Source organism: Taurulus bubalis (genome assembly GCF_910589615.1).
Source record: "Taurulus bubalis genome assembly, chromosome: 2".
NCBI classification, from domain to species: domain Eukaryota; kingdom Metazoa; phylum Chordata; class Actinopteri; order Perciformes; family Cottidae; genus Taurulus; species Taurulus bubalis.
The window spans coordinates 8,082,360-8,226,042 of record NC_136590.1 but is presented as its reverse complement, the minus strand read 5'-3'; the positions used below and the strand labels follow the sequence as shown (position 1 = coordinate 8,226,042).

Genomic DNA, 143,683 nt, shown 5'->3' with positions numbered 1-143,683 from the left:
ACCGCAGCACTTTGAAGTCCTCCTCCTATCCTGTCTTCTTTACTCTCTCTTTCTCCCATGTTCCCCTGAAATTCCTTTTATCCATCCATCTATCCCCCCCTCCCCCGCCTCTTTCTCCTCATAGCCTGGCTGGAATGGCAAATCAATGCACAGGTCCCCACTGAGGGTGCACACTCCTCTCTCTTTTTTTTTTATTCCCCATCATTTTTAACAGCCTGAACTTAGAGTTGCCATGGCAACAGGAGGAGCAAGGATGGATAGAAGAAGAAAAAAGGGCGTCTTTCCCAGAGAGAGCGAGGCACAGAGAATAAGCAATTGATGAGATATTACTTGGTTGATATAGGTTAGAGGGTGAACATAAGTGGGTTATTGACATGGTGCTTATGGAGAGGTGTTAAATGAAGGAGAATTAAATTACGTGCATGACAGGAATATTTAATGAAAATTGGGGGGGGCGATGTGGATTTATTCCTCTCTTTGGCTTCACATTCTGCGCATTCTCCAACTCATATGAACAGCCAATATCTGATGGAGCGAGCAGAACAGAGGGAAGCGGGGAGGTGTGGGAGATGAAAAGGCCAGAAGAGAAATAAGAGGGGGAGGGTCAAGAGAGTAGAAGATGATAACTGACTGTCCCCTTGCGACTTTAAACAGAATTCAATGATTCTCTCCTCCCTCCGCCTTTCTTCTTCTCTCGTTGGTGCTCTAGATTTGGCCGCCCGCCATCGCCGGGGGCCGTAAGCGTTTGTGGCAAGCTGGATAACGAGTGGGCGGTGGATTGGTGCTGCGTGCTCACACATGTAGAAAATAAACAGAAGGGGTGTGGGGCACCGGCCGAGGAGTTTGTGTCTACATACGTGTGTTCATGCTCCTACTGTTTTCTGGATCCTCTCTCCGTAGTCGGCAGACGACCTGCTGGTGGCCTCAGCTGAGTGTCCCAGCGACGATGAAGACATTGACCCCTGTGACCCCAGTTCAGGTGAGACCACCCGTCCCGCACAACTACTCACATCACACTGCCTCTTTTGAAGTTTTTCTTTTTTTCTTCATGTGTTCACCACAAACCCGAACCCTCACTTGTTTCCTGCCGCTTGGTCGCTCGCGACAATGAATTTTTCATTTCCACTTAGGTTTTTGCCTCAAGGCATCAGCTAACACTCTCCATCCACTCTCTAATCTTCATCTCCATCTCTTATCCTCCCCTCACCTTCCCTTATCCCTTATTTAATCTTTTTGTACAGCAGTTAATTTCTTTTCTTTCCTTTTACTTATTTTCCCCTCACTCTACCCCATTCAGTGCATAGAATTCACATGCAAATAATTTCACCAACAATCATTTTATATGGTGTCATACTGCGCATCACCACTCTGCAGCGCTTACTGCATGTGTATGTCATAAAGCGTCAAATGGACGTAATAAAAGTGATGTAATGTGGACCTGTGCTATAGCCCTCCTCTCAACACGGTGTAATGTAATCTGTTTGAACATTATGTGATGATATGTAAATAGTGTTTGCTCTAAGCTGCAGCCTCCCCTTGCCAGCAAGTATCATTATGCAAAAAGCACGTCAAATAATTCCTCATGATGATGCATTGTATCTTCTTGCTCCAGCCCTGCAACCATCAACCTGGCATGTAGTACAAATGAATAATGCGTGCCGTAAATTGTGATGTAACATCACTTGCCTCCCCTCACAGCCCGCCCTCCCCTGCCGGAGGTGAAGGTGTTCCCAGGTCCATCCGAGGTGGTTCGGGAAAGCAGCAGCACTACAGGTATGGTGGTGGGCATCGTGGCTGCCGCGGCCCTCTGCATCCTCATCCTCCTCTACGCCATGTACAAGTACCGCAACCGCGACGAGGGCTCCTACCACGTGGACGAGAGCCGCAACTACATCAGCAACTCAGCCACACAGCCAAACGGCAGCGCCAAGGACAAGCCGCTGGGGATCGCCAAGATCTCCAAGAACAAGAAGAACAAAGACAAGGAGTACTACGTCTGAGGCGGAAGACGTCCAACACGCAGACATATACGCATACACCTTTATATATAACGGTATATGTACATAAATAGATATATTCTCAAAAAAAAAGAAAAAATACACACATACACACTGACATAGACATGCTGATGTTAATGTTTACTCTCCAATAATCACATCTGCAAACATGCTGGCAAGCACAAACATACACACATGCAAGCACACATACATTTAAGCACAAACATACACAGACACAAGTACAGACTGGCCCAAGGGCATGGACCCTTATTGTACAGTATTTACCAATGAGCAGAGCCTCTGAGAGAGGCTTATTTTATGAACATAAACACCATTCCAAATGATAAAAGAGCACCAGTTCAACTCCCAGTTAAGAACCATTTTGGGGCCAGCCAGATCAAAAAGACAGTGGGACCTCTCGTGTTGGACTCGGAGAGGTCAAGGAAGACTTTTAAGTGAAGCACATGGCAGACTGAGTGTGCTGAGCAGAACAAAGATGATGTAAAAGCACCAAGACAAACACTAGGTGTCTCTTCCAAGCTTCTTGGCCTTCCTCCTCGTCAGCAGATGGGACTCGCTGAAGCACAGAGGATGCTGAAGAAACAAGCACACTCACGGTCCAAGTCTTACCCCAAGCGACGGGACAGGAAATCAGGGTGTAGCCATGGAGACAGTGACTCACGAGTGAATAGGCAGAGGCATGGCTGGTGCCGTTAATATAATGGATGAGCTGCGGTGCCGCTGTTTTTACGGCACCTTGTAAATCACAAAGGTGAAATCAGTGGAAAACTGAGAGATATTTTCCTGGACAGGATACTTGAGACTTCAGATGCTACCTACAGGCACCAGTCGTGCATGACTGCGGTGTCACACACACCCACATACACACAGCACACACGCACACACAGAAAAAAATATAAACAATCTAAACCTGCAGACATACAAGTACCTGCAATGCTAAAGACCCACCATATCTTCATAACTGACACTGAAGACTATACAAGAAGAATATGGTGAAAATGACAATGACCATTATGATAATTGTTATTGCAATGATAATGATGAATATGAAGAACATTTGGGCAGAATAGGCTCTTTGGAGAAGGGAGGGGGGGTCTTATTGCACGTGAATTATCTTACTCCGTGTGATTTATACCGCGTTGAAACTCCAGAGGTTACACCGCGACGTACAACCATCATAAACTTACCACCTTGGCTTGAAGTATTCCTAAATAAGCATTTTCAAAACGGTTTTCAGTCTGGAGGATTCAACCAGGATTTAATCTCTGAATCGACTCTCAGTTCAAATCCTCGTCGACAAAGTGTGACCATCTCGAGTGTGCTGCATGCCTGAGTCTCTGAGCTGTGCTGTGAAGTGGTGGAGTGACCCACCAATAGGTCCAGAGGTGGTAGGTTTGTTTTTGGGGAGGCGGAGGAAGAGGACCAGGAGGAGGAGGAAGGGGGTTGTTGCGGGTTGCAGTGTAACTCCGGCGCGACGCCTGGACGCGTGCGCCCACCACAGGCCACGTCCGGTTTTCTAGCCTGATGTCTTATAGGCCACGCCTATAAGATCTAACCAACCACCTTTCTTTCTTTTTTGTGCAAAAAAACAGCCGAGAAAAGGAATCAAAACAGGACAAAGTCAATGTTACCATGTGTTCCTAATAGATAGAAAAGTCCAGTTCATGATGTCATTGATTACATGACAACCTGAGTTGCTTTGATATTTATTGGCTCTCCCTTTTCTCTCTTTCTCTTTGCGTCCTTTTGTCTTCATGCTATTCGTTGACTGATTTATCAAAATGCAGAACAGACAGATGGGTCTTCGATCTGGGCTCCAGTGTTATTCTCTGTTTACGGACGCTTCTGCGGTGTCCGAGCTCTCTACTGCTCAAGAATTGTAGCCCCACGATGTCTCAATGCAAACAGTGCCATGACGTGAACAAGCCCCTCCAGATCTTCCAACGCGAGGTAGCCAACCAGACAGATGCATGCAAAATGCTCGAGAGCCAGAAAGGACATGAAGAGGACTTTGTGTGAGGTTTCAAAGTATAAAATTAACTTAACATATCCCCGTATTCTCTCCATCCTCAACTGGCCTTGACCTCCTTTTCCTCCCTTCTCTTGTTTTCCCCTTGTTTAGTACGTTTCCCTATCTGCCCTCCCAGTGCCTCCGTGTCTATCGCTTTCTTTCCCCTCTATCTCTGTTGTGTTGCCATCTGAAACAAAGGAGGTGTCTCAATCAATGGGATTCTACATCTAGGTGTTCATTAACCATGTTTATTTTCTATATGTACAATTTTTCTACAGTATTTTTCTTTTATTTTTATTGTTACGGTTCTTTGATGAACATAAAGTGGAAATTTATTATGAAAAATAGTTTTGAAGATTAATGAGTAAATAAAATATTACCCAAGTGAGCCTGGAGTGCCTTTGTTTGTTGGTTTTTGCTCCCATTCACCTGCAGACAGAAGTACTGTGTCCGTTCCCCATCGGCCATGAGAGCAGATGAGTGGCCAATTAAGACAAACTAAAAGCAACTCGTATTGTGTTAGAAAGCAGCTCTTAAAGGAATAGTTCAACCTTGTGGAAAAGACACTTGTTTGCTTTCTGGTGGAGAGTTAAGCTCACTGATTAGCATGTTTTATCTCGTTTGTTTCATCTGGATAAAAACAGAAGTTGGAAAATGACAATTTGTCGTTTTATGAAGGGTTTACCAGACCATTACGTTTTACCCCCATGTTGACATCTTTATTTTAAATACTTACCATACCACATAGTTTGATTTAGAGGTGCAGGTACTTTTTTTTTTCATGTTGTTAAATTTGGGAATTAATCAGTCTGCGACATCAAACTGAGGCGACAAGTCGGACGATCGTCTAATTGTTCCACTAGTCAGCATTTTCTATTCCTTACTCTTTCTGAAAAAAATAAATATATATATATATATATATATATATATATATATATATATATATATATATATATATATATATATATATATATATATATATATATATATATATATATACAGTAGGTTAAAATGTGGAAATAATCCTTTAAACCTTTTAAAAAACAACTTATTTATAGGCTTCTGCTCGAAAATTGCATACCCAAACTAAAAAAGGTATATCTCTGCAACCACTCGGGTTATTTGAATAATTTTGGTGTTATAATAAAAGAGTATAATGTGAGATTATTGTAGCCCAGGCTCTGTTGTTTAATTTGATGTGCAACATCAAATTAAATGTTGTGATTTATACAGTTTTTATAGCAATATCTGCTTTTTTAACAGGTTTTAACTACTCCCAACAAACTATCTACACATTGCACTTTCCCTGTCACCACTTATAAATTAAGGAAAGTTGCACCTTATCTTCCAAGTCTAACTGGGACAGTAGACACACATAAATACCCCCTCACACACACACACACACCGCACAGGGCTTTGAAGTATGGCTCAGTGCTGTGAGTGGTATACAAGTCTCTGCAGAGTTGCTGTTTGCCGGATGAAAGATCCCTGAGACTGCATCCTCAGGTGAGCGAAGCTACAAGGACCTGCTATTTCAATAAACACCTCCCAAGCCTCGCCGTGTTGTTCTCTCACTGCTTGTCTCGTACTTTTCTTTTTGCTTTCAACAGTCTGTGCTCAACAAAAGGCCTGTGTTAGGCTGTAGCCATCTGCCACTGTGCTGTCCTTGACCACAGTCAGCTCAGATAAAGACACAGCTCTGCTATATTCAGAGGGTAAATAAGAAACAACTCCAGGGCTCACTCCTGGCCAAAAGGCCATTTTCACAGCAGCCATTTTGACATGTGATTGCCGGGTAAACACCGCTGTAATTAATAACATTAATTATGACCCTGTTGCGTTAAGGTGGGTCAAGGCCCTGGTATTGTGCATGATGGCACAAGTGGCACACTAAATAGAACCATAATTAGTCTGACCCATTACACCTGAGTTACGCCTCTGACATGACAAAACAGATGCTTCGAAGAGGGCCTTTTCGTTACCAACAACAACATTTACCTTTACAAACCCACAGTCCATTAAGGCTGAAATGCTCATTGCTCACCAGAAAACAAAACATGGATGGATAAAAAGACTGCAGAGAGAACTTCATTATCCTTCACTGTAGGACGTACATATTCAAATGTGTGTTGAAGCACAGGTAACACAATAATTTGGTCATTAGTTTTAGAGATACACTGTCATGAACTGAAGCGTCGGCCACCCCCAGGTGGGTCTAATAACATTAACGATGGCTGTGCTCTATAAAGGTGCTCCACTAACTCTGTGAAAGATATTGCGCACTAGCGGGCCTCTGGAATGTGACCACCTTAATGGAGTGCTTGCATGGTTGCATTCTGCAGCATATAGTTAAAAACTACTTCATATTTCCGTCCACACCTCCCTTGCACAGGTGCAGAACAATCAGCAAACTCCTCATCAACAAATGCACATCATGTATCACATGCACATGCCCACAGATGGATCTTCCTCTTCCTCAATCCTTCATTTTCCCTCCTTTGTGCAGCCGCAATTTCTATATTTCTTTCTCTCCTGTTTCTTCCTTGTCTTGTGTATAAGCAAAACTGTGTGTGTGTGTGTGTGTGTGTGTGTGTGTGTGTGTGTGTGTGTGTGTGTGTGTGTGTGTGTGTGTGTGTGTGTGGTCGTGTCAAGAGCTCAAGGCTGCGTGTTTCTTCCTGCTTTGGAATAAATCATAAAGAGCTCTGTTCATCCACATTAAGTTCCCACAGCACACCACAAGCATGTATGTATCAACACAAGATAATATGTGTGGAGAATAGAAGCTGAAGATGTATAAAGGAAAACATTTAAAAAGAAAGATTTATTTGTGTCATAAGTCTGTGTGTGTGTGTGTGTGAATGCAGAGAGTGTCCTTGCAAGCTGGCTGTCCTGCTGACGTGTGGGGAGTGCAGTATGAAAGAATATTATGTCCATCGCTATCAAAGTGTGCTCATCTTTCAACACAAATATGAGGCAGGAGACAAAACAGGTTCACGCCTGTTCCCCATAATTCTTCTATTTTATTTTTGCATTTGTTGACGTGACTTTGAAGCTAAAATGAAGTCAATCATCCAGAAATAACATACTCCCTGATGTCTGTACTATTCACTCCTAAACTGTAATTAATCCACATGTACTTCCCGAAAAATAACAACAAACTATTTCAAATTGAAAAGTAATTTAAAAACTGTTTAATTCAAAAATATATAACTAAATTCAGCAATAAATAATATTGTTGGTAATTCAATTCAAATGGAGTATGAAAATAAATATAAGGATTGATTTTTGTTCTTTAACTTAACCTCCCACCAGGAAACAAAGCTAGCAAGCTAATCTCTCTCTTTCAGAGACAAACACGAGCACCACGATGGAAGAAAGAGTTGCAGTTTGATCTGTCGTCCATTCATTTAAATGTTGATGTGAGTGATTAATGTATCTTTCTACATTGTTAGCTAGCTAAAAAAAAGGTTCTTGCTCAGCAGTGGAATAAGTGATTTAACTTTTGTACTATTTTAGATTGTGTATCTGTTTTAAATCAGACATTTTTATGTAAAAAAAAAAAAAAAGGTCTTGTGCAAATGTATTTTCGTGTTGGATCCCGTGCTTTTGTGTTTTGCTTTGAAGAAGATATATAAAGTGTCAAAGTGGAATGAATAAACAGTGGAAACAGATATGTGGGCAGACTAGAGTGTGTCATTTGTGATCCTATCAGGATCTGTGATAAGATGCGGTGCTTTTTACTCACACACACACACACACACACACACACACACACACACCCCAGCAGAGACCTCCTACATCCACATACACCCGGTCCCAGCCCTGTTATTCACCGCTGCATGGCACAAGGCACCAGAGCACCTCACGTATCTTCTCTCTTCGACCCGGCGTTCACTCCAGAGTGCGTAGACGGACCAACGGGCGAAAAAAACATTCATATCAAATGTGGAATGTGATCTTTGGAGGAAGACCTGTCAACATGTAAAACACCACGTGGGAGATAGAGAGACGTAAACAGACTAAATCAGAGTGGGAAGATAAAGACAAACAAAGAGATTTGAAAAAGCCTAAAATACAACAACCTGGACGTTGAACAACGGACTGCAATGATGATAGTGATGATTCTGACCATGTTAATGTTCGTGGTGATGAAGGCAGCAGCAGTGTCGGCGCGTGGCCCTGAGTTGGATATTAATCCTGGAGTTGAGACCAACTTGTGCGACAGTCTAGAATTTGGGGACACAGAGGTTCCCTCCAACATCCCCAGCCACACACAGTGCCTGTAAGTACATAGTTTATGCACACATACATCTGCAGCAAAGTTGGGAAGCAGATTGCTGCAGCAAATGTGAATGTTTACGTTTTCACTTGTTGGCTGCAGAGAAATAGGTTGGAAATTCCGACAACGTTAATATTAATCATTAATATCACACCGAAGCTGCAGGAAACCCACAGGATAAGCTTTTATGGAGCCTCAGGTCAAAATCTTTCTTCGGACTCATTCCTGTATGTTTGATGTTTTTCGTAAAAGCATAATTGTGGGTTGTCCTTTATTGTATTAATTGTTGTGGGACTTTAAAAAAAGAAGGGCCACAATGGAACCAGTAAAAGTCAAGATATCCGGACTTTTAGTCTCTAGTACAGGTCAAGCTCTAAAAACACTGGATACTATATTTCCCATAACGCAACTCAATGGCTTCTTTTGTAAGTGCCCGTGTTTATCAAACTCCAATTTTCATTTTTTCATTTTATGCAGGCATTCAGTTATAGATTTGTAGTTTCCAGCCTAAAATCATTCATCTGTTATTTTTTCAGACATTAAGGTCAGAATTTCATAGTCTGAGTAGTACTCCTTATGATGATCGTCATGTGTTATATCAATGTATTGTCCCTCTACTTAAGCACAAGTGGGACACTACAAGTGACATAGATCAATATTTCAGAGAATACATCCCAAAATAGTGTTTTTTTTAAGTCACCATCCTAATACAGAGTCAGGGAGCATTGCATGCGTACAGTTCAATATCACATCCCATGAGCGTGCATGAACATTTAGGCTTTCCTCTATAATCCTGCCTCATCTCCTCCTGGCAGAATTTTACACTGAATTTGCAAATGTGTTTTTTTTTTCGTTTTTTTTCTTAACGTACGAACGTAACGAATGTATGCAAAGCGTGTCTTCAACGACCGCCAGCGTAACCGCAGCTTTCTAAAGTGCCCACAGATCAAAGATGCCCCGTAGAGTTTTCTTGTAAACAAACAAAAGTTACATTTACATTCAGTGTTTCTCACAAATGGAGTCTGACAAATGCGTTGAATCCATTTTCTCCCACGTAAAAAAACATTTGCAAAGCTGATTTCTTTGACTATTTAACAAGTTGCCTGGTTTACATTCATGAGAGAACAGGACACAGCGTTGGAGGCGGGCCCCCATTCATTCCCATGGAAGTTACTCAGTGGCACATAAAGCAAAAACGTATGAAGCTACCCAGATCTTCTGTCGCTCTTCCACATCCATGGAGCCCATAGATGAAGCGAGTTTCCTTTAACCCGCCTTGTCCAGCCTCATTCTTGAGCTTATTCAAGCAAAATAACTGCGGATTCAAATTAGTGCATTTTACAACTTTTAGGACCTAATGATAAGGGCTATTCCTGTTTATTCATCTAAAAAGAATGTACGCTGATTTACAAATGTCTCTTTGCCGATGTAAGTTTATGGGAAAAGTATTTTTGGGCGCCATGGCATCATGTGACAGACGCAGTATTTCTACTGTTTAAACAACAATTGTTCACGGACAGCAATATACGGGTGTTAAAAGTAAGAATAAAAGTAGTACAAGATAGATGAATGGGACATGAGCTAACATTAGTCACCTTAAGCTGCTGGTCAAGAAAATCTTGTTTCCGAAAATGACCAACTTTCGAAGAAGGGCATTGTATTTATTCTTTTGTAAGTTATGTAGGTGTTGATTGGAGGTTGGTTTAGGTGTTTTTGACAAAGTGGCGCAGAGCTGTGTTTAAACACTGACCTGTTGTTTTTGGCCCTTGAAAGGTTTTGAAGGAATCTCAAGGCCAGAAAGAGGAGGGGTGGTACGGTGGGTTTCCGAATAAAGATTGCAGCGTAAACATGAACTTATGAAGTACATAATCGTACTCACAAATCTAGCCGACAGACACACACAGAGACGAGGACGTACTTTGCGGCAGAAGTAGCGTCCAATCCCAAGAGGAGTTCAGCGAACTCCCAGTCTGCGACGTGTGTGTTCTCATCTGTCCTGTCCTGCTCGAAGGTCAAGGCTCAGGAACAGTGGGGATATTTTACAAGTATGCAGCACTGGAGGGTCATTTCAGATGTGAGCTACAAGTTGCAAAATAAGCTTGAAAACTTTGTATAGACATTCAGTCCACCACAACACTTTGTGCATGAAAAATAAAATTCCCAACACGAGTGAGAAAATACTCGTCATGGATTCGCTGATCTATTATTCAGGGCACATGTGAAGTAGAAAATGTGGAACGGATCCCACCCACGTCCTCGCCACGCCACAACAAAAATGGTCACGAATGAAGATTCCTCGTCAGTGACGACATTCTTGTGGTCAGATGTGAGTGGTCGTTTCTTTATCAACAGGAAAGTCGCGCAGACGCAGATCCCTAGGCTTTCCCAGGGCGCCTTCACCAGACTGAAGCATCTCAGGAAACTGTAAGTGTCTGTCGTTCGTGTTTAATCTTTGATGTGGAACATAATGAACGGAGGTCAAAATACTCAAGATAAGGATCATCCAAACAGAGTGAAAGGGATAGGGCCTCACCGGTAAATTTCTCTCTGCCTGTGGTTTTATTCCTCCAAATTAAAGAACGGGAGTTTAGCGGTAAAACTGTTTTGTGTTTAGCTCAATTTTAGCTGGAGTATTAAAAGTACCCCATGACTTTAAAGTAACTCTATGTGAGATTAAATCATAGTTACACTAATGGAAAACAAGAAAAAGACCCTGCTTTTGATAAAATATCCAGCGTGCTACAAGCAGACATTTTGGGGAAATGTCTGATCAAACTCAAAAAAGTGTTGTTCCTAAAATATTGAACTATTCCTTTAGTAACCTTTTTAGTAACCTCTTACTTATAATGGGGTACTTGCAATTTGATTTGTGATGCAAGAGTTGACTTTATCTTTAAAAACGTGCAATGGACCATAACTGTTGAGAGCATTCCTTTTCTCTTGGTGTTTTTGGCCTTCTTGTGCCTTTGCATTGTTGTTTAGAAGTGTCCTTTAGTTTTATACCCTTTTATTTACCCTCTTCCTTGTTTCCTCACTTCCTCCAACCTCCAAACATATGTGAATAAAGACCTGACAGCTGATATGAATGTGCTTTGCTTTCCCTTAGCATCATCTCTGGGAATGTCGCGTTGACGCACATCGGGGCTTTTGCATTCTCTGATCTCCCTGAACTCCGCGAGCTGTGAGTATAAGTGGCAAGATAATGGCAGTGGTGAAACCCTGTAATTGTGCAGTAAAAACAGTCATCTGTATTAATGAATACATGACTTCTTTTCAGAATTATAGAAAAGTCAAAACACCTGAAACACATCCATCAAGATGCATTCACGAACATCAAGAAACTACGGCGTCTGTAAGTACTCAGTGGGAGAGCAGCGGGGAAGGAACACTTTCTTCTTCCGTTTGTGTATTTCAAGCTGCTTGTGAGTCCAAAATGGGTCATGGGTGACAGGCCTATTTCTGAAGGCCCACACACGACCAAGACATCATTTTTTTATTAGCTTGGAAGAGAAATCAAGTGTCACAAAATTAATTATCTATCATTTCCGCCATGTTAAAGATATCCATAACAAACAAACCAAAATACAATGATTTTGTATATCTTTTGAAAACAGTCTGTAATACAATCATTCACTAACATTATCATAACTGTCATAGTTATGTTTGTTCCAATTTGTGAGAACTGGGACAGATTTGTGATGCAATCTCTTCACTTGTTAATTTTGTTTCTCTGTTAATACAATGCATGTGACATTGTCTGATCGCATCACTATGACTCACTGCAGCATCTGTTGCAGTGTGAGTGTAGTAACATTTGGTGCTTAATCTGCACATCACAGGACCATCTCCAGCACTGGACTGAGAACAGTTCCAAACTTGTCCAAGATCCACTCCACAGTCGACGACTTTATACTGTAGGTATAAACACAATATACAAATGAACCACAAATACCCACACACAATTGTTCCCACATGTACTTGAACACATATAGACTATTGGATTGCACACATACCTAAATGTGCCCTGAAGTCATCACACTACAGTTAAAACCTGTGCACTGAGTCGTCCTTACAGAACAGAATATTAGGAACACAAACCATCTGTCCCTCATCTCCAGCCTCTAAAAAGCCATCTTCAAACTGTCTCCCATCTGACAGCTTCCAATAGGAAGTGGATTATGATATGATTTTTTAACATACATGTATCTGCTGTTTTTCTACTTACTATTTACATACTTCTCCGTGTTTGTTGTTAAGCATGTGTTTTGTTTTTTCATCTATGTGCTGCTTAGTCGCCTGCAGGAGAACAACCACATAAAGGAAGTCCCTGCCTATGCCTTCAGAGGCCTCTGCAATCTAACTATCGACCGGATGTAAGGGATTCATCCGTCTTTTAGGAGCACATGCACCACCCTCACACGGCTCCGATGGGCATCACATGCCCAATGACGAATGTTCCCCGAAATGCTCTCTGCCCTCTTCACTGAGTCCTATCTCTCCCACTTATCTTCTTTTCTGCAGTTTTTAACACTCTTACTGATTCATCTTCGTTTTTCTTATTTCTAAATAGTGTACTTTTTATTCCACTATATTTTTCTGAAAGGTTTCTGGATACTAAACTAATTAACATTTCACATACAAGCCAAGTCATCAGTTAATAAACTATGATGCAATTTTGTAGATTCAAGTTCCTGGAACTTTTAACTGGTGAGGAAACCATTTCAATTTGATACTGATGACCTACATAAGTAGACAAGACCATCAGCAAGAAGATTGTCTATTTCTATTTCATTATTCGTAATCAGATTCCGCACCAAATCAGAGGAAATGGTGCAGGTTCAACACAAACTGCTTCAGCTCAGACTCCAGCGGGGCCTCCGGCAGCCACCAGCCCGCCGTGAACAAACCACACCCGGCTTCACTGCAGCCTTTCTGAAGGGAATCTGGTGCTCGGAAATACGACCACCTTTGGCGACAGAATGTATCAGAGTTAAAAGTAGCTTCCTCTTGACTAGTTGCAACATTAAAATGCATCTTAAATGGTGACACATCGGTAATGATGAACAAATATTACTTTAGCAACAAAACCCTGACAGTTTGTCTGCATAATAATTACTTTTAATAAATGCATTTAGCTAATACTATGTTTTAAACATACATTTTTATTTAAACTTGTGGTAGACAATGTTTTCTTTTTAGTATTACAAGCAGACATTCTGGGGAAATGTCTGATCAAACTCAAAAAAGTGTTGTTCCTAAAATATTGAACTATTCCTTTAGTAACCTTTTTAGTAACCTATTGCTTATAATGGGGTACTTGCAATTTGATTTGTGATGCAAGAGTTGACTTTATCTTTAAAAACGTGCAATGGACCATAACTGTTGAGAGCATTCCTTTTCTCTTGGTGTTTTTGGCCTTCTTGTGCCTTTGCATTGTTGTTTAGAAGTGTCCTTTAGTTTTATACCCTTTTATTTACCCTCTTCCTTGTTTCCTCACTTCCTCCAACCTCAGCATCATATCGAAGAACGAGAGGCTCGAGAACATCACCGCGTTTGCCCTCGCCGGACACCTTCGGCTCACACATATGTGAGTATGCAGTTTTCTAAAAGCCACTGCTCGTGACGTATTCTATCCAGCGTGCTCGTGGGTTGAGTCTCTGTTATGGAACGAGAGGAGCTGCAAACTCTGATCGCCCAAACAACTGAGGAGTAAGCTTGGCAGCGCGGTGGGGAAAACATATGTGAATAAAGACCTGACAGCTGATATGAATGTGCTTTGCTTTCTCTTAGCGAAATCTCTGAGAATGTCGCGTTGACGAGTATCGGGGCTTTTGCATTCTCTGATCTCCCTGAACTCCGCGAGCTGTGAGTATAAGTGGCAGGATAATGGCAGTGGTGAAACCCTGTAATTGTGCAGTAAAAACAATCATCTGTATTAATGAATACATGACTTCTTTTCAGAATCATAAAAAAGTCAAAACACCTGAGATACATCCATCAAGATGCATTCAAGAACATCGTGAAACTACGGCGTCTGTAAGTACTCAGTGGGAGAGCAGCGGGGAAGGAATACTGTCTTCTTCCGTTTGTGTATTTTAAGCTGCTTGTGAGTCCAAAATGGGTCATGGCCTACTTCTGAAGGCCCCCACACAACCAGAGACATCATTTGTTTATTAGCTTGGATTCCCAGGAACCATGTATCATAATCATAATGGTAATCATTTTCATGTAAAAAAAACATTATCCACAAAATTCATTATCTATCATTTCCTTTTGAAAATAGTGTGAAGCTAACTGTCATAAAATCATTCTCTGACATAATCATAACTGTTATAGTTATGTTTGTTTGAAGAATTATCACTATTACTATTACTAACTATTTAACTTTTAAGCACGAATTATGTTTTGTGTTTGATCTCAAATATTTCAGATTTTATATTAATAAATATCCACAACAAACTTTCCTGAATCTGGTTTGATAATTTAATTTTGTTTAAAAAAAAGAGGATATATAGTATGAAAGGAAGCCATTCAATACAGCGGCGTGGCTAGCTAGCGCTTCAGTGATTCTAATGTTAGCATGCTAGTAAACTAAACCAAGATGATGAACCTAAATATCATATTAGCTGAACATCAGCATATGTTCGCCTCAACATTGTGAGGATGTTAACATGTTAGTACCCCTGTGCCTATAAGCACAACTTTACAGAGCGGCTAGCGGCTTGTTTTAAAGTAATCAAGTTCATTTTTTGTGTGTCGTCCCAGCTCTGAATAATCAGTCACAGATTTCAGAAATATTGAATGTTGAACATTTATTTTGAGCAAGGAGCTCTTTAAATCATTGATTTGTTTTAATTGAGATGGAATCTCTTCACTTGTTTATTGTGTTTCTCTGTTAATACAATGAATGTGACATTGACTGATCGCATCACTATGACTCACTGACCATCTGTTGTTCAGAGGTTGCAGTGTGAGTGTAGTAACATTTGGGGCTTAATCTGCACATCACAGGACCATCTCCAGCACTGGACTGAGAACAGTTCCAAACTTGTCCAAGATCCACTCCACAGTCGACGACTTTATATTGTAGGTATAAACACAATATACAAATGAACCACAAATACCCACACACAATTGTTCCCACATGTACTTGAACACATATAGACTATTGGATTGCACACATACCTAAATGTGCCCTGAAGTCATCACACTGCAGTTAAAACCTGTGCACTGAGTCGTCCTTACAGAACAGAATATTAGGAACACAAACCATCTGTCCCTCATCTCCAGCCTCTAAAAAGCCATCTTCAAACTGTCTCCCATCAGCTTCAAATAGGAAGTGGATAATTATATGATTTTTTAACAAACATGTATCTGCTGTTTTTCTACTTACTATTAGCTTACTTTTCATTGTTTGTTGTTAAGCATGTGTTTTTTAATTTTTGTGCTGCTTAGTCGCCTGCAGGAGAACAACCACATAAAGGAAGTCCCTGCCAATGCCTTCAGAGGCCTCTGCACTCAAACTATCGACCGGATGTAAGGGATTCATCAGTCTTTTAGGAGCACATGCACCACCCTCACACGGCTCCGATGGGCATCACAAAATCACAAAGTGTATTTAAATGATGGCATTACTACTTTTAGTTTAGTAAGAATCTGAATATACTGCCAAATGTATCAAACAAATGTAGTTTGCCAACAGATTCCAAGGTCTCTAAGGAAACCTTACATAATAATAATAAACCATTTATTTGCTGTTTATTTGCTCCATACCGTTTTAGTCAGTGAGAACGAAAGCACTGCACCCACTAAAATTAGCTTTGGTAGTTCAGAGAAATAATTGTTGTGAATTGTTTGTGTTGGAGCCACATGACTGTACTTTGGCTTCTCGTTCTAATGACAGAGAGCTCACCAGAAATGGCATCGAGGAGGTGGCAAGTGACGCCTTCAACGGCACAAAGATGCACGCATTGTGAGTCACAGGAAGAGACACGGTAACAAACAGAAGATTTACCCAAAAATGTATAAAAAGTCAGTGCTCATATTTCATTTGTCTCTCTTAGATACCTAAAAGGAAACAAACAGCTTACTCGCATCAATGCCAACGCCTTTGTGGGTTCCAGTGAGTTGGTGGTACTGTAAGAATGACATCCAACAGTAACTCATGCCTACACGATTCACGCTCCTCATCATCACTCATTAAAGTAGGAGAAAATGAGAAACAATACAGCCTTTGTGGGGAGGCTCAGAAACACTTAGAAACATGCCAGATTTAAGATAAAAATAAACTGAGAGCAGGTGAAGTGGTGGAGAGAGAGAGATTTTTTGCACCCATTTTTTCACCAATCAAAGATGCATCCATTTCTATTGAAGTAGCAATCAGAAAAGAACCTTTTTTATTTTTCTCTTGGGCTGTCATTGCTGTAGTGTCTTATGACTCCACATCCCAGCATTCCCTTTGCAATCAAACGGTGGCACTTCCCATGAATTATTTTGCTCAGGAAATTTGAGTTTCAGTGTTTTATTCTTAGCAAAACTGGAAATAAATAACAGCTTTCATGAACTGATCATAGGTCAAATGCATATTACATTAACCAAACATAAACATGACATGGATTCTGAAATGATGAGGACTGCTACTCCTCTATTAGATACCAACGTGTAGTTCTTTGTGCAGGGACATTTCCCAGACAGCCCTCAGCTCCCTGCCGGAGGAGTACATCCTCAGTGGACTCGAGACACTGATCGCTGAGTCCGCCTTCAATCTGAAAAAAATTCCTCCTCCGCAGAGCTTCACCGAACTCCGCAAGGCCAACCTGACCTACTCGTCACACTGCTGCGCCTTCGAAAGCCTAAACAGGTACGTATGCGTACGCATACGTTGCTGTCAAAAGGTCAAAAGGTGTCTGAACAAAATCTGGGGAAATCTTTGCTGAAAGGATCAATACCACTCTCACATCTGAACATTAAATATCGTCACCTTCCTAAAAGTAATTTTTTCAGGTTTTTCAGAAAACACAAAAAACTAATACAAATGTAGTAGGGGTGCTCAAGCTGCCTCTAGACACTGCACAACAGGCATACTGTAATAACGGTCAAATTATGTTATGATTATTAATATTATGTTCGAGTGAGATTTTCATTGACAAAAATGCTCGCAAAAATGCTAACTAAATTGCAAGCTTAAATGCTTCACACGCTTGACATAGGCCGTTAGACTACAGAGGTAGAATCACATGATCTGTTCAACTGAGGATGTGGGAGATTTTACCAGAGGTGGCCAGTATCATGAGGAGATGATTTAGGCAAGAAAATCATGGTGGTCACGCTGTTTTACTCTAATTGATTTTATTCTGAATATTTGCTCCTACCCTACTGGTTACGGCTAGTAATTACGCTCCAAAATGATGAAATATTACTCCTTTAGAGGAAAATAATAGTAACTCCAGAAAAAATACTCCCCTGTTTTTCCTGTGTAGTCTGCTCTGTCCAAAGGTAACAAAAACCACCTATCAGCACTCAACACACACATTGTTTGTGAACAAATGAGTGACTTCAGACAGCTTCTTTGTGTGTGTGAATGAGAAAAACTTTCAAATTTGAGGATATTAACAATTAATTACAAGGCATAATATTGAATCATAAATAACTGACAAAATTAACTGACTGTAAAATGTTGCTAATGGTTGATTACCATGAACTATTACTGTAGTATTACCCACAGAGCCTTAATCTTGAGGTTTTGTTGTCATAAAGAGAAAAACATGTCAAAAAAGTGACTGTTGTAGAGGTGGAAAATGAGGATGCCATGAGAGGCATGTGAGAAAAAAATACAGGTGATCCATTTTCTAACTCTGATCTAAAGTTGTTGTTGTTTTCCTTCCTGTGATCATGACTTAAGAACAGGTGAAGAATGTTTTTTGCCTGGATCATCTTTCTAAGTTCCTTAATTTTTTCGCTAACAAACAATATATATACCTATATGTAAAACTCACCTGGAAGAAAACGTGAATACTTTTAGACCTATTTATAAAATGGATTTGTGGTGCTGTGTGAAGCCTTTTGTGGCCTAAATGAGTATTACAACAACAAAAACAACAAAAATATCCTGGAAAATCTTTTTCGTGAAATCACCTTATAGATTTATATGCACTTTTTGTATGTTGCGCTAGAACGAAGGTAGTTCACCCCATGTGCTCCAAGCCCGAGGCTCAGACTGAAGAACTCTTCCGAAAGTACCACTGCTCCAACTCCCCCATCGTCTGCAGGCCAACCCAAGACGAATTTAACCCCTGTGGGGACATCATGAACGCTGTCCCCCTACGGGTCCTCATCTGGATCATCTCTATCCTCGCATTGCTGGGGAACACAGTGGTACTTCTGGTCTTGTTAGGTATGAAATGGGACAATCATTACTAACTCACTTACTTTCTTTCCTTCTTTATTTCTTTCTTCCTTCCTTCCTTCCTTCTTACACTTCCTTGCTTTATTTATTTTCTGATTTACTTTCATTTCCCCAAACTGGAATTATAAGGTTTTCACACATCAGCGGAACTACGGTTTATTCTCCTGTATGGAGCCAAATCAGGATCAATAGTTTTATTCATTTGAAAAAAAGATTTTAACCTGAAAAAGTTTTGGTCTTGAACTTTGGAAAATTTGATTATGTATTTGAAATAAAAATAAGTGTATGAAAAGTTTTTGGGGGTTAAATATATTTTTTCAGTTTTCAGTAGCAAATTTTATATTTTCAACTTTCACTCTTTTTTTAATAGTTTTGAATCTTTTTTTTTCGGGTTTTAAAAAAATTAGCAAAACTATTGACCCTGATTTGGCTCCATAAATTCGCAATAGCATATCAACTTCAGGAGGGTTTACTGTGAACACCAATATTTTCTTTTGTCATTTTTCTTCCCACCGTTGCGTTGTCAGGCAGCCGCTCCAAACTGACTGTCCCCCGTTTCCTCATGTGCCACCTGGCCTTTTCTGACCTCTGCATGGGCATCTACTTGGTAGTCATAGCAACTGTGGACATACGCACACGTGGGCAGTACTACAACGATGCCTTAGACTGGCAGACGGGCCTGGGCTGCAGCGCTGCGGGCTTTTTTACGGTGTGTACGCACGCATGGAGTCCTTTGCATGTATATGACAGCTGGACATAAATAACAACAATACTCGTGAATATCCATGTTGGCTTGAATTACAGGTGTTTGCCAGTGAGCTGTCGGTGTTCACATTAACAGCGATCACACTGGAGCGCTGGCACACCATCACACACGCTCTGCGGCTCGACCGCAAACTTCGCCTGAGACACGCGTGTGTTGTTATGACAGTGGGCTGGATCTTCTCCTCCATCGCCGCTTTTCTGCCCACAGTCGGGGTCAGCAGCTACGGAAAGGTGAGGGCTTTGAATAGACCACACACTCTCCATTCAACTGCTTGGGACAACAATGCACTGTATGATCTTTTTAGAAATAGTTTTTGGGGCAGAAAAACTCATATTCTACAAACTGATGTACTTGTTCAGTCAAAATATGCTTCAAATATACAAAACAATTTATGCAATGTGTTGCTTTGTACGACATTAAATATGTTGGATGGTTTTGTTCTTGTTTTCTGATTTAATTGATTAATTGTTTGGTCCATAAAACGCCAGAAAAGACGACCAGGCTAATTTCTATTTCTTCTTAGAATGTCAAAGATGTCTATTTGTAGGTATTAGTAGGTCTATTTGTATAGTCCATAAACCCTTTGAGAGTGGTCCAGAACTCTGCAGGGTAGCTTTTTTTGTTGTCATGGAAATACATTGCAATCAAGGTCCTTGAATCACTGTGTGATATTTGAATGTGTGTATTTGTTTGTGTTGAAGGTGAGTATCTGCCTGCCCATGGACGTGGAGTCTCTGGAGTCTCAGGTTTACGTGGTGTCTCTCCTCCTCCTCAACATCCTGGCCTTCGTCTGTGTGTGCGGCTGTTACCTCAGTATCTACCTGACCGTCCGCAACCCTTCGTCTGCACCGGCCCACGCCGACACCCGCGTGGCCCAACGCATGGCCATCCTCATCTTCACTGACTTTGTCTGCATGGCTCCCATCTCCTTCTTTGCTGTCTCGGCCGCCCTCAAGCTTCCTCTCATCAGCGTCTCAGGCGCCAAACTCCTGCTGGTCCTCTTTTATCCGATCAACTCGTGCTCCAACCCCTTCCTTTACGCCTTCTTCACGCGCACCTTTAGGCAGGATTTCTTTCTCCTCACGGCTCGCTTCGGCCTGTTTAAAACTCGGGCGCAGATTTACCGGACAGAGAGCTCCTCCTGTTAGTAGCCGGCATGGACATTTCCAAAGAGCAGCCATGTGAGGATGTACTCCTTGGCCAATACTTTAAGTGGAGATGGGAAACAAGAGTGGTGACTGACATTCAAAAATCCAGTTATAGGCTTTTTGCTCGATTGTCAGGAGGGTCGTATTTCTCTCCCCACAGAAGTCTTATTTTTCTAAAGCAATGGACTGATGTAGATATTGACGGTATATAATGTGCCCGTAAAGTTACAAGAAATTCAACATGTGTGGAAAGTTTTGGAGACACTGAACAGACTGTTTAATCCTCAATATGACACCCCATTACTGACACTGAATTTTGCTGGTTTTCACGTATCTCTGGTATGTTGCCAGTATCTTTGGCCAGCACATCAGCCAATGACACTTCGAGCCCGGCCTCTGTGCAACAACACAGAGCACGAGAGTCCTTCTTCAACCGTGTCACCCGTGGGAAAACTCTCTTGTATGTAGAGTGTGTACAGAAATCCAAGTAAAGATAGCTACAGAAGAACTGCAGATACTCTGACCAAATCTAGGTCAAATAGCTGTCCTAGATAATTCCTTGCGTTTGTTTTAACTTGATTGGAACGCCAGATGGGTTGGAGTTTACTGCATCATAAGAATCAAAACACAAGTAAAAGTAGAAAGAGTAGAGGAAGGTGAGGAAAGTAATTTTACCTGCATGCATCGTCTTGCCAACCATCTAGTGTCTCAAGATAATTGAATAAATTGGAGTACTTTGAAACACTTTTACAAAGGTTTTGACAGTTTTGACACCCGAGATATCAGCACACGTACTTCACAAAATCACTATTCATTTGGCATAAAACGTTATGATTGAATGATGTTCATTAAGAAGCACACTGCAAGGATCAATACTAATAATCTCCTCATCAGCAGTTTCTGTGCACGCTGCACTAGACTGGAACTCCATTCCAGGGACCATTAGAGAACTACAAACGATTTGCCGGTCGACCATCATCTACCTGCATGCGTGTCTTTTATTGTTGTTTAGCTGTGTCTGACTGATTTATGTATTCCACATACTCTTCATGCTTTTATGTTCTGTGCCTCTGACATGGATGTTTTTTAGTGTCTAACAATGCAGCATAATCTTATTTTTAGTCCATTCTATTTCAGTTATCCCTCATTTAATTTGCTTTGTGTGTTTTGAATTTGTGAGCCTCTGTGTTGCATGTCTTGTTAGCACTTTACAAGTCCAAGAGTCTCCTGAATGATGATACTACGTATATTAATATTCTCACTCCATTCATTGTTTGTGCACGCGTTGTAAAGCATCAATATTGTATAACCTTGTATATTTAATCTTATTTCTGTTTTTAGGTTTGTTTTTTAACATCTGCCTCTCATGACTACAGATGAAAATAATCTCTTGGCTAACTCTGGCGCATTTACAGAATTGTTTTTTATTAATGTGTACTATCACCTTATTAAATATACCATTATTATACACTATGCTGTTGCTCTGCATGCCTCCACATCTCTCATACCCTTCAGTTTGTCTTAAAATGTGTAATTATCTATGTAATGTAATTACTATGAAGTGCTACTTTTTTCTATATATATATGTATTTTTCTATATATATGTTTTCAATGTCATTTATAAATGTGTTTATTTTATCCTCTCTGCTTGAATAGTTTTATTTTATGGTGAATGTGAGTGAGTGCATGAGGAGTCGTAAGAAAGGAGACCACACACACATTAAATTGAGCTGTCTTTATCTAGAAATGTTGTCCTTCAGAGCATCCACAGCTTTCAAGGACAAAGTGACCCTACCAACCTCAGGTCTGCGTGCCAGGGTGGCTGCTTGTGGCTGGTTGTGGGAGGGGAGGGGAGACTTCACAGCTGCTCTTTCTGCTATTACAGACAGATGGATATGGCAGCTAGATAAAGACACACACACACACACACACACACACACACACAAACACACACACACACACAGAGAGAGAGAGAGAGAGAGAGAGGGGGGGGGGGGGGGGGGGGTTTCAAGGCTGCAGCTGCGAGAAGGAATCTGAGTCCATCTCATTGATATGGATACACTGCCTCCTACATGCCAATGTAGAACGTGAGGGTGCATTTATACTCTTTAACCACCAGGTGGTGCTACTGTAACAGGGTGTATTATGACCTCTGCGCTCTAGTCATACATAAAACATATTTGAAGTCACCCTCTCAACAGTGAACTACAAACATATAACAATAGTAAATAATAATAAAACAATTGATAGAGACAGCAAAGACAATTTTTACAGCAGTTCAGCGTGAGGTAAAAAACAAAACAGAGGCATTAAACGATCACTATTATGTAAAAAAATAAATATAAAAAAAAAGAATACAGTTGCATACAAGGTTACATCGCTGTTGCTGTCTGCAACAATGAATAATGTTATTTATTCTTCTTACCTGCTCTTGCATCTTCGGTCTCCAGACAAAGTACTGAAATAATGTGAAACATTGGGGCTTTTAAAAAAAAAAAAGTATTATAAGTTGTGCTTCAGTTGTTGATCCAGGATACTTAGCTGCACTGCTTCAAGCAATAACATTTAGGGCATTATTATGACTTCAATTTTTGGCATTTTATACCCTTCTCTCTCTATGTTTTTCCAGTGTATCTCTCTGAAAAAAGGGAAAATATTCAACCAGCAGAACTGTATTTTGTTTTTTTCTACTCTGTATGAGAATGATTGTGATTGTGTGTATATGTGTTAACCAGAGGTGTCAAGTACCTTACTTAAGTAGAAATGTTGGGTATATATACTTTACTGGAGTATTTATATTTCAGACGACTTTTTACTTCTACTCCTTACATTTTCACGCAAATATCTGTACTTTCTACTCCCTACATTTTAAAAATAGCCTCGTTACTATTTCCTTTTGGTTTGTTTTCACTCCGGCTTGTCATCGTTCAAAAACACACACACACAAAACCTCTCCGCCCCGTTGCCCACAGATACGTGCGCGCGCACACAGGTGAGCACTGAGCACACACACCAGCGGACAGAGAGCGTCGAAAAATATGTCGCGTGAAAAGTAGACCGCTATATCTGCGTTTTAAACGCTCCCAGGGTGAAGATGCAACAGCAGCTCTCCTGTGAGCAGCAACCGGAGTTCTCCTCGCACCGGAGCAGCTCTTGAACCCGGAGCAGCTCTCCTGCTCCAGGTGAAACGAGCCAAAGTGCTCGTGTCTTCTACCAACAATGAGCTGCTGGCTTCACATATTACAAAAGTACAAAGTACACGGATATAAAACTAAGTCATTAATAAATACATGGACAAATGCCTGTACTTTCGGGTAAATGGTTACGGTACGCCGTTAACAGGTTACGCTTGCGCATGCGCGATTTGACGCGACGCCGTGACGCCTTTTCTTGCTGTTGCGTTTCTCAAAATAAAAAAACAGATCTATGCTCAATATTGAGCATGAATTGAGAGAGGCCGTATCAAATCTACAACCCCGTTTATAACATATGTGTCGAGGAAAGCAGTTTACTGCAGACACTAATATGGATACAACCTGATGGCTCACATATCTGCACTCATTCTGTTTTGTTTGGCAAAAAAAATTAAAAGCTTATTGTTTTCCACAATGAGCTATTTAGTAGTAACTAAATATGAGTACTTTTTTGCACAGATAGAACTTACACAAAACATTGTCTAATGGGGCAATCTGATTTACTTGAAAGTGATTGCAATTTTCTTTATTCTGTTATTTATAAAAGCACAGATGAGTCACACAATTATGTTATTTACAGAAAAAAGTTTGAGAACCACAGCTTTAAGTGTTTGTGTCGGAGTCGCCGCCACCGCCGCCTATTTTGCACTATTACAATACTTATAGGCAACTAGTTATCATGTCTTCCGCTCCATGAAACGCATGTTAATGCTCAGTAGTACACATATGGTACTTTAATGTATTTGCATTGTAATAAAATGTGATCATTTTAAATGGGCATGTATACAGCTGAAACGGGTAGCCTAGTGCATCCCACATTTTTCAACATAACATTTTAAAACATTATAGTCATTATGGCCTTTATAAAAATGATTGTTTTGGGGGAGGTGGGGTAGTGCACTATAGGCCCCTGAGACGCGGCTTAAGAGTTTGTCCTTAATGGAAAAAAAACATTCCCCTTACATTACTTTTACTTTTATACTTTTAAGTAGTTTTTAAACCAGTACTTTTACTTAAGTAAAAAGCTTGAGTTGATACTTCAACTTTTACAGAAGTATTTTTAAACCCTAGTATCTATACTTCTACTTGAGTAATGAATGTGAATACTTTTTGACACCTCTGGTGTTAACCTTGATTATTAAAAGTTCCTACATGAAGATATTTTCCAGCGACAACCAGGTGACAAAAGAAAAAGAAAAAGAAAGGAAACTCCAGATAAGATATTACAACATTGCACCAGTCTCAGCGACGCTGTGAGATCATAGCCTAATCGTTTGTAGCCAAATAATGCCATCTGGTGGTCCAATTACATGAAATGATACTAATTGACAAAATGTGTTCTTTCACTCAAAATCGATTGAGACTCCCACAGGCCTGAACAATATAGCTGTAAAAAGTTCAAGTTTAGTCGGCATTCATGTGAGTGAAAATGGATTCCAATTGTATTGCCACTGAAATAAATATAGGCTTTTTCAATGTGTATTCCTAATTGAGTTAAACAATGGTACGTTTTCAACTTTAATCATACATGATTAATTAAGTTTGTATTTAAATCAAATGACCCAAAATAAATGTTTGAAGTAATGAAAACAATGATAATTCAATTTCCCGGTCGATTATTCCATTTAAAATATTAATTACGATTTTAACTTGGAAATATAATCATAAAATAAACTTAGGGATTTTCATTTTTACTTTAGAATCTGAACTTTACTCCACCTATCTTCAGCTCACAATTAATGTATCTTGTCTCCCAAATTAGAACCGAAATTACATTTCTGGTTGATTTTAAGATTTTAAAATGTGAAAATCTAATTGTGTAAACTTCTCAACATACATTTCTTGCAACCTAACTTCAGCCACTGTCCTACAAATGCTCAATTGGTTCAACACACTCACACCTTCGCATATATATGGAAAATAATAAATCAATTACATAGGAAAACAATTAGACAAATGATATAGCGCTATATGACAATGGGGTTTAGCTGCAAATGGTCTTTTAGATTATTACTGCCCGTGCATTGATCAAATCGCCGCTTGACCGATCCCGAACCCCAACAGAAAGGTTTGTCAAGTCGTCTCCTACGACGCTCCTGATTGGCCGCTGCAGGGGCGCTATTATAAAACGCCAGATATGATTGGCCGAGCGGTCGCTCACGCTCTTTTTTTCTTCTTCTCGCGATTGTTTCCCGTGTGAGTTAATGGCTCCTCCTGCTACAGACTGAGACGAAGCTGGCACCGAGCAGCGATACGGGGGGAGCTGTAACACCACGGAGGGAGAGAAAAAACGAATACACCCCCCAAATACCAGCGGGTTTTTAATCGCAATTGTTTGGGGGTATCTTGGAAAAAGGCCGCGCGGGTGGTAGTTTGGGTCGAGGGGTACATTTCGAAGCGGGCGGTCGAGGATAGCAGTCTATTTTTCCAACAACCAACTCCCCAGATGAACTCCGTCAGAGCCACCAACAGGAGACCCAGGCGAGTGTCGAGGCCGCGCCCGGTGCAGCCTGAACGGAACAACGGGGACAGAGGTACGGACGGACGCAGACAGCTAACGGTCGAAGGCGAAGCCGTGTCATGCGCCAACGGCCTTCACGTAACGTTCGTTGTTTGGCTGTTGGCCTGTTTACCACTCATAGAGACGGCGGGTTTGGCAGGAAAAGCCGAGGCTTCTCGCTCTGTGGCTTAGGCCAGGCCGCGCTTTGTTTGGCTTGAGTGATTGGGGCTAGCTAACGCCGCTAGCTAGCTTACCAGGTTATGTGGAGGGTTGGGGGTTGTCTTCGCGGAACGTAATGCATATGTAGCTAAACGTTCGACATTAATAGCGCATATTCAGGTGACCCCCGCAGGAGGCAAAGGGCTCTGCTTGACACGCTCGGACCAAAATCTGCGTGTCTCCTCGGCCGTCGCATTCCCAGCTGTCACTAACGATTCTGAAGGTGTAAATCTGCGGCGTCTTCGGACTGCCATTTTTGGGGTGTAACATTTACAAAAACATTAGCTAGTTGAACCCCCCCCTCCCCTTCCAGCTTCAAGAGGCCACGCAAGATCAGCTGTGATGGATGATACGGTGTGGTTTTTTTGGGGGGGGATGAATTTACTCAGTCCATTTTCTCTGCTCGGGGCTGTTTTAGTTCAAAGCTTACGTAGCAAGCCTATTTGGACCCACGTCCCCTTCCTTGTTCTCGGAGCCTATTAGCCGTAGCTCGATTTGTTTACACCGCGGATTTGCCAGCTACGCAGTTCAGTTTTTAGCCATTAGCCGCACGTCTGATCGACTTCATCTGCGGCCCTTAATAATGACAGCACCGTAAAAGATGAGTCTGCTTTTGCACACACGGGACACAGAGGCAAATGCACATTGCCTGATTTCAGTTGTGTATGACTAGATATGAAAGACTGGTAATATGACTGCAGGGGGTGCATCTGCCATTATCAATCACTAACCTTTTGTCTGCCTTACCAACTCTTACCCTGTCTGTTAGCCTGCGTAATGTACTTGCAGTGTGTGAGCTGAATGCACACCTTGTGTAATTAATGTAAAGAAGAACAACTGTGTCAGTGGTTAAAGTGTTTCCTGCAATTACTGGAGACCTTTTTTGTTGAGTATTTGAGCAATAGAGCGATGATTGGGCTTCTCAGAGAAATTCCCAGTGCTGTTTTTTTGCATGGTCTTGCACTATACTGCAGCTTTGTGCATTGAAGTGCCTCTTGACAAAGTGGTATGTATAGGAAATCTGTTTTCCTTTTTGTCCAGATGAGGAGGCTCCTGCAGCAGCTGCAGCAGAGATGGCTATTGAGGAGTCTGGTCCAGGAGCTCAGAACAGTCCCTATCAGCTTCGACGCAAGACCCTGCTTCCCAAGAGAACCGCTGCTGCCTCTGCCTCTGCCACCGCCTCTGCCTGCCCCAGCAAGGGCTCAATGGAGGTTAGACTGAAACATTAAAATGCATTTTTTGTGTGTGCATTGGCCACAGTGTGCATGTCTGATTGATTGTGTTTAACTTTTGAAAGAACAATGATTTTGTGACAGCAGTACATTTTCCAGATGATTACGTAGTGCTTGAATCTTGGCATGGAGTTGATATCCTATTTTCCCTCTTTTACAGGGAGCTTCAACTTCATCAACAGAGGCCTTTGGCCATCGAGCCAAGCGGGCACGAGTGTCCGGTAAGAGCCACGATCTGCCAGGTGTGTGTTAAATCTCCACAGCTGGGGAAAGGAGAGTGTTAGCTTTTTTTCTCCTTTTAAAAAAAAAAATCTTTATTGATTTTCTGTGTGCGCTGGTAAATCTTGTTACTTTGCAATCTATTTAACAGCATGACTCCATAGTTTAATGTGCTTGGATTGAAAATAGTTTTCATGAAGCTTACATTGTGTGTGTGTGTGTGTGTGTGTATTTGTGTGTCTTTAGCAGCCCCAGCAGAGCAATATCTGCAACAGAAGCTTCCAGATGAGGTTGTTTTGAAGATCTTTTCCTACTTACTGGAACAGGACCTCTGCCAGGCAGCTTGTGTCTGCAAGAGATTCAGCCAGCTAGCCAACGACCCCATCCTATGGTTTGTGCTGCTGAAGAGATGGAAACTTGTCTTTTCATTCAAAGGCAAACAACTGAAATATATTTTGTGATATTTAATATTCCAGGAAGCGTCTATACATGGAGGTATTTGAGTACACGCGTCCCATGATGCATCCTGAGCCAGGCAGGTTCTACCAAGTCAGCCCAGAGGAGCATGAAAACCCAAACCCCTGGAAGGAGAGCTTCCAACAGCTGGTAAGTCTGCCGTCTTTTCTCTGATTTTTGTTTTACCGTGAAAACGAAAGTGCTCTCTAAAGAGCATAAATATCTTTGCACACACTTGGATTATTGTTTAACATTTTCTCTCTATATATTACAAATAAACAATGTTCAGTTATGAAAAAGTCATATATGGCCTTGCAATACAATCCATGCCACTCACTTGGGTAACAATATCTAGCTTTGGGAAAGAAAAACACTTCACACGCATTAGAAAGAGAAAAAGTCCTGTTCTATTTTTTTAAATATCTTGAAATATACAGGGAGATACGCAAGCATTACTAGCGCAATATAACATGGATAAGCACTTAGGATGAGGTTGTTCCGGTAGATGAAGGTGTCTGGGATTGACGGTGTTCAGAGCGATGGCCAATAACGGATGCCTTTGCCAATGTAAAGAGACATATTTTGTTGTTTCTCATTAATGTATTACATTTATTATTATGAATATTATCAGTAGTAGTATTATATTAAATTGCGCCTCTCATTGTGCGACACATGCAATGTACACACACGACTGAATGGCATTTAAGCAAAGACATCGTTAAATAGGCTTTGTGTTAAATAGGCTTTGTGTCAAACATTGTTAGGAAATATTGGCCTAACGTAATTGGTAGAAAGTGAAAATAAGTAATGTCCTCCTCCATGGGACAGTGCAGCATGAATGACTGTAGTTGGAGCAAAGAAGAAAACAACACTGTCAACATTACATTTTCTTTCCACCGCACATAAACAGGGTTGACCAATTTTTCCATTCATGATAAAGTGGCCGAAACTCAAAATAATGCGCTGTCCCTGGTACTGAATGGAGAAGGGACAGACAGAACACGCGTCACTTCTGTTCAGCTTTGCTTGTTTTTCGTGGTTGTAAATGCAACTTCTGGCCCAAATTCTATTTATATATTCTGGTGTTTCCCAGTGGATTTTGTGAGACTATAGTGGGTAGACCTTTGACGCTCTAGGCGGTCTGGGGGCATGCTCCACTAAAGTATTTCCATCTTATGTAACTTTATACTTCTATTCCATTACATCCCAGAGGAAGCTATGTATCTTTGACTTCAACACATTTATTTGACAACATAAGTTACTAAATTGGCTACTTTGCAGATTCAGATTCTTACTACAACTAATAAGACATGATGTATTACTAGGTGGTATTTACAGTGGGCTAATTATTGAGTGTATAAAGTAATTCAAATTAACTGTGAACACATAAATGCATCAATAAATACCATCACGGTGGGTTGGCCTACATCACTGAAGACATGTCTCCCAGGGTCAACCATTGCACCGGGAACATAGGGCTCCGTCACTCAGAGGTCGCAGTGAGCACTAAGTACATGGCAACGTCCACAGCGCACCGCTGCAGAGGAAATGCGCCCGTGAAAAGTATTTTCCGTTCCTTATGAAACTATGGCGGAAGACTTTGCCGGGCCGCCACAGTCTAGTTATGTAATGGGAGACGCTGATATTCTGTAATTGTAGCCACATTTTTAGAGCAGTTCCTTAGTCTGTTCTGTCTTTGAACAGCACATACAGTATTTCTCATTAGTTCCTTCTCACAATGAATGAATTCAGGCCTTTCACAGATGGAACAGTGTAGCATGTTCACATGATCATAATGTTCTTCTAAGGCTATGTCAACAATTGTGTCTGCATCTCATTATCTATTTATGTAAAACCAGAGTTTTTCACGCTAATAATCGTCTGAGGTCGTCAGGCTAATGGAAGGAAAACATGTTTGCTTTTTTAATTATAATGTCAAAGGGAAATTCAAGGTGAAAGTCCCAAAAAATCCTGCGGCACACATTATAAAAATAAACTGCGATTTGATCACCTGACTTCAGTTTTGCAAGAGCCCTACCTCTTACTGTTTGGATTCTAATTGTAACGTCTCGAAATGAAAGAGGGCAGTGTTTGGCTGTTGCATTCATTGTAATAACTCGGAAATCAACATTTGCATACATTCTTGTTTACAAATCCTAGACGTATGCCTTTCCCCCCCAGTAACTTAATAATACTATAATTGTATCTCCTTATGAGAAACGTTGGTTGCCGTATTCACAGCGAACATGCAGCAGGCAACAAGGGTCACAAGTAAACTTTGCTTTAAAGGGTCACATTTCAAAAACATCGGAAACCACTGATGCACTGACTTTTTGTGGTACCCCCTTGTGTAGTAGCACATTAGATGTTGTGTTTTCTATTCAAAAACCTCTGCACCTACATTCACAGTATTTGTGTGTCAAACATATTTGTTTTACTAGCAATAACTAGGTGGTATGAGCACCATGTTAATGTTTGGTGTGATCACCAGAAACTTGACTTGGATGTTTTCTGTGTTACAGTACAAAGGTGCTCATGTAAAACCGGGCTTTGCCGAGCATTTCTACAGTAACCCCGGCAGATACAAAGGCAGAGAGAATATGCTGGTAAGTCATGGCTAAAAGACAACATCAGGATTTGTTTGATTGGCTATGTTTCACTGACATTTATGCAAAGCAGTCATTGTAAACACCTGCTTGTTTTTCCAAAAGGCCTTGTGATGATTTGTATTTGTGTATATTCTGCCTGAAGGTGTTTGTACCTTTCCCCTACAGTATTACGACACCATTGAGGATGCGCTGGGTGGAGTGCAAGAAGCTCACTTTGACGGTCTAATTTTTGTCCACTCCGGCATCTATACAGACGAGTGGATTTATATAGAGTCCCCCATCACCATGATTGGTGCAGGTATGCATGTTTCCCTTACTGGAAAGAACTTAAGACTTTACCTTGATGCTTGCGCCGCATGCAATCAATATCTCACTTAAGATAGGACACACTCTGTGGTGTTAATGTCCATATTTATGAGGGTGTTAATGAGTGTGTTCTGCTTTCCCCTAAGCTCCGGGTAAAGTAGCAGACAAGGTGGTGATCGAGAATACTAGAGACTCAACGTTTGTCTTCATGGAGGGCTCGGAGGATGCCTATGTGGGATACATGACCATCAAGGCGAGCATAGATCTCACTTCTCTCTCTCTCTTTTTTTTTTTTACACTGAAGCTTGAAGAATGGCTGCCTGTATATTAAATAACCTGTTTTTTAGTCTCATCACAGGGCTCTGCTGTTAAGCTATGTAGTCACAGTGGGAAAGGCCAGCTTTGTCTCTTTATTTAATCATAGTTGAAGATAATATTATTATTATTTCCCAAATGGAGACTTGATTTCTGCAAGTAAGAACCACAAATGAGGCAAACAACAAATATTAGTCTTGTAAGGATAATAAAACCAAATTGTGTTGTCGACTAAAAGATTTGTCTCTGCACTTTTTGGGATTGGAAAAGGACACTGAGACCAACCTATGAAAGATGCCACATAAAACTTCCAAAACATACTGGTCTGATATTGGTGCTGTTCTTTGCTGCTGCTTCATCATGTTGTCGTTTGCTGATCAGATATTTTTTTTTAATTACAAGCCAAAAGATAAATGAGCCAGGTGCATTTTATTAAAGGGTTTAGACTATCGAAATGAGTTGACGCTATGGCGATTACACAATACAAAATCACACGATTTGGGTATAATTTTCACTTTTACGTTGGTTGTCTGGATTGTTTTATATATGGAGTTAAACCAGTTTTAACAATTTATACGTTATGAGACGAATTTGTTCAAGAATGTGAATGTTGCTCGTTTTCATGTGACATCGTTTTGATTGTTCTATGTCTCCCGTGGTGTAATATTTCACTGTGTTCTGGTTATCTCCTGGTATCAGCTACCAGTATTAGTGGCACTAATGCCTCCAGTCGGGAGAGTCTAGTGTGGATGTGGTGGGTGGAAAGAAGCTTGATGTGTTGTCAGTAAGCGCAGCCACTGTCTGACCTCTGCTGCTCTTCTCTCCGCAGTTTAATCCTGATGATAAGTCAGCGCAGCACCATAACGCCCATCACTGTCTGGAGATCACAGTCAACTGCAGCCCCAACATCGACCACTGCATCATCCGCTCCACATGCACAGGTAACGCACATACGGACCACTGGGAGAGCACGCAATGACATGAGCATCCGTACAGCTCAAAGAGCAACAACAGAATTCAAAGATGCAACATTAGATTCACAGTAGAATTTACTGCATGGACTGTGTATTATTTAAGATAGTCTTGCACACATGTTTGCGTGTTCACCTGTATTATAACAGTTTAAAGCCATGTTTTTCTATAGTTTAAAACGGTGTCAAGTGTCCTTAATTATGGTACATCATTAAATGACCCGTGTGGTCATTATGTCCCAGGACGAGAGACTAAAAAACACACTTTGAGCAGTAGTTTTTTACAAAAACTATTTTCGGAATACTTTGTTATAGCAAGGGGAAAAGTGGTTTGGAAAGGTCTGTGCCTGTTTTGTTTTTTATATAACACCCACCTTGATTAGTTTCCATCAACCTGGGTCATGTAATCTTATGTTTGTAGTCTTCATGTAGCATGAAATGCCAAACAGCACCTTTTGGCATCAATAAATAAAATATCTTTGTGTGTGGAATCTACTTCTACCTCAAAGATCACAACCTTTTGATATTTATTGCCTACAGTGTTGCCAATACTGAGATGCCAGTATTACTTTTTGCGTATGTGTGCTACATTTGCCGGTTTCAGCTTATGTGTATCGATTTGCTTGCTTTGGTCTGTTCATGTCATTGTAGATTAAAAGGCACATCAATTAGGATTTGTGGGTTGCAGTTTGTAAAGACAACATTCAAAGTTAGCCCCTCCATCCCAGCTCAATGAGGATTACGTAGCTCGTCAAAGGGAAAAAAACAACAACTCCAGATTCACTCTTGTTTTGGAAACGAACTTTGTCCGCTTTGCGTTTTCCCACTCTACATTTGCCATTTTTATCTCCGCTGTGTCCGCCATTTTTGTAGTTTCTTCTTGGATCTGTGCTTTCAATCTGGCATCTGGACGCTTTTTTCTTCTTCTTTTTTCCAAGAAACAACCGAAATACAATAAGAAAAGAAAATGACCGTAAGAGGGCATAGTCTCTGCAGATACAGATATCACCTCTACCTTTGTCATAATTGAGGGGGATAATTAAATAATTAAGTCTTTAAATTGTCTTTATAGGAAAAACCTACGCCTTTTTGTTTGTTTTTGATTGCTGCTAAATTGATAGAATTGACCATTACTTGCAGCTCTACTGTAGTGTGAAACTACTGTTTTCTTTGTTTTCCCGTCTTTAGTGGGTTCGGCTGTGTGTGTGAGTGGTCAGGGAGCGTGTCCAACCATCAAACACTGCAACATCAGTGACTGTGAGAACGTAGGACTGTACATTACAGATCACGCACAGGTAAGTTACTTTTCCCACCTCAATAGTAACAAATGATTTGCCATAGACACACACACACAAACTTCTCACAGGCTTCTGACTTTCTTCTCATTTGTTTCAGGGCATTTATGAAGACAATGAGATCAGCAACAATGCGCTAGCGGGAATTTGGGTTAAAAACCACGGTAATCCCATCATTAGACGTAACCACATCCACCACGGTCGAGACGTTGGCGTGTTCACCTTTGATCACGGCATGGTAAGTACACAAACTGTCATTTCATACATTTTACTTGAAAGAATCATCGCAGACTATCTAATTTGTCTTCTTTTCTGTGTCTCAGGGTTACTTTGAGAACTGCAACATCCATAGAAACCGCATAGCAGGCTTTGAAGTGAAAGCCTACGCCAACCCCACAGTGGTGCGCTGTGAGATCCATCATGGCCAAACAGGAGGCATCTACGTCCATGAGAAGGGACGGGGACAGTTTATAGAGAACAAAATCTATGCCAATAACTTTGCTGGTGTGTGGATCACGTCCAACAGCGACCCGACGATACGGTGAGGACACAAAACATCACACTGGACAGTTGTAATATACTTAGAGAGGGACGAAGGCTATTTGGACACAGCAAGACAGCAAATGTGTCGAAGCCAGCACGACCTTTATCGATACAGACAAACATATGCTTGTGTATGAATTTTGTCTATTCCAAGATTGTGACAGTTATTTTCTTTTTATGTCTAGGGGAAATGCTATATTCAACGGTAACCAGGGAGGGGTGTACATATTTGGAGATGGACGGGGTTTGATAGAGAGTAACGATATCTATGGTAACGCCTTGGCGGGAATCCAGATCCGAACCAACAGCTGCCCCATTGTACGGCACAACAAGATCCACGATGGTCAGCATGGGGGAATCTATGTGGTAAATGCACTCTTCATTTTTGTTCGAATGTAATCCCTCTCCAGCCAGTCGGGCACTTTTTTCTCTTTTTTAATAAGAACTTAAAAATGTCCCCCGTCAGGCGTTTTTGACCGCTGACTCTGCTTTTGTGTTTCAGCACGAGAAAGGCCAGGGGGTGATAGAGGAGAATGAGGTTTATAGCAACACCCTGGCTGGAGTCTGGGTGACCACAGGCAGCACTCCTGTCCTCCGCAAGAACCGCATCCACAGTGGCAAACAGGTAAAATAACCATGGTCAAACATTGCGCATATATATATATATATATATATATATATATATATATATATATATATATATATATATATGTGTATATATATATATATGTATATGTATGTATATACATACATACATACATACATACATACACACACACATACATACACACACACACACAGGAAATCTGATTTAATATCCTCAATTGATGATATCTCATGCTTTTTGACATTCAAGAGTCAGAAGCAGCTGCAGTGAAGTGATAAACATAACTGAAATCCAGGGGCATTTCAATAAATATTGGGGGCACTTTTTGTAACTTGTGAAATAACATTTGTTCAAAATAATAAATATACCTATTTAGGCTTAAAGTATATGAGCAATTGCTATCAAATGGCAATAATAATTATTATTATTAACTATTAGGCAGTAATCTACAGATTCAAAGTGTTTGTTTAGATTTTTTGAACAAACAGAAAACATAAATCAGACAATCATATTCAATTGTATTCTTTTTTTTCTTTCTGGTAATTCATTGTTATTACATTTTTTTTTTTAATAATTCTAAATTATATTTATTGATTTGTTGTTACCTTAATCACGTTGTACCTACTAGGGCTGGGAATCACCACAGGTCCCACAATTCTATTTATACTGCATATTGTATCTAAGAAGATCAAGTTTCATCTCACTTCAATAATTTTAATTGCAGCAAAATGTGATTGTCAGACAAACTGACCAACATGTCATCAATGTTGTCATTCGAGCTGGATGCGCCGAAGAGGGGGCGGGGCTTATCTCTGTGCCGTTTTCATTTACGCCTTCCACCATGGAAATAACCACTCTTTCTGCTTCATACTTGTTGTGGAAATCCCAAAAACATCGGAACGTCCTTGTGTCTGGGTTTATAATATTATCCGTAGCCACACAGCTCGGTGGATTTCACGCGAGGAAGTGCGTCTGAATGACGGCCGCTTCCAACGCTGCTAGGGGACCCGTAGCCAGTTTGATGCTTTTTCTATCGTCTTTGACCAGCGCCGTGTCGCGCATGTTGTCCTGTGTGTCGCGCAATAGCTGTGCAACAGCGGCGCTACGAGTGACAGGAAGTCAAGACGGTTGATTTTAAACGAGGACGGCACATTTCTAAGTTCATTAAGTTATCATACTTATTAGGGGAAATTGTGAGGGCATTTTTGGCCCTCTCCTAGTGATATCAGGGGCAAAATTATATTTCTTAGGGGCAGTTTTTCCCTTTGCCCTCGTGTATTTCCGGCGCTGATCTGAGTAATACAAATACTGCGCATTTACTTAGAAGTATAAAATGAACTAATGAAAGCCATCTAATGTTGGTTTCTTTGGGAAATCTGGTTCGGGTTTGACGATAGTAAACATCATAGTTGTAGTTGGGGTAACCCAGGTAGGTTTGCGGTTCTAGATGCCAGACATGCTTAGGAAGATGTACTGCACCATGTACACACACTTTTACTTGGGTGTTTTGTGTGTGTGGACCAAAAACCCTGTCTCTGAATTTCCAAACCCTTCTAAAAACATTTCCGCATGTGACCTGATGTCGGTTTCTGCATGATGACATGGCTTCATGTACATGTTTTTATTTTATTTTGTATCCTTAGTCAAGTGTATTACCTACAGTCACACAGAAATGCGAAAAAATTAACCGATCAATGCAGCGATGGACCAGCATCTCATGTTCTACATGGTAAAATTAAGTCTTGTGGCTTTGAAGATAAAACAGGTTGATTTTAATCCTCAAATAATCAGAAACTGTTCTTTAATTGGTTTACTTGGCTGTCTTTAGTTCAGTTGTCTTCTACTGTCTCCTTTCCTGTTTGGGGGAAAAAATAACTTTAATGTTGAATCTACAATTTATATCTACAATGTCCTGATTGTGCCATTTTTATGTTAAACACATTTCTATCATCTTGGGTTTTTTCAATGTGGTAATTTGTCTTTTTTTTTTTTAGGTCGGCGTGTATTTCTATGACAACGGTCATGGTGTGTTGGAAGACAATGACATCTACAATCACATGTACTCGGGTGTACAAATTAGGTAAAGATTACCACCTTTTTAAGCAGTGAATGTACTTTTTTTTTAATTTCCAGATCATTGTATGCAAAAGATTGAGCATGTGACAAACTTTTCTAGTTTTATTTTGCCACTCTTATGTATACTCTATGATTTTAATTGCTGTTGAATCTTGACAGGACGGGGAGCAACCCAAAGATCAGGCGCAACAAGATATGGGGAGGCCAGAATGGAGGGATTTTAGTCTACAACTCGGGTGCGTATTTCTCCCCCTGACTCCGTTTGTCTCACATGTAGTATGTGTGTACTCGCTATGTGTCTAATGTGATGTTTAATACAACAGGTCTGGGCTTCATTGAGGACAATGAGATCTTTGATAATGCCATGGCGGGGGTGTGGATTAAGACGGATAGCAACCCCACACTGAGACGAAATAAGATTCATGACGGCAGAGATGGAGGCATCTGCATCTTCAATGGAGGCAGAGGTACTTGTAGCCAGATAATTAAGAAAACAACACATAACTTCTGAAATGTTGTAAATCTGAAAATGAATAGTACAAACAACTAGGGCTGTCGAGGATTATTCTAAATTCAACACTGTTTGTAGACCCCCTTGTATCGATTAGTTAGTTTTATTTCCCTGCCCACTGCTGCAAGTGAGGGAAATCTGCCTGTAGTGAAACGGATGAGCTCACAGACAGACGGAGCCTTGATCAATCAATATAAATATAGTTATTGCTTTCAAAACAAATATACGCCAATATATTTGTGTGATTTTTTTTTTTTTTTTTTTTTTTTTTTTAAAAAGAAAAAAAGCTGGCTATGCAGATTACGCTTCACTAAAAGCATTTTAGCAACCTTTAAGATAAGATGTAGAACTCTGCCTCAGACGGAGAGAGAGTGAGAGACGGTGTGTCCTAACGGCAAGCGTTAGCTTAGAAGATGTACCTTTTTGAAGGGGGAAAAAACTATTTTTATCATGTGATATTTACGGGAAGCAACATACAATACAGCCAACATCAGCTCCCTGTTGATCTCCCTCCAGCCGGCTGCCACCGTGTTTAGGTTGTTGTCATGAAATGAAGATGCGTGCGACAAAAGCTTCAGTTAAAAATGGCGCTAAGCAGTGAGTGCCGTGTCGATTGCGGCCAGTTAGGACGCGGTGCAAAACTTCAGTGTCTAGATTCTCACATTAAAATGTTCCCCTGTAAATCTACAGGTTGAATCATGAAATCTTTTTCTCCGTAGGTCTGCTGGAAGAGAACGACATCTTCAGGAACGCTCAAGCCGGAGTGCTAATCAGCACAAACAGCCACCCGATACTCCGCAAGAACCGCATTTTTGATGGCTTCGCTGCAGGTTAGCTTTTTTCTTTCTTTCTCTTCCTCAACTCCACATGAGCACAAATAACATCTCCGCTTGTATCTCCGTTTGGTGCTGATGAAAGACTTCTCTTTTACTTCTCAAGGTATTGAAATCACTAACCACGCCACAGCCACGCTGGAGGGCAACCAGATCTTCAACAATCGCTTTGGGGGCCTGTTTTTGGCCTCGGGAGTCAACGTCACCATGAAGGGTAACTCCTTTTTGGACTTTCAGTCGTTGCTCAATCTGGGTAGTTGCTTGTTTCTCATCACATTTTCTGTCCCCTCTCTGTCAGATAATAAGATTCTAAATAACCAGGATGCCATTGAGAAGGCAGTGAGCCGAGGACAGTGCCTCTACAAGATCTCTAGCTACACCAGTTACCCCATGCACGACTTCTACAGGTAAACGGTCCAGAAAGACATTTTAGTAGCGCTGAAACTATTACAACACAAGATTCATATTTTCATCTTCTATAGTTATATAAGATTGTTTTTAAAGGCTAAACCCAACGTTGCCTCGTTCCAACTTTTAGTTGTGAGGATTTCCTGTTTTTTCTTTTCTGATGTGACCGTTGAAGAAATACATTTCTTTGGGCTGTTGTTGGCCAAAACTAAAAGTATGAAAACATCTACTTGGGCTGTAGGAAATTGTGATTCCAATTAATCAATTGAATCGTTAGGTGCTAGCCTGTATTTAAGAAACATGATTAAAGTCCTATTAGATGAGTAAGGATTTTGACAATTAAAAAAGTCTCCCAATGAACCAATTTTTATTTTCTCATTGTGTTTATGTAAATTCATCCGTTTCGTCTTTCATCCCTCCAGATGTCACACCTGTAATACGACGGATAGGAACGCCATCTGTGTAAACTGCATCAAAAAATGCCACCAAGGGCACGATGTAGAGTTTATACGGCATGATCGGTAAGACATCTTTGGTTTCCTGTTTGACCTTTTCTTTCTGACGAACATTTTTATTTGTGGGGGGGAAAGATCTAGGAATTTGTTTTGATGTTTAATATTGAAAAAAACAGTGAAAATCACATTTTTCAATTCCACTCAGTGTTTTTTTTTTATTTTATTAATGTAAATCTTTTAAAGGGTAGTTTTAACGCTGTCTCTCACTTAAATATATGACTTGTATATTAAGAAGGGTCTCTGGTCTCTGCTCCTTTTTTAGGTTTTTCTGTGACTGCGGAGCGGGAACGTTGTCCAACCCGTGTACGCTGGCCGGAGAGCCCACACACGACACAGACACTCTGTATGACTCGGCGCCGCCCATCGAGTCCAACACGCTCCAACATAACTGAAGGCAGCCGGTCCAGTTACACTCTCTCACATAAGCATATAAACACATTACATTGCACACAGCCATTCACTCTCACACATACAGTTAAATACACACATCCACTTGCAGCCATAAGGACCCAGAGAGACTCTGTAATTGCGGCGCTCTCAAATGGGATCACGGTGAAAGAGGCTGCAGAGGAAGCCGCTTCCTGCCCGCTGCAGTCAGACACACTGCAGCAGAGGCAAACTCCACTAGAGGGAGCAGTGGAGCCAAGGGTAGACTGACTGAACGGCCACAAGAGATTCCTCACTTGAGTGTTTCTTAATGCAGCCTGTAGACAAAGAAGATGAGAAGGGCTATGCAGCGGGGCTGTCGATGGCGGCCTGCGCCGCACTGGCAGCGCATGAAGATCCCCACCCCGGTGTTAATCCTCGGCTCCCAGCCCACTTCTTCTTCCTCACAAAAAACTGCTGTCAAAGAGACTTCCTGCTTCCTCGCAGCTGCCATCCCCATTGGCTGCCCAGGCAGTTGTAACTAGGCAACATATGGGCGGATGTTGCTCTGTTGTGTGTGGATAAAGAGCAAGATTGTGTGTGTGTGTGTGTGTGTGTGTGTGTGATGGAGCACTTGGGCTTTTTAAAAAAGAAAAAGGAAAAAAAAATGTTCTGATCAGTGGATTTTATTTCAATGCTTTCTCATGTAGTTTTGTATTTTCAAGCAAAAAGTTGACTGTATTTGAATGTCTTTTATTTTATTATATATTATAATTATTTTTCTTTTGGTTAGCATCCCTCCTCCCGTCCCGACTCCAAGGCAAAGTGCAGAAACTCGCACGTCCCAGTGGTGAAGTTCTTTCTGTGAAAGAGAATTTAAACACTAAAAACCCTCTCCAGTATATTTAGCTTAAATGGCAGGTGGAGGGGCTCCACACTTGTATAAAGGTGTGTATGTGTGTAAATGTGTGTTGTGTACAGTGGAAGTTGTGTGTGTGTGTGTGTATATGTTTATAAGTTGATGCAGTCAGTGTTTTGTGGAGAGGGTTACAATAAGGAGTCAGAGCTCCTTTGAACTGGAACTGAGGAGTCAATCTGCTGTCCCGCCCCCACACCTTTTCTCCCCCGTGTATCGTGGTGACTGTGGCTCCTCATGCAGCCTGAATCGTATGCATGTACCATAACATCTAGACTTAATATATTGTGAAGTACTCAATAACCATTATGTAGATGCTAGTTGGAATTCAAAAAGGGGTATACTTTCTTAGAAAGACAAAAAAAGAAAACAGGAAACTGGCCATTTCTAAGAAAATAAAACTTTATTAGATCACAGGTGTCTTGTTTTTAAATTCACACCCTGCTGAATTACCAGAAGGTATGCTCAACAAGATGCTGAGGAACCCCAGAGGGTATTTGTTTAGTTTGCAGCATCATGTTTAAGTATTAGTCGCCCAAAGTGTTTATGAAAAGCATCTGGTGTTGAGAAATTATGCAACGACAGAAATTGTGTCAAACACTAGCAAGTGCATGCAGACATTTTTATTGAAAAACTATACAATGTAAGCGCTACAGTACTTGACCTTCGTTGGCCACGATGAACACATGAATGGAGTCTTAAAAATCAAGTTGTTTTTGCACGTGAAAGGATGTCTGTGATATACATGTTGTTTTTGGCTACAACCTCCTGCTTCATTTTCTTGAGGGCCGCCTTCACCTCTTCTTCACTCAGGGAGGCAGCAGCGAGTGACTTTGCTTTCTCCAGGAAGTCCTGGATCAGGTTTTCCCCCACCTGCAGGAAAGGGAATACCAAAACCAGCAGTATCAGCCTCAGGACAAAATGTTCTTGTAGTAGGAAGTTCTACTTATTGGTGCAGTCACGTTAAATGCAGCAGGTTCATATGGATTTCCATGACCAAACATTGTGAAATCTCAGTGTATACAATGACATAAGTGAGGAGATGTAGTACATAAACTACTCGCGAGTATGAGAGCGTATGCCTGCTTATATTTTGAGTCCCTTTTCAAGGCATATTCATTATTTCAAACTCTGCGTAAATGAACGACCTGAATATAACAGATTTCCCTGACTTTTCCAAATCTTAGGGGATTATATATTTTTTTCAAGAACTTTTCCAGGCCTGGAAATGAGCGTTTTCCATGACCGTACAAACCCTTTTACAGGGTCAAATTCTAAATGCGAATAATAACTACATTTACGCAAAGTGACAATTTTCTGTTTTAAAACCTTTTTACATTTGACAATTACAAAGCAAGGAACCTCTAACTATACGAGTACCGCGTCGACTTGTCACCCGTACTTGTTTGTCTGTCCGTCGCCTCTTGGCCTCAGGCTCTTCCTCAGACTTCTCCCCTGCAGGTTCCTGGAACTCCTCCAGCTCCTCGGCCTTTTCCTTCGCCATGGCGACCACCGATGGCGGGAAGCATGCCAACTCAGCAACGTGGATTCCAAAACTCTGATCGCACACACCTGAACACAGAGACTGGGTCAGTTCAGGGGAAACCTCTTCTCCTTAATGTACACGTACTTTCTTTTTTAAATAATCCAGAGAAACAAATGGATTCAACTTTATATTATGATATGTAAATATTTGTGTGCAGACCTGATTTGACTCGGTACAGCATAGTGAGTGTGTCGTGGGAGGTCAGGGCCGTGACGTGCAGGTTGTGGACGGTCGGCTGCTGCGCCGCCAGCGCCGTCAGCTCGTGGAAGTGGGTGGCAAACAGACAGAAGCAGCTGATTTCGGAGGCGATGTGTTCGCTGATGGCCCAAGCCAGACCGAAGCCGTCGTATGTGGAGGTGCCTCTGCCGAGCTCGTCGATTATGATGAGCGAGTTCTCCGTGGCCGAGCTGGAGGGAAAACGGCGGGTGGTGAGAAAAGGCTAATGTGGCATCTTTGTAGTTTAAAAAAAAAACAAGCTTGTACATCTGTTCTTACCGCAGGATGGCAGCCGTCTCCAGCATCTCGGACATAAAGGTGGAGACTCCTTTGACCTGGCTGTCTCCTGCTCCCACCCTGGCTAGGATGCTGTCAATCACGCTAAGCTCCGCCTTCTCACATGGCACAAAGCACCCGATCTGAGCCATCAGGGCAATCACACCCACTTGACGGATAAATGTTGACTTGCCGCCCATATTTGGTCCTGGAGACGAGGAGGGAAGAGTGATAAGTGACTTTCATCATCAGAGATGACCTTGTTTCGCCTCTGAACAGGAACTAAACTTAAATTAGACAAAGAACTAAAGCATTCCTCTTTGTTGAACCGCGAAATCTGTGCGCTTTAGAACATTTACGGATTAAAAATTGACAACCGAGATTGTAACACAATCTTCACACACACACACGAGAAAACAGAGCAATTCTTCTTTCTTTGCATTTACTGACGTGGGAGTGAGATTTCAGAATCGATGGAATGTGTGAAAAGGAAACGGATCATCTGTCCGGGGCTCACACTCTTCTTAAGATCCTTTTCCAGCATATTTTCTGGGAGGATCTGGCTGGCATGACAGACTGGGATCACGGGATCTCTGTGGAAGTCTTGATTTAAAGGACATGCTGTCTATTAGTGATGGTGAGATGAAGCTTCCCATCCAATTGGTTCGCTCATGTCCCGACGCGTCACGGAGCTTAATTTGCTCTACTGCGCCACCAAGTGGACAATAGATGTAAAACAGGCAGAGTGATCATAACGACACCATGGCTTTGTTGTGTGAAGCTTTAAATTGAATAAATTATGTTTGACACCAATACGTCAATTATTAACGTATTAATATTGTGTCTATCTTTGATCTTTGGTTAGAATATCCGACTTTCAGTCAGAGGATCGGTGTTTCGAGCCTCGGCTCCGTTAGTCCATGTTGATGTGTCCAATTTTTTTAAGTAAAAATAAGAACTTTTCCACAGTGCTGGGCTTTTTGAGACTATTTCACCTGCTTTATAAAATACCCTTTCACAGGCACACATGAAGCTGGGTACAGAGAGGAAGGGGGGGGGGGGGGAATCCATTGAGTTTCGCTGCCTCTTATATTTCAAATCGCACGGCAAACCCACGAACCATTTTCTGAATCAGTCACATGGTACGGCCGGCTCGCGAGGCTTCGAACGTCACCGCATACGTCAGACACAAGCCTCGATACGCGCTTCACAAATCTACCTGGATTACTTGACACGAAAAGGACACATCACTACCGTCTATGGCACTTATTCATCTACGAAATCTCTTATCTGCCTTGAAATTATAAAATCAATGAAAGAACGTAACCACCCCTGCAAATGTTATGGTCAATTTTTAGTGTTACGATGCAGCATCAATTATTATTAAAAGAGAATTATTACCTAAATCTGCAGCTCCCGTCATCTTTCATAGCTTTATAGTGAGTTTCAGCGGTTAGTTTAAGACATTTTCACCAGTCTCATGGTGTCAAAAAGCAACTTTTTTCTCACAGGATAGCCAAATCAACTTTTTTTTTTTTTTAAAAAGGGCAATAAAGATCCAACGTCTCTAATCAGCTGCTGAATTAGAACCTTCAGACACATTTATTTTCAGGTTAAGATTCAGAAAAATGTAACTTCCTTGTTCACTCTCCTTTCAACTTTGACATTTTCCTCCGAATTGCGCTGAAAGCGTTTTATTGTTTGTCTTTATATACCTGTTATAATGTAGAAGTTCTTCTCTCCCTGGGCGAAGGACATGTCGTTGGGTATGAAGGCGGTGTCTGCGTCCGTCTCCATGCAGGGGTGCCTGGCCTGCTGCAGCTCCATGCGCCTGCAGCCGTCCGCCAACAGTCGGGGCCGAACGTACGGCACGGGGGCGGAGACCGACGCCACGGCGAAACTCGCCACGGCGTCCATCTGAGCGATCACGTCGCTCAGCGTCTGGAGAGGATCCACGTAGCCTTGGTGGGGTCAGAAAGTTCAGCCCGAGTTTCAAAAAGCGACTAAAATCTGATTTAAAGAACACCGTGTGACCACAATTATAATTTCCACGTAAACATGTATTTCTTCCCGTCAAATCGATTGCTGAAAAGACAGCGAGTGGCATTCCTCACCTGAGGCGATGTTGATTATCTCTTTGACGATGGCGTTCTGGGCCTCCTCGTACTCCTCTCTGTTCTTGGTGTACTCCTCATTCAGAGAGCTCAGCTTACTGTAAACACGTGGCAGAGCACAGGCAAGGCGACAGTCAGCCAGCTGACAGCGAGGCGGACAGTAAGTGTGCGTGATGCGGCGAGACCGACCCGTTCGTGAAGCGCACTCCGTTCTTCTGAACGTCCAGCGTGGTGAATTTCTTGTTGTTCCTCAGGCTCTTCTCCTCCTTGCAGGTGACCCTCAGGTAAAAGCCCAGCATGGCGTTCGACTCCAGCTTCACCGTCTTCCCGGCGTCCAGACCTGAACCACAAAAGGTGCTGGAGTTCAGACGTCACCCAGGTAGGGCCGACCCGAAATGCTCCGAAGCTTGTGGCCGTTGCCAAATGAGCACACGGCATAAAAACCCCAAATAGCTCACGACATTAGGAATCCCGCATTATTCAGAATGCATCAACATTCACTATTATAGTTCTTATCAAAAGGATTGTGCTTTTTGATGTGCGTGTGTTTTTTATTCCAAGGCCTACGTGTGAGCAAATTAGTTTGGGCTCTCGCTGTAATTTAATTGATGCGATTATGCAAAGTAAAAGTTAGATTTTTGTTCTCATCTCTCATTTCGATAATAGAAAAGTAAAGTACGATATATGTAAATAATGACCAAGTTTGAGAGTTTGACAGTTTGCGTTAGTTGGGGAGTATTAAAAACTAATATTTGTTGACGGATGTTTCTCTCTCCAAGTTACTCTAAAAACCTGATTAAGCATAGGACAGTTCCGCTGCATGTTACCAGACATCCTAACTTTAAATGTGGCCTGTATCGTCACCCAGGATGATCTGAAGAATTTACAACTAGGGCTGCAACAACAAATCGCTAAAAATCGATTATCAAAAGTGTTGGCAACGAATTTCATTATCGATTCGTTGTGTCGCGCGATTGTGTAAAAGCAGCCTCTGCTCCAAGGAGATCAATTACAGTAAAAAGGGCTCACATTTGGCAGATGTAAAGCATACATGTATGTTTTTTGTGTTAGTCCATTTTTATTTAATTTTTTTAATTAACAGCTCAGATGTTCAAGGAGCAACCTGTTTGTGCTTTCTGAACATGTTTTGTCAGTTCCGTTTGTGAATTAAGGGTTGGAAATTAATTTTTTTTTTTTTATCCGATTCATCAAAAAATAATCAACCGATTAATCGATTATTTAAATAATCGTTAGTTGCAGCCCTATTTACGACACAAAAGTGTCTGTGGCACATGACCACATGCTGTAATTGAATTGCTTTGCCGTTGTTTGTCATCAGCAGATGAACGCCTGCAGTCATCCGCTTGAAACACAGACTCAAACTTCTTTGCACAGACGTCCGTCTGTAAGTATTCACCTAGATCTCTGGCTGCACTGTTCAGCACCGCCTGCATGCTCTTTTCCAGAGCGTCCATCTTTTCTCTCAGCTCGCTCAACGCTGGATCGAACGACGCCTTCACCAGGAACTCGTGGTGGTCAATCTACACACAACATGCAAGCAAACATACATGTTAACGACGTGTAGCATTGTTAAACATACGAGAGACAAATAATCCTACATTGATCATGTGAACATAGAATACTGGAGCAAAGACCTGGTTCATGTCCAGCGTGGTTTCAATCATCTCCTGGTACTTAACAAAGTCAGTCTGGAGGTCTCTGAGAGGAGAGAGGAACACGGCCTCCAACAGAACCTGGTAGCTACCTACAACACACACACACACACACACACACGGAAACAAAATAGGTCGTATGCATGAATGAATGTACTCTACCATATGCATGCAGGCTACTAATGCATATTAACAGCCCGTTTCTCAGGTCTATGACCTGCCTTCACTCAAATTTAAGGCAGCAAGGCATATTACTTTAACTGTTTGCTTCTGCCAGACGAAGATGTTTTTCGTGGAGAACAAGAAAGTGAGTTTCTTGTGGGGTCAGGAAAAACGATCTCGCACCGTTTATGGATTGTTTCTTTTGCATCAAGTGAACAAGAGGGATTTTACTTCATTAGTGGTTATTTGCGTAAAAAGACAACTCAAATGATAAATGAAAAAATGGAAATAAATGACTAGTTAATTTTATAATAATAAATAAATACTAAAAATCTTAGCATTAGTAGTTTTAATCAAGCCGTTTCGTGTCAAGTCATAATTCCCTCTCTAAAATCTATTATATATTGCTGTGAAAACGTCTCTTTCCAACAACTGATTTTACTCAAATTTCTCGCTAAGAAGGACATTTTACAAGATGACATTTGAACACATGACGTTATAATTTACTGAACAGAGCTTGAACGCATCATAAATTATCTCAATGTAACCTCTATTAGCATGAACTAGCTCTCCTCCCAATTATCTTTTTTTTTGTGTGTCATGCATGCTGCCAACCATCAGTCTGAAGGTGTGTGTTGTGTGTGTGCCTCCAGACAACCGGATAGTATCGACTGCGGGTGTGTGTGTACCCGAGTATCTCTCCAGGGCTGAGGCGAGGGCGGGGACGTGGCTCACGGCCTGGTAGACGCGGAAGCAGTCCTGCAGCGTCGCAGATTGACGGTGGAACTTCTTGGCCAGACGGTGAAGATCAGGAAACCGCCGGAGCAAGTCCTCCTGACAGGTCTGCCTCAGCTCAGCGTCGCAAACGAAGCTCTCCACCAGGTCCAGCCTACACACACACACACACACACACACACACACACACAATGAGTATCCTCAAGAATGTCCTAGTGAAATGAATTTCAGATTTTATGGCAAGCTAAGCAATAGTTGTCATTGTGTTTCACACTGAACTGAATCTACTGTTACTCAAATAAAAAACACATTATTCATAACAGTGTCTACTGTTATTTAAAAAGAACAATGTACACCTTTAATGTCCATTAAATAGGTATTGAAATAACAGCTGTAGCTTACTAAATCTGACAGTTTCATTTATCAAGAGCTTTTGATTTAAATACTGGACGTCCCGGTTCAAAAACATTCAATGCAAAAGCTTAAATTATTGATTTGATATGAATGAGACTCCTGAAACCGCCGTGAGGCGAAGACGGCATTTGTCCGGCCTTATTATTCGCCGACAATCAATTAAAATGTGCCTCGCGACGCCCGTCCTCACACCGCGTTGTAATTACCTTTCCTCTATTTTGGTTTTGTCCATGAGCGGCTGTTTGATCCACTGGTTGACGAGACGCTGGCCCTGCGGTGTGCGGCACTTGTTCAACAGACCGGCCAGCGAATGAGCGCCGCTGGTGTCGTCAGGTGATCCCTGGAGGAATTAAACATGTTCCCATGGTCCATTTGATCATCATAATCATGAAAAAACATCTACAAAACAGATCCCATGAATTCCACGATCATGAAAGGTGCGTCAACCAAACAAGAGGCTCAGTAAACCCCGTCATGGGATGTGTTTATCTCCCGACAACCTATTCTACTTATTATTATTTCTAAGAAATCATGTTCTTTCCACTAGTGTGGGTGGGTCTGCATCACTACATTACCCATAAGCCTCGGCCTGTTGCTTTGGAGGACAAGCAAAGCAGACGCACGAAGCTTCGCTGTTGAGTTGATTAGCATAGCGTAGCTACATGGTTGATGAATTGAATGATCCATTTCCAAAAGTGTAAAACTATTTCCGTGACAACTATTTGACTGTTCACTGCGAAACCTATTGCAGTTAAGTTTTTCAAATAATAATCATTCATAATGTTTTCACCACTTTAAGAGGATTTTTTTCTTTTACTTCCATTGAAATCAGCAGAAATGCAAGGCAACGTAAAAAACAAACTACTTGCATTGACTAGTGAGAAAGATAAAGTGTATTATGTGTGATTTGGGGAATGTGTGAGGCCGCTGCCACTGACCTGGAAGAGGTTCAGAGCCCTCACGGCTGCGTTGTCCAGTCTCATGTACTGACCCAGGTCCAGTGCGGTGAGACTGAAGGAGTTGAAGTTGGACTCGTCCGAGAGCAGTTCAAGGAAACGCACCACAGCAGCCAGGCACGACATCGCCACCTGTGAATGAAACCACACACACAGCCTGCTATTTAAACAGCTCATTGGCCCATGTCTTCATGAGTTTACTACATGACAAGAACTCTTACTGGCTACCAACCAGCTTGTTATTGTCATTAAAAATCTAACTCAGGAGGTAACGAAGAAGCAAAGACAGATGCTGGGAAAGCACTCAACATTGTTTCTGTGTTGTTCTTGATGGCACAATGCGTGACAGATGATTTACATGGAATTGTTGGGTTTCTTCCTCTTCTCAAATGTCGGGGATGTCCTTCTTTTCTCTCACCTGTTTGTCCAGTTCAGGCAGCGTGTTGCTCGCCACAGTCTCTCCTCTCTTGGCCCTCAGCAGCCTGTTGAGATCCTGGACCATGTCCTTGCTGCTGAACTCCGCCCTCTTCTTATCAGAGATCAGCATGCCGCCCCGCTGTACCACCTAAACAAACACACCACAACAACAACAACGTCTTCTTCACGGCGCAAATCGCTGAACTCGCACCACACGTCGGACTGTTCGTGGGCGTTGAAGAATGCTGGAATTTGATGCAACACAAGCCAGAACGATTAATTCGACTGGCAGAGGAGATGAGATTCAAGACTTTTCAGAATCCACAACTCTGTACAGCACTTTTTCAACGTTGCAACTCTGGTTATATCTTTGTGGAAATCTTTATTCCTAACGCATGCCAGGTAAACAGTTAATCGCTTGAGTCACTTGTCAAGCAAAAATCCCAGACATCATCTCGTTCCAGCAATGGTTTAACCTAATTATTTAATACTAAGACTCCAGCGTGGCTTCCCTCCGGGTTCCTCCCACAGTCCAAAAACATGCAGCTTAGGTTATTTGGAGCCTCTAAATCACCCGTAGGCGTGAATGTGAGCGTCTCTATATGTGGCCTGAGATAAACTGCCGACCGGTCCAGGGTGAACCCAGACTTTGCCCAATGTCAGCTCGGATCGGCTCACTGTTCTTTGAGATGGAGCACACACGTACCTCCCGTAGTTTATTGCCGTCAGTGTTGCCCTCGCCCTGGGCCAAGAGACACTCTTTGGGGCTGATTTGGACCAGAAGGGACTCAAGGTTGGAGAAGATCTCATTGTCTGGGAACTCGCACACTCCCATCGTCCTCTGGGCTGCGTCCACATAGCCCACGCCGACCACTCGCTGTCCATCGGCTCCGGTGGCGAACCGCACGGCTACAACTCCCGCACAATCCACAGCTCCGGTACCACCACCGAACAGAATCTCCTCAAACTGAGTCAAGTTTCCTGGAGAGGCCTGAGAGGAGAGGAAATGATCATATACCATCCTTAGAAAAAGGAAATGGGCGAGAGGCCACAGTGTTTATCGGTGGCCTGTTTTTTTATTAGGGAATCCAGTGATTTTATACGATTTTACAAGACCTGGGGATAACCCATTTAACTTTTGACATGCTATTAACATTAATGTGTTTGTGCAGATCAGACCAGTGTAAATTATGATGACTTTTGCATTCTTTTTGACCATATTGTGTGATGCTATACAGAACAGGGCTTCTTCTAAAAACACATTGCACCATAGAGTACTGGCACAAAGAAAGTACGGCAACAACAGAGCTCATCTCCATATAAAATCACAGAAACACACACGCACGCACACACACACACAACCTTGTAGTCGATCTTCCAGTCGTGCTCCTTGCTGCTCTTGCTGTGGTTCTTGTACACTTCCACTCTGTACTGCCTCACCAGCAGCAAGTCTCTCACAAAGGCCTCGAAGTTCAGCTTGCTGAGCACCACACTCTCCAGCTTGCGACTTCCTGTTGACCAAAAAGCCCACGTTCATATTTAATAAAAATTAAAAAAACGCATTCAAGCTAGCCGTGCAGCACCCAGCGGCTAAACGGATGCATGTGCATGCCTCAGGATCTCGCAGCTGACTTTAGCTCGCAGTCCGCTGCCAGTTTTGCACACTTCGGCTACAGAGGCAACATGTATTTACCTGAGCCCAGATATTTGATGACTCCATTCGTCTTGAAAACTTCCCTCGCCGCGAATATGGCGTCCTTCCCGTGAACAGTGTAGAACTCGTTCCGGTCGAATATTCTGAAAGTAGTGTCCGGTTTCTCCGGCATGGAGAAAATGAAGCCCAGAAAGCCATGCTCTGCGGCACTGTCCATGGACAGGTTCTGTTTCGGCTGCACCGCCATGCTGGAATCTCCCGCGCTGGTATCGCACCGGAAACAGCGTACTTCCGTCTTCTTCTTCTTCTTCTTCTTCTGCTCTGCGTTTCTTTGCGGATCGCAAAGCAACCGGCAATGTAAAAAGATGCATTGCGCCAATTTCTGTATTAGTGTGAATATTCGTGGCATTAAAAAAAGAGTACTGATTGGTAAGAAAAAAAAGATAACATTTGAAATATTTAAAATATGCCGAACATCTTCTAGTTTTTAAATATAATAAAATAATATAATTTGATTCTTCTATTATTAGTTTTTTAACAGTTGCTCTTGCTGCTGTCTTGACATATTGTTAGTTATCAAACAAAGGGATATAGTTAAGCTGTTATTAGCAGTGGCAAAAACTGCTTTTTGTAATAAAAAAAATGTAGCCCTAAAATAACAGACGAACACCGCAAATAATAGCAAATAAATCAAATGTAAAAACACTCTTTGATGAAGTCTATCCACATGAATTTATTAGATTGTGGATGGGAAATGTGGTATGATATAATGTTGCATCAATCTATGTTAAGGAAACAACAGATGATGCATCAATCTATTTGATTTTTAAGGATTAGTTTTGTCTCATTGTGTGAAGAATCATATGTATATGATTGCTTGTATCATATATTTGAAAGACTTTGAGTGTATAGAAAGAAAAGAAGTAATAACAATGCATCAGCTGAGGGGAAAGTCTAGGACACAGTGGGAACTGTTGAATGAAGGGTAGAACATAAAGGTTGATTACATGCCTGCATGTGAGAATACCAGCTCCCTTTTTCCAGGATCTGTGAAAACACATGCTGCCATCAAGTTTCCAAGAAACTGCATGACTAATGTCATCAGCAACAGCACAGCAATGTCTTTCCAGGACAAGTGATCATACTATATTGATCCATAGTTAACTACCAAAGTATATGTGCGTGTGTGTTTGGTTTATCCAGTATGTTACTTAACCGCAATACTGTGTTAGATAGAAAGGGTTATTTCAGAGAACACGTTGAGATTAAGTATCATTTCATTCCACCATCGACTAATAAGAAAACAATGTCCTTTCCCAACCACCTGATTTCACCAACTTTCCCCAGACTTTTAATTTCTCAGGAAATAAACTATTTGTTCCAGGACAACAGTACAGGCTGTACTTTCCATGCATTATTATTTACCTATTCAGGTTCTGGGAGACTATCAAACCAAACAAAATCAGGTACAAACAGTAAAGCTAATGTATAAGTGGCATTATAATTATCAATTTAAAAAAAGAATTGACCGTACTACCATTAATATCAACACATTCTTCAACATTTTCAGATGGGACTATATACTATTTCTTCAGAAGTAGTTCAATTCAAAACTGACAGTTAGGTTTGTGTAATGTCTAGAGAAACCGGGACATTATTTCCAGAAAGCCAAATTGCTTTCGAGTTTCTCTGCTTCTTGAATGCATGTGCGCACCATCAACTTAAGAGGTGGATTTCTCTAAACTTGGGTGCATGAAACTGAAACTACTTGCACGACTTCAATGAGCAAAGGGTCCAGTTTTGCAGTGCTTCTTGTTCCAGATGTCACAGCCATCCTCCTGGCTCTTCTGCTCGCTGTACACACCTGTCTTCATTCAACTCACTTTCTCCCAGGCGACATGCTTCTGATCATTTCCTCTGTCTGCATTATATCTACCCGGCTCTTCTCGCTTGACCATTATCGTATCTCCTGTGGCTACATTCTTAATCTTTAGTTAAGGCGTTTAAGAGTTTAGTAAGTGGAGTTTTCCTTGTATTCTTGGACCCCTGACCTGAAGTGGTTGAACTCATTCTTGATTGTTTTTCCATGCTCCAGGATTCGTATCTGTGCAACCTCAGCCTGCTATGTCTCACAATAATACCACAACACCAAACATAATTCAAATGTATCATAGTGCAGTGGTTCTCAAATGGGGCTATATGTGCACCCCAGGGGGCATGTGACATTTTTTTTAGCATTCATTCAAATATCCTTTAAAATGTTTTATTTAATAAGTATTCAATAAAATATAAGTGTATGTTCATAAACTGAATTGTATATATTCTATATACACTGATGGCACAGCGCTGTGCATTATATCTTTTTTTCAACCCAAAAATATTTTGCGCTGGTTTGGGGGGACTGGGTGACATTTACTTTTAACCTGTTGTAGTTTAACAGTGTAAGAACCCGTCTTTCTGTAGGAAGACCGTGTCCTTACCTGTCAATCATCATGATACTATCGGGGACAGCACACAGTAGCGTATGTGCTGTCCCCGAAAAGATCACAATAAACAAGATAACAACTCATAGTTTTCTTTACCTAGCGGCACTACAATACTTTGAAGTGAAAGGACTCATTGAGATTGTACATTTTGGTGCACCAAACTTGGCAAAGGGGTCTTAACAAATCAACATTGTGGCTGCAAGTTTTTCAACTGAATGAGATCTAGTAGACCGAGGATTATTCAGGATCTGGGCCCTGTTTCTCGTACCTGGCTAAACAAAGTCAAGCAAATGTCCTAATCTCCATCTTAAATTAGCGAGATGATTGACATCAGGCTATCTGGGATTCTTCACGGCTGATCCGTGCTGAAACATCTCGTTAATTCTAGCCAGACATCAGTCATCTGGATAAATGCGCGTGCCCGCTCCTCTTCAGAAGGGATAATAATGGAGCACTGACACCACGATGTTCTAACAGTACAATGGACAATAAACTCAGAGGAACCTCTTTTTATTTCTCTAATGAGAAGCAGGAGATGATCATGAAGGCATATGAGGAAGTCAATACCGTAGTCATTCACAGCAAACGCGTTGCGAATATTCCAACGTTTTTGCAACGTTGTTGCCGTGAACGCAACTTTAACCCCCGCTGCGAGACATAAGCGTCACAAATATATCAGACAAGTTAAATGCGTCAGTGTTGAGAAAATGTATCGGCTAATTTGACACCCAAATCAATCAGATTATATTTACGAATAAATATATACTTATGAGGATATATGTACTGTATGCGCGTATGAATCATGTACTATATATGTGTATATACATGTATGTGTAGATTACCATATAACTAGGAGTTTGAATATGTGTATGGGCGGATCAGTATGTATGTATTATTCATAATCAGAAATCCAATCAATTGAAGCAGTGAAAATAAATTGTGTGTGATTCTCTGTATTCTCATCACCATCACCTTAATCATGTTCTACAATAATGATATGTATGGTGTACTAATAGCACTGTCATATAATTATGAGTGCTTTCAACACATCCATAAGTTTCTTACGAGCTAAATAAACTTAAGAACAGCGGCATGCAGCGGGTGATAGTCTGTGTCTGAGACGGCGATCAGCTGCGCCTGCGGTGATCAATGTCCGCGGCTCGAGAAGCTTTCATAAATAAATTATTTCTTGCCGGCAAAATCTATACAGGAAGTCATGATAATGTAAAGGATGGATCCTGGCGATCTGAAAGAACTCTCTCCCTATAAAACTAATATAACTAATATCGCTCCTTCATCAATGAGGAAGTGAGCTGCCGTTTTTGTCCGTGGGAGTGGCCAGTTTATCCAGTGAAGTTCAGTAAACCTGCCCGGGAGCAGGTTTACATTTTTGGATGTGTTGCTATGGTGATTTATCTAAGCTTGCTTCGAGAAACCGAGAAAGCCTGACCTACGTCATCTTATCCTGACGATTAGCCCGCTAACTCAGTAAGCCAGGTACGAGAAATAGGGCCCAGGTGACATAATTTGGCTTTAAAGTTTCCCTTCACACACCACATGCAGGAGGAGCTTGGAGGCCTCAACAGACACTCAACAGAAAGGTCGTCACGAGCCGAGCAGCACAGTTGTCCTTGTTTGCTGTAACAACTTGATTCTCCTCAGTAAATAGCCATTAACTCACAAACACAGATTTATTAGGCCAGCTTTTATTCTCCCTCCATCCTGCCCGACTTGTAACTTTTTTACTACTTTAGTGTCTGTCTGTCGTTCTGTCGGTTGGCCATCACTTGGTGGATTGAAATTTTATACAGACATGATCCCCGATATATAGTCTACCCTGACTTTTATTCTAGTAGGTTAACATGTGTGGCTCACGGTGAAATATCTTGACAACTTTTGGGTGGATGGCCTTTCAATTTGCTAAAGATACTGAAGGCCCCCAGAAGACAGACGACAGTCTTTGTCTTGTTATGGAAATACGGGGCAATGAGTTATTATTATCTTGTGCATGGCTTTCAGTATAATCCCAAATCTGTGCACTCCAAAAGCAGCACCCATTGCTTTCTGCTGTCTTTTTCATTTGCATTTGATTATAACCAGAGGGGAGAGGTAAAGTCAGGAATTTAAACAGTAGTGTCCTTTTAAATAAAAATAAGTTATCTATATGTGTAGAAGGATGTTTACTGAGCAGTAGACACGGCAAGCATTTTTACTTGTCAAGGCAAGAAAAGCACAGGAACCATGGATGCTTTTCAAAATGCTACTTATTCCTCATGTTCTGGGAGACTATCAAACCAAACAAAATCAGGTACATACAGTAAAGCTAATGTATAAGTGGCATTATAATTATCAATTTAAAAAAAAATTGACCGTACTACCATTAATATCAACACATTCTTCAACATTTTCAGATGGGACTATATACTATTTCTTCAGAAGTAGTTCAATTCAAAACTGACAGTTAGGTTTGTGTAATGTCTAGAGAAACCGGGACATTATTTCCAGAAAGCCAAATTGCTTTCGAGTTTCTCAACTGCTTCTTGAATGCATGTGCGCACCATCAACTTAAGAGGTGGATTTCTCTAAACTTGGGTGCATGAAACTGGAACTACTTGCACGACTTCAATGAGCAAAGGGTCCAGTTTTGCAGTGCTTCTTGTTCCAGATGTCACAGCCATCCTCCTGGCTCTTCTGCTCGCTGTACACACCTGTCTTCATTCAACTCACTTTCTCCCAGGCGACATGCTTCTGATCATTTCCTCTGTCTGCATTATATCTACCCGGTTCTTCTCGCTTGACCATTATCGCATCTCCTGTGGCTACATTCTTAATCTTTAGTTAAGGCGTTTAAGAGTTTAGTAAGTGGAGTTTTCCTTGTATTCTTGGACCCCTGACCTGAAGTGGTTGAACTCATTCTTGATTGTTTTCCATGCTCCAGGATTCGTATCTGTGCAACCTCAGCCTGCTATGTCTCACAATAATACCACAACACCAAACATAATTCAAATGTATCATAGTGCAGTGGTTCTCAAATGGGGCTATATGTGCACCCCAGGGGGCACGTGACATTTTTTTTAGCATTCATTCAAATATCCTTTAAAATGTTTTATTTAAGTATTCAATAAAATATAAGTGTATGTTCATAAACTGAATTGTATATATTCTATATACACTGATGGCACAGCGCTGTGCATTATATCTTTTTTTCAACCCAAAAATATTTTGCGCTGGTTTGGGGGGACTGGGTGACATTTACTTTTAACCTGTTGTAGTTTAACAGTGTAAGAACCCGTCTTCCTGTAGGAAGACCGTGTTCTTACCTGTCAATCATCATGATACTATCTGGGACAGCACACAGTAGCGTATGTACTAAAGTACACTAAAGTGTACTGTCCCCGAAAAGATCACAATAAACAAGATAACAACTTGTAAGTTTCCCTTCACACACCATTTATATTTATAAATATATATATAATATATATATTTATAATAATTATTCTTATTATATTATGATATATTATTTTTTGTGCAATACTATTATATCTTTTATATTTTGTGCCTTATTTTTATTATTTTTTTACCTTAAGTTTATTCTAATTCTGTGTGTTAGGAGGACCCAGCAAAATAAGCATTTCATTGTATAGAATAACTCTGTTATCTGTGCAAATGACAGTAAAACATCCTGAATCATGGAGGATCGTTTAGTCGCTTAGATGCACCTCGAGGTGCTGAGAGCGAGGAAACCCCCGTGGGTCCTTTCCGGGTGCTTTACCATGGCAGGACTCAAATGTTAATTGTTCCTTTTGTGTTTATAAGTTGTAGTTATTTAAGATGATCAAACGTTCTGCCCCTCAGCGTTTGTGTAGCGCCTCATAAGGCTCGGTTCTAACCACATTACTTCATGACATTTAACTTTGATTTCATATGTTGAATACTCTCATTAAATTATTATGACATGATGTCTACATGTGCAACCAGCTGCTGCCGTCACATTGTTATATTCACTTTATTTGTATTGTACTTTTCATACAAATATAAGTACTGCTTCACACAATCAAATATATAAAGGCTTTATATATGTATATATATACACACATATATATATATATGTCTCCCTCTCTATGTGTGATGAATACAAATATATGATATATTAGCCATCATGCTGTGCCACATGTCATATTTAATTAAGTCTCTATTGATAAATGCCTGTTGCCTCGACTTCTCTTTCCTCAAATCTCTTCCTCGCCTCCTCCACTCGGATCTCTTGTGGACGGGCCTAAGACGCGAGGAGAGGAAGCACGGACATGTTAGCATAATGAAAAGAAAACATATCTAAAACCCAACAACTCCAGTTAGGATACGGATATTGCTGAAACTGGGACACAACACCCACTGAGCTCAATTGGCTATAGGCCTATACAGTTTTGCTTGTGTTGATAATAGTTGGTTATTTATAGTACTAAAAAAGCTAAGAAAGCTCATGAGGTGGAAGGGAACCATACGAGTCATTCATGAACCGGTTCTCTACTTACTGTTCTCGACTCTTTCTTAAGGCCCCTCAGTACTTCATGTAGATGCCTGTTCACATCGGTGCACTGTGCTTGCAAACCGGTCTTCTCTTGAATGAAGGTTAAACATCAAAACCCAAATGTTGTCATCGAACTTTTGCACTTGTGAAAGAGAAATCATTAGATTCAGAAACAGCCATGACTTAAAGACATTGTATGTTGTTGATCCTTCTTATATTGTTTACATATACTTTTTTATGTATATATATATATATTTATCTACTTCACTTATTGTATGTACATAATACTTAAAAAAATAAGTTATACCTTGTTTTGTATCTAGCTGTACATTGAGAGCAACAACAACAACAACAACAACAACAACAACAACAACAACAACAAAAGAGATTAGCTGATCCTATGGAAGCCCATTTCTGAAACTGTGGGGAAAAAATTAGGATCCTGTATCTCATAATTACCAAGTCAAAATTATGAGATAGTATCTCATAAATATGAGATACTAAATTGAAATTCTGAGCTAGTATTTCATAATTATGCAATGATACTTAGTCGAAATACTATCTCATAATTATGACTTACATCATCTTAATTTTGTTATCACAGTGGCGGAAATGGGCTTCCATGTGTACCTGCATTATTTATTTAATTTATGAAGTAAAAGATTCGTCTTGCTTTTCCAAAATTGAGGATTTGCGGCTTTTATCTTTGGGGTTTGAACTATTGGTCGGATAAAGAAAAACATTTGGCGCCTTAGATTCTGAGAAACTCAGTTTCATGCAGGCACTGACTGCACACATCATGCCAACAAAGTAAACACAGTAAAGTCACGAGAGAGGATCTGTCTATTGTCTGGTAAAGGAAGCTCATCAGAACGAATGACTGGAGACAGTTATGTGTCAAGTGATGAGCACCACTCGGCTGCACGGGTTGGGAGGGGGGTGACATTCAACCTGCTGACGAAAATACATGTTTTGACGTAGGCAGAAACTTAATAAAGTGCACGAGGCACCGGGTCGAGGCTTTATAAACGCGCTGAGCACCGGGACCAAGAGTATAGCCGAACCCTCCAGACCTGCAGGGTATCTCAGCTCCAGGACTCGTCGCACCTCTCCATCTCTCTTCTTCCAGAACTAGAACAAAAACCCACACAAAGCTCCACCATGAACGGCCACTGCAACGAGCTCATCATCGACACCAAGAAGTCCGCCGTGCACCGCAAGCACGACACGTCCCGCAAGGAGGACGAGGACATGTCCCGCTTACCTGCGCTGGAGGCCGCCTACACCAGCATCCTGCGGGAGCTCGGGGAGGACGCGAGCCGGCAAGGGCTGCTGCGCACGCCGCTGCGTGCAGCCAAGGCCATGCAGTTCTTCACCAAGGGCTACCACGAGAACATCGAGGGTGAGTCCACAGGTTCATCTCTGTGCAGAGGAGAATTAACCTGATATGACCCCTCTTTTGCTTATGGATGAAATGGGGACATCCACTGTTGAATAAAACGCCAACTGAGCTGATTCAACTTTTCAATAGCTGTAGTTTGTGGTGGTCGCATTAGCGTTGATTTGCATTAATATCTATTATTAATCTCCTCCATAGATTAGGTATGACTTTTAGGCCTTAAACCTAATTAAAAGAACCACAATCACAGGACAGCTGATCAATTGATAAGTCATACGTTTACAGCAGAAAGAAAGAAATAACATAAAGTTGTTCCTTCTTCAAAAATGTAAAGATTTGATGTGTTTCTGTGATTTCTTAAAAAGGTCTTCTGGATTCTGTGTCACTCTTTTCTAACAGTTATCAGGTGAATAATTTGCTGAAAGTATAAGATATTTCTTTGAGCGTGCATACTGTGTTTGTAACCCCCAGACATCTTAAACAACGCCATATTTGATGAAGACCACGATGAGATGGTGATTGTGAAGAACATAGATGTGTTTTCACTGTGTGAACATCACCTGGTTCCCTTTTTTGGCAAGGTAAGGCAATGTGTGGGTAAGGGGCTTGTAAAAGGGTTTCTCGGTGGAAAGCAAATATTAAATCATCGTTCATTTGTGTGTGTTTCTAAACATTATAAAGTTAGCGTTTGATTTGTCAATAAAAAGCAAATATCTATACAACAGTCTTGATTAGATTGTATGTGTCTATCTAAATATTGTAAATTGAGCATTTGAATTGCTAACATTCACCATTCTTTGCTCTGATTATGTGACACCTGCTGTCTCTCCAGGTTCACATCGGATATATTCCCAACAAAAAAGTGGTGGGACTGAGCAAGCTGGCAAGGTAACGCACACACACACACACACACACACACACACACACACACACACACACACACACACACACACACACACACACACACACACACACACATCATACCCTCCCGCTGCAAATGTTACTGTGGTGTTGTTGCTGGGTGACTGGGTTCTTCTGTTATTTCAGCTCATTGACCTGTAGGATTAAATCTAAACCCAGTGGCCAGCATCTAGTCCCCTCATCAAGCACACTCACAGTCTGAACTCTATCCGCTCTCGAGCCATGAGAAAATCCCTTCAGACCTGTGGGAATCGCCAGTTATGATCACAGCCTCTCTGTCTGTCTCCTTTCTCCCTTTCCTAAAATATCACACCATCTTTCGAACATGGGAACCCAGAATAACAGTAAAGGAGTCACTGTTATTTTTTTCTTTTTTTTTCTTGCACGACAGTCAGAGTTCTGTAGGGTGAATCATTCACATATAAAGGGTCCGTGCAGTTGGATAGCCAGAGTAGAGGCCGAGAGTCAGGGACTGTTTATCAAACGATTAATCATTATGAGCTTTGATCCGTTCTCTTCAAATTGCTTGTGCTCTGGTGTCTACAGGATTGTGGAGATATTCAGTCGGAGACTTCAAGGTAAGCATCAGAATAAATAACCGGCTGTGCATATAATCAACAGTCCTTTTCTTCTAGTTTACACACTTAGTTGAATGCAATCTGGCATCGTCATGTTCACATATGCCCCAATGTGTTTCCTCTTTCAGTTCAGGAGCGTCTAACCAAGCAGATTGCCGTGGGAATATCCGAGGCTCTGGCACCAAAAGGTGTAGCTGTGGTGATTGAAGCAGCGTAAGTACACACGCAACTCCTTTCATCATCATCATTTGTATAATTTAAAGCTGCCCTACTATGACACGGGCAAATTTAAAAAGGCCAGTGTTCAATAATGAGACTGTTGTTACATGCACATTCCCATATTTCAACATTCCCCCGCTTTCCTTCGACGACTTTCCTCAATGCACGACAAAAGCTGCAGCCGCAAATCTGATGTGCCATTTGTGTGTGTATGTGTGTGTTTGCAGGCACATGTGTATGGTCATGCGTGGTGTCCAGAAGATGAACAGCCGCACGGTGACGAGCGCCATGTTGGGAGTTTACCTGGAGGACCCCAAAGCCAGGGAGGAGTTCCTGTCTCTGTCAAAGAGCACCTAATGAATGTCATTCCCTCCAAGGCCTTTGTGGCACATGCAAAGCTCCAGAGTAGGAGAAGATCGGCATCTTCCTTTGAAGAACACATACAAACCAATAGCAGGAAACTTTACGCTGCTGTTTCATGCAGTATCCAAGAAAACTATGTAGCTCACCTCTCTGAATCCTGATATAAATTCTTGGTGCCTTTGTTAAATATTGATTATTTAACGTCTTAAATTGCAATTTTGTTATTAAGTATGAAACCTGATGTTGACATGCGTCAATAGTGAAGATTTTCCCTTTTTTTAAATGTGAATGGCATTGGTGCTTTCGCAGAGAGGATCTCTCACGCCTTTCTTTGTTGTATTGTCGTACTTACAATCCACTGATTTTAATAATTTAATTAACTATGGGTCATTTCTAAAGCCTTTGTAAAGTATGACGTTTCTGTCCAAAGAGTAGAATAAGTTATGGATTGAATAGATTTTTTTCTTTTATCGATGACCACTGTTGCATGTATTTGGAGGATTCTTTGCTTAAATAAAATTATTTTAAAAAAGTGAATGTTGTCAGCCTTACTTTGTGTATTTTCATAAGTGATAACAGTCAAGAACACCTGCATTTTTTGTTTCACTAATGACATTACCAAAAGACACCTTCTTAATTGTATACTACAAACTAATATATGTTGACTATGTAGTGTGTAAGTGAGAACATAACATGTACTGAACATGTGTCACAGCTATAAATTGGGATATTATACTGATGTCCCTGAATGCCTCACAAGACAGAATAACAGGAGCAAAAGGGCAGTAATATCACAAGCAAACTAGAGGATCCACATAATGATATTACCAGTTGAAGTCACATGTAATCAAAGTAGACTGTTTATTTGAAATAACTTCCTTTGGAAGATTATTCCGACTCATTTGCTACATCCCAACATTACCTACTGTATATTAAATGTATTAGCTAGAGACTGATGCCGTTTTATTGCAGTGGTACAACAACATAAATCAATAATGAGACATAAAAACAAGTGTGTGCACATGTGGCTGCAGGCCTGAGAGAGAACAAGGCCTTTAGCTTTTAAAGGAGGAGTCTGTCGTCAGACAACCTGTGAACTATAACCTTTATCTCCGACGCTACACCTGACAGCACAGCGTGCAGTTTCCAAATGTGATTATGTAAGAGTAAACCAATTAATACAGGCATACAGGAGAAATATGACGATGTTGTGCGTAAGAGGCTAACATTTTTCCCTTTATGGCGTCAGACAGGGGTAAAAAAATAATCCTGTCACGTCATTTATATTGAATGGTTTAATTCACTTAAAAATGCAACACTTGATATATTACATACAGAAAATAACTTTTTATAAACAGCAAAAAAAACAAAGCCTAAGTATTGAATTTAAAATATACAAACAAATCGAGAAGCCTGGACTTGAGAAACAGGTGATGACTGGTGGTGTATTTGGATACAACAGTGCTTCCCTGTGTACAGCCACTGTAATAACTCCAGTGGCATTATATGATATTCTGTAATAAGAGGGCAAAGCCAGCTCAAAATCTCTCTATTTCACAAAGGTGGGAAAAAGAACACAAAAGAGCTACAGCTGTATGGTGAGCAGGACATTATGGAACGATGACAAACATAAACATCCATCTCATTCTCATATCTGATATTCACTCGTAGAACTGTTCACTGATCGTCATGCTGTCACACTGATGTCTGTCTGTAGTTCTTGGTGTCCAAAACTTTCCTTCCACACATTGCACAGATTCCTAGAGACAAAAAAAATGAGGAAAGAAAGAAATGCAATGGAAACAAATATCAGTTTCGAGAAAAAGCAATATCAGGAGCAGGCGCTGCACTCATTATTAGCAGCATGGAAATGACCATTTACTGGATTATGCTTCTTGACTACAAAGCAAAGCAAGTTATGATATTCATTGTCAAACTTGCTTGCATTGTTTGTCAATGTTAAAACATACAATAACAGCTTTTTTGGTCACTTGGGGTTAGCGTAAACAAGCTGCAAATATAACATTGACATATTAGTTTATAAAGTTGTAATGGCAATCATGTTAGCAAATCCAGCAGACACAGATAAACGTTGGCATTCATTCAGAGCTGTTTTGTGTTCACTTGATGAATGCAAATGGCAAAACCTGGCCAAATAAACCCACAACTTTCTACATAGCTACATACACCACCAGACGACATGGCCTTTTTTTGCAATTTAGGTGACCCAACCATTCAAAGTGATCGGTTTGTTACAGATGTATTCAGACTCTAAATAGTTATTCTCAGAGAAGAATACCGTGTGATGTCATTTCTAAAGAGAAGCTCCACCAGCTTTGGTCAGACAATGTATTTTGCCACATAGAATCTTTGCAAAAATCTCCAACTTTTTTTATTTCTGTTCAGTATGAATTCCAGTGTGAGTGAGTTTATACCTTTCTTGTATGCACAGCCCTGACAGTAGTGTGATCCAGACTGATGAACTGAGCTCTTGCAGATCCTGCAGGTAGCAAAGCCTGTCTTGCTGTATGGGTCAAACCTGAGAGGGAGATGCAATAAAGACGTCATTAAAGAGGCACCAATACGTGTTGTATCGATGCTAGTGGCAGAGGTTAAGGGAATACATTACTGTGATAAATGTTAATGTTGAGTAGATTGAGTCAATAAAAATATTTTTGTGTGACTTACTGGAAATAAAAACAGTGAAAATGATGGAAGTCAGACTTTAGCGAGCTACTCACCTGGCTTTCTTAGATGTCAGGATCTTATTTTCATTTAGCTTACGCCCACCACCCTCTGAAAAGGAAAAAAGCAGAAGGAACTCAATTAATCGCCATCATCTAAGTCAGCTGTTATCAACCTGGGGATCAGGGGTCCTGGACTAGTTGGATAAAATAAGCTATTTCAAGATGTCACGATGGGCTCTGGAATCTTATATAGTAAACAATTAATAAACAAATGAATGGCAGCCCAAGAACAGTTTCTCAAACCTTTTACAACGCCTGTCACAAAGTTGCTGTATTGTATTGGGTGTGCAAAGCCTATGGAAATCTCGCTCCAGTTTTTAAAGTATATTTGTGAGAGCTTAATTGGTCCAAAAAAAAGAAATAATGTATTTATTGTGCACCTGCATAAATAAATAAATATCTTAGCATAAAGCTGATCACATCAGAGAGTAAACAGGCCTTGAATAACAGGAGGCCTAGTAATAGACAAACACATATGTTCACTGTATCTGTGTGCTGTTTACCTGTTGTATTCCGTGCTCCATCCTTCCACGTGTCAGGTGTGATGACTTTACCAAGCTTCTTCTCGCCTAAAATAACGAGCGACACACAGTTTGTTGAGAAGATAGCATGTTTAACGTGCAGGGTCGGTGTTCATAGACCAAAACAACAACGAGGACAGCAATGACAACAGTTAGCTAGCAAGTTAGCTTTCGAAGGATCTCAAGACTTCGCTAAAAGCACAAAAATAGGTTAGATTAAAAGATAGACAGCATTTTAACAGGGCGATACGTACACTTGTCACAAACCATGTTCTCTGTGTGTTTGTTTTAAATCGATGCTTTTCAGCGGTTGGTTAAAATAAAATCTAAACGTTAGCTAAATGGTAGCTTGCTCGGTCAGTGTTTGTACATTTCCGGTCGTTTCTTCGTCTTTCGTACTTGCAACAGATTGATTGGTCAAAACTGTGACAATCTCAAATTTCATTGGCTGATTCTGCCGTCTATCACAGAAAGTCCAGTAGAACGTCAATGGCCCGACTGGCCAATCATCGCATTTGATTGCAGCACAGGGCGGGTCTTGCAAAGCAGCGATTGCCACAGGAAACAGATTAAACTCTTCGAAATAAAATTCACACACACACACACTTCAACAGGATCGTTGAATAATAAACAAAAACAAAATATAATACATTGAAAATAAGAAATGACAGTGTATTTCTAACTCCGTTACATCAGCAACACATAATTGTAACTACGACATGAACAGCCTATCACAAGTTACATATTTTTGTGAAACATCTGTTGATATGGATTTTAAGTGCATATTTGATTAAGTATTATAATGACAATTTCTAAAATTCTCAGACCACACAAGCAGAAAAAAGCATCCGTGTAGGAGAGGCCGATATAATCCTATCCCATAGCAAGCCTACATTCAAGCATGGACATATACTATGTCCTAAAAAGAAGTAAACACTGCTGCTGGACATTCAAATGTAATAAATGTCAATACGAATACCACTGTCTCTAGGACAACAAAGTTTGTGTAATGTGTATACATATTTCACTTGTATAGTGTAGAATATTATAATTCAATTTATTCTCGTTTTGTTTTATTTCAAGCATGCATTTCGCAGGCGACACTACTGGACTTTTATTGTGAAATCCAAGCGGAAGTCTCCGTTACTCCATGTTTACGGAAGTGTAGGTCAAGCAACTCAGCCATGGATTAAACCCGCTCTGTACATCCGCTGCTAGATTAACATTTAAAAGCATTTAATTTGAAGTCTGTCTTTTGTCTTCGTCTCCTGTCGGAGATAGTCCCTGTTCGTCATCATGTGGGACCACGAAATCAGAGCCATGGCGTCCACTCACGCCATCCTCGCCGCCTCGGTGTTCATGGCGACCGTTCTACCTGCGGCGCTCGTGCGCGGCTTCTCTGTGTACGGCACTCACCTGCTGTGGCTCTACTCGGTGTCCGGGGCGGTCACCGCGGTCAGTGTCGCCGTCTTCTGGCTGCTCGGCATCACGCCGCCCACCAAGAAGCACACCGTGGGATACAAGGTGCTCCGACAGGCTCTCTCCATTGTGACAGTTGTGTTCAAGTAATACTACATGACGAGTACTGAAGTATTAATGGAAACATGTACTGAGAGTATGCCAAGTGAAAGTACTGACTGCATGCAGTAGCTGATATATTCCAATTAGATTGTATATACCGATGCATTATTATGCAAGTAGCATTGCATGTTGTAGCTGGTTTATGTTTTGTTATTACTTGTATACAGCTGAGTTGTTTAGTTTACTAGTTCCCAACCTCTTGGGGTCAGGTCCTCTCTACAAGGTCACACGTGTATTTGTATGGGACTTTTAAACAACAATTAAAAGTGTATAACATAGAACATAAAGGCATGAGGAAGAAAAAACACAAGGCTATCTAAAAAGACACATACATTGGATATATATATCTATATATATATATATATATATCTATCTATATATAGATAGATATATATATATATCAGTATTGTAGATTTAACTGTTTTCTACCGTTTATTATTTATATTACTCGTTTTGATTGTTTGCTATATCTCTTGTGTGCATTTTACCCTGTTTGCTTCTGTAACACTGAAATTTCCCCACTGCGGGACTAATAAAGGAATATCAAATCTAATATAAAATCTAAAAGTAGAAGATACAAATAAGCTAAAATAGAATAAAACAGACATAACAGGAGGTCAGAATCACAGCGCGTTATGTATGATATGAACAAGCCCTGTGACTGCTGGATCTTAACTTTTCAGGCCAAAGAAACATGTATACCATTGAAACGAAGGTTCTTGCTTTTACTCTTTAACTTTGAAGTTATGTGAACTTTGTCTTTTTCCATGATTTATTTCCCTGAACCGTCTTCCCCCATTTTCGTCTGCAGCTGTCTCGGTTGTTTCGTTCCTGCCTGTACTTCTTCCTGTCGTGCCTGTTCTTCCACGCTGTGGTTGTTCTCTATGGAGCTCCGCTGATTGAGTGAGTATCTGCTGATGCTCGTGTAAGACCTGTATGTAGACGGATGTAAAACAGGTGTAAGTAGGTAATGCAACTCGTCTCACCCAGAACCGAATGGTTGAAAAACAAGCGAGTGTTCGCATTTTAATTGAGTATTTGCACACCTTCTGTTCGATTACCTTAAAGACATGCTACATATTTGGAGATTTTCATTCAGTCATTTTTGATTGCATTAAGCTTTAAACTCTGTAATTATTCATTCCTGAAAATAACATTTTTCTTTGCTTCTTTATATCGTTCTGTTTGTGTCACTAAATCTCTCGCAGCCGTCAGCGACACTGCGAGCCTCTAACTTCTCATACTGTACGTGTTTCAGATCCGCCTTAGATACATTCTCCCTATCTGTGCTGCTGACGTCTTTAACCACACTGAGGTGTCTCTGTGTCCTCGGCCCCAACGTCCAGGCCTGGATACGAGTATTCAGCCGACACGGGTGAGTCTAAAATCCTTTTTCATGTGCTTATCTTGAGTCAGTAAATTGAAGATACTAACTTGTCGTTGCTTGGCTCTGTCGCCGTCTCCAGAGCTATGTCTGTGTGGGACACCTGTCTACAGATTACAGTGGCCTGCACATTGGTAGGCGCCTGGGTGGGAGCCTTTCCTATACCTCTGGACTGGGACAGGCCGTGGCAGGTCAGCACACAATAAAACCCTCTCTAAGTGTATTCTGTCAGATCTTCATCCTAACACTGGGTGTCATGCAAGAGCAATTTGTTATATTCTTATCCTAGACCTCTTTTTTTCTATGAGGTTTTCTCGCATGAGTGTTGGATTCACTAAACTTTTAATTAAATCACTTGTTTCAGCTTGATGAATGCCACCTGTTCACGAGGAGGTGCACGTTTATGAGATTTCATCATTGAATGCGGCAAAAACTTTTATATTGTTCCACACCGTTTGTGGGCAAGTTTTGTTCAGAAGTACAGACATATTAGACAAGAGGATATTATTTGCCAAATATGCCAGATCTAAAAAAAAAAATACTAATGTTACCAGACACCACCTCCGTTTCTGAAGAGTGAAGCCAATGCGGAAGTGTCTTAAACTTGTATTCTCTCTACTGACCAGCAGGGGGCGACTCCTCTGGTTGCAAAAACACTGATTGTATAGAAGTCTATGGAAAAAATAACTTTACTTCTCACTTAATTTATTACCTCAGTAAACATGAGTGTATGATCTCAATCGCTAGTTTCAAGTCTTCTTTAATACAGCATGATGTTCATTTAGTAAATTATGGTAGAGTTTAGAGAAAAATAGACCATAAAGCACAGTATTCTTTAAGGCAGGCTTACTGGGATTGACAGGTCGCTGCCGCTACCAGAGCCGTATACGGCATCTCTACGTCACTCCTCCGCCGTCCAAATATTATCCCTTCCATTCAGTGGTTGCAAAAAGCCAACATGGCGTCGAAAAACGCTTCAGGGGCTCAAAACGCCAGTCCACAAAACAATGAGGGACGTCACTTCTTATATGTTGGTCTTCCGTATAACAGGAATAAGGCAGAACTAGGTTGTTTTTTTTTGGAGTTGTTCCTATTCCGATGGGAGGTCCCGGGACAGAGGATCTATGTGTACTGTTTGTAAAGCCCTCTTAGGCAAATTTGTGATTTTGAGCGATGCCCCCAAATCATAGCAGCCCGGTATGTAGGCATAGCCGGCATGGCTCCACATATTGAGAGCTCAGCTTTCTCTGTCAATAAAGCACACGCTGGGGATCCTCATTTGCCATCAGCACTGATTGGACATCCACATAAATAGTGGCGGATTTTCCCTTTTGAAGCTTGTCTCTAATATTGAAATCTCCGGAACACAACTTTTACAATTATAGATGTAATCTGGTTTGACCTCCTCTGGCATACAGCACAGTTTCCTCCATTATCAAAAAGCCAGTTTCCATTTACCATCAAACAGTATTGAATACAACCTCCCTAACTAAGTCTGAAATTATCATTCAAAGCCGTAACCATTAAATCCTTCTCCTTATTTTGGGAAACGATTACAATTATAATTTTAAAGGGAGTTCTCTGCAAAATGGTCAGAGGAAAATGCAAAACGGAGACTGCAGTAATTGGAGCATAAATCTAAATGACAACGCTGTACTGCTGTTCTTTTCCTTTTAAGAAGTTCCTCTTTAAATAAAACATTCCAAGTGGAAACATGCTTGTCGGGGGGAAAAGGATCACGTTTTATAATAGCTTAGCTCCTCTTGATCTGTCAGAGCAACGATTACACACACTTGTCTTGCTTCTTGTAGGTTTGGCCCGTTTCCTGCAGTCTGGGCGCTACCATCGGCTTCCTGACCGGCCTTGTTGCAGCTCCTGCGTGGATCCACTATCATCGCAAACAGCTCACGTACAAGTGCAAGTGATGGACAGACATGTGCGTTTCTCTGTTTGTGACCACGAGGGTATTTCTCATATTCCTGCTGTATTTCTTTAACTTTGTACTGATTATTTATTGAGAGCATTCCCTCCTCTTGCTACCTGTAGGAAAGAGGATTTTATAATAACACAAGACGGTATGAGCAAGATGTACGCATGGAGGCCGACTGAAGATTGTTGACATGAATGAAGCAATACTTGTCCCCTGGAATTTTTTGATTAAAACGCTAGAAATGTTCTCAACATCAGTCATTTGAGTGATTGAACGCTCCAATGTATGTGTGTGTGTGTGTGTGTGTGTGTGTGTGCGCGTGCGTGAGAGAATAAAGAGAGGAAAGCAAGCCTCACACTCATTTGCAAAGTTATACACAGCAATCAATATTATGGTTGGGTGGTCATTTATTGGAAGACTCGTGACGGAAAGTTAGAAAGTTAAACACAAAGTGCAAACTCACTACACACACACACACACTGCAGTCGTTCTGCACCTCCAAGCTGACGGCTGATGAATACTGTTCCTTTTTAAACAGTCATTAATCTTGCGCCAACTCTTTTTCAACACCCTCCATCTGCTCCCTCTTTCTCGATTTCATTCCAGCTTTTCACATCCTCTGGGCGCCGAATCGATTCACTTTTAATTTTAGGGACATTCATTTTCCTCCTTTCATGCCGACCACATCTCTTATTCCCTCCTCGCAGCCTGGTAACTACAATAAAAACGTACATGTTTTGCATCGCGGTGTCAAACTGTAAAGTAGATGAGGGATGTTGTTTGCAGACAGATGTTTGTAATACATTACAACTCCAAGTAATTACGTGCAGAAAAAAAAATGCTTTTGCAGTGCGAAGGTGGACAGTTTCTGCACAGAACCAGGGGCAAAGCTGTCCATTCACGCTTCGTTTGAACTCTTGCATAAGGTAGTTGCCGGGGAAAGACTGAGAAAAATAGTATAGAAATAGAAAAAGAAAAGAGGGAACGCATTTTCAAGACATATTGTGCGCAAGAGAGAACATTTCAAGCCTTTTTTTAATAGCCCACATGCATTTATGACACCAATCAGCACCCTTTTTCATCTAAACTTCTGCTGTTACTTCCATTATTATCCTCGTCCTCTCGTCTTTTTTTCCGCCACCTTCTCCAGAGGGCCCTTGGAGAGCAAAGGGTGTGATCGAACTGATTTCACGTCCAACCGCTTGTGGTGTAGTGTGTAGGTGTGTGCGTGTGTTTGCGTGTGTGTGTGTGTGCTTGTGTGTCATGTCCTCGCACTAGGCATGTCACATCTGGTGATTTTTTGAGTGATTTTTTTTTTTTTTTTGTCCCTTGAGCGGTTCTCATACGTGCACTCGATTTATTTTGAGGACAGAAATCTGTACGGAGTTGCTTTGTTCGTGTGCTCAACTCTCCTAGTGGTGCTTTCATCTCCGAGACAAGGAAAAGACCATTCGCTGCGACACAAAAGCTACTGCTTCACAAAATACTCTCCTCGTTCAATCTCAGAGAACTTTATTTATTCATTGTTTGTTCTCGGGCTGTGCTATTGTGCCAGGGCTTTGTGAAGAGAGGTAATTTGTCTCTCCACCCCTCTTCTCTCCCCAGGCTTTCCTGCAAGGCTGTTGTTGTTGTAGGCACGCTTTTGTTTGCAGAGCTGAAATGTTTCTGCAGAGTCCTATGTTTTGAATTAAGATGCTCTGTGGTGTATCCCCTAAAATGAAACCTGGATAATCAATTTTAGGGGGAGCATTTAATTAAATGACTGTTGGAAAAAAAGATTTCTTAGGCTGCAGGGAACACAAAGAATCAACACCTGGCTCTGCAGCATTTCGGTTTTACAGGTTGCAAATTAACTTAGTGTTGATCAATCTTAAATTTATGAAGAAACCTTCTATTTTTTTTTTTTTGCAAGCCTCCACGGTGAACGAAGAACCCCAAAACAGAGAAAAATCTTTATTTATTTATAACAGAAGACGGCAAAAAAAAAGTCTGTTTAATTAAGGATATAAATAAGTAATACAAGAACAAAATCTCACATTTAGAAAACCAATGTAATGTGGGTGTCTCTACTTTATTTTTCTTTTTGCGTCGATACCCCTCTTGAAGAAATATATTTTCTGTTTGTCTTTTTACACATACGTTATGACATTTTTTCATCCTGATGCAGAGGCACTCCAGTCCTGAGTCTCATGTTCTGTCCAATCATCACTGCTGTCTGGGTGCATTCGCCTAAAGTTGAAGTAAAATATACATTTATGACCAAACTGCAGACCTTTGACGTTCACAAAATATAGGATTTTCATCCAGATGGTTGGATTATGTAGCATGTCCATTGTGCATGTAGTTCCCTTATCTTCCACACATTATTTTCTATTTTGAATGTTTAATTTAGGTCAGACAATCCACCAACTGATTATGCTCAAAGGGAAAGTGTGTAGGATTTGGTGGCATATAGCGGCAATATTGCAGATTGCAAACAATTAAATACCCCTCCGCTTCTTTTCCGCAGAATCATAGTCATGCTGTTGGCCTCACTTAGAGGCCATCCTTCTGCGAGACAATACCACTACTTTAGGAGCAACGCAAGTCAGCAATTCTTAGATTTAGGAGATTATACACCAATATCAACATATAATATTTCTGCCAATAGATCCCTGAAATGCTACACCTTTAAATCCATCACTCTTATAATTGTAAATCTTCTGGGCTAAGGCATAAACGTCACACATTTTCACCAGGATTGTGTAATATTTCCACAAAGAAATTAATTTGAAAGATGGAATAATTGTACACACACTGATTTTATATTCATTCATTTCAAGAAGGGCTTACAGCTGGAAGGTCAAACAGAACAGACGCGTGCCTCGTATTGCAAGACGCCATAGGTGTCATTGTATACTCAACTGGTAGTGCTGAGGAGAATTCTGATAGCCGTAAAAAGGGATTACATTTTTAAATTATCTCCCGACATGTCACACCCATCCTCCACATAACAACCTTCTCATCACACTCATCCACTCCCACCTCACACCCCACTTCCTTCCTGTGTTTTGTCTCTCCTTCCCCCCTCCCCCTCCCCCTCCCCCTAGCTTCATTAACAACCGGAGTGCTGGGTTATGAGAGGTAAACATGTTATTGCAGAGCTATCGGGTCTCTCCGGTCAGGTCTATAGGAGCTACAACAAAAGGATCCAATGTGACTGAAGTGGGTTGTCATGACGCAAAAGGGATGGGGAAGACAGCGGAGTGGATTCAAGGGGATCTTGAAGGATTTCTTGATGAAAGGCAGCTACGAGGTTTATTATCGAAAGAAGATATTAGATGCATCTCACGATAAGTAAACGTGTGCACTTTGATCCAGACTGAAATATCACAACATCTATTTCATGGATTACCATACAATGTTGTGCATGCAGACATGCGCTTTCCCCAGAGGAAAAATCCTCCTGATTTTGGTGATCCTTAGACTTTTCAGCAGATTGACATTTATGGTTTCGACTGAAATGTCTTGACAAATATTGGATGGATTTGCAAAAAAGATGACATTTCATCTCGTGCCATTCAGTGGACAATATTATAATTCATGTCAAATGTCAAATACTTGATGTCCAAACACCTACAACACTATTGACATTCCCATCGGCCTCAGCTGTACTTTGTGTTAAGCGCTAATCAGCAAATGTTTAGCACGCTAAACAGAGAACAAAAATAATACAGCCTGTATATTTTATTGTGAAATACTAGATATTTGCAGCTCTTCTGGCCTCCAACAACTATATACATGAAACTATCTCAGAAATCATTCTGCTTGCAATTCATAGACTCATTCTAGCTGTGACATGAGGGTCACCAGTAAAGATATAGCCTCAGTCGTCAGGATCAAACTTTGTATGCTGTGTTAGACGGGTCTGCAGTCTCGAGTTCACACTTTTTCTAGATCAAGAGTAATTAACTCTAAAAGTTATCCTCCCTCGTGCCTGAGCCACGTTTCCACAGTAACAATCAATGATATGAACCCGCTATTTGAAGATTGTGAATGTAGCGGAATAAACTATGAGCAGGTCAAGGCCCACCCCTTTGTGAATATGTATAGGCATTCCACTGCTGTTCATTCAGCAACTACTCGATCGTTATTTCTTCAGCACGTGTTTTCAAATGGAGCCTCGCAGTTTGAATGTACAGCTTGATAGGCCGAGCGTTGTTAGTTTGAAGAGTGCTCATGTGCTCAGATCACATGACAAGTTAGTTAGTATCTAGATAGCAAGGAAAACCCTCTGTGTCACCTATAAACTAGCTCACAGCTGGGACGCACTTCCACTGTATCTGTACCGTGCCCTGCATCTTTGCTTCGTAGGATGTTTTGGAGGAAGACACTCTTCAAATTATGTCTTTATTTATTAACCATACTCATTATTTTCCCCACAGAAGGTCAAATTATTCAATTTCAAACCAGCGCTATCATCAATTATCCATCATAAGGTTTTCCTCAGGGTGTGAGGTATTGACGCTGTGACAAAGGGAGGTCCAGAGTGGATTCTTACTGACAAATTAATGTGCCACATCTTAATAAATACAACTCTTGCGTGTCATTTTCGTAAGTTTGATATCTATTGATTATTTTTCTAAAATCTGTACATCTTCAACGGTTTTTAGGGCCTTTAGAAAATATCGGAAATATCCGATCATACAAGTAAAGCTTTTGTATTCCCTCCATCTGCACTGCAGTTAGATCGTATTTTGACAGAGACGAATATGTTGTTGTGTTGCCTTTGTATTCCAGAAAACTGGATTTGAAATGTGACAATGAGCAGGTGATGTATCCACTCGCATGTCCTAATGAGTGTGCTGCACACGTGTGTGCGCCATGCAACAGGTGCACCCGTGCCTGCGCGCGTTACTTGATGATTACAAGTGGTTGGCCTCTCCGGAAGGACTGCACCAATAAGTCAAATCAGCGGAGGCCACCTCTTGTGAGCGCTCAGCTGCCGAGCATCATGTGACCTTGCCACCTCACTGTGCAATCAATACACACACAGAAGCCAAGTAGAAGTACCAAGCGTACAACACACACCTAATCAACAGCGCGAGGGAGCTGGTGGGGCATGGTTTGGTCTTGATCCAAAATTAAAATGTGAAATAAAGGGGTTCAGGAACATATTGGCAGGTGGCTTAAGCATTCATTAAAATGTTGGTGTATAGAAGTTGATTGCTGTTTAAAAAAAATATTATTATCTAGATTATGTCTTGGCAAAATCCTGGATAAACGTATTGCACACAGGGTGTGTGGTTTTAAAATACTTTAAACTGGACAGAGAATGAACAAAATAAGCTTTAGAAACTGACATTTACCTCAAGGCTACAATATGATGAATATGTAAAATGCATTTGCTCTCCTTTTCTGTTACTTATAGAAAAAACTCCCACACACCGTCTTTTTGTTCTATATTATCGACCCTTTGTTATTTTCCTATGCACCTGTTGACCTACTTTGCGCTTTTTATTTTCTGTTACTTAACACTTCTACTTCACTATATTTCAGATGCAAATGTAGCATTTTTTTGTTCCACTACATTTATTTGATAAATTAAGTTACTTTGCAGATTCCGATTCATAATGCAAAATATACTCAAATAAATAATGTTTCATGGGTTCAGATCACAATTTCTTTATCTTGACTTTTGCCATTTTACTCAAGTAAAAAAAAAAAAAAAAATGTAATTAATAAATTAGACCTCAACTTCATTCTTACAAAACATCAACACAAATAAAGAAAACACACAAAGGCAGGATAAAATAAACGCAGAGACTGAGATCATCATCAGTGTTTCAACAGCTTGATGAGAGGCTGCCAACATGTCTGAAACGTCCAGACGCATGTGACATCACTCCCAAGCCCACTCATATAAATACTGTATGAGACCATACTTAGGCCAAGTGAGCAGCAGCTATGTTCCAGAAGGAGTGTCTCCATCATACTCGCTCTCTCTCTCTCTCTCTCTCTCACACATGCTCATCAAGGTTCACGTCTCCACTTCTTTTTTGGCATTTGTAAGAACAGCTCTCGACCTATTTGAGTTTCATACATGAAGCCCGTATGCATCTGTCGGATATTGGCAACACCTATGTTACAGTGAGTGGTTTCTTCAGGGACATAATGTTGAAGACAAATAGGAAAAAGAAGCATGTATGACCTTTGTTTCCCCTTAAAATTTATTAATTTAGACATTTGATTTACAAAGAATACAGACGTTATTGTCGTTATTGTTCAGTGTGATGTCATAACAACGATTTGAGTCCCAAGAGGTGGCATAGCGAGGGGCGGATGGGAATGTTGAGTCGATGACAGAAAGATCCTGGGGCTTGCGTTGGTCACTTATTGTTGGGCTGGGCCGCAAAGTAAAGAGCCACCAGACAGTAGAGAGCGCCTCCGACAGTGAGAGCCATGGTGGTGCGGTACAGTAGCCTGTCGGGGACGCCGCGCTTCAAATGAATGGGGATACCGTCTGCCGCCTGGGAGGAGATGAAACGGGAAGGGAAAGGCAAGGGTTGGAGCAGGAGAAAAAAAGGAAATTATGAAATAATACGATAATGAAGGTGTAACAGAGACTGCAGAGTATCCGGAGCAATTTGCTGTTTCAGATAGGAATACACATAATTTATTATTTGGGGCAGAGCACCATTTTCTACCTTTGTCTTTCCTTCATAACACACTACACTTAAATATTGTCTGTGTGCCGTATGCTTTTTCTGCATAGACATTTTTGGAATGAAAAATCGTGACTGTAACAACTAACATGATTGTATTTATTATGATCGCATGTATTTTTCTTATTTAAATACAATAAAAAAATAAAAAAAGGTGATCTCCTATATGTATATTGCTCTGGAATTGTCTGTACTGTCGCTTTAACGAAACAAAAAAACTGAAAAGTTCCTGCAGTTACCAGATTGTATCAGTCATTAATGTGATTTCCATTTGTTTGGAGTTATTGCACTGACCAACTTCAGTTATTCCCCCGCTTACTCTCCTGTAATGAACACTGAAGCCATTAACAGAGTGAAAATAAATACCAGCCATCGTCTGAAGTCTTATAGTCTCATTGTCTTATATATATATATATATATATATATATATATATATATATATATATATATATATATATATATATATATATATATATGTTATTATTACCTGGTATAGCCTCTGAAGTTCAGGAACCTTGTTTGCTCCCATGTACTCCACCATGGACCCCGCTGACACCACCTTGGTGGGTGTGGCAAACACCATGGCGGGGGCCTCTGCTGGCACGCCTGGCCTCAGCCCCTGAACCAAAAAAACAATAATGTGTCATTCTAGTCAACGTCATTAGTTCACATGCATGAAAGCACCTTTTTCTGTCATTTTTTAAGCGGAAAGTGCGATGTAAAGTGTAAGCCTAAAAAGTCATAAATCACATAAAAAACACATAAAAGTCAACAGGAAACAGCTGTTTTCATGTAAGTATATATAAAAGAGTACATATACTCATTATAGGCTCACTGAACTCAATGCTGCTGCCGAAACCTAACTTAAAAATATAAAGACACTGAAATCTAATCATTCAGAATCAGCTTTATTGGCCATGTGTGTGGACACATACGTGGAATTTGACTCTGGTTACACTTTGCTCTCATCGTACATATTACATACAATAAACAAGATAAATATGAAAAACAAGTAAAATATTTTAAAAAGTCATGCAAACATACATGAATTTTGCCCTCTTCATTTAACCTATTTTAAGCATTTAAGGGCCCAGTACTTGATTAATCTTATCTCGCAATTTATGCCTTTCTTAAAATTCTCGATCAGTGTGATTTGAATCAGTAGTTTAGATATTTCCATGTACGAGTCAAGAGAAATCATCACATTAATTAATGCTGTTGTTCTACTTCTCAGAAAGTTAATACTAAAAGGTATATGGCAATGAAGCACTGAGCATCTTTTAATGTTCGCTCAGTTGAAGGAAGCTTCTCACCCAGTTGGGTTTGAACGTTACTTGGCTTGTCTTGTAAGAGTGTGTGTAGGCAGACAGTTTGGCAGCGGGGAAATTAAATCTGACATATTACTTGTTACTTTTAAGTGCTGTTTCAGAGAAAGCTTCTCTAAAATGTCCACAGCAGGAAAACATCTCTATGCATTAAACCAGAATACAGAGATGAGTTGTACTTGAGTAAAATACAAATGCAGTATCTCAAGGTTATACGTTGGGAAAGTACTAGTTACATTCTACAATATTCTGCAAATATTTATGTTACAGGTTTTCATCCAACCAAAATAACTTAAATGTTGGATATGTGACTTGAAGGCAGCGCTCTGTCATAGAAGTCCAGCGAGGAGGCTGTCGCATAAAGAACAGAGAAGTGATAACAAAGGTCACATCTGGCAGATGCTTTCAATGTCTGTTAAGCCTCACGAAAACCGGATCCCCATAACCTTTCAAAATAAAGGTTAAATAAAGGTGTTTCCGATAAGGTAGAGATGAAAAGGGAATACAATTTTCAGAAAAGGGCACCGCGTCTTTATGGTTTGTCTCAAAAGTTTTACAACGTTAAATTACTTTAGAAAAAAACAACTACAGATTAATACAATGTCAGATAACGTTAACCGTTAAACAACCGTGACATAAGACCTAATAATATATATATTTTCAGTAGATATAACGTCAGGAAAACCACACCACGTCTGGGAATGAATAGACAACTTGTAAATGTAGTTGACTGCGGTGGAGATCATAGAAGATCTTAAAGTGTGTTGCAACCAGCTGACGTTAACCCCGTCGTGTGGAGGTCATCCTCGACGGTTACCGACCCGGTGTCTCGCTGACACGCGCCCGCGTCTCACCTGAGGGCTGTAGGCGGCCGCGGGACCAGACCCCGTCAGCTTCTGGGTGAAACCGCTGAACTTGTAGTACATTTTCCTGCTCAAGGACGGCAAAAGGGATCGTCCACAACAGAAATCACCGTAAAAAAGGTCTTCCTGTTGCGACCGTCGAGGGAAAGTGACGTAACAGTCAGCTGGCTCGACGCTGCCTGTTTACAATGCGAGGGCGCGCTGCAGGCGGAGGAATGGAAATGTTTTGTGTACTACACTAAAAATACTCCTTTTAAAATCACATTTAACTAAGTATATCTACTCAAGTAGTACACTTAACAACAATTTGGAGGTGCTACATTTTATGCTCCTTATAGCTTCTCCTCCACGGCATTTTTTAATGCAAATCATAGACTGAAACTGAAAATATCGCAATACATACATATTGTACTCAACTACATTTATTTTACAGTTTTGGTAACTAACTTTAGTTAGCTACTTAATACAATGATAATTAATAGACATGTTTAATAAACTAATACATTATGATATATTATTATCCTATTAAATAATTACAATTAGCCTACCTTTACCAGCTCTGACATTAAAGTGATGTAATGCATCTTGATTATAATACAATATATATATATATATATATATATATATATATATATATATATATATATATATATATATATATATATATCCTTATTAAATGAGCCATTCTGCATTGGGAGTAGCATTCTTTTAAGAATATTGTGATGCTAATAGCCTTTTGTTAGACTGACTGTAGAATAACAGGGAGTTTTACACTTTAGTATAGCTGCTGCATTTACTTAAGTAAAACACATTTTAGTACTTATTCCACTATTGCTATACTTTCTGCATTGATAATTCAGAAGCTGGGATTTATGTGTCTTGCCATTGTGAATCTGTAATAAGAAATAGTTAAATGTTAAGGATGTAAGTCATTGGCTCTTCAACCCAGAATAAGTGTTGCTAGAGAACTTCCTATTCCATGATAGAGACCTGCTACTTAATGTAAATTGATAATTATGGATATTGATCATACACATGTATTGTATGCCTTGTCTTTGATTTTAGAACAACTCTTAGATATTTTTAAAAGAACATTATAATCACACATTGTCAGAAGTAAATTAGGGAATAAGGGTATGATTGATTTATACCTGTTAAAAAACATTACTCTAAAAACAAGATATTTGGTTTTATGTATTTAGTACAGTAACACAGATAGATTTTGGTCTTGCAGAGACCTGCATGAATAAAAAAATGTCACATGTTAAGCCATTACCTGCTTTTAAAGATCATATTATATGAATGAATAAACTGATGATGCTATTTCTCACTCTCATGACAGCCATGAAAACATATTGTGTGTTGTGACCATCTTTGTCCACACTTGATTTTCTTTTTCTGTCTTTCTCCCCCAGGCGGCGTTCACTTGTATTCACTGCATGTTTTGTTATGCTTGGTAGCTTTTTAAGAAAAGATTTTTCAAATGTAAGTCCAGAATGTCCTCAGAGATTGAATGAACATCAGCTCATCACTTTTGCCCAGACTAAAATTCAACATCTATTGGATAGATTTCCATGAACTTTGGTGCTAAAATGAATGATTCCCAAATGATAAATCCTACGCACCATGAGGTTGACATTTCCTTTTGGGGTGAAAAGTTTGAACAACTATTGGGTGGATTTCTATTACATTTGGTCCAGTTAATCCTGTTCCCCAAATAATACATCCTACAGATGTTGGTGGTCCTCTGACTTTGTCTCAAGCCCCAGCAGCAGATCAACGTTTACATTTGGTTTCTTACCAAAATTCATCAACCTTGGCTGTACTCTGTGTTAACTTCGTATTTGTAAATTGTAGCATGCTAGCAGGCTTTACTAAGATGGTGACAATTGTAGTGGACATTTATCCGATAAATCGAAAACAAAGATAAATCAAAGTGTGTGTGGTTTACGGAGGCAAAAATAATGCATTGTCAATGCAGGATTCCATGTTTCTCATGATTTATTTGCCAAAACAAAATAAGCAAATAAATGAAAGAACAAAGGCACTCCAATTGCTGCCTCTCCTGCTCTAGCAATAAACAAACATAGGTATATCCAGGTGCATTCTGGTTCTGTACCTGCTGCTCATATATAACCCCAGGTGCCCACAGTGTTACCCAATTCATAAACAAATGAACAACGCCCCCAACAAAAATCTAACTAATCTAACCTAAATAAGGAAACCTCTAAAATAGTTAAACAATACTACTTGTGAATAAAATAATTAAATACTAACATCAAATAAACAGCTCCTACAACAATGGTTCAAATGATATCGCTAAAACAATAGCGTGTTAGCATGCTGAAGCACTACTGTGCCCATTCTAGTCCGACAACAATAGGTCATTCACACACAGAGAGGTGGTGACAAGCTAACAAACTAAAACAAAAAACAAAAGAGAAATGTGGATAAATAGTTTGACCCAACTGAATGCCAGTTTTGGACGATGTGCATCAAAACACCAACTGAGGGACTTGGAGAATCTATGTAAAGCAGGAGCTTTTCTGATTGTGGTGGAAATTTGTCACCGACGGTTAAATCGTTATTCACATCAGGTGCATATTGGCTTAATAGTTTACTGAATGAGCTGCTGAAATAAGTGAAACACGAGCCGCTGAAGCTTAACGACAGATGTAGAACATGCTGGAAAGTCCGAACCAAAAGAACAGAGCAACAGCAGTTTGTGATTAAGTATACCTTTACAACAGCACTTTGGGAACTAGACCGTGGCACAATCTTTACCCCATGTGTAAATCTGATGCACTGCACTGAATGTTCTTGCCAACGGGCTCAGGTGTCCCTCACATTGAATGCCTTGTTCCACTGCCTGCAGGAGGCCAGAGGTATATTACGTAATCACTTCAAGACTTTTGAATTATCAAGCTCCATCTGCCAAAAAAAAAGCCTTATTCATGTATCACTTCCCTGGGGCGTATTCTGTGAGGCATATTCAGTTATTTAAGAAGATTATTCGAGGTGGAATAAGTGGAAGCGGATGATGGAGTCTGATAACACTTACACAAATTTTTATGATACAGTTTGATTAGAAATAAGCAATTACACATTCAAAGACATTTTGCTCTGAGACATTTTATTATAAAAGCGCATACATTAATCACATAATCACAAGTTCATAGTCTACTGATGAAAAAGTTCTGATTGATGGTTCCAATCAGGCCTGGCCAAAATTCTATGGGCTATAAGCTATGCCACATACGTTTTAAAAACTGCGCTATATTGATTATCTCTCATTTTTGTGACTACTTAAAAAGCACACTGATAACACAACAAGAACGATAGTGAAAGTATTTTGTACAAAAAACACTGAACTCATACAAGACTGCAAAGTTTATGAGGAAATAACAGATTAGACTTGAAATACAAGGACCGACAGTTAATTAACAGACTTGTTTAATGTTTGCAACAAACGAGTGTGAAAGCTTGAGTGTGTGTGTGCATGTGTGTGTCTGTGCGCGCGCATCCGTGCGTCTGTGTGTTTAAAAAGAGGAAGGTTGATGGCAATTGGAGGAAGAGGAGAGGAGATGCAGAGAAAGACTGTTGTGTGGGAGAGGTGTTGACTTGTTTGTTTGGATCGTGTGAATCTTCAACGAATCACCTCCTTTTGGCAAGCCACCAACAGTGGAAACGTTTCTGAATCATGAATGTCAGAACCATCATGTTTATTTTCCCCCTCCACTTTTATTTTTGTTCTCTATTTTGCAATACAACAAATCCTGTGATGTAATTTTCCCAATCGTTGCAAAACCAACAATGCCAGCCAGGAGTGGTGTGCGTGGATGTGGCCTATATTTGTGTGCACACAAAACCAACCACTATTATGATTGACATGTTGGAGGATGGAGGTTGCCTTGGAGACACAGAAATACAAAATGCCTTACATTCACTCGCAAAGAGAAGCAACACACTCTCCGTCTCTCCATCTTTTGTGCTCGCGGTTGCTCCAGATTCTGTTATCTCTTTGTCATTTTTGTTCCAGGAATCTTTTCTCCACCATTTCACGCTCCATCTGCATCGTCATATCTGTCACACCTTTATGTGTCTGCCACCTTGTCGTCCTTGCTCTTGCCCCGTCTCTATATTTCATTATCCTTGGCTTAAGCTCCTCCTACACACAAAGCTCTCTGTGTAGCGCCTCTGCATCCCCATTTCACTCTCACTTGTTCAATATCTGTCTATATTTCATAGGTTTAACAGAATGCATCTAGGTCACACATCAATCTTGTGTAACTTGTCCCATCTGGGTGCAAAGCTTAAACAAAGTGATGACCAGACAAACAAACAAACACACGCACACACACACACACACACACACACACACACACACACACACACACACACACACACGAGCAGCATACTAAAAAAGCAGACGTCTCTGCCAATGTTGTAGCCATGGGAATACTGTGTAAACAGCAGCCACTGTCAAAGCTGGATTGATTGTGCGCATGTGTGTTTAATAAATCATTATTTATTCCTATTCTTCGGTCCAAGTGGTGTAGTTGAGGAGAAGATGGACGCAGAGCATGCTGGTTGAGGACAATGATTGGTGACCATCCACACAACAGGGAGGAACTAGACAGACCAATTAGAATCAGATGCAGCTCAGGCAGGAAACAGTGTAGATTGTTATTTGACGATGGGATCAGCAGGTCCAGTGGTTTCTGCTCATCGCAGCATCTCCACTGACAGGTTGCGTGCGTATCTGGCAGAGCGGAGCTTGAGTTCATGGTAGCACTGTACAAAACTGTGGTAGATGAACGTGATCGGCAGCGCCAGGAGAACAATGCCGCTCACGACACACATGCCCCCGAGTACCCGTCCCCCAATTGTCACTGGGTACACGTCTCCGTACCCCACTGTCGTCATGGAAATGATGACCCACCAGGCGGCTGCCGGGATGCTGGCGTAATCCGGGTTCTGCGTTCCCAAGTCCAACCCGTACTCCAGCAGCTGGGCCAGAGCGCTGTATATTGCCATGGCCACGAAGACAAACACCATCAGCATGACCAGCTCCCGGTAGCAGCGTGTGAGCGTGAGCCCCAGAGTCTGCAGGCCCAGGAAGTGTCTGGCCAGCTTCATGAGCCAGAACACGCGCATCATCCTCAGCACCCGCAGGATCACTCCAACGACCCCGAGCCCGGCACCTGGTATCCCCGCCTGGGCCATCGCCATGGTGACATAGTAAGGGGCGATGGCGATCACGTCGATGATGTTCAGCGGTCGCCGGATGAAGTCCCACTTGCTTCTGGCCACCAGAAAGCGCACGCTGCACTCTGCTGTAAACCAGCCAATGCACACGGCTTCCACTATCCTGCAGAGAGAAGAAGAGCAAAAATGAGCCCAACTGAGCCGAGCTGTTTACTGAACTGTAAACAGGAACTGGGAGAGCAGCAACAGAGAGATATGGGTGATATGAGACTTGTTTGAAAATCAGTTAATATGAGGAAGAAGGAAGTCATCTGATGAAGGAGGATGTCTGACGCAATTCAGGGTTGACACAAGTAAACAAAGAGAGGAGGAGAAGACTGGAAACTGCACAGAGGGAGGGTTTCAAACCCCTCAAAGAGAGACTGTGTGACACCAGCAGGCACATGATTGCCACGTTGACTAGCACAGCAGAGGCAATCAAACCAAATTAAAGGAAGGTGGTGCTTGAAGTTATAGAAGCAGGCCAATATAGCGCAGAGCCTAACGATCAGCCAAATTAGATAAAAACTAATTATAGAGCAACTGAGGGAATTGCATCATCTACTGGCATGAAGCAAAATTTGAATAATTTTGACCCTGAGAATAAACCACACTTTTAGTGATTACCTAACCACTGTGACCGATCCAAAACTATGTCCTGCCTGAGTGAACATAACCCAGCCATATATAGAGCAGGCTGCCTCGGGCTTACTAAAGAGGACATGCTGTGCAAAAATAATGCTGAAAGAGAAGTGCACTTTTCACCTTACATCCAAGAACTGAATGCCAAAAATAACTGCCCAGAAGCTAACTAAGACAGAAGGTGATTCCTGTAAGTGGCTTAATTCATTGTTGTTTGCTTACCCTAATATATAATCCCCCAGTACACCTTCTGCTTTCAACTCATTACCCATTGGAAAATGGCCTGTCATTCATCTGATATGTTTGTCCTCCATGTGTACCGTGCAGTGTACACTTACCAAGCCAATAAAGATATTCAAATGAATTGTGAAGAGGAGAGGAGGAGACAACAGGGTGTCCTGTGTAATACCTTATACTACATTTTTTGTAGATATGGCTTGTTTGTTAATTGGCTTCCCTGTGAGCTTCCCTGACATTTGAGACTGAAACTTGTCATTGTGCTGTATTGACTTATAAAGTATACATTTACTACACAGGAAGTGCCTGGTTGTTTTCTTTCATGGTTTAAACATAACGTTGATGTTTTTTACCCCAGCACATGGCTCAGAGAGCAACGCATCCATGCATCAACCTTCTGGGTAATAATGGATGCGCAATGAGTTTAACCGCCTTAAATGCATGTTGGTGCTCTTCTATTCTCAAGTGTGAGACTGTGAATGCGTTTATCTATGTATTTGCTAGAGAGTGTATCGTGACAGAAAAACGTCCCTTATATTCTAGCCTGTTGAGTTCATGGCATGAAGTCACTATCGACTTTTACGCACCAGGTTTTAGAGCACAGTCTCACTTGTAGATACATATTTCGCTTTAAATATTTCTCCGCATCCTCGTGAGGGGGCCCCTTGTATTCCTCTAAACTTAACTGACCCCTGACTTTCGCCTACCTGTGCTCCTCCACAATGTTTCTCTTGGCTGTGTCCCAGTCCGGCAGGGTGCTCGCACACAGCATTATCATAGAAACGAGCACAAATACCACAGAGACTGAAGCCAAAAGCTGGGCAAAAAGCGACGAGTTCGGCTCCTCGAACGTCTTGCGCATCTTCTCAAGCCATTTTGCGCGACCGGTGAGCGGAGTTTGTTGCAACGGCTCGCCAGAGCTCTGGCACTCATCCCCCGATACTCCGACGTCCACCTCGGACAGATCGTCCAGTCCGATCTCGGACATCCTGTCGTCCAGGCGTTTCTGGCAGCAGGAGTCCAAGTGCACGCTCTCCAGTCCCCAGTAGAGCATTTCTGTGTAGAAGGACAGCTCACACACTCCGGGCACAAAGCGGAGTGTACCGTAGCGCACGTACAGCATGATGAACACAAATGCCTGCGCGTGTCGGTCAAAGAAAAACTCATTCTGGTCCTGGTCGTAGTCATCGCACAGTTCAAGAACCTCTTTCTCCGTTGCGCAAGCATGCAGACGGCTGACGCGCCGGAGAGGGAAATCCCTAATCACTTCACGGGTGAAGGCGTACCGGGTTCCCCCGACGTTGAGTACACAGATGCTCTTCCCGAACTTCATCTTGTCAATCTGTGAACTATAACTAAAACTCATCTTCGCAGTCCACTGTCCGGTCCATCACAAGAGTTTGGACACGTGGGGCCCACAGTCTCCCCTGTCCACGCGGGGTGTGGTTCGTGGAGCTGGTCCTACGCTGAGCTGATGGAAACTACCCTCTGTCCCTCACTGATCTTCTCTTTCTGGAGCCCGTAGAAGAGTCTCTCCTCCCCAGCCAGGGCGAGCCAATCCCATCAATGATGTCACATGCGCGCGCGCGCACGTACTGAAAGAGAACACACTCACACAGGAAAACGGAGCGTAATGTGTTCATACATTAGTCTCCCAAGTCGAGGCTGACGCGATATAGAATAGTACATATAATTGTGTGGGTAAGATTCTTACAGGTTATTCCCCTTAGCCTGCCATATTCCACCCCATCATAAACATGAACTAAATCATTAAGTCTTTAAGGGCTTTTGCACATTCTAATTAGATTATAATGTACGTGTTTGTTTGTTTTTACTCTAATTTATTCTGCTTTTTATGAGCACTGTTGGAAGAAGCCCAAAAACCCAAACAATAATTTACCTTCCCTGTATTTTGCACAACGGTGAAGAACTTAACGTTGTTAAGAACATCTGCATGACTTCTCCCATGTCCCTGTAATATCCCTATATTGGCTCATAATATTAAGTAGCAGGTAAGTAAATAGTAAATCATGTGTATTACAACTATAGTTGCATTTGGAATAAATTACGCACACATTGTTTATTTCAAAAAGTATGATGTAAAGGTAACAGTGTGGCTGTGTGTTTGTATGAGTGAGCGAGTGTGTGTGTGTGTGTCACGGTGTGTGTGTACGTGCGCGTGCGCGACCCTCTTCTCAACGTCACCAGTCAGTGGTTTTTCGGGTTGATCGGACTTCTTTTGGCTGCCGTGAGTTCACTGTATTGTAAAGGGTACTCTGGATCCTAGAGGAGGAGGGGGGGGGGGTCGATTTGCCAAAAAATCTCCCGCTTGGGTACACATCCGGAGTCTCGACGATCATAATTCATCGCACCTTTTACCTTTTAAGAGACCGAGTTTTATTGTTTTTATTAAATTATTCTATTTCGCTTAGTTTATGGTTTACGTTAACACTCCGGGAGGGCAGAAATGGCGGCCAACATGTACCGGGTCGGAGGTATGTATGTCAATGTGGATCTTTTTATCAAACTGAAACCCTTCCAGTTTTGCATCCCCTGGGGATTATTGTCACGCAAATTGTAGTTTGTTTTGCGCCTACTAGTGAGATAAGGCTGTGCCACGCGCACAGAGGTGCATTAAGTCGGACCAGGAAGGTGATAATTTCTAAATATTTGGGGATTCAAAATGGGTCAGGCCTCGCGTCTGGCCGTGGCCACAGCAGCTAGCCGCCAGCTTGCTAAACGGCTAAGCTCACAATGTAAACATATTTCAACTGTCGGCACCTTTGTTGTTCTGGTGCTTTTGGGCTGTATTGACCGGGGAGACGGGTATCGGACAGGCCGTGGGGCTTCTCCACGAGGTATGTGTTTATAAAAAAAACAAAAAAAGAGGTTTAAACGTTTCCACGGGCAGTCTGGAGCTGCCTTTGTATTTGCCTCTTCTGGCATGCAGCCATTAGTGCGAGTCCTTATTTAGCTAACGTTAGCGCCAGTAATGTCTTCACTGATTAGCGTTATTGCGGCTGTGGCGCTCCGTTTTGCACGACGAGGACTGCGTCTAACAATCTATGGAGCATAACCACCGGGTATTGGGTCGCTGCCCACCTATGTGCACAACACGCGCCCGTTAATTAGCGGAATGACTTCACCTGCTAGCTAGCTTGTTAGCAGTGTGCTGGAATTCAGCATCAAATTATTGTCTCCATTCATGGCGTCGCTGCGTCGGGTTTGATTTAATCTGGCACCTTTTTATTCGCACACACTTCCAGTACATTAACGTGGTGATTAGGTTTTAGTGGCATGCTTGACGTGCCGCATACACATTGAGCAGCTCTGCACAGGTGATACTATTGGCAATAGTCTAGCAGTGTCGTTACAACGTAGATATCAGTTTGTTGACCATATTGTCACCTTAGCTGCAGTTCTCCTGCTGCCTTCAAGTGCTGTTTGGAAACGGCAACCCCGGGACCTTAAAGATTGTTGGGTGTTAGGAGTTTTTGTGTTTTGTGTGTGAAATGATAACGGGTATGTTTTTAAAATAAGACTTCAGTAAATGTTGCTTCTTCATACATAGAGCTGGTCCTATCGTGCAACTCAATAAAGAGAATAATGTCAGGGCTGCAATTAATTGTATTACAACAATAGCCCTCTGGGGATAACTACATTTTGAATCCAGAGTTAGAAGACTGTAATAAGCATATGCACTTACTAAATGTCAAACCATGACGAGTCGGACATATTTACCTCTACTTATTGTGTATTTTCCTCGTGCATAGAAATTACAATATTTCAGACCGCACTTGAAGGCAGCATTTGCCATGGACTGAACTTTTGCAAAGTTACTGTATATTCAGGTCAGGTAGAGCTGAATCAGGCTTTGGCTAGGATAAATTATGTTTATGCTGATTTTTATTGAAGAGCAGTGGAAAATCATCGATTACGAGTTAAATTCTCCCTTGTCCTAAACGTATTTATCTTTCAAAAGCTTAACTGTGGTGACTGTCAGGCTGTGAAGACCTCACAGTGCACATGCATTTGCTTTTGCCTTGACCTGTTTAACGTGGAATCTATATTCTATATCTGGTGCATGCACATAACAAATACCCAGTTTATTAATTAATGGTCCTTACATCTGTTTTTTAACCTCTTCCTCTTGATTTAACGGTGACCTATTAGTTGCTCAATGGTATGCTGGTAATGGGAAAACACTGCTGTATGTCACCCAGCCAGTTTTCTGTTCCTTGGCCTACATTATAGTGAGCTGGGAATGGGGTGGTGGTTGCAATATACATGTGTAGATGGACGCTCACTCCCTGGCCACTTTGTTAGAACACCTATACCACTTAATGCAATCCAATACAACAGATCTGCTGCAAATACATTTAACAGGATTATAATGTTGAGGTTTGACACTGTCAGAGAGGCGTTAATTCACGTGTTCCTAATATTCATCCGCCCTCATGTTTGTAAATGGTGTGGGCAAAGCATTAGAAACAAAGACAAAGAAGTCTAGTTCATTGGTAAACCTATTGTTAAATAAATACCTCTCGGACAGTGTCAATTCGAAAAGGGGAGCTGTTCTATGAAAGTGCTTTTGAATTTACAGGTGTACCTAATGAAGTGGCCGCTAAATGTATTAGTTCCACAGAGGGATAATCCATTGCTGCAATGATTTCATACAGTGTGTGTTTTCTGTTGCAGATTATGTATTCTTTGAGAACTCCTCCAGTAACCCTTACCTGATCCGACGAATAGAAGAACTCAACAAGGTACTGAAGTATATCTGTGTCAATTCTGTGTGTGTTTAGTTTTCACTTCGTTTTATGCCTGAGGGTGAATAGCTAGGATTCCTTGTTGTTCCCTACCCCCACTTTTTGGTGTGTCTGTGCATTTTGGGACTAAACATGTTTGTAATGTGATGGAGCCTGACAGGTGTTTCCTTGTCTCCTAACTGCAGTTTGATATCACAGGACACACAAATGTGAGTGTATGTGTAGGCAGGGGAGACTACTGTAATGCACATTTCAGCTCCGCTTTGGACTAAAGATAAACCACCACCAGCTTCGAAAAGCAGCATGGTCCTATGTGTGTTTTTCTGGAAATGTTTGGCCATTTGTGGAGTTAACTGTTTAAAATTATTTCCCCGATGTGTGTCGCAGATGTTAAAAACAGACCAAATCTAACTTTTGTTTAAATACTACTCGAGCGTCTTGAACAGGCGAGTCAAAAAAAGCTTTTTCTGCATTTTCATTGACAGACTGTGTGTGTGTGTGTGTGTGTGTGTGTGTGTGTGTGTGTGTGTGGGAAGATATCAGATCGGTCAGTATAAAACCTATTGAGGCTGTATATTACAATATAAAGATGGCAGACAGTGTTGTTATCATTAGTGATAATTGGTGGCGGGCAAAATAACAGGAACACCCTGCAGCATGATGCAATGTAACACAGTGATCCTGCAACAGATGCTGCCTGTGTGAAGCTTATCATGTTCTTTTTTTTGTTGAGACTGAAAGAGTGGTGGATTCGAGATGATGAACATTTGTGTGATCGTAGCTATTGCTTTGTATTGTCATGAGCTGTTCCTGTTATTTTGTCCATATACATCAGGTGAACACTGCCATTTAACACATCTGCTTTTACCCAGAAGCTCTTGAGAAAAGTAGCATGAGTTGGAAGCCGTTTTCTCAAATCTCATACCCTCACATCCATGCCCTCCATCAGTCATGGAATTCAATACTTGCTGGGTTTTTAAGCCTAATTATCTGGCAAGACAATCAATCAATCAATTGTTCCAAAGCTCTGTTGCGGCCCTGGTCAGCCTGTCACAGCAGCATAACTTGATGAGCACACAAAGGAGCCAGGCCTCTTGGGAAATTCGAGGTTTGTGTTGGGAGGTGTTGCCGATGCTTACAGTCAACCTTGATCCCTCTACTCTCTCCGTTTCAGACGGCCAGTGGGAATGTGGAAGCCAAGGTGGTTTGTTTCTACAGAAGGAGAGACATCTCACACAGCCTCATCCAGCTCGCAGACAAACATGCAAGTGAGTAGTAACTCCTGTCACGCACCAAGACAACCTTTAGTTTAAACGCCACATGTAAATTAAATTAGCTTTCAAGCAATTGAGCCTTCGTTAAGCTCCGCCCCCTGCTGCTACACCGTCAAGCTTTCGGAGCCCACACTGTCACTAACTGCACTCTCTTAATATATCTAACTGTAAAGCAAGGAATATCTGTTTGTATGTCCTTCATCTCCAGAACCGCTCATCCGATTTACTTCACACGTGGCGCGTGTATTGACGAATTTGGTGCAATTTTGAAGTGTTCATTATTCATAAACTTTGAATGAACAAGCAATCAGCGCTCGTCTCGTCCACAGTGGGCAGACAGTGGCTCATTAGCTGCTGATCATTTTTATACCTGACTCTTCTTCACTTCCTTGGAGTCAACAAGAGCTGATAGCCAACTGGAAGCAGCATCAGATCAAAGTGTATTACATGTGTGGCCATGAGTAAACTGCGACTTCGGTGTGTTTTTCCTCCGTGAGTTACTTTATAACCACGGTGGTTACGTTGAAGCAAGCGACTAATATGTCTATTTATGTATTACGCTGATATTTCTGAAAATAACTGAAACAAAAACTGATGTGTGTATTTTTCAGAGGCAGATTTAGTGATTTAGGAGCCCTTTGTAAACGCTGTATTGCTTTTCTTTTCACCCTTTATCTAACTGTGAATGTTGGTCTTGGCAGTGGTAGAAGAAGAAGAATATTAGCTCAATGTTTTCCCCTGAATTAGACAGTAAGTAGTTTACAACTGAGATCATCTTTTAAATGACTTTGTAAGTTATCTCGGGGTGTAATGGCTAAGAACGGTAAAGTTTGGCTTTTCCCAGGAACCAGAGTGTATCTCAGAGTGTTTTTTGACTGTGAGTGTACTCGACTTGGTTGTGTGACGCAGCGATGTCATGGCAGCTGTATGGCTCAGGACCCAAGGAAGCGCTGTTTGAGGTGTGAAGTTGTTTGTATGAGCAGTTCTCGAGAAAGCTGCAAGCAGCACCAGCACAGTTCAAGCATTCGGGCCGTTCTGAACAGCCATGTTTTCAACAGGCATTGCACTCGTATTATCTAATTTTGAAAAAACAATGAAGCAATTTCAGAGAGAAGCAGACTCGAGGATCTACAGTATTAGTTTGACGGATAAATCCAGGATATCAAATTGATTCAGCAGCAAAAAACGGTTACAAAGATAAAGATTAGCAAAGGGTCTTTTCGGTGTTGCACTTCTTCAGAATCTGTATTTTAATATACTGTAGTTGATCTACAGATTATTTGGCAACAATGTGGATCATCAATTCTTTTTTTAAAGTATATGTATTTCACAACAATATGAAAAAAAGAAAAATTTGATTAATATTGATAATTTCTTGACTAATGAACAGACTGAGACTAATAATTTTAATTAGTATTTTCGGCCAATCTCATTGAGGGAAAATGTCACTATGGTCTTTCTGCTGCATCTCAGTGAGGCAGACATTTCCAGCTGCGTATCCTCTTGGCACATTATATATTATTATTATTATATCAATACCATGTTCATGTAGACCAGAGCTCCGGAGTGCAATTATTTAGTCACATGAATAGGCGATCGATGTGAAAAAAATGCCGCTAGTCATATGTCATGGTTATTTCTCAATTATTTATTACCGGGAGAGTGAGCGTTGGAGTGTGGCTGTATGTGGAGAAGAAGGGAGGAAAGGAAAGTGTTGTTGTCGAGCTAACGCCTGTTCTGTGTGGGTAGCCTTCTACCTGTTTGCAGTGATGTTTCACGTCATCCTTTGTTCACAACAAAACAAATTGTAGATGACCTTCTGGAAATTAAAAGCTCCTCTCCGCTAAAGTAATCCCACAGCCTTAAGGAGGAAGGTTGATTAATGTGGAGACAGCTGCAAGAAGAATTATCATAGTTATAAAACAACTATTCCATATGTTGTCATATATGAAAAGACCCAAACTGTAATGTAGTAAATTATTTAAACAGCGTTTGTATCGGAATGATTCTCACATGACCGAGAATCAGCACTGACAGGAAAGACAGTAATGTATTGTGCTTCTAGTCTCTCTGTGTGTTCAAACTGTTTGGGGGAAAACAGGTTTTGCTCATTTCGCTAGACTTTGTAAACAAAAAGCAACATTATGAACATAAATGTACTATAGAGAATGCAGCACAGTGCCAATTCCACAACCTATTTGGAGTCAGTCATCTTCCAGCTGCTAAGACAGAAGCAACATTAGGATGTAGTGCTGCATGCACTTCATTTATGGAACAATAAATAAAAATACAAGCAATAAAATGTGCATTTGTTTTGTTTGTCATGGTTTAATCATTGCAGCCAAAGAGCAAACAGCTGAGGGCCAGACACAAGTTCTAATGGGTCCGTTTATCTCAAAAATAGACATTTTTGAATCTACCCTCATTGGTATAAAGCCTAAGTCTAATTTTATTTGTCAAGATTTTACAGTTTCTTCCCTTAAGATTGCTGCTGTCTTTCCAACACAATTGTACTGAAACTAATTGTTTTTCTTGCACTCGCCACATCCAATAATTTGATTTGAAAACCTCATATTCATATCTTGCAACATTACACTCATCCCCCAAGGTGTCCATATCTTGCTGTGATGAATCAGCACCAAGTTGCTAACCTCAGCGAGAAATATGAGACTGGGTTTCTGTAGTTGCCATCCAGTGGTTTTCTAGTGAAAAGCTTTCAATTTGAAACGGCAGCAGAAAAAAAAACACTTTCTGTTTGCATTAGCTGCGTCCTAATGCAGCAATTACAGCTCAAATATATAGAAGGAGAGCAGATTAGAAAACCTCAAGGCTGCTATCTATTGGATAAAAGCAGCATAATGTAGGAAACAGAGGAACTATGTTCCATTAAAATCTGAACATAGAGAGATTTGAACCAATCAGAGACGGTGTTCAGTTGAGTGACGGGTCAGGGGGTCAGTATGCTTCAACTGAAGTGCTTGACAGAGGGTTGTAAAGACTGAAATCCCCTTCCTTCACTATCTAGTGTTGGAATTTGGGGGATACTTTTTTGTTATTTTCAGAAACTGACAATTAGAATTGGGTTTGAACTTCTCTCTCAAGCTTTCACTTTGTGTGCGTGTGTGTGTGAGTTAATAAGTGCAACACCATGAAAGCGCTCATGGAAAGACTGTCCAAAAGCTGGTATTCCTATTGGTACGATTCATTGCGCATGCCATTCGCTACAACAGAAGGTCCCCCGCCTTCGTGTGTGTCCATTTGGAACAACTATAAAAACTTCAGACGTGGTGTAGAAACTATTTCATTTTGAGCGTTCCCAGTAAGGGAAATACACATCGTCACATCACTGTCCGGCTAAGGGTCGGGTTATGCTCAGACAGTCACACTGGGCGGGGGAGGAAACCGGGTAGTGTAGTGTAAATGTTGGATAACAACCCAGTCCAGTCCCGCAAGTGTTTTGTGCTTACAGCCGGTCGCTGATGAAGAGTAATGCCTGGAGACAGCAGCCTCAAAACGCTCCAAATCGTCTGTTTCCCAAGTTATCCGCCCATCAAACGGACACATCTGAAATGGCTCACTGGCATCTTAAATCATGACATCGGGACAGTGGAAATGGGGATTCTGGGGCTCTGTAGGATTTTCCAACAGGGATGTGAAGCTGCACTAGTGCCAACACTAGAGTGAAAACAACTGGTGTTGTAATAGATAGTTGCCAATAGCACATTTTATTTATTTATCTGTGTAAAGTATATGCTTTCACTGTGCAACACTGACTTACAATGTGTATTCGTTGCATGTGATTATGCGCCGACTCAACTGCAGCTAATCTAGTATTTATGGACGAGCACCGTGGGCTTCGCATTAAATATCTCATAGTATTCCTGCGCATAATAGCTCCGGTGTCTTTTAATGGATGGCAGCGTTAGTTTGTGATTGCAAAGCCCTCGAGAGCCACGTTACCAGCCTATTGCATTAAGTCTGAAGACTGCGCAGTTATGAAATTTCATTAAGTGGTGTTTTGTTTTATGAAATCTTAGAGAAGAATCAACGAATTTGGCTGGAACCATTTGTGACTTTGATAATCTGTTTATCTGTCAAGAGTAAGCCACTGCCATGTTATGTGTGTCATATTTCTCTTCTGATGTTCTTTAGTGGTGTAATTTTCTCTCGTGTGTGTGTGTGTGTGCCTTTTGCAGAGGAGTTGGAAGAAGAGAAGGAGAGCCCGATAGAGACGGACCTAACAGAAAAACAGAAACACCAGCTTCGCCACAGAGAGCTCTTCCTCTCCCGGCAGTATGAGAGTCTGCCTGCGACACACATCAGGTACCGTACAGAAACACGCACACGCGAGACCCCACGGCTCATCTGCAGGCAGTGTCCATGGATAGTCACTCATCCAGCCATGAATAGACAAATTAAGTGCTGCTCACTTCCTGTGTGTGTTTTACCAAGCGCTTGTTTGCTCCCTCTCTCCTATTAGGGGCAAGTGCAGCGTCGCGTTATTAAATGAGACTGAAGCCGTTCTTTCATACCTTGACAAAGAGGTGAGTCAGAGAAAATAACTTGATCCGTCATCTCTTACTGTGTCATAGGAGGTTGTCATCGTTTTTTTTTTTTTACTTTCCTGTCAAAATTGAGTGAAAGTCAATGGCTTGGCTTAATCAGCTGATCATTTTCTTGATTTATCATTTAACTCCCAAGATGGTGTCCGATAACTTGTTTCCAACCAACACATCAAGACTAGGGAAGTCCCGATAAAGTATTTTTGCCCCCAATCCGATACTTACAGTATATGCGTGTGTGTGTGTGTGGCTGTGGCATTACTGACTGTGCCGACATAAAACTTTCTTTAGGCTGATGTGTATTAACGTGAGCATAAATATGAAACACGGCCGATCAGTTGAACACCAGGCAGATCTGATCGTCTGCTGATCGATCGGTGCGTCTCTAATTACATTAATAAATTACTCTTATAGATTTATTTTTGCTCACGGTGCTTTAGTTGCCCTTGCGTGGTCGGTGTGGGTGTCGTCGGCCCTCCACTGCTGTCTGTCGCTGTGAGACTGTGGACTCACACTAACGGAGCTCAGCGGAGAGGAGGAGAGATGCTGTGCATGCTAGAGCTTCGCGAGTAACGACACCCGTGTGACAGCTGACGTAAAAAGAAGGAATCGATCGGGCACATTAGCTCAGTGTAGCCGATACTGATTACTTAAAAGATGCCTTGATCCACCCTGTGACTCAAATAAAAACAATTAAATAAATATTATCACAAAAGACAAAGAAAGAAGCAAATCCTTCTAGATGCTTATGTACCTCAATAAGTACTTGGTTTTTCCATTTCCTCACTGTCTTGTTTTTATTTTAGCACTTTCAGTACAGGTTATTATTTTATACAACAGCTGAGATTTCCAGGTCAACTGCAGAATTTTCTTGTTTCATTCGTCCTTCATTTCACACCAGGGAATTTCCGAAACACTTTTTTTTCAATTTAAGGTTCAAAATGTATAATACAAATGTTTGACATGAGAGCCAGTGTAAAACTCTGACTGTAAATGCAGAAACTGATTATTTTTGTTGTTCTCTTCAGGACACGTTCTTCTACTCGCTGGTCTACGACCCCACACAGAAGACCCTGTTGGCCGACAAAGGAGAGATCCGAGTGGGACCGCGCTTTCAGGCAGACGTACCTGAAATGCTACAAGAGGGTCAGTCAGAATGTACGATTTATTTAATCACATCTACAGGTGCCGTTGTTTACACACTTTTAGTGTGTGTGTGTGTGTGTGTGTGTGTGTGTGTGTGTGTGTGTGTGTGTGTGTGTGTGTGTGTGTGTGTGTTATTGGTCTCAAACTGTTGCAGCGGGAAGAAGCAGTTGTTCTTTGCAGGCTTTGTCCTAGTAATGGAAGTTAAAGCACATCATTGTTTATAGTGTCTCCTCTTGGCATGGACAAGGAATTATATTGTTGCATGACTTGTTAACTTGGAGTTTGGAAAAGTTATTTTTTTCCTGCTGGTGTTAACAAAAGTTGTAAAATGTGATTTGGGGAGTTTTCATTTCGCAACTTTTCCCTGTTTTGCTGTTGAGTTGAAAGTCTTTTGTATTTCCCCATAATGGGCTGAGAGGAATAAGTACATAGTTTTTTAGCCTCTTTGTCTAAAACAAAAGCAACCACTTCTCTCAAACCATCACATAGTGTGTGGATCTTTACAGATGGTTGCAGAGTTTAAACTACTAGCTCTACCAGAAAAGTCTTGCAAATAACTACATTATTGGCATATGCTCAAGCTCCCGTGCCGTCTGTCAGCTGTTGCCTCTTGTGTGTCCTGCAGGTGAGGCAGATGACCGGGACCAGGCCAAGCTGGAAGAGAAGCTGTGGTATCCAGAGTGTCCGCTCACCAGCAAACAGATAGACCAATTCCTAGTGGTGGCACGGTAAGTCCTTTCACCTTTGACCACTACACTAATAGGATGTTTTGATTCCTGTACAGCTGCAACTAAGAGTAGGAGAACCGTGACTTGCATTATTCAGACATTATTTTCCTCTGTCTGTGCAAATAATAATAAATGCAAATGTAATAAATGCAAATTGATGTTGTATGTATAACTCCAAAGTTTGGCTGACCATTTTAAATTTTAAATTTTTTTTTATTTAACATTTTTATTATAAACCGTCATATAAAATAATATAAAGATTTGAGCTTTAAATCAGTGTCAAAACTTTAGCCATTTATTGTGTTTGAGTCGTGATTCGTGTTTGCACACCTTTTTTCTTTTGTAATTATTGGAAGCATAATCAGAGCTGTGCCACGGTGTCTCTCTTCATTTATCTGTAAAAAAAAAGAAAAGAGCCCTTCTAACCAAGGTTATTAAATTAAGTCTGGGACACAGTCTGACCTCAAGGGAGTTGCGGGGTAGGGCACATGTGCAGAGTAACCGGAGTTGCGATGTAGGAGGGTTACAGCAGATGCTACTTGAAATAAAGGGATGGTGTCCGCTCCGGTGCTCTTTGAATGCCCTCGGCCTCACAGAACATTTTGGGTGAGCTATAATGGATGACCAACAATCATTAGTAGAACATTTTCATATATAAAGCATTTGTTTATGGTCTCTTTATTAAAGATCTTGTCAGGAACTGCAGAATCGTAATTGTCTGACTCCATTCCTGTGGACGCCTCAGGGAAAATAATAGATCATCCTCATGTTCTATGATTGTGCGGCAGCTATTGAGCCTTTCGGCAAGCGCAAACCAGATTTGATTGTGCGGGTGTTGTAGCCCAATGATATAATCAAATATGTCGCTGTGACCTCTTTTTAGCCTTGTTGCTTCTGACGAGGATGTGTCATAACGCAGCAGTGAACTGGCACATGCAGCTCATTGTGTTTTCATATTTAATTTCCGCCAGTTTGTTTATATGTGTGTGTTTTGTGTGTAATTTTTCAGGGCGGTTGGGACCTTTGCTCGAGCGCTGGACTGCAGCAGCTCGGTTCGACAGCCAAGCTTACACATGAGTGCAGCTGCAGCCTCACGAGATATCACACTGGTGAGTTGAACGCACGCAGATAAACGCACACTCACTCTGCAGTACCTGATTGTGACTTGCATTGATAAGTTGTAATCCCTTTCTTTGTGCCTTTTTTTTTTTTTTTTGTTGCAGTTCCATGCGATGGACACGCTGCATCGTCATAATTACGACCTGTCCAGTGCGCTGAGTGTACTGGTCCCAGCAGGCGGCCCGGTGCTCTGCAGGGACGAGATGGAGGAGTGGAGCGCCTCGGAAGCCGCCATGTTCGAAGAGGCACTAGAAAAATACGGAAAAGACTTCAACGACATCCGACAAGACTTTGTAAGTGTGTGTTTATAACGCGGTTGGTGCAAAGCTATATACCCCTCACGAGAAACGGCAAACTGCCATCGAGATATTCGGCACTCAGGTGTGTTTTTAATGTTATATTTTGCAGTACTGTCAACCATGATTCTACTTGCAATTGAACATATGTTTTAAGTAGCTCAGTCAGCCCTAAATGTGGCTAATATTCTCCCTCTGGACTCCAAAGCTGAATGCCAGAAACAGTTACTGATATTCAAGAGTAACTTTAAATTACTAACTTTTTGAGTTTGTAAAATGATCCTGGTCCTTGCTAAATACATGATTGTCCTTCTTCCAGAAAAGAGTTCAAGCATGAAATGCTCACACCTTTGTAGGCTTGAATGGTTGCTATACAGTGTAGATAGTTTCTCTCTCAATCAATGACTGCAGTTGTGGTCAGCTTTCTCTCATATGAGAAAATCTACTCCCGTAGTGGCCACGGTTCATATCGTGGAAGAAAGTCATTTAAGAATTCTCAAGTCACTCCTCCAGCATAATTCACATCAATGCTGTCTATTTGTATGCCGATGTGTGGCTGCGCGTGATAACCTTAAGCACTCAATCGCAAGTGAAGTTTGAAGCAGAAGTTGAGTTCAGATGTGTTTCAGTGGAAAGCATGGCTTTTTGAAACGTATGCATCATATTGATTTACAGTGGAGAAGTTTGATTGTGCCGCTTGGAGTGTTTTTAGAAGTTTCTATGCACGTTTTGATACTGTCTTTAGCAAAAACTTGTCAAAATGGGAATTCATTGTAATCTTCATGAATTCAAGATGACCATAGTCACTGTTTTGTGAAAGAAATATTAACATTTCAACAGACGCCTCTAAAGACTGAAAGTTCAACTTTTTATTGAACTTTCCTTCCCACAATCTACCTGTACTGTACAATAACGACAGGATATGGGTGTATATGGAGGCACCAGGTGCTCATGAATACTTATTAAATGTGTGAATCACTGTGTGCGTCTGTGTGAAAGTGTGTGTTTTGGTCTGGGGCTCAGAACCAGGCGAAGCCGGTAGCTTTCAGCCCCCCTGGTCACGACGCCTCTCATGGATATTTATGGATTTTTGCACCCAGATGGCAAGAACATGAGATATTAATACCATTCATTTCCTCTCTTTTCCTCTCTCCCTCTACACTTATTCATTATTTCCTCTTGTGAAGCTGCCATGGAAGTCTCTGACTAGTATCATAGAGTACTACTACATGTGGAAGACCACAGACAGATATGTGCAACAGGTGAGACAAACTCAGTATTTGCCAAACCAGTATTTGTTTATTGGCTTTCTACTGTGCTCGGGGCAGTCTGAAACATTTTCAGTTTTCTTTTGTCCTGCTTCTGGGTCTTTTGTTATGTTTTTAATGTGTTGTTTGTTATGTCTATCTGCGTATATGTAATATGTGTCTTTATGTTCTGCACGTCTTCTGTTGCACGTTTATTGGCTACTGCGTGGCATATCGGTACTCGGTGATTTAGCATTGCACTCCCATAAAGTTGGTGGACTTTAAAAAAGTAAATAATAATGGTCAAAATCAATATATCAGAAGCTGAGAAATCTTGAATTAGATTCTGTATTATGAATTCAATTAAAGTAGCATTTTTCATTATATCACCAGCATGTTACAACAACCCGGTACATCTTTGTTTGTACATCTTTTCTGTCAATAAAGCCTCAGGGCAACTGAAACATAGTATAGAAGCTCAGTAGTACTCTCCGTAACAAATAAACTGACCCTTTCTATGTGTAAAATAGGTGGGTGCAGGAAAGTCTTAGAAATAAGTAAAAGCAAAGGTTGGTTAGTTTGCAGCTCTTAGAGAAGCGATCACTTTGAATGAGAGAATCAGCAGAATATGTAACGTGAATATAACTTTTTATTCATTATGATTATCAGGAAAGGTTGTAACTGCAACCTGTCGAGAAGAAAGGAAACAACACCTTTTGCAATGCATGGACACGTTTGATAATAATAGTGTTAATGCCTATCAGGGTTAATTATTAAAGGTGTCAAATTGTCTAACCGTTTTTTATCAGAGATAACAGTTGATTTGTTTTTTCCTTAATGAATAAGTCCTCTCTGTTTCTCTCTGAGCAGAAGAGACTGAAGGCAGCCGAGGCAGAGAGCAAACTGAAGCAGGTTTATATCCCCACATAGTAAGTCCCTTTATTTCACATTTCTAGATGTGGGAATCATTACTATAGCTGTGGCTTTTTATGCATAATTAATGTTTTAATTTAAAGCGCCGCATCGGACAGCTGCACTCTGAGTCCGTTCCTTAAATCTCCTCTCTTCCTCTTCTCTGTGACAGTAACAAGCCCAACCCCAACCAGATCTCTATGACCAATGGCAAGATGGCGACAGTGAATGGAGCGGGCCCCGGGGCCTTCCATGCAGCAGGCGGGGGCAGAGCCTGCGAGAGCTGTTATTGTGAGTTTTCTCTGTGTGTTTGCGAGAGTGAGTGAGTGTGTGTGTGTTTGAGTATGGCAAGTGTGAAATGTAATCACAAGGGCAGCGAACATGGGTCAATTAGAAGAAAGACTAATGCTGTGTTCGGCAGCTCACGGATTATTTTTCTCTACTGAGCTCGTCTGACTCTGGAAGAGAAGCTTTCCCTTTTTAATAAGTTTCCCCATTACTGCATGTCTGCTTATTTGTTTTGACACCTGTTGCTAATCCAGTCATCAATCGTTCCCTTCACTTTGAATTCTCTTATCTATTCCTGTTAGCAAGGTTTGGACCTGCTATGCTGCAACATTTATGCTTATTTTTTATCAATAAAATAATTGAAATGTCCATCACAATTTCCAGCTATATAACAGAAACTCTTCCAGAGTCAGAAGAGCTCAAATCCTCACATTTATGAAGCCGCAAACAAAGATTATTTGCATTTTATTTTTGCTCTGATTAATGCATTTCGCCATTCATCTTTTATTAAAGTTGTTTCATTCTCTGTCGACTTGATTGACAGAAAATAATACAACTTTAATAGACTAACCCTATTCTAAATGGCATTTTCTACTTCAAACGCACAAAGGGGCGCACCAAGGAGCTATCACTCACTAGCATCATAAAAAATGGCTACCAGAAGGTAAAGCCCCGCAATAAAAGCCTTACATTGGTGGACTGGCAGAAAGCTTTGAGCATGAAGCAGTTTCATGTTTGTGGTTTAATTTTTATGGTAAAAAAGACACTATTTAGACGGAGACATGATTCAATAAGAAACAGAATGAGTGTGCAACAAAAACACTACTATAAATATGTATTTGTATCCTTAGGTTAAAGTCACTAAAGGTACTAATCTCGTCAGTCAATCGCAGGCACGAGTGTGACTTGCTCTGATATATAGACATTGATAAAATCATTAAGGAGAGACTTAAAACGGTGGAAGTGGAGATCAATATGCTGAGTGTCTTTGAACCAGCTATCTGCCGCGACGCTTCTGATTCTCAATAATGTATTTTGTCATCAACAGCCATGCAGTCGGCCCAATGGTACTCATGGGGGCCACCAAACATGCAGTGCCGCCTTTGCGTCTCCTGCTGGATGTACTGGAAGAAGTACGGCGGCCTGAAGATGCCAAGCAGAGCAGAAGCTCCAGAGGAGAGGACCTCCCCCATTCCAGCAACCAATGTAAGCTCAGTCAGAAGCCACGGATGTAAAACACGTCTAAGCATGGAACAAAATCAAATTGCACACAACTGCAGCTCTGTTTAACATCTACAGTATACAAACAATGTTTTGAGCTGTCAACATAAATTATTCAGTGAGCTCAAAACATCACTTACGGTATCTCACATATTCATACATTCATACGCCTTCCACATTTGCAGTCTGGATTATTTTTTCCCCGAGTGAGAAAACTGACCAGTTAAGAGATTTTGTTTGTTAGTTTTAATTAGTCTACACTTGGATGCAACATATATCCTGTATTTCATTATACTACACTGTAGTCAGGTTGATGTAAATATTATATTCAAGGAAATGATCCAAATGAATATGCTATGTTTTGTGTTTCCCATTTCAGCATTTCTTTTTCTAACGGTCCATTTTTGGTCGACAGATTTTCTTTGCTAGGAATTAATTTCTTTAGGATGCAATACAAAGACCCAAACTATAACCCTCTTTCTGTATATGTGAAATTAATAACATGCATGATGTTGAACAATGTTAGTGAGCCAGCATGCAGAACACAAGAAACCCTGGATTGGCTCACATAAAAGAATAGCAGCAGAATTATTTTATTACACCTGTGATTTTTCTTCCATGAAAAAAATAAAAAGGTGTATTGTTGCCCACCTTTGTTCAGCAATGTGCACTCAAATGCCAGTTATGTAATACGCTTTAATGCAACAGCCCCACAGCAAACCCACCTTCACAAAGGTTGTACTCTTCAGTTCTGCTTTAAGTGTTTTTAATTAGCTGCTGATTCAACTTTATGGTATTTTTTTAAAGTGTAGTAACCCTCATTGACATGAACAGGATGGTGAAAATATTACAATCCCCGCTCTGTGTAACAGCAATGCAGTTCAACAGCACCACAAAGCCTCCAATGATCATACAGTAAAGTAAACACCTAAAATAACCTTAAAATATTAACCTTTATGAAGGAAGGATCTATTGGTGGGTGTTTTTATTTATTAGTTGGTGTCAACTTCTCTATGTGGTGATACAATTTTAGCACCTTGTTATCTATGATGACGAGTAGGTGTAAACACAGGTAGCTTTTAAATGACAGCTCTCAATGCATGCTTTCAAAATAAAATACATTGAGATGTGGAGGCTAGAAGTGGGGCAAACATCTGGTCCTGAAATTTTTTTTTTATCTGTCACTAAACAAGCAAAAATTAAAAGTTGGGAGAGAGCATAAACATATTGAAATCTCTATGCCAAATAACCCAAAAGTGGTGTTTTCTTGTCTGACCACATAGCTCATAGGTATGTCAAGGCTTTTTTAAAAACCTTTTTTTGCAAGCGCCTAAATTGTTTTTAAACTCATGCCTGTTTTTTCCCTTTCCCTCCCAGGAGCCGCCTCGGTCACGGGGCCACGCTCCTCGCCAGTCTAATCACATGGTGCCGATGCGAAACAGCGGCAGCCCGAAGTCCAACATGAAGACCAAGCAGGCTTTCCTGCTGCAGGCCACCCGCCTCACCAAGCTGGCCCGGCACATGTGCCGTGACATCATCAGGCTGCGCCGTGCTGCGCGCCGGCCCTTTGTTCCCATTAACTGTGGGTCCATAAAGGCAGAGTGTAAGAGCTCTTTCAATTCCTCCTAACTTCTGCCACATGAACACACACACACACACACACACACACACACACACACACACACACACACACACACACACACACACACACACACAAAACACAGCATATGCAGACATACAGACACACACACACACACTCACTCGCCACCCCTCCCCCCGCCCCCCCTCACCCTGTTTGCCCCCCCCATCAACCCTCCCATTCCCCTCCCCTGTCTCTTTCTGTTTTTATTATTGTTATTATTATTATTTTGGTTTTTGTATTCTCCCACCCCCTGTTTCCAATAAAGACTGCCTGTCCTCATAACTATGAGTTTCGATCATCATTTCATTCGTGTTTTTTAAATTAGTTTTATTCCTTTATGTGTCAAGGTCCTTGGTCACTGTGAACTGAAAGCCATCGTTGGAATTATACACAAAGATTTATTGGTTAAACAGGACTTTTCTACACTAGCACACCTGCACACACTTTAAAAAAAAAAAAAAACACACACACACATAGTAACTGAATTTGCTCCTGTCATTAACCAGTAGACTGTAATCCAATAGATCTCATATTCTAGTCTGAGCCGTGTACTTGCTGAAGTTAGATGTAGAGAAGATGTATTTTACTAAGAGAAGCTCTATTTTGCACGGCGCCCCTGGTCCAGGCGAAGCCCACTCTGTGCTGTCGTGACGGAACGAGTTGTCGCAGCCACGAATGTTTATTGTAAATACTGAACCTCGGCTTCAGTGTGTTTGCCATCACCATCTTTTTTTGTTTTTTGCGCACTCATTTTTCCTCATGTGTGTAAAATGAATTGTTGAATGGGTTGATAATGAGCTTTAGACGTGTTTCGGACTGATAAAACTTGAAAGAAGGGAGGTTGAGGATGAAGTAAGGACCTTATTTCTTTTGTTTGCTACAATATATAACTAGCTGCTCTTGACTTCTTTGCTGCTGGCTGTATCTCCTGCTGTAGATCAGGAGTCGTCAGCTGGACCGTGTCCTCTTGGACGGTCCCTCGCCATACCATCCGCTCAGCTCTTCTCCTGTGTTCAAATCATGCAATATTCATGTGAATCCATCATGTTGCCTCTATGGGCTTGTAAATCCTGCAGACAGGATTTGCCATTTCTATTTCTCTCCCCTCCCCTTCGCCTCCTCGTCCTTCATTTTCTAACAACTGTTGCAATATATTTCTCATCTCATCTTCTACCTCTTTTTTTGCTCTTTTTCTTTCATCACCGTGTGAATGTGAGAGTCGACCTCCAATAAAGTCACACCTGAAAGCATCTCTTCCGAGTCCTTGTGCTTCATGTGTCCCGTGTTATCTGTCCATCAACTCCGCCACACTCAGAAGAACCATAAAGACATGCCTCCCTCCCCCAGCATGGACTCAACCGTCAGTGCCCGCTGTCATAATACCTCCGTATTTTATTGTGCGTTTACAATATGTTTTATGTTTGTGTGTGTGTGCATGTACTCGCATCTCTGTGCATGCTGTTGTTTTTAAGTGGACATACCATCCCTGAAAGTAAGTCACCACATCAACACCTCCTGAGTTACTGCATCATTCTTTTTAAACATGGAAAGAGGTTGTTTTCATTCACATCCTGACATTATCTTATCACCAACAGGACTGATTTTATTTTATACACAATTCTACCAACACCCTGGCTTGTTTTTTTACTTGCATGGTTCTGCAGAAATGTCAAACAGTATCTCAGTGGATAGAGCGACCACAGGGAGATCATAAGTCACTGAGATTTGTAAAAATGTATGTGTGTGTTTGGTTTAGACATGTTAAGGGCGTCGGATGGGCAGGGGACTCGCCTACCCAAAACCAGAGCCGCCCAAAGGAGCACTCTGACCAGTGTTGTCCAATTTCTAGGTAAATCGACACACACAATCCGTGTTTGAGCAGTGCAGCTGTACTGAATATCCATTCCAGTAATATAAGTAGGCATCATTCAGATAGGAGCCAGTTGATGCAGCTCCAGTGTGGTGTCTCTTCCAGAGTCCCGTCCAGCAGCCCACGTCCCTCGCTCCCACCGCACCCCGGGCCTGCAGACGCCTCCCCCGCGACGCCTCCTCTCTTCTCTCCCGCACGGCCCCCACGGCATGCTGGGAAAACGCAGCTACCATCACCACAGCAGGGCTGAGCCGGACAGACGCACAGGTACACACACACAGACACATATTTCTTTAAGCGTCTGCTGAGTTACACACAGGTATTATGATGTATTTAATAATAAGAGGGCTATTGCTTAACTTCATCCTGCTTAGAAGCAAAAAGTATTTTATTTGTTTTCATCTGTTAAACCCCCCCAAAAATAATAATTGGAAAATGAGTCCTGTTTTACTTATGATGAGTGAACCTTGGGGACCAAAGCGTGTTGATATCCAATGTCCTTGTCATCCTTTTGCTTGATAAAATCAGATTAGTGGAAATACACCCGGCGTTGATAACCTTTTCTGCCATTTCTTATCTAAACTAGCTCGTTGGAGAGAATGACAACTAATTCTAATGAAAACGAATCAGCAGATGGGGGTCATTTGGATAATTTGGATTCAACTTCAGTCTGACACTTTGTTTTTTATTGGTAACTTCACTATTTTTATTGAAATTGAAACACAGTCATTTGTTGCACCACTTGTAACTAGGAAAAGTAATCAATACTTTTCAAAAGTGACAGATTCCCACATGCATGCTTTGCGTCTTTCTCTTCTTTTTGCAGATAACCCGAGTACAACAGGTGGACCCCTCCTGGTAGGTGTCTTATATTCTTTAAAAAACAAAAATAAAAAGTCTTGTACAACTGCATCACCGCTAATTGTAATCAAATGAAAAACATAATTGCTTTTTTTGCAGCATAACGGCCGCAGCAGCAGCAGTGGAAACACCCGAGGCGGCGTCATGATCCGCAAGAGACGCCCCAACTGGATCGATGCTCCTGATGACAGCTTCTTCCTTGTCACCCGGGAGACCAGGTAAGCAAAGGTGACACTTTTCAAACCTCTGATTGGCTGACTGTGTGCGTGTGAGGAGAAAGCAAGTGATGCTGAGTGCCTAGTAACAGCATATGAGTAATTGAGCTGTGGCAGATGTTATTTTTGTCCTGCGTCGACCTCAGACAGCTGTGTAGTGCACGCACATACACAGTGCAATTGAAATGTAGTGTTTATTTTCACCAAAACACTAATGTAGCTCACACAGATATGAAACACTGTAAAAGCACCAGTTTTGACACATGTATCCTAGAATAAAAGCAGTCATGTTCACTGTTTTTCTGGGAACATGGGGGTTGTAGCTACCTCGGGGGATTTTATATTCTCTTTAACCTTTTTCCTTTTTCTTTTTTGATTTCCAATATTTTTAGGCCAATAAAAAAAGACTTTCTGCAGGATTCAGTGAGGCGGCCATGACATTCAGATGAAGATGCCAGTTGGGCCAGTCATTCTAATTTGGCCTAATGCTATGTAGATATAATGTCTGAGTATCTGCTCTTTGCTTGAGTTTAGGATTCAGAGGCAGCTTAAAGGAGGAGAATGGTGTCAGAAATACACCCTGCTGGGTCTAATGATAGGGCTAAATATACATTGTTTTAAGTACTGCGCGTCCATTGAAATGGTCTCTTACATTATACAACAACAATTCATTTCTTGACATTCTTCTCGACGTGTTGGTGGGATCGGTGAACTCAATATTTCAAAACTTTTGCCTATGGCCCTGAACGCATGTTGGTTGTATTGCATTTTGTACAGATTCTCAGTGAAAGAATAGGCCAAATAACTTTGGCAATATAAGAGCTTGACTATTTTTTTTAATGTGAAATGTCTCAACAATTATTGGATCGCCATGATATTTTAAACCTACATCGATGTTCCCCTCAGGATGGAAACTGAAATAGCTTTAAAATGCTAAGAATTTATCCAATACAAAATACCCACAAAACTAAGAACTTTCCCATCAGCCTCAACTGTACTTTGTTTGTAATACTAATATTGGCACAAACACGCTGAACAAAGATGTTAAACGTAGTAAACATATCTGGTAAACACGGTAAGCATAGGGCTACCAAATGAATTCCTGGTAAACTAACACTCATATAATTTAGTCCACTATTCATTCAATTGGTTGATTAATTTAATAAAAAAATGTGAGTCTCTCCATGAGGAATCACACAAAAGCACCACACAGTATTATTATATGCTGCATTTACAGAGTTATTTCATTTTTTTCAAGACTCAAATTGAATCAAACGGAATTGTGGGCGGTCATGTAAGATTTGATGATGCATTCAGCTGATGCTGAACAAATACAAATTTAATATTTTGAGCTCCTTCATAAACTGCTTGAACTAATTGGTGTGCCTTGTAAAGCAAAACAACTTGCTTAAGACTTTAATACAGGTATTATATTTTTTAAAGATTGAAAAAAAATGTCTCAAAAACCCCAAACAGCAAATTCTCATTGTACACATTTTATTGTTCACATGATTGAATAAACATGCATTTATGTTTTACACATAGAAAATCAGTTTATTTTAATTTTTCCCATACATGGACAGACACACTCTCTCACACACTCGTACACACATGCACACAATGAGTCAATGTTTGCGCGTCTCGATGTGAGAGAGAAAGATGTTCTCCCATTAAGCCTGTGTCTAAATGAGCCATGGCGCCCGGCCTTCATAGCCGCCTTCAGATCACAGAGGCTAAAATTAGCGCAGCTAACTGGTGCATGTAGGCCAGCAAGGAGCCAGGCAGTGCTGGGCCCTGAGTGGAAATATCATTACCACATTAACCATGGCTGCACTCAAATGGATCACTCACTTACCACTTACAATAGCAACATGGCTGTGTCTGTGTGTGCGAGAGATGTCGTGTTGAAGACTGTCCCTTTATTATATTTCACTGTTATTTGCTCCTCTTAAGCCTCTTCTCTGTATAAAAGACGTTAATATATCTGCTCTGAACGGCTGCTGCTAGTGAAAGACTAGATGGGAAGTTTTCTCTCCATCTCCAACTCTTTCTTTGAGTGATGAAGAACGCAGTGTTCACAAAGCAGAGACAAGTAGTGGGAGATTACTCCCACTTATTCAGGGGAGGCAATAAAGACAAATAGAGAAACAGAGAGGGACAGTAACACTTTTCTTTAGGTCACACACAATTCAAACTGCTAGACCGGACAAAAATAAGATAAGAATGTATCACTGACATGTCGACCTTATGACAAAGCTGATGAAGTCAGGAGATCTTGTCATAATAATTGTATCATCCTGCGGGGGGAAGTTAATGCGTGTACCTTATTTTATGGCAAGCAAAAATATCTGCTTACCGATGGCGCTATATGAAAACGTTACTAGGATTCATCCTCTGGGAACCATGGATTTTCCTCTGGAGACTAAAACAATCTAGACATTTCATTGCAATCCATCTAATAGTCAATATTTTTCACTCTGAACAACAAATATAAAATTCATGATGGCATGACAGGCAAATTCAGAGGATCAACAAGGTCATTAGGATTCATCCTCAGGGAACCATGAATGATTGTAGATAATCTCATTGTAATCCTTCCAGTAGTTGTTGAGATATTTCAGTCTGGACCAGTGTAATAGTGCAACAAAATCAAGTTAATGTGTTTAAAAAGGAAGATGAAGACAATTATTTGGCAATTATAGTTCAAAGACTGAGATACATAATCATTGGTGGAAAGTAGCAAAGTACATTTACTCAAGTACTTCACTGAAGTATATTTTAATGTGTCTGTTCTTTACGTTGTATGCTACTTTATATGTCCAATCCACTTCAGAGGGAAATCTTGTACTTTATACTGCATTACTTTTATATAACAGCTGTTGTTACTTACATATGATACAATCGTAAAATACAACAAGTGGTTGTAACCTTCTCAGATAGTTTCATTTAAACAGGTGGGGCCGAAAAAGATAAAATGATCCAATATTTCACATAGAAAAGTAAAAACATTATAAAAACATTAATTTTTCTTTCCTAACCAATTAATAATTTTACGATTAATCTTGTGACCCTTTGAAGGGCCCCAACCCTTTTTTAGGGAACAGCTTAAAACATAAATATCGTTATTGTTGTGTATTATGCATCAATGCATTAGTATAAATAATGTAGTGATATCATAAATTAATAAAATATATCAGTCAAAGGAGACATGTTTCAGCAGAATGAGTGCTTATGATACTTAAAGTACATTTTGACAATGATTCTTCTGTATTGATACTTTTACTGACGTAAAGAATCTGCACAAGTCTTCCACTAATGTACCTAAAATGAAATCCAGAGAAGTTGAATTGGACAGATAAATAACAGGTAAAAACTGGGATGTATTAGAAAACACAGCGAGAGAAAGTGAAACAGAAATGTAAATGAGACAGCTTGATAAATTTGAGCGTGCTGGAGTGTTTGCTTTCCTCCTCCCGATGGCCAGCTGAACAGACAAACAGCAGAGCTTTAGATAATGTGCCACCAGAGCTACATCTGCAGTTCTTTTCTCTGGTTCCCATTCTGCTCTAACGCTCAGTGACCGCATACGTATGTCGTGCTGTGTAATAATCCCAGGGTTCATTGTACTTGATGAGACACGTGTGCAGATGCACGACTGTTGCATGCACGTTCAGGCCTATTTACTGTACTTGGATGCACATGCAGGCGCATCATTTTTTGCCGGGTCTTCACGAGTGCTCATTTTATCAACAGCTGGGATCTGGAGGGAACGGATGTGTTTTCCTGTTCACAACACAAGAAAAACATCCGTGGTGCTGCTGAGAAAGCAGCGAACGAGGAAGAAAAGACGGGGGCTGGGCATTAAATCTGAAAGTGTTTTTCTTGACCCCCCCTGAAGGAAACCATGAATCACCTATACGTTGTGGTTATGTATTTCGTGTTTGTCTGCAAATGAATTCCATTAGTGTGCATGTGCCCCACGGCCTCGTAGTTTAGTGTTGGTTGCTTTGTGCTGTTACAAGAGCCTTCCTGTAACGGCACAAAGCCCACTGCAGTCTGGAAAGGACCAGCAAGCTCCTTTATGAGTCTGGAAATCCTGCAGAGAAGTCCCTCTCTCTTTCCTCGTAACAGAGGTGTGTATTCGTAATTCTACTACTGATGCTCAATAAAAGAAATGAGAAAAAGTGGTTGTTTCTAATTACTTCTCAAAAGCCTGGAAGCTAAATTTGGTGCCTTTAAACATTTCGTCTTGCGTTAAAACCATTTTCAGCAACTTAAAGTTTGCAGTATTCTCTCTTTATTAGTTTCTCCATTTGATGTCTTGAATGCAACAGTTATTGCATTAATATTGTTGCTCGTTACATGTGCAGCCACAGAGAGGAGACAGTGCTTTAAACACTGTTAAAGGTTGAGTCACGACAGCATTTGTACAACCAAACAATGAAGTGATCAATTACCAGTTTAATGGCCTTCATGACAAACAATCCGTCTCACGAAGCCGACAGCCCAAAGCCAGTTTCATCATTGTTTGTGTGTGTAGGAAGCATTTTTACTGCTGGCTGTAATCCAGGGCACCAAACCTCTGTATAAATAATGTATTGAGACCAATAATGTATGAGGCTTAGCGAGTGTTATTTCATGAAGAATGAAACTGGTGTCTTTGATAAGATGAAGCGTATCTCCAGAGACTAAAGAAAATGAGACAACAATCGAATCCTAATTTCCCAAATCACAAATGCGCAATTAACATCCACCTTAATTGTTCTGAATATGCGTATGCTTCCTTGGCGTACAGTGGATGAGAAGATCAATACCGCTCTCTCACATCTGTGCGCTACATATGAACGCTATGACGCTACCGCCTGCAGCTGGTTAGCTTAGCTTAGCACAAAGACTGGAAATGGGGAGAAACAACAAGCCTGGATCTGCCAAATTTTGATTGACTAAACAATCTCACCACAAAGTCTATTTAGTAACTGACCCAGAGCTTTTTTTTTATCCCACAGTCTTCCTCAGCAGACAGAGTTGCAGAGTCGTCATTAAATTGTTGATTAAAATTTCACTTTTTCCTCAGCAACGTACAGACTTCTCAATTGAGATAAAAAAAATATATTCCTGACCTTGGCAACGATAATTTGGCAACCTGGGGAGATTATTTAGTCTACTGTTGCTGTTACGACTACTAACTCCTGTTTCCAAGGTCAAGAAAGAACTTTCAATTTGGAGTTTTTACTGACATTAGCTTGGCATCCGTGTGTCTTCTTCTGCACTTATGTCCCGTCTCGTCTCCACGCCTCCAGGAAGGCCAGGCGGCTGCTGTCCCGCTCCCAGCTGAGGCACGCTTGTCGGCAGCCATGCGAGCAGATCACCCTGCGCAGGGTCTCCCAGGCCCCACCGCAGGGGCTGGTCCTCGCCCCTCCGCAGCCTCACCCCAGCTTGAGGATGCGAGGCCCCATCGTCATCCACGACTGAACCGGCACGGATCCTCTGACACCTTTGCTGCATAATAACTAACACATTCTCACCTTCTATTCTCTCATTAGATTCATGTATTCCTTGAAATGCTTTTCTAATTCAGAACCTTTAAACTGTTTGGCAACAGAAGGACGTCCCGAGCTGTGATGCAATAGAAACATACACCTGACCTGACTGCAAGTGCTGCCTGTCTGTCATCCTGGGAATTTGTAAATACTGTATTTGGGTGCATGCAAGTGTGTGGCAGAGAGAGAGAGAGAGAGAGAGAGAGAGAGAGAGAGAGAGAGAGAGAGAGAGACATAGAGAGAGAGAGAGAGAGAGAGAGAGAGTGTGTATTTATGATAATGCCAACATCACATACGAGTGGATGTTGACGTGTGCTGTTCTTAGTTTTTATGGATAGACATAACGACAGATTTTTGTGCAACTTTTTTTGTGTTGATGGTAAATTGTTGTGAAGTTTGATCAGTTTGTATAAAGTTATTTTGGGTGGGGCAATGGGTGGGGGCATGGGGCTGGATTACTTTGGGGTAGAAGGTGGGATTGCATTGACCGAGGGTTTTTTTAACATGGGAGAAGAGGCAAATGTCCAACGCTGACGTTAAAAAGAAAATGCACTATGAACTGAACTAGCAGTTTTTTGTAAAAAAATAAACAAAAAAACAGCTGCTTTGAGCTGTGTTTTACCTGCAGGTTTTCAAGCTCTAGTTGAGGTTCAAATCAATGAGCCGGTGTTGAAGAATGATGACCTGGAGACATTGTTTCACAAATAACTCAAAAAAAGCAGTCAGTCATTCAGGAGAAATCTGCAGGTCTGAAAATATAACAAGGAAAATAAATAGAGAGCCGGCTTGCATCACACAGCACACGCCTCCCTCATGAACCAGTGTATATTATATTGTATATCTCATTAAAGCACTGTAAATCTACTCATCCTATTTCTATGGCCGATTGTACCTACCTAGCCCTAACATGGGTACTAAAGCACTTCCTTTGCAGCAGAAAAGGGCATGGATCTGTCATATTTTCCTCCAGGCTGTGATGGACCTGCAACATTTTGAGGCAAAAAAAAGATGAGCAACTTTGCCAGCAGTTGTTTGATAGTTATTTCTTCATTGTTCTAAACAACAGTCAAGTTTCTCTCTCTCTCTCTCTCTCTCTCTCTCTCTCTCTCTCTCTCTCTCTCTCTCTCTCTCTCTCTCTCTCTCGATGCTGCATGTTGCCAGAGGGCGTTGCCTCAAAAAGTTGCCAGTGAGCCCATCCGGCCTTCGGGTGTGTTTAATTCTGAGTTTTTAAAACTGGCATCGCCGCCGCATGTCTTTGAGGCGAGAGCCTCCGCCGATGATTTATTCTCTTTCATTCAGAATGTTTATGTTAGTGTTTCCTGTATGTCATGTGTTGAATTATGAATATGCTGAGAATAATAAAAAAAAATAAAAAATGCAGGATTATGATGTCCAGTCTCGGTGAGTCATTTGGTGGTGTCACCCCCGTCTCCCGGCCACCTACTCCGTCTCTCTGCCTCTCTTTGTGTTGCTTGAGGCCGGTGTGATGATGTCGTGAAATACCCCCCACAAAATGATCGTAATTTGACCCAGTGATGAGGAATGAAGAGTGCTCTCAGGATACAAATCATGTTCCTGGAAGCCTGCCTCAAGGTACTCCATGTGCTTTTCCTTTGCTTTAAAAAACATGCCCACAGTCAACTGGTATAATTGCTGTGTGTCGTTGTGTCTTCCATATTTTCTATACTGTCTGTGGTTTCCCCTCAAGGTGAAAATCAGAAACAGAGGGAGAGAGTAAATTACATTATTCAGATTGAACCTGACATGTCGTAATTGGATTTGTCTTATAATGCATGTGGGACTGCAGGGGATAAACATTTAAAAAAGCCTCAGCAGATTTAACATGCCATCCGTTTCATTATTATGACGTAATGGCTGCACATGTGACTCTTGCACTTTTGCAAAGTATGTAAACTACATAGTAGACAACAGTATGTGGACAACTATACATATGTGATTGTTGAGTATGTCAGTCCAAAAACATATGCACTTATATGCTGCTATATCCAAGCTTTTGGTTGCAGGGGTTTACTCCCATTCGGCCACGAGAGGATGTGTGATCTGGGGCACAGGTGTTGTTCGGTTCATCTCAAAGGTGTTGAATGGGGTTGAGGTCCGGGATCTGTGCGGGCAAGTCTAGTTCACACACCAAAGGAAAGTATGAGTGTGCTCTCAACTTTGTGGTGAAACCATTTCTTTATCTACATGGGAAAGGATCTCCCCTGAACTGTCACCACACATTTTTTAAACTTGGAACTGACCCAAACCATGAAAAAGAGGTCAAAATGACCGAATGACTCATATTACTCTAAAGCAGCGGTTCCCAAACTTTTTAGGCCACGCACCCCCTTCTACATCCCGACCGGGTTCACGCGCCCCCAATGGACTTGGAGGTCGGAGCTTTGTGGGAGGTACTTGAATGCAGCACATTGTCTGCTGGACTCCATGTGACCACCGGTGTCCCCGACCTGGTCTCCATTGCGGTCTCCTCCTGGTCTCCATTACGTCCAAAGCTTTCCAGAACAAGAATTTGTCAAAATAAAATAAATGCCGAACAAAACTGAAGATGTTTATCCTTCAAAAACCTTCCTAGATTTCTTAACCTGAAATCTTGGCCGAAGATCGCCGAAGCTCCAGTGGCGCAATCGGTTAGCGCGCGGTACTTATATGACAGTATACAGCAGAGCAATGCCGAGGTTGTGAGTTCGAGCCTCACCTGGAGCACAGTTTTTAAGGTAACTCTCACCTGTTGTGATTATGTGACGCACCGATTATGTAGTAATATAGTATATATCTAACACTTGTGGTACATTCAAATACTACTCACGTTTATATCACACTGCATTAGTATCTTTGTTCTAAGCCGACAGTTTTATATTGAATTACTGGACAGTCGCTCAATTCACAAAAAGTGGAACATTATATAATTAAAGACTGATAAGACAGCAACATATATATTAGCTGCAGCACAAGGACACAAGTAGAGATAAATAGAAAAAGTACAAAATTAATACTAAATCTTCTATAAAACAAATAATAAACAAAAGAATATAAGTAGAATATTCTAAAGCAATATGATATGGAATATAAAGTGTAATATAGTACGTTATGTAAGTGTAATTTATACTAAATTGATTGTGCCAACGTGCCAAACTCCAGCAAAACTATCTTGTTTTATATTTGACAGTATGACAACAAATACAGCAAAACGATTTTTAAAAGTTTATTCTACTTAATGAAGAAAAATTAGCTCTTTACAACTTTGCTCCGTCTCCCTCCATCTTCTCATGTGTGTTGACCAACAGCGCCCTCTGGCGGCGAACAGTCAGAACGGCTACTCTATTGTGAAACCAGCTTTTCACCACTAGAGGGCGATGTACCTGCACCGGACAGAGTCCACAGCCTCAGTAGCTCCTAACACGTTTTTCTAACTGTAAAGGTGGATTTATGGTCATTTTTAGCATAATGTATATTCACAAATCTATTCACTGTGACATACACATGTTCTTTAAACAGCTTACTGCTTAGTTTCTTCACTGCATCAAATCCTTTTCAGACATGCTTTATTTCACTGTCAATGATTATTACATGTTCTATATAGGGCTATATCTCTGTCCTTGGATGTGGGTGTGTGTGTGTGTGTGTGTGTGTGTGTGTGTGTGTGTGTGTGTGTGTGTGTGTGTGTGTGTGTGTGTGTGTGTGTGTGTGTGTGTGTGTGTGCTTTGTATGAATGTTTGTGTGCGGGCCTGTCACTCTAAGCTCTTTAAAGCTGGGAATGAACAAGCAGAAGATTGCAGTAATGATGTGACCCAGATGTCCCGGGTGCAGATCTCCAGGCTGAAAATGAGAGTGCAGATCAGGGCATCGTACCTCCCGTCGCCCCGTTCCCTCCCTCCCTCCCACCCTCGCCCTCTCCCTCTATCCGGCTGGCCTGGGACACAATCACAGAGTATTTAGCAGCAGGGTACACGTGTGTATGTATGCATGTAAGTGCATGTGTGCATTTCATTTGAGGGAATGTTTGTGTGTTTTTAAGCTCCTCCAGATCCATGTAATACGAGGGATCCGACTTTGGAGCGTGTGCCACTTGTTCTTGGTGCTCCGGATTAGACGAAACAGTTTTTTAATTTACTCTCCTCAGCCGCCTCCATAAGACGCTAAGCCCCCCCCCACCCCCCCCGCCCCCGCCACCCCCTTCCTCACCCATCCCCTGAGGTGACCAGGTGGCTGAACAATCACACACACCGGCGCAACAGTGGGCTCAGCGGGCCACTTTACTCAATGAGGGCCTCGGCAGTTGGAGTATGTACGTGTGGAAATGTGTGTGTGTGTGTGTGTGTGTGTGTGTGTGTGTGTGTGTGTGTGTGTGAGGGATTGAGGGGAAAGGGGGGCAAAAGACTGAGAGTTTAATATTTGGGATAAGCTATGATTGAACATCCTGATCAGAGCGAAATGATCAAATTCTGCCAGTGATAATCCCCCATCTTGGAAAATTAAATACCACTATGCTGCTCACTCACACCCTCTATCTGTATGTAACATGCTCACACACACACACACACACACACACACACACACACACACACACACACACACACACACACACACACACACAAAACAGGGTCTTAATCTGACCTACGTCTCATAACCCTGCTTGGTTCCTTAGGGAAGTGCTCTGATATCTGATGAGTTTTTCATTAACAAGACACAAGTCTAATCCTGAGGGAGGAACACAAAATGACAACAGATAAGCCCTGCTTTCCCCTATACACACACACACACACACACACACACACACACACACACACACACACACACACACACACACACACACACACACACACTCTCTGATCCACTGATCCACTATCTAACTAAACATCTTTACACACATACTCATACTTATTATGCTTTAATCTATATCCATCCCAGTTTCATTCACTCCGGCCTACATTTTATTTCTTTGCACGTCGAATGAAGTATCTTTATTTATACAGCAGAGTAAAAGGTTCAGTATTCTTGAAAAGAACCTGCATGAACGCTTAAGTGTTTATTCCTGTTCTGAAAGGCCTCATTTGAAGCCTTGTCCAGGACACTCCTCCTCCACACGATGCATTGTGAGAAGGCATTCATGGCGTTGCACTCGGTTGTACAGTGCGGTTGTCGTGTGAAGAATTAAAAAGACAAAACTTGAAAGAGAAGCTCAAACTCCAGGGGTGGGTCCCCCCGCCGTCCCCATTTTTAATTCCCATTTCAAATTCTTCTTTTTCAGTCTGTGTTTGACAGACGGCTCAAAATACCTCAACATCTGTGAGCCTCGGCTCAGCGCTGAAGCAAACAGAGTTGTAGTTCTTCGTTGTTGCAAGCTGTGAACATGCAGCGCCATAGTTGTTGAATTCATCCAACATTTTGGGGTTGTTAGTTTTTTTCAACACCTTACTCTTTAGCTCCAGCCCATTAACCATTGAATCATTGTTTCCTCAGAGAACAATAGTTGTGTTTTAAATATTTCATGCCCATCCAAGACATACAAGTTTTCCAACTGTGAGTCTTTGAATGGGAGTTTAACTTCCAGAAACAGAGACTCCCAACAGAGCTCCTCCCACTTCCTGGCTCTATTCTGACATTGAATAAGAGCTTTCTGATGCTGTTATGATCTGAAAAGTCTGTTTGAATCTTACCGAGGCCTTTTTAAGACACCTCTCTGCTGGTGACTCACTAATAGGGGCATACAATGCCTCAAAACAAATAAAAGGTTAACTTTTCTAGTCAATGAAAGACTTATTCATACCTGTTCATACTTCTTAGTTGTTTCTTGTGCCTGTTGGTTATCCAGCCAGTGTGAGTTTGCATGTATTGTAGATGTGTGTTCTACACATTTGCATACAGTGCAATCAATACATGGGAGCAACAGCATGATTTTGGCTGTGACTGTTTCAGTTCTTTCAGAGCCAAGAGGGTCAAACTATTAGTCTGGCATTGTTAGATTTTTTTTTAGAGATGCATATTTTTTTGTTGTCACAAAACTTTCAGTTTTTAGGTCAGACTGATTAAAAACATGAATTATCATGAATGAAACTGAAGAGCGGACACAGTCCATCACTCTGGCACCAGCAACAAGGCAGCAAGGCATGCAATTATCAGATAATTTAAATAAAGCTAAAGCAAAGATTGATCTCATTGAAATTCCAAAAATGTATTTACATTAGCTTGAACATAGATCCCTATATATGGGATTGTATTGATTTAATTTATGACAATCAATAGATTGGGCCTCAACAGTAAAATGCATCCTTCAGTTTCTCAACTTTCTTATCATCACAATTTCTATTTCATAAGATGTCTTTCTCCTGTGAGGATCTTTTTGTGTCATATTTGATTTAGTTTTGAAATATGCGACTGCCGAAACAAAATATAGGTTAGAGGAAATGAGCGAGACTTAACATTTAAGGGTAATATCTTAAAATTGCACAATTTCTAGTTAATTACAGTAAAATTGTACAATTCTTCCCTATGTTGGAGGCTCTAACTGAAACCCCTTCAATCACCCAAGGGTGCTGTACATGAATTAGGTTGCGCTTGTTATTTACTCCGGAGCACTCGTGTGTGTGATGACTTCTAAACACATAGAGGACGAGGATATTAAAGTATTTCAATCGTAGTTATGCCACCCGTTGATTAAATATATATTGCCAGACTCGGGCGCCAGGTTGCAGTCAATCGACTCCCGCCGAGGCGTAGAGCTTTTTATTTTTTATTTCACGACAGACACCGCCAGATTGGCTTCAGTTTACGCCAAAATCAGTTCCGAGTGTATTTTTTTCACAAATCCATTGCGTCATAGAACTTCGGTTACAGACCAATGAGAATGTAGTTTCGCACAGGGGCAGAGCTAATTGACAGAGGATGCAGCCAATTAGCTGACGTTTCGCCCTGACGTTGTAACCAATCACCGAGCATATGCCAAAAATAACACCTCCTCTTGTTCAGCACCCAAAGTCGAAGGATAGCTTTGGCCTTTCAATTGAAGAAAGTGCTAGATTTGTCAGCGTTGTATAATATATTCCAATTCTCCGTGTCCGCATTTGCTTCGGAACGATCGGAATAGTCTTCATCTTATGTGAGAGACAGAACTGGCGTCAAACATGCGTAAAAATCAACGCTGTCCAAGCAGGGAACCACCGAGAAAGGAATTATCGCCGCTCATCTGAGGCCAATCTCGATTTTTTTTTTTTTGTCAAATAAGGAAACATAACACAGCTAGCTAGCCAACGTTAGCTCCGTAGATAGCCAGGTTACCGACACGTCTTCACACAAAAAGCAGAATCCAGCAGATAATCAAGATTGGATCTACATTCGCAACAGCAGGAAAACGTAAGTAGCACGTTCGTGTATGCGCTAACGTCACGAGCTCGAGTTTGACAAGCACCAACGGCCGCTAGCTGACCGTTAAGTTACCGTTAGCGAGCCAGCTAACGTTAGCTCACGTCAACACACTAGGCCTCCCGTCGAGGGAGCAGTGTTTAGTGGGGAGAGGAGTTCAGCATGTGGTCAGTGGATCGGTATTTAACAGAGAAACGCACCCCCCCCCCCCCCCCCCCAAAAAAAAAACAGTCGGTACATTCAACGTAAATTTGGTCGTGTCAATAATAACCTCATTGTTTAACAGACCATCGTCAAAAAAATACCACCTGAAGTTTCCCATTAACTTGGCTCACATTACCGCCGACGTTAGCCGAGTTAATTCTGAATGAAGCACATTTAAAGTCACACTATGTGTTAACGGCCAAAACGACACGTTGGCCTCCAGGGCTTAGTCTGGTCCCTTGTGAGCTAATCTAGCTACACGAGCTATAACTAGCTAATGACAGCTTAGCGGACTTTGTCATATGGGTGTCAATGGTTAGCTTGGGGGTATGACGATATCACATTGTATTCAAACAATCACACCGACCCTATTCATTTGATTAAGTTAAGTCAGTGTGAGCGATATCAATGCGCAGAGTGAACCGCTAATATGTGTCAAACACAAATATATGCTATGCCAGTTGGGAAGCTAACGTTGCTCTACGTGTGCTGCTGGGTGTGCAGTGACCTTAGAGGATAATAATACACGCAAGCCCCAGTTTTTTTAAGTCTAGTATCTTCGTTGAAGCACGTGAAATCAGCCCGTACAAATGAAATGTAATCTAAGCAGATAACACTGAATGTTAGTCACAATCTGGTAAAGTGTTTATAACCAGTCATGTTTTACTGCGGCAACAGCATTGCTTCAACGTCTGTTCTCTACTGATATCCTACTTGTCAAAAAATATATGAATACGTATATTAACGTGTATACCATGGTTAAGTTATATTACAATAAATTGCATAATTGCTTTATTGATACGACTCAGTAGGTATGGTTCAGCTGAAAAACTGGCGAAACCCAAATGAAATGAACAATTTTAACAAGAGATGGAAACTCAAACTAAACATTTATGAATAAATTAGCAGCTACAACGTTTTGACTTTAAACTGTATTCACTGTTTTTGCCGGTAAACCGGTCAAGTACAGAGGCAGTTGTACAGTTCCAAGTTTGTGATTAATGCCTCAGTTGACATATAAACATATTATAGCAGGTGACTTTTCTGCATCACCGCTTTCATGTTTAGATTATGTTGCACTTATTCCAAGCTTTAATAGGGAGGGGCAGGTCCACAGGCACAGGGCAGCAGGGTTTGCCCTGACCATAAACATGGGCTTGGTTGGTAACTCCTAACTTTACTATAGATAAACAGCAGCACAGGCCTATATGAGCACATGTAATCAACGATAACTCAAAGACTGTTTTATTATTTAACATCATTATATATTATTACAGTTGGCCATTGGATTTCGGTTTTCATTGTTGTTGTTTTTCTTTTTTTGAGAGCAATCAGTGGCAAAATGCTGCTGACTGCTACTAATTTCTTGAACCTAGAATGCTCTTCTCTTCATATATATTTCACATAAATGTTTGTTACGTGTGTAAGTAAGTCACCATTTGTATCAGATCAGTAAACCTATCAATCATCTCCAGTATATATTTTTATTTTTCCAGTATTGCAATAGGAAGTGTTCATACAACCAGAGCCTATTCCCAGTTTGACTCGGTTCAAACAAGGGTTTTCTCTACGCTTTCAAAAGGACAAGTTCTACTCTGACTTTCCTTATTAATAAGCAGAACCCCCATGGCTATTACCATTATAATTTGAGAATGTTATATGATCAAGACATTCTAAACCTCCCGACTATGTTGATAAATTCGCATTTCATCATCAATTTTGTATCGTGCAGAATTGAAATGTAACCTAGCAGCCACCCTGCTCACCTTCACCAGTATATCAGATTGCGATATGGTGCACAGGTGACCGGTATGACATCACTTGGTGTTGGGCTTGTGCCCTGCAAGCCAGATACGAGAGGAGTTCAATAGCTGATAATCTTATCTGAGTCAGCAGTCACTGTGTAAAGACTGCGGAGCTATCAGTATGGAGACAGAAAACAAGCTTGTTTTAGAGTTTGACAGATCTTAAAGGTCTTGGCTGTGCACTGATGAAACTTTAGGTGTCACAACAGGCTTTAAAAAATAAATAAAATGCAAATCACTATAGGAGCCCACATTGGTTCTCCATAATAGGGAGGAATTTGCACTGGTTTGAAAATTCTCTCTGTGACGACGAGCCTGTTTCACAGTTTTCAGTGGGGTAAATCAGTTGGACTGCAACTTTCTCATTACCTTCTTTCTCATTATAGAAGTACATATACCATTAAGCCATGCAGATATGTGTTTTTTTCATATTGATTTTATTAATGAAATATTTATAAACATTTGCATTGTAACAAGTGTATCTTTGCCATTACTGTTGGTGCTCTGATATTAAGTGCTGTAGCTTCATACTGTGGTTATTTGCACATTTTAAAAACATGTTATTCGAAGAAATAGAGATGCTCATGTGTGGTAGAGCTGCGTCAATGAGAAAAATTGTTGGCAACTATTTTGATAATTGTTTCATTGATGTAACTATTTTTTTCAAGCAACAATTCACAGGTTCCAGTTCCCCAAATGTGAATATTGTATGCTTTTTCCTATTATTCTCTGATGGTAAACTAAATATCTTTGTGTGTGTTTTTGCTGTTGGTCCACCAGACATTTGTAGACATCACCATGGAGTCTGAGACTCTGTTATTTATACTTTGTGATGATTAACAATATGACTGGGTTTCTTGATGGTATTTTAGTACCTAGATAATCTTTGTTGTAGTTTGTAAGTCACTTTTGAAGGAAGGTGCGCTTTGTTTAAAGATGATTTTAGGAAACTGCTACCATGGCTGTTGTTGAATTGTATTTCCTCTTTTTAAATGGAGTGTCCAGATTCAGACAAAACCTTTTGTTACAAACAGAGTGCCTCTAATGCAGAAATTGAACCATGTTCCAACCAACTTGTCAAAGTTCCCAAATAGGAGGTTTTGCAGCTTTTCTATGTTTTATAGTATTTCAAATTGAATGTCTTTGTGTTTCGGTCAGACAAAACAATGCATTTGTAGATGTGAACTTAGACTCTCTGACTTTGTGATGGGCCTTTGACACTGTCATAGAGTCAATGAATAATCCATAAGACAAATAATAATTGAGAATGAAAATAATCATTGGCTGCCTTTCCTTTGGTATGTCAGACTTTGAGGGTCTCATTTAGTTGTAAGGATGCATTCACACCAAATTGGGCATCGAGTGGCCCATTGATTGGCGGTTACATGATTGGCCACCCTAGCGTGACATGACGTCAGGTTATTCGGTTTCAACTTTTCACTGCAGGACGTTGTGTTTTTTTTACCCACATTCAGATGAATGGAATGCGTTAAATTAATATTGTTTTACAATGGCGGTGAAATCTGAAAGCCGTTCGTCTATAGTCCTTGGAGTGTGTCTGTGACCGCTATGGGTCACAGAGCGGTCAGAAGGAGGGCATGCTGCGTGATTTCCTCCCGATGAATTCGAGCGCTTGCAACTTTAGAAAATCCCGCGTTCACCGAGTCTGAAGTACAGTCTCCAGTGTGGCTGCAAAGCGAGGTTTCAGCCTTCAGAACCAAATTAAAACGGCCATGTGAAGTCGTCTGTTGGAGTCAAATACAAAATAATGATCAAAAGCCATTCATCTGCTTCGTGTGTTGACAAAAGTAGCTACACGGATTGTCTCCTTTCATCTTTTCTCTCCATGCTCTTATAAATGCATAATCTATAAACACAAACACTTACATACAAAGTGTGTGCCGCTGTCTCAGTCCTCTGTCCAAACAAACAGCTAGCGGACTGCGAGAAGATATTTGCTGAATTTGAAAAAAAGTGAATTGGTTTAGAATCACAAACCCCCTCAAAAAATGACAGGTAATAATAGATTAAGATGGATTTTTTACAACCCTGTCAGGCTTTCTACTTATCCATCATTTTGCCAAACACAACCTCTGTGTCTGCTGTTTTTCGCTGCAACACCTTGACTTTTGAGTTTTGAAACCACCATTACACCTGTCAGGTGTCACGTTTCATCCACAAGCTTTATGTTTCATAGCTTTTTCTTTGTCATCTCACCCTCATGAAGTAAAAACCTTCTTGAATGTCACAGGAAAACAATGCGGGAGAGCAAGTGGTAAGGAGTGATTTCTATTGACTGGTTTGATCCAACAGTTTTATGTTTGACCTTGGAAGCACTCTGCAGCAGATTAGTGCATGAAGGGGAGATGAAGAAATGGAGGGTCAATAATGTATGCCGAAGTGCTGCATGTGGAATCTGTGCAACTGTCTTTGTTCTGTGTGTAATAAAAGAAACGTAAAAAGGGAGGCAAGGTCAGAGTATCTGTTCAGCAGTTAAGATAAAGACAGGGTTAAATATGCAACACTAATGGATTTCAGGTGTATGAATAGACACAATAGGAAGGTGTGGTTTTTAGAAGGCATTACTGTTACACAGGGGCCAAACTACACAATATGAGCTGTGTCCAAAGTCCGTATTTCAAGCATGAATACATCATAACAGTTCGACGAGGCTGTCCCATTCCGGAGGCTTCTCCAAATGCGGCTGTGAAATGTGACCCGGTGTATCCTACAATCCACTCTGGGTTGGCTAGTCTATTGATGCATTCACATGGTCAATCTTACCTCGTAAATATGGGGAAATATCAAGCGATCGTTTCATTTATCAGGTATCGTTCTTCACGTGTGTCATCACGTAGACTGATGTTGATAATCTCTTGATGTTGCAGAAAAAAAGTGTTATGGATACTTCAAATAACTTGGAAGGCCTCAATAGTTTGCCAGTTGTCTACAGCTTGTGTTGTGGTGAAATGTTACATCTTTCACTGTCAACTCAAGTATCATGGAACTTTTTTTGCAGGTATTTGCCAAATTGTTGGTAATTTTAGGGCAACATCTGGTTGATTCTTTTGAACAATTTTTAGCTTATACATTTGAGATTAACTACCCAAGTGAGGGGAGACGCAGGTTCAGCCAAGTCCTCGGGTCTTTGGGAATACAGCCTTTGTTCTGGGTCCGTTTCACCAGGACACATCTCCAGTGTGACCAGCACAATGTGGCATAGTTGTCACAATCATTGTATTCTTTTGCATGTCTTGAGAGTTCATAATTCAAATTATTCCCATGTAGGGATTTGGTGTAAAAGACCACTGAAACTACGAACTTAAAGTTAAAGTACTTAAAGTGCCAGCCTGGTATTCACACTGGTCGTCTGAGTAAATGTGGGGGTTATTCAGTCTTAAAGGACTATTTTGATATTGGTTGGGATCGAAGTTTAAAAATATGACTGCTTCTGTTTTTCACCGTTCGGATGTCAAAGAAGCTAATTAAATAGGAATTATAGCCTTGCTATGTTATGACGTAAATAATCAAATTCCTTGCCTTATAATGAGGGAATGATTTAAATGATTGCATTACAAAAATCTCCCCAAAATCAATACACTCTGTATTCAAGCAGCCGGAATCAGGGACAAGCGTGGATTATAAATCAATTACCCCAAAACATTGCCACCATTTAGGCTCTCCACATACAGGTGAAGTGAAGATAACGCTGTCTGTACCATGATGGATTGTTTCAGTGTTGTTATGCTTTTAGCTGAGCTAGAAGGGAATGTATGTTGCACTCTGTTAGCCCTGTGTGACCACATAGCTCAGCCTTAAGCGCACCACGGTTGCCCTTTTGGCAGCAAGCCTCTCGGCATGTGACTGAAACAATAATAATAGAGATTTTGTTAAGTAAAATTAATTTCATGGCGCTGAGGCTTGTGGCTTTTACTTTCCACTTTTCCTGCTCAGTCCAGAAAAAAATATAGCTGTCTGTAAAAACCTTGACTAAATGGTTGCAAAAAGAAGTCTGATTAGATAGAAGTCTATGAGAAAAGGATTCTATTTCTCACTTGATTTATTATCTCAGTAAACATTGTAAACACAAGTACATGGTCTCAATTGATAGTTTTAAGTCTTCATTACAGTGTGATGTCCGTTTAGTAAATGATGGTCTCATTTAGAGTAAAATAGACAATACAAAAGAAGGGTATGCTTTAGGGTGTGGCTAACATGTGAATGACGGGTCAATACCTCGGCATTGTCTGGTCTGGGAGTTGTCTTAATCTCACAACTTTAACCCTTTCCCGGTGTGTTTTTAGTTTATGATTGTTTTTTGCAACATTTTGGTCACCTAAAAATGCCTTATCCAGGGTTCAGTTTTACTTGGCTCCACCCTCGTGTCACCTGTTGGTTGTTGAAAACCAAGATGGCGAACTCGAGGCTTCAAAACTGGAGGCCTCAAAGCAATGAGTGACGTCACAGTCATTATGTCCACTTCTTGAATATAGTTTAAGGATTGTTAGACATTGTTTCCCACTATAGTAACCCCTATTAGGGCTCCTTTTTGGTTGGTTGTTTTTCCAGCCGTGGAAACAGTTATTCACAAAAGCAACACATAGCCAATTTAACAGAATTTTAGATGTGGCTGCCTAGAATTTCCAGAAAGAAATTCTTAAATTATCTTAATCTAAAATAACCTTTGAGCTAAAAAAACAACATTTGTTGTTGACTCTCAGACTATAATCAAAATCAAATAACCATCATCCCAAACTGTTGCGTTATCGCATTGTCTTGAGATTCAGGTCTCATTGTGTTGCGACATACAGAACTGATGTGTGTGTATACTTAGATAATGATGGAAGCTGTATGTGAACCTTGCTTCCAGGATAGCATTACTGTTTTGTGCGAGTGTGCCTGCTCTCAGAGCGGCTCTCTGCAGCATTATGTAATCCCCGACCTTCCACTTCCCTCTTCGTAGCCAGTGGTTTTTGGCAGACGTGCGTCTTAGCATGAGGGGGTGTTGGTTTCGACTTGTGGTTACAGCACGGGTGACAGCAGTTTTGAGAGGGTTAAGTGGTTGAGAGTTCCTGGTTTCTGTGTTTGTGTGTGTGTGTGTGTGTGTGTGTGTGTGTGTGTGTGTGTGTGTGTGTGTGTGTGTGTGTGTGTGTGTGTTCATGTGTGTTTGTGTGTGTGTTCGTGTGTGTGTTCTTCACTCCAGCAGTCTATCGTACCATTGTCCGCCAGGGAAATCTCATAGTATCAGCATGTGTTCTTGCAGTCTGCATGTCTCCTTTCAGGGTCTGGCTGCTGCGACTGCTTTAATGGATAGATGATGCAACTACTCTTTCCCATCTCTCTGTGTGTGTCTCTCTTTTAGAGCGAGTGCGTGAGAGAGCTACATAAAGAGGGGGTTGTCACTGAATGAAGCTTAGCCTGGATGTTTGCCCTGCAGGGTGGGTGGTTGCTAGGCAATGGCAGTGTGTTTGTTTTATTTTTAGAGAGAATCACTGCTGGTGAACATAACTGATTTCTCTTTCTCTCTCTCTCTCTGTCTCTCTGTCTCTCTGTCTCTCTGTCTCTCTCTCTCTCTCTCTCTCTCTCTCTCACACACACGCCCACACACAAAAGTGTGAACATACATGATGAACATGTAGGCTACTTGTGAGTGGCAATAAGTGGTGGCGGGAGCTCAATAGAGGGAATCCTGTTGATACTATCATGTAGCAGAAAAGCAACAGAAATGTGAACAGGCCATTGCCCCACCCTGTACATGAAACCTAAACCGGCCCGCCGTATTTATAGAGCGTCTTTTTCTCGCACATAGACTATGACACTGACTGCACACATGCGCAGAGCAGACACAAACACGCACACACATGCACGCTCCTCTGAAACCAGCTGTAGTCACTCCTTGCATGTACCAGTCTTTTTTGGGCACATGCCTGTCATTCCGAGTGTGCGCTCACGTGGGAGGTAATGCATAGTGAGAAATCAATATGTTGAAAAAAAGACTCGCTCAGGACACTATAGATTTTTAAAAATTGATTTCAAGATCTCATTGGTGCTACAATACATAATCAATATACTGTAAGTAGCTCCACACTGCTGAAGTTGCTGACATTTAGAGAGTAATTGATTGGTATGCTGGGAAAATATACTGCCGGTCAAAAATGCCAAAAGATATGGTGGAAGACGGTTGAACATGAAGTGGTAGTGTCTTCAGGTACAGTTGCTTGTAAATTACAAGCAAAAATGTCTGAAATAAATAACATTTAGAAAAATAACATTACAATTTTGTATATGAGAAGCAGGTAGAATATTCATAGTTCGTTTGGTCTATAAAATGTTTTTGTCAGTCCAAAATAAAAATATCTCCATATTTAAAAGGGCTGAAAAGCGCTTGTTTCTACCATTTTTACATAAAAAAAAGTCCTTTAATAATTAATTGATCAAAATATTTGTGGATTATTATCAACTAATTGATTAGTTGACTAATTATTGCAGCCCTAGATTAATTGTGATATACATTTTTCAAACATTTCCTCATTTGAGGTCTTGCAAAAGCCTTCGCCTCATTTGAAGTCTTACCCATGTCGATTTCAATACTCAAAAAGTTCAATATATTCTTCTGTACTTCAACTAATTTCAGTTGCCATTATTGACGATTTCCTTTCCGCAACCAAACCCGTCATACAGTCCAAATTCTGGAAAGCTTTCTCTCCCCTTCATGCCTCTGTGATTCATCACACATTTGAATTATTAGCCCTGTTAGCTTATAACCTGCAACAAAACAGTGCAGGGTCATCCAGTAAAAAGTTCAACCTGACTCAAATTCAGCTGGACCACAATCACAATCTTGGTATATTACTTTGTTACATGAAGATTGTATATTTCTACAGTTTAGCTTGCGAGTGTCTCAATGAATGAAAGATGAAACGGTTGCTCCCATAATAACTTTCTAGAGCAGTAAAATCCCTCCTCATGATATTCTAAATCGCTGTGAAGTGTTTTGGCGCCTGGACTCAGGGATGGACAGCTAATGGATCTGTTACTAAAAATGGACTTCCTGGATTTCATTTGATTGTCTTACAGTACCTGAACCAACACAGCCCCATGGGTTGTTTTAACACACATGTTCTCTCAGGATGGCCAACTTTAACCAATGTTTTAAGAAGGAGGCAAAGAACAAAAACTGACCGACAGATTTCATTCCCATTGAGCTCTTTGCAGGTGAGAGTTTCCCACCCAGATGATCAGTAATGTCACACTCTAATGGTATTAGTTACCTAGTTCAGAGTGAAGGAGGCTGTGTGTGCTCAAAGAAGCTTTACTGCAGTGTAATCCTCAGCTCCGGGGTTCCTCCTCGGCTATCTTTGTCTTGTTGTCACCATCTTCTGAGTAATTAAAAGCACTCTGTAATCACAGTACAAAGTAGCCTACTGGCCCAAAAACAGCACATTTAAAGATGGATTTATTGTAAAAAAAAATTATATATAATGTGATCTGACAATGGGAGTGAGTTTTGCTTGTTATAATGGGCATCATTGCTTAGCTTGTAATAAGTTGTGTTAAAAACAGTCAATCAGATTCTGGATTTTGTCGAGATTGTTCATTGTTTCAATTAATGTAACTCATGAATACATAAATCCGTCCCTCTTGGACTTCTTTTTTTTTGGACAAACTATGTAATGGTGTGTTATTGTTTCTAAAAGACATCAAATCTAATTTAGCATTTCTACTGCTGTTACTTATTGGCTGACATATACACCAATCTTGAAACGGTATAGTACAAGTAGTGCATTGGGATAAAAGTGGCAGACTTGAGGGGTATATTATCTTCTTTGTCCTTGCTGGTGATGGTGTAATCCTAATTCTATGTTTCTCTCTCCTCTTTCTCTTGGTTAATCTCCAGCTATAGGCAGCAATGGGTGCATTCCTGGACAAGCCGAAGACGGAGAAGCATAGTTCCCACGGTCAGGGCAATGGGCTGCTCTATGGCCTGAGCTCCATGCAGGGCTGGCGGGTGGAGATGGAGGACGCCCACACAGCTGTGGTGGGCCTCCCCCATGGACTCACCGACTGGTCCTTCTTTGCTGTCTACGATGGCCACGCAGGCTCCCGGGTAGCCAACTACTGCTCTGGCCACTTGCTGGAACACATCTTGTCAGGAGGGGCCGACTTCAGTTCAGGATCCGGCTCCATAGAAGGAGTGAAGGACGGCATCCGCTCGGGCTTTCTGAACATTGACGAGTACATGCGCAGCTTCTCTGACCTGCGGCAGGGCCTGGACCGCAGCGGATCGACAGCCGTGTGCGTGTTGCTCAGCCCGAGCCACCTCTACTTCATTAACTGCGGAGACTCGCGAGCCGTGCTGAGTCGAGACACCAAGGTGGGCTTCTCCACCCAGGACCACAAGCCCTGCAACCCCCGCGAAAAGGAGCGCATCCAGAACGCTGGAGGCTCGGTCATGATCCAGAGGGTAAACGGCTCCTTGGCTGTGTCCCGGGCTCTGGGGGACTACGACTACAAATGTGTGGATGGTAAGGGCCCCACGGAGCAGCTGGTGAGCCCTGAGCCCGAGGTGTGTGTGTTGGAGCGCGCGCCCGAAGGAGACGAGTTTGTAGTGCTGGCATGCGATGGAATCTGGGATGTCATGTCCAACGAGGAGCTGTGCGAGTTTGTCCGCTCACGACTCCTGGTGTGTGATGACCTGGAGAAGGTCTGTAACTCGGTGGTGGATACCTGTCTCCACAAGGTAAGCTTTCATGTCTCGCATGTGATGTATTTTGAAGTAAAAAGTGTCCACACACTCGCCTGCTTTTCAGCTGGTCTTACAGCTATAGAACAAAAACTACATTAAATTGTAGAAATATTCGAAAATTGATTTACTTTAATATTCAGGAAGATACTTTTTCAGTCGCCCATTTCACGATCATCCTGGTCGCTGACACAAATGAATAGCTAAAGCTGTTAAGTCTTTGTTTTCACTAGTGTATTATAAAGTCGTGGTAATGAGGTTTTAGTTTGCATCAATTCAGATTCAGAGATCTCAAATGCATTTCTCATTAGTCTTACTTTTAGTAGTCTTACGGATAATATAATATACAAATAACTACATTTACTGAAATAAATTATGAAAAATTACATTGCAAGTTAACAAAATGATCTGTTTCTTTAATAAAACTTAACATCATAAAGTGTGGGATCCTATAAAACTAGATGTATAGTTTTCTCCCCGTCCATTGGCCTTCTCAGCTATTTATCCAAGAAAAAGCAATAATCACTCTTTGTCCTCAGCTGAATGGATCCATCACTCAACATTTTTGACTTTTGCCTTCTATATATCACCTATTTTGTGTCTTGAGTACTGCAACAACCAACAAGTACACAGCCGCATAGTTATTTTAATTTTACTGGATGGGTTATCTCAAGTAACACTCACACGCTGTCATAAATCTCCTCTGCTGCCTTTTGTGATGCATGTGACACTGTACACATACAGAAAGTTACTCTGACCAAATGTACCGTAATTTCCGGACTATAGGCCGCACCTGTATATAGGCCGCACCTGCTCATTTTTAAAAGAAAAAAGAAATTGTACATAATTAAGCCGCACTTGTCTATAAGCCGCAGGTGTCCCCGTTGAAACATGAGATATGAACACAGCAAGATGTTACAGGAACGATTTTTTTTAAAACTTTTAATTAAATAAATACCGATAACATCCACAACTAGTACATACATACGGCAAATGTTTTTTTTCAGAACAGTACTAAAGTTGTCTTCTTCAGTATCGGAATTGAACAGCCTGAAGGTTTGTAATTACTTCGTCCCACATTTTCTCAGCGAAAATATAGGAACCTACCAGAAAAAGTAATTGATCACTATAGCCATCGTCCTCCTGTGCACTAAAACCATTGAAGTCCTCTTCTTCAGTGTTGGAATTGAACAGCCTCAGAATTGCTTCGTTGCACTCAGTCTCTCTTTCGTTTGCGCTCTCAATGTCACTTTCCTCCCGAGGCAAATCCGCTTGCGCTGTCCTCCTCATCACGCAGCAGTCCAGCCTTTCCCGTTGGTGATGGCTGATTCTTTGACACTGCTCCACGCTGTTAGGATCCACTGGCAGACTTGAGAAAAAGTTGCTCTTCGCATGCGGCCAGTTTTTGTAAAGGCTTTCTCGCCGCTCGTCGGAGGAAGTGACGTTGTGTTGTTGATGTTATGCTTGAGTGGGGCTGCTGGTTGAGCTTGTTAGCTGTTACGCCGGAGCTACTGTTAGCGAAGAGCCTGTTGCCAACTCTGTGAACACTCGTGCAATAAACCTGCAAGTTAACGCAACCAACGTCTGTCTGCGAGTCGTTCCTGCGGACGTTACACTACGCCGTGGTCTTCAACAAATCAGATCTTTAGTTTGACAAACTGGGCGGATTCTTTGACGTGAGGGCCTGCGAGGTGGCGTAGATGTATGATTGGTCAGCGGGCCAGCGTGACCATTAACATGCGCTGTGATTGGTCAAAGGGGCACAAAGCTACTAGAAACTTCTAGCTGCTACCTAGAACCTTGAAGCTATCTTGCTGGTGGATTTACTGATGACTTGCTGGTGGATTTTTACTAATGACGCCTTTCGCACAGAGGATTACGGGCATGTGGTAAGTTAAATGCTTGCTGTGTTACTTAAAAAAAAATTTAAAAAAATGTAGTGGGCAGCGCCGTGTTCAATACATGCACGGGTCAGACAGAAACTCCCGGGACACTTTTTTTTTCTTCTTCCCCAGTCTGCATCTGATGCGGACACATGTCATTGAAGGCCTTGTTCTAAAACCTAAAACACTAAAACACTGCACTATGGTAGTTGGCCTATGAAAATCCATCAATTAGCCGCATCGTTGTAAAAGCCGCAGTCTCAAAGCATGTGAAAAAAAGTAGCGCCTTATATGCCGGAAATTACGGTACTTCTACAAGCTAAAGACAATGTGACGATCCGTTGGTTTAAGGCCAGAGCTCTATAAATGTCTGTGTCCTATAATTTCTATTTTAAAATGCTGACCTGTTTCTATAATACACCTATTGTGAGTGAATGCATTCCATAAAAGTTTTAGAGGTTTATAATTCAAGATTTTAGAGCTTTTAGTCGATCAACAGAGAATTAGTCTAGTCAAAACTAGAGCTAGTGAAGATATTACTAATGTTTGAGCTAGAGCTAGTGAAGATATTACTAATGTAAAAAAAAAAAAAAGAAAACCTAAGGAATCCATCGGTACCAACCAATGCTATGCTAGCTTATCGGGAAGGTTGCTAAATCACGCTCTTTAGGCAACATTTTTGCCAGGGAAAACCTAGCATGGCCATATTCACTGGGGTCATACAACCTCTCCCCTCAAGATATCTGAAATATAAATGCAGTTCTTGCAGTAATCTCCAAATGTTAAATGTTTTTGTTACCAAATCACAGCTACAACTACAATAAAAAGTGGTGGAGTAGAAGAGGTTAAGCAGAATGCCAAATATTTGCTGATTATAGTCTTGCTGTAAAGATTTGCTGATTTTCTTTCTCTTTTATGATCGTAAAATTAAAGATTTTGGACGGTGCTCTGGGAAATTGTTCACTGTTTTCTGATGTTTATATATGATTCATCTATTAATACAGAACATATGCAGTAGTTGAAGACTTGAAGACACTTGTAAATGATTACAGAATTATCTTACAGTGACTTTGTGGAAAAGGACATTACATTTCATTTAGCTGACGCTTTTATCCAAAGCGAATTACAATAGGTCAAAGTGTTTGTCGGCAAGGTGTTAACGATTTATACATACTACATTTATTATAAAATGTTTCTGTATTGGAGAAAACCATAAGATATGTTTAACATGCAGAGTTGTTAAAACATTATAATAAACCCCTTCCTACTAATGAAACACATTAATATTGGCTAATTGCAGATTAATTGATCTCATCGTAAATAAATCCATCGATAAATGACAAGAAATTGAAGAACAGAAATGCCAAAGAAAGTTTTCGACTGTGTCCTGCCCATTTCTTGGTCACCATTGTTTAGGAAACCTTATCAAAAATGTTTTATTTATGTTATGGGTCGTGTAAATAAATGTATATCAGCTAAAGTATCATTCAGTGGTTATTAGTAGTCATAGTTATAACCTTATCTTACTGCCAGCTACTATTATTCATTTGTTGCTTTGCTACATGTTTTGCTTGCTATTTGCCTTATATTTATATTGACAGGGAAAGCCCTGAATTTATTGTAAACATGAATTGTGAACAATTTGATTGCAAAAATCCCTGTATAATTCTCAACTGCAAATTGATTTCCGACATAAATGTCTACCTTCGTCTTTCAGGGGAGCAGGGACAATATGAGTGTGGTGGTGGTGTGTTTACCCGGAGCGCCCAAGATCTCAGAGGAGGCTGTGAAGAAAGAAGAGGAATTGGATAAGTACCTGGAGACCCGTGTTGAGGGTCAGCACACACAACACACACACATGCACACACACACACACCTTCACACACACACACACACACACACACACACAAATAAAATAGTAAGTAAGCATTTATCATCATAATCATTGTAAAATTATAGATTCGAAGAATAAAAAATTCAAAATGCTATGGTCTTGATCATATTATTTTCAGTGCTTTTTGAGGAAAAAGAATATCCAACATTTGTTTACTGTTTATCTTTCACTGGCTGATACGCTACATTTGAAACTTGTGCTATATTGTTAGAAACATGTAATTATTCCGTGGAAGTTAAATAAGTGAAACAAGTGGCCACATACTGTGTTCAGTTTTAGTGTAAATATCCAGAGGGGAAAATACAATTCTTTAGGTAAACATTTGAAATCAATCTGTTGCGTGCACACACACACACGTAACAGATTTTTCCACTACTATGGTTGATTTCTCAACCTCTGTAGAGAAATGTGGTGGCCTAACAACTCAAACTTGTAGTATAAGATACTATATACTGGCCTCAGTGTGCAACACAACCTCTCACAAACTCCTGGTCCTCTTTGTGTTTGTGTGTAGAGCTTCTGGGGAACTGTGGGGACGCAGGAGTCCCTGACCTGGTGTCTGTCCTGAGGAGCATTGCCACAGAGAACATCCCCAACCTTCCACCTGGCGGAGGCCTGGCCAGCAAGTAAATACACAGCCTGGAACAACATTTATCTGCATTTATAGACAGAGAGTGTGCTGTTATATGTTATTAGACTTATATCCACATACATCATTTTTTTTATGGCTGATAAACTTTTGAAATTCATAATTTACCACCAGAAAGTAATAATTGTATGTGTTTTACTGCAAGTTTGATTCCTATCTTCATAACTGTTTTAGCATGGTTACAAAGTGCTTTAATAGTTATGTAAATAATCACTATAGATGACGATATCAAACTAAAAGGTTAACATTTGAAATAATGTCCGGGTCTTTTACGTTTGCTTGAAAAATTCCCCAAACGATAAATTGTTCATTGCTTGATGAGGTAGGAACTCAGTCTACTCCCTTGAAAGCCAGTTTATAAAAAGTTGTTTTTCAGAAGTTTTCAGAATTTTGCACAGGTTTCTAATGTCTTACAGATATGCAAGAAAATAATCAGCAGTTAACTTAATAATGAAAATAGCCAAACATTTATACACACAGGCAGTTGCCTGTACTCCAAAACAGTCGCGCATGAGCACTTAAAAACGTACAAACATGCAGATAACACTCCTCAAAACACTTAGGTGTACTCTTTCAAAAAGAGATAATGTAGCCTCTTTATTCATAAATAGCGGATACTCCAGTATCGACTCGGTTCTTTCTTAGTACCATTAAAATGTTAATCAATATACATTTGCTAAGAATGAACAGCGACTGTTTGTATTGCGTCGGGAGTTGTTCTCCTCTCTAAGCAGCGACCTGTGTGCCGTTTGTGTGTTTACAGACGGAGCGTGATCGAGGCGGTGTACAACAAGCTGAACCCCCACAGAGAAGAGGAAGGGGTGAGTTGATCACTCTCTAAAGCCCTCAGCTCTCCAAACTTTCATCCCCCCCAACATGTAGAAACACACCAGCCCCGACAAGGACACACTCTTATATATATATGTGTGTGTGTGTGTGTGTGTGTGTGTGTGTGTGTGTGTGTGCGAGAGAATGAATGCGAGCGTTAAGTGTGAAAGAGCGTGGAGGCTTAGACTTAACAGAATAACCTTGGCTAGCTCAGGGAAACTTATATGAATGCGTATTGAACAGCATTGAAGCGGTGCGGTCAGTTTCAATTTCGTATTTATCATTGAAATAGTACACGGTATAAAGTAAGACCTCCGTAAACCTCTTGAACTCCTCAGCTATGAATGCATGCAAAACCTACGGATGATTAAAATAACCTTTCTAAAGATTTCCCTGAGATTTCTAAAGGCATAAAAAGAAAACTGCTTGGAACGATAAATGTGAGTACTTTTCCCCCCCACAAAAGAAAGTACAAATCCAGACCCATGAATGTGTAAATATTGTACATTTTCATACACTGAACTACCGGCAGACATGAGATGCCTCTTGCTTCTCATGTATGTACACTGGAGGCCTTTTGTTTCCATGCCACACTTAAGTTACGTACTTGTTCGTACACGTCTTGAACACAGTCAAGGTGAGCGCAGAGAAACTCTTCAGCAGATGAATGTGAAAACTGTTTTCTAGTGTTAAACCACGCTCACACCTCACCCTGCGCAGTCAAATGCCCAAGGGAAGAAACAATAAGAAAAACACGTTTTTGAGTTCAGGGGGACTTTACAGATAAAGTGAATTGTCTTGTATACAGTGATGATACGGAGTGGCAAGCTGAAGGGTGAAGAGTAAGTAAAATATGTCCAAATAGTGACTTCTATTATCAAATTTGTGACTGGCCATCACTTCACAGAAACTCAAATGTTACACTATCCAGTCTCGTATTACTCAATAAAGTGAAAAATCAACCAATATAGTTCTACTTAATTTCAGTTTTTTTCCTAGGAAAATCATTTGCACATGACTCCACCACTAGCATCAAAAACACACCACGATTAATCAATGTTTTGGAGTAGAGCTTCAGTAAGAATATGATAGATGCTGGTGCTCTAAAATATGTAACTAAACTGAGTTACTCACAAGTTTTCCTTTTTACATTAAAACCAACAGGGTTATTGGTTTCCTGGCATGGCCATTTTGTTTTAATTATCTTTTCAGTGAAACTTGGTGTATTTAAAAAAAAAAACAAAAAAACTTCATACAACACAAGCATTTATATTATAAAGACTTGGAACTAAATCTGCTTCAGCTGTTCATTTTGGATGCTTAACATCACTTCCTGTTCACCCTCACATCATATTCCAGCTTGTAAATCAGGGCTAAAAAAAAAATCACATTATATATAATTCATACGCCGTCTAAGTAGGATACTTCACATCCGTCATCTTAAAGAAATAACTGCTAGGAACTAAAGAAATGTATTTCTTATTTTAACGAATAGATCTATGTCAGGTTTTAAACAGCCTGGAAGTGTGTGTGTGTGTGTGTGTGTGTGCGTGGGGGGGGTGGGTGTGTGTGTGTGGGCACGTCAGTGTGTTTGTCATATAAATGTCAGTGGCGTCTTGAATTGCAGGCTCCGCCCCCACTTCTCTCTTACACCATCCAGCGAATATCACAAAGGGTTGTTGGTCACAGGGTCAGAGGTAGCGTTTGCATGGGCTTGTCCGACTGGTGCAAGAATGTCCTTGACATCGTCACGCTAGTGTGAAGTAGATATTTGTGTGACAATGATGTGAGTATTGTGCCGCTGCTTGTTAGTGTGTGTGTGCGTGTGTGTTGACCATGGAGCGTGCCTGCAGAGTCTGACCCCTGGCGTGTCACCTCAGGCCTGTGCGGGGGGAGAGGAGGAGAGTGAGGAGGGAGGTGGCAGCACGGCGGCTCATCTGCTGGAGGCTCTGCGGCAGTTCCGCCTGCACCACCGGGGGCAGTACCACTCGGTGCTGGAGGAGTCCCTGGCCGCCTACACCCTGCGGGGGGAGAGCACTGTGGAGGGAGGAGCCGGGGAGGGCAGGAGGACCTCAGACGACGACGGTGACGGCGGCGGTGGCGGCCAGCGGCAGAACGCCTCCCCTCCCTCTCCCCCCTCGCCCCCGCCCTCACCTGCCACTGCAGAGCCGGAGGCTAGCCAAGATGCGCCCGCCCCTGAGTCCGATCCCTCCTCTGATTGAGCACCCCCGTCCGCATACCTTACCCAACCCTAGAGCTCTAGTCAGACCTGCTGTGACCTCTCCTCCTCTTTCCTTCATCACAGAACTTGAATGGACACATCGGCCACTTCCGGCTCAATCATGGTCTGCATCGACAGCTGCCAATTTCATTCATGAATATTTTAGTAATGCAATGGAAATAAAAAAAGGCCCTTCTGTCTCTTCAAGTTCTGTCTCCGAGCCACATATTTACCTTTAACCCAATAAGGACGCTTTCTTTCCCCTGTCTTCTGACCACCTCGGCTTAGATTTCCAAACTTGCCAGCCACCTTTACCACCTGACCACACAGACTGATGTTTACAATATAAAATAATCATTAGCAAATTATTATTACATGCAAAAGTGGCTGGTGAAGCGAAAATTAACCTTGCACTCAATGGCCTACATTTCCCAGTATTGGCTTCTGGCTGATTTCCCACTTGAACCCGAACCCCTCCCCCTCCCCCTCTCCAAGCCCCCCCTCAGCCTCACTCCCTCCCACACCCGCTTACAGTGGACAAACTGACAAAGAAAAGGAGACCCTCTGAACTGCAGCTGTGTTCAACTCACTGTACTGTCTCCAGGCCTACTCAATCTGCAAACTCAGAACACACTTTTTTGCGTGTGTGTGTGCGTGTGTGCGTGCGTGTATGTGTGTCTGCATGGGTTTAAGTGTCGGAGAAAGAGACCAATCGTTAACCACAGAGGGACACTTGTGTAGGGGAGTTAGTGGGTGTATACTTTGAGCGTCATTTCATTTGAATCATTCCCTCACCACATTTCCGCATCACCACATTTTAGTAAGCTGCCTCAGTCATCCACAAAGAGGTTCAAATGTGTTTTGGGTTGTTGTTATTCAGGTGGATATAAATGTGAACAAAAGGGCCATAAAAGTAATGTTCAAATTGAAATGAGACTAAAAGGTAAAAGGCTGTGGCGCTCATCTCACAGCAGAAAACTAAAATTATTGATCTACATTGTGTGACGTGGCTCAACTTTTGTGTCAACTTTATAAGTGGTAGCTGTTAACTGCTGTTAGCAAATCACAGCTACAGTTGGCATCACTCCGCCCCATAGAGATCCTTCCATAGAAAAGCCTGGGGAAGTGGCTGTGCTGGACACTTTAATGCAGGTTGGACACTTTAAACAGGCGTGTATATTAGCTAAAACAACCAGTTTGTCTTTATACATAAAGTCATAACGTTTTCTTTGAAATTTTCAAAGTCAAACTGTAGATATGATTACTTGTCTTTCTTTAGGCAACAATATGGCATTTCTTTTGGCACCACCCTCAGGCTAAACCCTTATTTTTTCAAACATGCAGCTGCCATTACGTCCCTGAAGTCAAACTGCTGACATGGCTGTAAATGTCACAGCATTGAATTCTACTGTAGGCATTCAACACCCAAAGTTTAGTTGTTTACACCCGGACAACAATGTGTTCTATGTGAGCTGGTTGTGTGTCTGTATTCAGTCCACAGTATAACTAGAGCAGTGGGAACTTTATGGAGACCTGGTTCACTAATTAAACCGTGGCAGGATGTGTTTTAGCTTGATAAAATCCCACATACAGTACGTTTCATTCCTCACAGGTTATGACGTTGCCTATTCAAAAAACACAATCTGAAACTCTTGCCTCATACGGAAGGTTTGATTTATAACGGACTGAACGATCGGTGTTCATTCTTCTTCTTTGAAAGCAGGTAGAGGGAATGCTATTGCAAGTCGGTATAAAGCCCAGTACCCAATGACCCTGGAAATGCATGCACTGCACTTATCTTTTCAAAATCTAAGGCACTTAACTTTCGTAAAGGAGGTTATGCTAAACACTGCGCGTATGTATGTGTGTATATGTGTGTGTGTGTGTGTGTGTTTGTTTGTGTATGCATGTATGAGTTGTATTTGTAAGAGGTTACGTGGGCCAAAATCAGTCCCACACAGTTAAAATGACAAATGAACAAAATAAAGATGATTTGAGGTATAATGCAATGATTTGTGTCAAGTGTATGAGTATCTCTCACTGCAGTCTGACTGTACAGCTGTGTTTCTTGTCTTCTGGTCCTGTTAAATGTGTCAAACATTGTAAATGTATAGAATAGGGTTGTGATAAGGGATGCAGAGATTCATTCACCAAAAATCATTAAAATCCCAGACAGACTCCCAGATAAAGGGGTGGCCTTTTGATACAGGAACATTCTCGAGAGTCTCTAGTTTATTTAATGTGTTGTATCAGTTTCTGAAGTTTTCAGCTCAAGCAGAAAATAAGTCCACCTTCCTTGTCCTTTCTGTCAGCTTTTAGCTCGAGCTGCGTCTCGTAATTTCACCTCCGCTGCTTAAAGACATTTTAATCTTTCGTCTTCTTTTTAAACAATGGCAGTAAAATAAATGCCTGCCGCTGCATTGCATGAGCTGGCGGCGACAAGCGGAGGGGAGAGACTAGACTATAGGGACTCCATTCTCTCCATTTCTCCCCTGTTTTTCAGTCTGACAGTTGGCCTCGTGATTCTCCGCAAGGTGAGTCTCCAGAGGTCTGGGTTCTGGTTGTGTTACTGTGTCGGCTGGGCAGGGGAATGTAACTGTCTTTCGCCATTATCCATTCAATTTGAGTAGATAAAAGGAGGCAGAGAGGTTCAAGTTTACAACTGTGTGTTGTGAAATATGCAGCAACAGAAAAAAAAACTTTCCGTCTCTTTCTTTTTTTACTCACCCAGAGCGCCGGTGAGCTGGAAGACCCCTGGTAGCCGTGGCAACGACCTCCGTCTCCTCCTGGTGATCGGTGCATCCGCCCAGAGGAGGAGTGTCTCTCCATTGCGCCATGTCTTTCTCCCCTAAAAGAGGACATGTGGTGTGTGTTTGAGTGCGTGAGTGTGTGTATGTTGGTTGTGTGTGTGTGTGTGTGTGTGTGTGTGTGTGTGTGTGTGTGTTTGCAGCAGTGGGACAAAGACGACGACAACGACAACAACTACACACACACGCATACTGCTTTAAACCTGGAGGAAAACAAAAATCACTTTTCAGAAATGTCAAGATTTTATGAACTGAAGCATTGTGATGGTAAAGATGATTTTTACCATTGAGGTGGTTTTTTTCTTTTACTTTTTTTTTCTTTTCTTGAATGTTGACATTGAACACCCGACTTCACAATGACATAAGGACCTATAGTGTGTGCGTACGTTTTTGTGTGCGAGAGAGAGAGTTTGTGTGTTTGTGTGTGTGTGCGAGTGTTTTGAGGAGGGCCAAGAGAAGACAGATGGTGGATAAAGACTTTGTATGTAATTCTTCTTCTCCTGGACTTTTTTTTCTGTGCTCCTGGGTCTGATATTTGCCTAACACCTTTGCTTCTCCCCTCTTAAAAGACACACACGCACAATATCTCTCTCTAACACACACCCCTCTCCCTCTCCACCCCCCACTTCCACCTGTGCACGTATGTGATGTGCCACCTTCGCAGGGCACTGCATGAGGACTTTGGTTCTACGTGTACAGCTACGTGGTTTTATAGTCGACCCGGATGGACAGCCATTGGTTGAGACTGACTGAACCTGATGGACTGCTGCACTCTGATTGGCTCCTGCTGTGTGAGAAGTGGAAACGATTTGAATTTTTTTTCTTTTTTGCTGTTGTTGATACTATTAGGATGGTGACGATGATAATCATGATGGGGAGGGATACGGGAGGTTATCTAGTTCACTGAAGAGCCGAGTGCAAGTGGGACTCATGGAGGCGGGGTGGTGGGAGGGGGCTGTTGCATCACTGGTTGGACTTCCTGTAGGAGGAAGGTTAGGGCAGGAGGGTGGGGGGTCAAACGGGCTTCCCCACCTCCCTCTCCACCATCATGGTTGAAAGTACACATGAGGGCGGACTGTCCCGACAGGAAATACTTTTTTTTTAATTTTAATTCTTTTTTTTATTTTTAAATGTTGTCCATGAGGTTACTAGCTGCTCGCTATGTAGAGTGAGTGAACTCCCTGTTTTAACCCAGTTCCTGGTTCTCAGACTGCATTGGTAATGTTTGTATTGCTGTTGTTTGATTGCACTCACATTTGATTACAGAAAGCGTCTATATATGAAATAAAATACCTGCCAAGGATCCAGTGGTGGCTGTGTATTTTCATCATGGACACATCATGTCATTTCTGGATGTTTGTGTGGCCTCTTTCTTTTCCTCTTTCAGAGGCATGTATCACGACGCAACACCAATCAGATTACTGGAAAGTTCCTGCAGCATCCCGACATGGACACAAGTGGACTTTTAGATTTACAATAAAGTGAGTAGAACTATTTCATAGGTCAGTAAAATCACTTTATTGTTCCATTTCCATGTCTGGGTTTAAAACAAAGTGATGTGAACACTAGCTCCCCACACTGAATAAAAGTGTAAATAAACTTATTTGGATTCTTCTTAAATCAATTAATCTCGGAATATTACGAGGCAACTATGTAATGATTGATAAAAGTACACCCACCGCTTATTTTATTTTAATTGCAAAGGATCCGCATTGCTATGTCCCCTCAAAATCGTGATAAATCCTGAGACATATTCAGGGGTTCTTGTCGTTATCATAACATCGTCCATTTCTCCCACTTCTCACGACGACGCTCCTCTTGTGCTCTTATCCTGTGAGTCAACCGTTCCATATTGTATATTTCATTAACAATTATTCTGCCTTGTACCATCATACCACCATAATAGCCACAATTTACAATATTTCATATACCCCACCACTTTCTTTTATTTGAAAGAAATCCACACTTAATTGGCACACAAGTCATTATAAATGCAGCTTTTATTATCAGGCATTAACTTGATTCTACTCTCTGCTTTGCCAGCAGAACATCTTGCTTTACTTTTAACATTGTATATTCAGATTGGTTCATCATGGGATTAAAATGGAACAAAACAAAACAATGAGGATGTCAAACATACTGTTAATTCTCCCAATTATTTCCAGTCTTTTGATATTTTTCTATTGTTCCCTCTGCTTATTCTAGTCAAGTTGTGTGATTACCTTGAACACTATTAACCTTTTTTGAATATCACATCCACAACGACTATAAAAAAAAGAATATATATATATATTGCACATTGAAAGTGGTCCTTTGGTCAGCAGCCTGCTAAAGTGTCTTAAGGCAAGATATAAGTCCTACCAGCTCCAGGATCTTGCCCTGTAGCTCACCTTGACCTTTGACCTCTATAGAGGCGGGAGTGTAGGCAAACCTTTTCTGTAGGTAGGCAGATAGTAAGGTTCGTAGGTGCTTTATTAATCCTAGGGAGAATTGTAGAAGCATACATGAATTGTACAGACCAGATACTTCACAATCAAGTTTAACCTGCCAGTATAGTGGAAATATGTCATATATTAGCCTGGTTGCAGACCTCTGAACTGGCGCCCACATCCCTAGATCAGTAAATCTAAATAAATATTTCAAGTCTATTGAAATAGTTATTCAGTCAGATTTTCTGGTTATAAATATGTGTAATGTGTGAACAAGAAACAACCTACAAGTGTCTGATAACAGATGAGGGATTATCAAAGTTATCACAATTCATCACTTCATTTCACGCAAAAAAAAAACAAATGTCGATCTCATGGTGGTGCTAAAGGAACAAACAAAGGCTCATCAAAGTCATTGTGATTCATCCTCTGGGGAACATGAATGTACATCTAAAATTGCATGGTAATCCATCCAACAGTTTGTCTGGACCATCCATTGATGAATTTATGAACACTAAAATTAACATATTTTCATACGTTTTGGTAGACAGACTAATTAGGTGCTAAGGAACTATCCTATGATTTTGATTCTAA

General features: G+C 41.1%; 11 protein-coding genes across 18 annotated transcripts in view; 7 read left to right on the top strand and 4 right to left on the bottom strand.

Annotated features, from left to right (window-relative positions):
• Window positions 1–2,000, top strand: part of nrxn1a (neurexin 1a) — a gene marked incomplete at both ends in the record, with an annotated part of 49,874 nt that extends 47,874 nt beyond the window's left edge. For all 7 annotated transcript variants that reach the window (XM_079234379.1, XM_079234375.1, XM_079234378.1 and 4 more), the window contains 2 exons: window positions 901–979; window positions 1,699–2,000. In XM_079234379.1, coding sequence (XP_079090505.1) covers window positions 901–979; window positions 1,699–2,000 — 381 coding nt within the window. The remainder of the gene's footprint in view (window positions 1–900; window positions 980–1,698) is intronic.
• A 6,135-nt stretch (window positions 2,001–8,135) lies between these two features.
• On the top strand, window positions 8,136–20,627 carry fshr (follicle stimulating hormone receptor; the record flags this gene model as incomplete). Its single annotated transcript, XM_079237308.1, has 17 exons — window positions 8,136–8,311; window positions 10,661–10,732; window positions 12,148–12,222; window positions 12,601–12,681; window positions 13,114–13,254; window positions 13,821–13,895; window positions 14,099–14,173; window positions 14,270–14,344; window positions 15,320–15,394; window positions 15,764–15,844; window positions 16,212–16,280; window positions 16,372–16,446; window positions 16,986–17,178; window positions 18,488–18,701; window positions 19,241–19,422; window positions 19,518–19,709; window positions 20,181–20,627. 17 exons carry the CDS (start codon window positions 8,136–8,138, stop codon window positions 20,625–20,627), a joined length of 2,298 nt encoding a protein of 765 aa, XP_079093434.1.
• A 5,549-nt stretch (window positions 20,628–26,176) lies between these two features.
• Window positions 26,177–40,965, top strand: fbxo11b (F-box protein 11b). The gene is made up of 22 exons (XM_079235717.1): window positions 26,177–26,355; window positions 27,582–27,751; window positions 27,933–28,014; window positions 28,238–28,386; window positions 28,472–28,597; window positions 30,970–31,053; window positions 31,222–31,354; window positions 31,509–31,615; window positions 32,507–32,618; window positions 33,837–33,943; window positions 34,044–34,181; window positions 34,267–34,484; window positions 34,672–34,852; window positions 34,989–35,111; window positions 37,088–37,173; window positions 37,329–37,405; window positions 37,493–37,636; window positions 38,400–38,510; window positions 38,620–38,727; window positions 38,812–38,920; window positions 39,344–39,442; window positions 39,699–40,965. Exons 1-22 carry the CDS (start codon window positions 26,268–26,270, stop codon window positions 39,826–39,828), a joined length of 2,682 nt encoding a protein of 893 aa, XP_079091843.1. The 5' UTR covers window positions 26,177–26,267; the 3' UTR covers window positions 39,829–40,965.
• Window positions 40,966–41,100: 135 nt separating this feature from the next.
• On the bottom strand, window positions 41,101–51,128 carry msh2 (mutS homolog 2 (E. coli); the record flags this gene model as incomplete). Its single annotated transcript, XM_079235705.1, has 16 exons — window positions 41,101–41,591; window positions 42,121–42,290; window positions 42,424–42,671; window positions 42,760–42,964; window positions 44,472–44,717; window positions 44,871–44,968; window positions 45,060–45,210; window positions 46,288–46,411; window positions 46,526–46,635; window positions 47,395–47,594; window positions 48,061–48,194; window positions 48,793–48,942; window positions 49,229–49,375; window positions 49,934–50,218; window positions 50,590–50,738; window positions 50,921–51,128. The coding sequence occupies 16 exons, from the start codon at window positions 51,126–51,128 to the stop codon at window positions 41,424–41,426; spliced, it is 2,793 nt and encodes a 930-aa protein (XP_079091831.1). The 3' UTR covers window positions 41,101–41,423.
• Window positions 51,129–59,056: 7,928 nt separating this feature from the next.
• gch2 (GTP cyclohydrolase 2) lies at window positions 59,057–61,865 on the top strand (the record flags this gene model as incomplete). Its single annotated transcript, XM_079237410.1, has 6 exons — window positions 59,057–59,297; window positions 59,766–59,875; window positions 60,127–60,182; window positions 60,762–60,793; window positions 60,922–61,006; window positions 61,240–61,865. 6 exons carry the CDS (start codon window positions 59,057–59,059, stop codon window positions 61,367–61,369), a joined length of 654 nt encoding a protein of 217 aa, XP_079093536.1. The 3' UTR covers window positions 61,370–61,865.
• Window positions 61,866–62,227: 362 nt separating this feature from the next.
• On the bottom strand, window positions 62,228–65,021 carry cript (cysteine-rich PDZ-binding protein). Its single transcript, XM_079214562.1, has 5 exons — window positions 64,898–65,021; window positions 64,626–64,691; window positions 64,117–64,171; window positions 63,811–63,914; window positions 62,228–63,135 (listed from the first exon to the last, which is right to left on the bottom strand). Exons 1-5 carry the CDS (start codon window positions 64,911–64,913, stop codon window positions 63,071–63,073), a joined length of 306 nt encoding a protein of 101 aa, XP_079070688.1. The 5' UTR covers window positions 64,914–65,021; the 3' UTR covers window positions 62,228–63,070.
• Window positions 65,022–65,893: 872 nt separating this feature from the next.
• Window positions 65,894–69,784, top strand: pigf (phosphatidylinositol glycan anchor biosynthesis, class F). The gene is made up of 5 exons (XM_079238004.1): window positions 65,894–66,167; window positions 67,036–67,127; window positions 67,483–67,599; window positions 67,691–67,799; window positions 69,420–69,784. The coding sequence occupies exons 1-5, from the start codon at window positions 65,940–65,942 to the stop codon at window positions 69,531–69,533; spliced, it is 660 nt and encodes a 219-aa protein (XP_079094130.1). The 5' UTR covers window positions 65,894–65,939; the 3' UTR covers window positions 69,534–69,784.
• Window positions 69,785–75,724: 5,940 nt separating this feature from the next.
• On the bottom strand, window positions 75,725–78,559 carry cox7a2l (cytochrome c oxidase subunit 7A2 like). The gene is made up of 3 exons (XM_079237131.1): window positions 78,422–78,559; window positions 76,730–76,861; window positions 75,725–76,047 (listed from the first exon to the last, which is right to left on the bottom strand). Exons 1-3 carry the CDS (start codon window positions 78,491–78,493, stop codon window positions 75,907–75,909), a joined length of 345 nt encoding a protein of 114 aa, XP_079093257.1. The 5' UTR covers window positions 78,494–78,559; the 3' UTR covers window positions 75,725–75,906.
• A 4,596-nt stretch (window positions 78,560–83,155) lies between these two features.
• kcng3 (potassium voltage-gated channel, subfamily G, member 3) lies at window positions 83,156–85,889 on the bottom strand (the record flags this gene model as incomplete). Its single annotated transcript, XM_079214056.1, has 2 exons — window positions 83,156–83,801; window positions 85,264–85,889. The coding sequence occupies 2 exons, from the start codon at window positions 85,887–85,889 to the stop codon at window positions 83,156–83,158; spliced, it is 1,272 nt and encodes a 423-aa protein (XP_079070182.1).
• A 1,061-nt stretch (window positions 85,890–86,950) lies between these two features.
• mta3 (metastasis associated 1 family, member 3) lies at window positions 86,951–104,001 on the top strand. Its single transcript, XM_079214170.1, has 14 exons — window positions 86,951–87,051; window positions 89,255–89,322; window positions 90,500–90,597; window positions 94,752–94,922; window positions 95,080–95,143; window positions 96,190–96,307; window positions 96,933–97,035; window positions 98,045–98,144; window positions 98,259–98,447; window positions 99,638–99,712; window positions 100,568–100,626; window positions 100,782–100,900; window positions 101,946–102,103; window positions 103,496–104,001. The coding sequence occupies exons 1-14, from the start codon at window positions 87,024–87,026 to the stop codon at window positions 103,745–103,747; spliced, it is 1,602 nt and encodes a 533-aa protein (XP_079070296.1). The 5' UTR covers window positions 86,951–87,023; the 3' UTR covers window positions 103,748–104,001.
• A 15,487-nt stretch (window positions 104,002–119,488) lies between these two features.
• On the top strand, window positions 119,489–142,136 carry ppm1bb (protein phosphatase, Mg2+/Mn2+ dependent, 1Bb). Of its 2 annotated transcripts, none has more exons than XM_079237176.1 (6): window positions 119,489–119,617; window positions 129,533–130,375; window positions 133,979–134,096; window positions 134,670–134,781; window positions 135,568–135,625; window positions 140,585–142,136. In XM_079237176.1, the coding sequence occupies exons 2-6, from the start codon at window positions 129,545–129,547 to the stop codon at window positions 140,612–140,614; spliced, it is 1,149 nt and encodes a 382-aa protein (XP_079093302.1). In that variant the 5' UTR covers window positions 119,489–119,617; window positions 129,533–129,544; the 3' UTR covers window positions 140,615–142,136. The 2 variants fall into 2 exon arrangements, with proteins under 2 accessions (XP_079093302.1, XP_079093301.1); XM_079237175.1 differs by lacking the exon at window positions 140,585–142,136 and adding an exon at window positions 137,513–139,854.
• Window positions 142,137–143,683: the final 1,547 nt, after the last annotated feature.

Coding starts and splice junctions, on each gene's coding strand:
- fbxo11b (XM_079235717.1), top strand. CDS start 26,268: ATGAACTCCGTCAGAGCCACCAACAGGAGACCCAGGCGAGTGTCGAGG. Junction 32,619..33,836: donor CATCCGCTCCACATGCACAG/GTAACGCACATA, acceptor TCCCGTCTTTAG/TGGGTTCGGCTGTGTGTGTG. Junction 38,728..38,811: donor AGTCAACGTCACCATGAAGG/GTAACTCCTTTT, acceptor CCTCTCTGTCAG/ATAATAAGATTCTAAATAAC.
- cript (XM_079214562.1), bottom strand. Junction 64,172..64,625: donor TGGAGCACGGAATACAACAG/GTAAACAGCACA, acceptor TTTCCTTTTCAG/AGGGTGGTGGGCGTAAGCTA. Junction 63,915..64,116: donor CTGACATCTAAGAAAGCCAG/GTGAGTAGCTCG, acceptor TCTCCCTCTCAG/GTTTGACCCATACAGCAAGA.
- pigf (XM_079238004.1), top strand. CDS start 65,940: ATGTGGGACCACGAAATCAGAGCCATGGCGTCCACTCACGCCATCCTC. Junction 66,168..67,035: donor AGCACACCGTGGGATACAAG/GTGCTCCGACAG, acceptor TTTCGTCTGCAG/CTGTCTCGGTTGTTTCGTTC. Junction 67,800..69,419: donor ACTGGGACAGGCCGTGGCAG/GTCAGCACACAA, acceptor TGCTTCTTGTAG/GTTTGGCCCGTTTCCTGCAG.
- cox7a2l (XM_079237131.1), bottom strand. CDS start 78,493: ATGTACTACAAGTTCAGCGGTTTCACCCAGAAGCTGACGGGGTCTGGT. Junction 76,862..78,421: donor CGGCCGCCTACAGCCCTCAG/GTGAGACGCGGG, acceptor TTTTTGGTTCAG/GGGCTGAGGCCAGGCGTGCC. Junction 76,048..76,729: donor AACTTCAGAGGCTATACCAG/GTAATAATAACA, acceptor ATCTCCTCCCAG/GCGGCAGACGGTATCCCCAT.
- mta3 (XM_079214170.1), top strand. CDS start 87,024: ATGGCGGCCAACATGTACCGGGTCGGAG. Junction 94,923..95,079: donor CTGCCTGCGACACACATCAG/GTACCGTACAGA, acceptor CTCTCCTATTAG/GGGCAAGTGCAGCGTCGCGT. Junction 95,144..96,189: donor TTTCATACCTTGACAAAGAG/GTGAGTCAGAGA, acceptor TGTTCTCTTCAG/GACACGTTCTTCTACTCGCT.
- ppm1bb (XM_079237175.1), top strand. CDS start 129,545: ATGGGTGCATTCCTGGACAAGCCGAAGACGGAGAAGCATAGTTCCCAC. Junction 130,376..133,978: donor TGGATACCTGTCTCCACAAG/GTAAGCTTTCAT, acceptor TTCGTCTTTCAG/GGGAGCAGGGACAATATGAG. Junction 134,097..134,669: donor CCTGGAGACCCGTGTTGAGG/GTCAGCACACAC, acceptor GTTTGTGTGTAG/AGCTTCTGGGGAACTGTGGG.